Below are 135,579 nucleotides of genomic sequence, written 5' to 3' on the forward strand. Positions count from 1 at the left end.
TTTCATAAGATCTCAATCTTCATCAATCAATACTCCATCCCTCCTTACAGAGAGAAAACAGAACAAAACAGAAGGTATACAGAACCAATCAGAACCTATCAAAACATCACAGAACCACTGATAAACATCATGAACTTACAAAACACAATCAATATCATCCAAAACACTCTCAAACCACTTCCAAACCAATCAATCATCTCATAAAATCAACCATTCAGCTCTCAAAAACAACAAAAATCAACCAAAAAACAAGTCATTTCAATACTCAACAGTGGCCAATGTCGTCTCATACGTCTAATGCTACGTAAATCCTCCCTTACATTGACAGAATTACGATCCCCGATTAAGTGATCCCATAATGTAGAGGTAACATTCTTGAATATATGCATGGGGTCCAACAGGTGATTGATCTTGAGTTCAGTCCAACATGGGAGACGAAAAAATATAGAGAATCTAAGGCACAAATAATATATTATTTCTCGTTCTCATAATGGAGTGTACTTTAAAGACAAACAAAAGAAGTAAACTAGTTACCGACTCATGCTAAGTGGAGGATGATCTTTGGCGTGTGTCCAAGTGTCCTTCCAATCTTGAATGGTCAGAGATTGTGGAGTTCTTCCATTAGTGGGGGGTGCATATTTGGGGTGGTCAATAGAAAGAAAACGATGAAACCTTCTTCAAGCGTGTCGGTCTAGAAGAAACCAAAGAGGGACCACAAATTGGACATGCATGATACCCTAAGGTAGTTAAACCTGTAAAAATAAGTGGGTTGATGATGACATCAATTTGATTAAGGGTAAGAATGAATAAAATAGAGTATGCAACTATACCTGAACACTCTCCATAGCTTGAAAAGTCATGCATGGTCCACAACAACATGCCCTTTAAAGTGAAATCTCTAGAGGACAATGATGTACTCACATCTTGCACCTCAGTACCTCTCCATAGCATTTCTAGCTCCTCGATCAAAGGCTCTAAGTAAACGGCCATGCTTTTTACTTTGTGTTTTCCAGGAATCAAAAGGGACAACATTACATGTCCTTTTTTAATTGTCATGGACGGAGGGATATTATAGTTCACCGATACCACTGGCCATACACTATATGAGGTGCTTTTGATGCCAAATGGATTTATTTCATCTAATTCTAGACCAAATCTCAAATTTCTGGGCTCTTCTTTGAAAGTAGGCCACAAATTGTCTACGTGTTGCCAAGCTGGTGTGTTTGAAGGAATTCTCCACTTTCCATCACTTGAATGGTAACTAGCATGCCATGATATGAGTCTCGCAATAGATTCACACTTAAATATAAGTTGAATGCATAGAATAATAGGAAAATGTCACAAAACCTTATGAGGCACATCAATTGATTTCATCTCCTAGTTGTATCTTGGTTCACCACAAATAGGACACTGTCATCCAGATGCATAATCCCCACGAAACAAGATGCAATAATTGACACATGCATGGATTTTAGCGTAATCGAGTCCTCCAAGAGATGTCAAGAAACACCTTGCTTGCTCCCTTCTAGTTGGTAATTTATTTTCATTTGGAAGCATTTGTGACAATAACCTGCATATATTGTGCAAACAGAGTTAACAAACTACGAATATTGTCTAGAAACATTTATGAATTAATATCAAATGATACATACTTCAATAATGCATTGAAGCTAGCATTACTCCATCCATAAATGGTTTGTAAGTTCAATATATCGAGAGATGCACATAGAACGGAGTAGGTCCCACTCTCCGTACATGCTAAGGTGTGACATTGTGATTCAATGTGCTAGAAAAAATCATCCTCGAAAACGATCACACATACATTTGACTTCCGTCGTAGCCAAGGTTCGCGATTGTGAAGATGCAATGTCTCATCCTCACTGGAGGATGTACTGTTTGTTGACTCAACATGTTCCATACTAGTAGAAGATGACGATATAATTACACCTGAATCATAAGGACATAAATGATTTCATTTGGTATATATGTCATATTCCCTAAATGCATTGATACTTACAACATGGAGGCAAACATTTTGATATTGAAAGACTAGGAAAGTCATGTTGATAAAAAAAATAACCAAAAGCTAGCATCTAATCAGTTTAATTGTAATTGCGCATCTATCAGCGCATGTAATATGTCTTACCTGCACATATACACACGCAATTACACGTGCTTATAGACGTGCCACACAAATATAAAAAGAATTTAAAAATTTTATGGCTTTCTTTTCAAACCTGTGCTTTCCTGCGTTTTTTGCGTGTTTTCTGCAGTTCGAGCTCGACATCACTAATCATGTCTATCTATCACTTCATGAAGACAATGAGGGAAGGAAATAGGAGTAAAAAGAGGACATAAGGAAGAAAGAGCCAAAGAGTAAAGAACAAGAGCCAAACAGCAAGGAAGAGAAGAAGAATCAAGCAACCTACCAAGGGAAGGGAGAAGGAGGACAAGGAGCTTGCAACCTAGCCGTCACCCATCGGAACAAGCAAAGAATGTGAGTTCTTCTTCTCTCTCTCAATCTTGTTTGCTTTCTCTTTGTCTGTTTGTCTCTCTCTCTCTCTCTCTCTCTCTTTACATGCTATAGATTTTCATCTATGGAGGTTTTTTTGCTCGTTTTTTATAACAGTTTGCAAAATATGGTCCTGCTGTGTGCGTTTGTCAGCGTATCTAGATGATGCTGTAGACGCATGTATAGACACAAGAATAGAAGCGCTGACAGACATGGGTATAGACACATGTATAGACACAGTATGTAATATGTTTTATCTGCATAGGGTAGTAATGGATTTTTGCTTGTGTAGATGTGGAATCCTGGATCTTCTAGCACCGATCGTGAGTTGGAACGCATGAACAACACCTTAGCAGAGTTTTCTAGAGGTGTTAGTAGCTTTTTTGGAGGTTTTTTGAATAAGGAGCAATTCATGGGAGAGATGACAAATTATCTTGGTCGCCCTCCCATTGCAGAGGAGGTTTTTAGTGTCATGTCTAGGACACCTATCACATATTTTTCTAGCACTCCCGTACAAACACCAAACCTTGGCATACCAATCCTTGGTACACCTCTACTAACAGGTACTCCACACACTATGCATACACACAGATCAGATGAAATACATGGATCACCGAAAGCATGTGCATCTACAGAAGCACATGCATCGAGTGAGGTAAAGGGTAGTGCCCGTCGAGGGAGGAGGGAGAGTCATACGGGAGGACGAGGAGGTCAAGGGCTTTGTGGGGGTTGCCTAGGAGGTGGCTCTTGATCACCCTCACCGGGAAATGAGAGAGGTGAGCCTCCACAAATGTACTACTATGTCATGTTGGTGGTATCTTGCATAACCCTGAGGGGAGGGAAGTAATAGCCTACTTGAGGAGTGTCGTGCATGCCACATACAAAGATTGTATGATTCCCTTCAAGCACAAAAAAAATGGTTTGTGGCAAGAGGTGTTGCGGGCAGTACATAGAAGATACCCTAATCTCGAGAATTCACAATTCTCAAATGATTGGAAACGGTCAAAGGTGAGAGACGCGCTTGATAACAAGAGGTCTCACCTTATGACGCACGCCAACGAGTCACTATGGAGACAAGAGTAGGGGTGCCCTAGATATGGCCAACCACCCAATTGCCACCGCAAGGAGTGGAAAGAGGCCAAGAAGAGAGCAGTAGAGAAAAGGACAAGTTGCCAGCGTGTAGAAGCAGGACGTATCCAGATGGAAACCATGGGGTTGTTGCATTATGGATCGGGTGGTAGGGAGTCATGGGAGGCTGAGTTTGTAACTATTATTATATTTCTTTTTTAAAATTAAATTTTGTAATTTGTTTCAATTCATTATATAGTGTGTTCAAATACGTTGTATATTCAAATTGTTTTGTAGTATCATATCATTGGTAGGATGCCTACTCCTAGAGAGGTAGGATACCATCGAGGTCATAACCGAGTGTCCACTTGGCAGCATTTCTACGAGGAGGGACTCATAATGGAGGAGCAATATAATCCCGCCATGAGGATTCCACCACCAGAAGAGGTATGTTTTATTTTTTACATGAAAAGTATAGGTAACTCTAATTTATTTTTTGTAATGGTATTTATATACCTTAATCATTTGTGTAGGCGAACCCTTATGCAGTTGAGGATAGCGAAGGGGGGACTAGCAGTAGCGGTGGTGGCAGTGGCAGCGGTGGTGGTAGCGACGATGATGCCTCTTTTGAGGAGATATAAAGGAGCCCCATGCATGTATACCTCCCCTTGGCTTATAGTTTTCATTTTTGATATGTATTACTTTCAGCTACTAGTGCTTGCGACTATGACCATGCTTGAGGTCACAAGCACTAGAACTCATAATGTAAAAACGTTTCATCTATATATATGAAATTTCGTGTTCTACATACATTGTTTTGTTTTCAGTACAAAAATCTTCAAAATAATCTTTCTCTGTTTTCCCTAAGTATACAATTTGATGTTGATGGGGGGGAAAAAAACCAGAGAGCATGTGGCTTGCAAAGCCACATGTTCTCTGTTTTTTTTTTCATACCTTTGTTTTGTGCGTCTATCAGCATGTCTAAATTACAGGAAAAATGCGCGTCTATTATCGTCAAAAATTTGCAGAGTACACACCTTTTTAGATCCGCAATTACACGCGTGTATAGACGTAGAATATGAATATATCTACTTTTTTATAAATATGATTATATATTTACGAAGCGCGTCCATAGGCGTGTCTATATGCACGTGTAGATTTCACTATAAGCGCGCTTGTAGACGCGAAATTTTAGATGCGACAATAGACACGGTAATAAACGGGCCTAACATTTTTTAACACAATTCAAATATTGCGTCTACAAGCACATCTATGGAGTCTTTTTGTTGTAGTGTCTCTACTGAAATCTTGGGTCATCTGCCCAGTGCTATTCAAGGTGCATCTATCATCAAGACTATCATGTCTAGTCATTCTCGCAGTTGTAGCTTAATGTTGTTACATTCTGCTTTGACTAGATGCAGTTCTGACCACAACATATGCATGTTTTTCTAGTGTGACCTTTTTACCCTTATTGGCTAGATTGGCCCATTGAGGTTCTAGGGTCTTTGTTTATCATTGTTCGAGTATGGGATTTTGGTTGCTATTTTCCAAGTGAGAATCTATGCTTGTGCAGAGCCATTACTACTCTAGGATCTATTGGAGGACATGTCACGGTGCACATTTTCTCTCTTGCCTACTTGGGGGAGGTGCGAAGAGGGCAAAGCCCCCTCTACGGGGGTAATCTCTCACGACCCACAAGGCTGTTACGCTAACTACCATGCACGATTTGAAGAACCGTTTGTAGCCAAGTTTTGAACTACTTGCTCTAGATTTCAGCCTAGTGACAAATCTATGATGTGCTTTCGGCTCTATACAGCTCGATTTCAAGGGTTAGATTTGTCAAATTTGTATTCTATTCACATGTCCAATTTTGACAATTTTTTGTATGATTCTCAAGAGTTAAATTATTATAATTAGATGTCTAATTTTGGGTTGGTCTGATTGGCCAATTGAAAGGTTCCAGTCTAATTTTGTATATGTTTGATCAACCGATTGGCTTATATAGTAAAAAGAGTCATATTAAAATGATTAGAAGACCTAAAGATATTGGCTTCATTGGTCTAGTAAAGAGATTAGTCTAAGATACATATATCCTCAATAGTCAAAGGACTATTATGATTTTTTTAAAACAAGAATCTTCTCTTTCACCACAACAGAAACGAGGCATAGACGCGCATGTTAGACGTGCAAAGTCGGGGGCGTCTATCATTGTGTCTATATGCGTTGTAAAAGAGCGTGTAAATAGATGCAGATTTTGCATCTATATATCCGGGCAAATAGACGCGAATATAGACGCGTTTTCAGACACATAATTATTTAACCACCTGAAATTGGACTTAATATAATAAAAAAATCAGAGTTAATAATTATTTTTGCATTGCTCTCTAATGAATGGCAGTTCCTCTAGTTGACAAGCTTGATATAAGTAATTAGTGACAAGCGACACAAACCTTATTATACAATTAGTAGCAAGCATTGCATGTATCTCGTAATTTCTCTACTTGAAGATGATAAAAAATACTTCCTTTTTATTCTGAAAAATTCAATTTAGCTTTAAACTTGACTATTGATTCTTGAGTATGCACGTGTGTGCATGATATTTTCCATTGAATTAAGAATACACATTGAATCATTAAGCAAATTAAGTATGTTACAGTGAATGATCCATCTCATCTTCAATGAGATCAGCCCTTGCTAAACTATCTACTTCTAGGTCTATGTTACTGAGAGGTAACGAAACAAATAAGTCTATCCCACTATCATATGTTTCTCTTTTCATCTATATGTTGGTAAACATCTTTTCATCAGATGTCATCTTGGGTATTTCTCTTTTCATCTATATGTTGAGTTTGAAGATGTTTACCCTCACACCAAATAGCATTGAATAATGTGCACTAGTATTAAAAGATTAAGATCGAACATGTCAATTTATTATACAAAATATAACTAGAAATAAATTAATTGATAGTAGGTCTCACCTTTGATAAGCAACCTCGTGCGTATTTCCACTCTTCTTGAGATATATTAATTTCCTCCTCTTTTTCCATTCTCTCCATTTCCTCATGTAACCAATCTATATCAATATGACATGGGAGCGCATTTAGATAATCTTGAAATGAGACATTACGTCCATATCTGGTGCGAAATGCTCGACTTTCACTTTTTTTTCTTGCCCTTGCTTCATTATATAGTGTCACCCATTTGCTCATTACATCACTATTGAGCACACAAAAACTATTTAACTTACGAAGTTCTTCTTCTGTTAGCACTTTACTCATTCATTTTCCTTGAGGTATTAAAGAGGTCATCCTCAAGTCTTCATCGTCTTTCCATAGTCGTGGTTGGCATGGGGTCCAACAGGTGATTGTCAGTCTAATAAAAAAGACAAAAAAATATAGAGAACCTAACAAACAAACAATATATTATGTAAACAATTCATCATGCTAAATACTTTAAAGTCAATCGAGAGAAATGCACTTCTTACCGACTCATGCCGAGTAGAGGGTGGCTGTCGGCATTAATCAATCTCTCCTTCCAATCTCGAATCATTAGAGATTGTGGAGTCATTCCATTAGTAGGGAGAACATATTTAGGATGGTCAATAGGAAGAAATCGATGATGATTGTCATAGATAACCTTCTTTAAACGTGCTAGCCTAAAGGAAACTAGAGAGGGACCGCAAATAGGACATGCATGATATCCTGATGTGGTTAAACTTGAACAAACAAGTGAATTAATAAAATGTAATTGATTCAAGTCTTGAATTTCAAATATAGAGTTATATACATGTACCTGAACACTCTCCGTATCCTGGAAAGTCATGCATGGTCCACAACAACATGGCCTTCAACGTGAAATCTCTAGAGGATGCAAATGCACTTGTATCTTGCACCTCAATACCTTCCCATAACATTTCTAACTCTTCAATCAAAGGCTCTAAGTAAATGTCCATGTTTTTTACCTTGTGCTTTCTAGGAATCAGAAGGGACAACATTACATATCCCTTTTTAATTGCCATGGATGGAGGAATATTATAGTTCACCAATACCACTGGCCATACACTGTATGATGTGCTTTTGATGCCAAATGGATTGATTCCATCCATACCTAAATCAAATCTCAAAATTTCTTGGCTCTTCTTTGAAAACGGGCCACAAATTATCTATATGTTGCCATGCCGGTGTGTCTGCAGGGATCCTCCATTTTTCATCACTTGAACGATGACTAGCATGCCATGACATGAGCTTTCCAATAGACTTACACTTGAACATAAATTGAATACATGGAGCAATCGAAAAATGTCGCAAAACCTTACGAGGCACATCCATTGACTTCATCTCCACTTCGTATCTTGATTCGCCACAATTAAGACACTCTCGTGTGAACTCATGAATCCCACGAAATAAGACACAATCATTGACACATGCATAGATCTTGACATAATCGAGGCCTCCCAGAGATGTCAAGTAATGTATTTCTTGCTCTCTCTTAGTTGGCAATTTGTTTCCTTTTGAAAGCATTTGTGATAATAACCTACATATATTTTTAAAAGTGAGTTAAAAAACCACCAACATATATTTGTGCCTGATTTCAAAATAGAACAATTGATATTATGATTCATAAGTCAAACTAAATTGATACCTACTTCAATAACACATTCAAACTGACATTACTCCATCCATAAATTGTTTGAAAGTTAAGTATCTCGAGGGACGCACGAAGAACGGAGTACATATAACCTTCATACAACGGAGTAGATGATGCTACATATAGTCGGTCATCTGGCTTGGTAGAGTGACCTTCTCCCTGAACTGGTTGCAAAAATAGATGGTGTACCATGTTGTTCGAAAATCTCATCCTCTACAACTTGATGGGGCATTTCATGAGGGCTACTATCATGGTCGTCAATCTCCACTCTTCTTGAAAACTCAGCCTCAGCCTCGCGTCGACGTTTTGCAGCCTCTCGATGCCCGGGAGGGAGCATCTAAGGATGTGGCACCGCATCTTGCTTAACCACAAAAGGGAGTTTCATGTACGTTGATATATATTGAGTAACATAGACTAGCAATCTTAGAGTTAAAAAAAACAATGAATACCGGTGATTTTTCTTAGTCCCATTCTTAATAGATACTGAGGTGTGACATTGCAACTCGACATGCTCGAAAAATACACCCTCGACAACGATCACACATGCATTTAATTTTTCGTCATAGCCATGCATCTCGATTATGAAGACGTAATGTTTCATCCTCACTTGAGGATGTGCTCGTTGACTCATCAGCATGCACCACACTAGGTGATGATGACGACATCATTAAACCTAATTCATGACAACATAAAATTTGTTATTCATATGTTTACATAAAAACTTCAAGTTGGCTTATTAATTATTCTAAGATATCAATTTTAAATACACAAAACTTATCATAAATACATAAAAACTTATGATAAGAACTTACTATCAAAACTTATCTTAAAAACAAAAACTTATGATAAAAGCTAAATGCGCATCTATATCTGCATTTATCTACGCGTCTAAATCTGCACCTATTTGCGCATCTAACTTCGCGTCTATAAGTGCATTTACGTAAACTTAGACGCACATATACACGCGAAAATAGACGCAAAAGTCAAAATTCAAAAGATACTTGAATCATTTATTTTCAAACTGCGCCTTTCCTTTCGTGCGTTTTTTGTGCATTCTGAAGCTCGAGTTTAGCCGATATGCAGTCTACCTCCACTAGTCTCTTCATGCCTCACCTCCTCATGACTCACCTCTTCTTTCACTTCAAAGAGATAAGAGGGGAAAAAAGAAAGCCAAGGAGAGGAAGAAAGAGAGAACAAGAGAGAGGAGAACAAGAGAAAGAAGAAGCAAAGGGAGGAGACAACAAGCAGCAAGCAAGCATGAAGGGAGAGTAACTCACCAAGGAGAGGAAGAAGAAGAAGGAAGAAGCGCCACCACCCATCCACACTAAACACCCAAGGTGAGTCCTCTCTCTCTTTCTCTATGTATTAGGATCTATGATTGAACTTCTTATAACACAAATAAACCATGAATGGCGGTTGTCAGATTGAAATCAACCGACTGAGCGCATTTGTTAGCGCATCTAAATTTCAGTACAGACGCAGATATAGATACGAATCTATGTTTGCTGTCATTGCTTTTGCAGTCGCATCTTGTAACACGTGTATTTTACCTCTCAGACGCGAGAATACACGCGCTCTGCCCAGAAGCTTTGACTTTAGAGTTGCGTCTCCACGCACGTGTATTCTGCATCTCAGATGCGGGAACACATGCGCTCTGCCCAGAAGCTTTGACTTCAGAGTCGCGTCTCTAGGCGTGTGTATACTGCATTCCAGACGCGAGAATACACGCGCGCTACCCATAAGTATTCACTATAACAAAAAGGCTCCATAGACACGCTTGTAGACGCAATATTTGAATTCTGAAAAAAAATATCGAGCGCGTTTATTACCTCGTCTATTTCTGTGTCTACCATATCGCGTCTAAAAGCACGCTTATGATCAAAGTTACATGCACACTTAGACGCGCATATAGACGTGCGTATTGACGCATTACGTAAATATATAATCATATTTATAAAAAAGTGGACATATTCATATTGTGTGTCTATACACGCATGTATCTACGTGTTTGAAATCGTGTTTACTCTGCAAGTTTTTGACGAGAATAGACGCGCATTTATCCTGCAATTTAGACGCGCTGATAGACGTGCAAAACAGAGGTATGAAAAAAAAACCAGAGAGCATGTGGCTTTGCAAGCCACATGCTCTCTGGTTTTTTTCCCCCCATCAACATCAAATTGTATGCTTAGGGAAAACAGAGAAAGATTATTTCGAAGATTGGATACTGAAAACAAAACAATGTATGTAGAACACGAAATTTCATATATATAGATGAAAGGTTTTTACATTATGAGTTCTAGTGCTTGTGACGTCATGGTCGCAAGCACTAGCTGAAAGTAATACGTATCAAAAATGAAAATTACAAGCCAAGGGGAGGCATGCATGCATGGGGCTCCTCTATATCTCCTCAGAAGAGGCATCATCATCGCTACCACCACCGCTGCGTGTGCCGCTGCCGTTGTCGACACCGCTACTGCTACTTTCCCCTTCGCTATCCTTAATTGCATCAGGGTTCACCTACACAAAGGATTAAGGTATATAAATACCATTACAAACAATAATTAGAGTTATCTATACTTTTCATGTAAAAAATAAAACATACATCTTCTGGTGGTGGAATCCTCATGGCGGGATTATATTGCTCCTCCATGATGAGTCCCTCCTCGTAGAAATGTTGCCAAGTGGACGCTCGGTTATGACCTCGATGGTATCCTACCTCTCTAGGAGTAGGCATCCTACCAACGATATGATACTACAAAACAATTTGAACATACAACGTATTAAAACACACTACATAATAAAGTGAAACAAATTACAAAATTTAAATTAAAAAAGAAATCAAATAATACTTACAAACTCAGCCTCCCATGACTCCCTGCCACCCGATCCATAATGCGACGATCCCATGGTTGCCATCTGGATACGTCGCGCCTTTGCATGCTGGCGACTTGTCATTTTCTCCGCTGCTCTCTTCTTGGCCTCTTTCCACTCCTTGCGGTGGCAATTGGGTGGTTGGCCATATCCAGGGCGCCCCTGCTCTTGTCTCCGCAATGACTCCTTGGCGTGCGTCATAAGGTGAGATCTCATGTTATGAAGCACGTCTCTCACCTTTGACCGTCCCCAATCATCTGAGAATCGTGAATTCTCGGGATTAGGGTACCTTTTATGTACTGCCCGTAGCACCACTTGCCACAAACCATTTTTTTGGTGCTTGAAGGGAATCATGCAATCTTTGTATGTGGCATGCATGACACTCCTCAAGTAGGCTATCACTCCCCTCCCCTCAAAGTCATGCAAGATACCACCAATATCAGTGATAGAGTAGTACATTTGTGGAGGCTCACCTCTCTCATTTTCCGGTGAGGGTGATCGAGAGACACCACCTAGGAAACCCCCACAAAGCCCTCGACCTCCTCGTCCTCCCGCACCACTCTCCCTCCTCCGTCGATGTGCACTACCCTCTACCTCACTCAATACACGTGCTTCTGCAGATGCACGTGCTTCAGCCGATCCATGTACCTCAGCTGATCCCTGTGTAGGCAAAGATGTGATAGGTGTCCTAGACATCACACTGAAAACCTCCTCTGCAGTGGGAGGGCGACCAAGATAATTGGTCATCTCCCCCATGAATTGCTCCTTGTTGAATGGGGTAATAGAGAATCCAGGATTCCACATCTACACAAGAAAAATCATATTACCCTATGCAGATAAAACATATTACATGCAACGTCTATACCTGCGTCTCTATGCGCGTCTATATTTGCGTCTCTGTGGACGTTTGTCAGTGCGTCTCTGTGGGCGTCTGTCAGCGCCTTTCAATGCGTCTATTTCCACGTCTATACCTGTGTCTACACTATCATCTAGATGCACCGATAGATACGCACAGTCGAACTATTTCTTTTCAAACTTACTTTAAAAACGTGCAAAAAACCTCCATAGATTACAAGATCCTGCATGTGAAGAGAGAGAAGAGAGAGACAAATAAACAGAGAAAGCAAACAAGATTGAGAGAGAGAAGAAGAACTCACCTTCTTTGCTTGTTCCAACGGGTGGCGACTAGGTTGCAAGCTCCTTGTCCTCCTTCTCCCTTCCCTTGGTAAGTTGCTTGAATCTTATTCTCTTCCTTGTTGTTTGGCTCTTGTTCTTTACTCTTTGGCTCTTCTTTTCTCCTGTCCTCATTTTACTCTTATTTCCTTGCCTCATTGTCTTCATGAAGTGATAGATAGACACGAGTAGTGACGTCGAGCTCAAACTGCAGAAAACGTGTAAAAAACACAGGAAAGCATAGGTTTGAAAAGAAAGCCACAACTTTTTTTAAATTTTTCTACACCTGTGTGGTGCATCTGTAAGCACGTGTAATTGCGCGTTTATATGCGCAGATAATTCCTGTTACACGCGCTTACAGATGCGCAGGAACAATTTAGGGAATCAATGCATGCATTTAGGGAATCAATTGACTTATGTGGTGACATATATAACAAAGCTTGAGGATAAGAGATAACAAATTTGCAAGTCAATTGGCACATATGTAGTGACTTACTAGACCATCCCACTTACAATTGCATACAAGTATCAATAGGTGGATAAAGCACGAATGGTTTTTAGCTAGAGAGAGATAATGCAATGAAGGTGTGCACGAAAGAGATAGAGAAAGGCATATTATCCATCCATCAATCAAAGATATGTATACACTTTATATAGTAATTAAAGTATCGTCATTTTTAGGATGATCCATTGACTTCTGCAAGTTCCTATAATCTTGAAGTAGAATATAGCCAACCACACTGTCCATGGAAGGAAAACTTGGCCTCATCAAATTAACCAAGTTAATTTACTTATACATTTCATAGATAAGAGATTTGTAGTTGGCTTGTTGGTGTTACCAACAAGTGGACACACTGGCTAAAGATGACGAAAAGAGGACATGTGCACATTGGCTACATGTGGTCCACCTTATCTAAAATTATCTGTGAGCTATAAGTGCACCTTGATATGATTGGAATAGCTTGCACATGCACAAGGCAACTGATTTACATCAATCTACTCATGCTATGAATTGGCATGCATGGCTAGATTAAGTGCACAACAAATGAGACATGTGAGTGTATTGATCAGTTCTTTATCTCTCTCTCTCTCTATATATATATATATATATATTGCAAATGCACAAGTCAACCTTTGATCTATAGATACATCCAATCATCATGCCCTATCCAATCACATTTGTATAGGGCATGATTGGATGTATATAGGGCATGAAATTACATATATGTAATTAGCTTTGAATGATTGGATGTATATTTGTAATACTCAGAAAGAAGTAAAGTTGGTAATGTATATCATGTCCTATGCATGTATATGCCCTATACGTGTATATCATGTCGTATATACATGTATATCATGTCTGTATGATCCTATACATGTATATCATGTCCTAGTGTATGATTCAAGTGTAATTATGTCGTATATACATCCAATCATGCCCTATTCAAACAAATACTAGTTGTTAAGAGGTTTGGTCATATTTAGGGACTTTATGAGAAATGAAAAATATGTGCGTTTATTTTCGCATCGATAAGCGTGTTTATCAACATGGATATATAGACACGTTTTTCATACTAGCGTGAATAGATGGGCTGATACATGTGCTTATAAATGCGCCCGCTTTTTCGCGTGTACAGTGCGAATTTATAGGGCCTTTCTCTTGTAGTGATTGACTTTAGAATCGCATCTGAGAGTGCGTCTATGCTGCATCTCAGATTCTGATATACACGCGCTCTGATTAGAGGGTTTGACCTCAGGGATGCATCTGAATGCACGTCTATCCTACATTTCAGACACAATTATACACATGCCAGCTAGCTCTGATAAAAAATAAATTTTTATTTCTGGAATTGTACGAATTTGTCTTTTTCCTATGTTTTATTTGCAGATGTCACATCCTAGTTCATCTAGCAATGACCCAGATTTGGATCGCATGAATGATACATTGGGCTTGTTTGACAAAGGGATCAATGCATTTTTTGGAGGTTTTCCTAGTAAGGAAGACTTCAAGGGAGAGATGACTAGACACCTTGGCAGACGAGGTACTGAGCCTCATGTCTAGAATGCCTCTGACATCTTTGCCTGGCACATGCATCCAGTGAGGCAGAGGGTAGTCGATAGAGAGGGAGGAGGGAGAGTCGAGAGGGAGGATGAGGCTTGTGTGGGGGTTGCCTAGGAGGTGACAAGCGATCACCCTCACTAGAAGATCACGTAGAGGAGCTTGTATGCCAGTACTATAGAGTTACAGATACTGGTGGCATCTTCCATGATGATGAAGGAAGAGATGTAATGGCATACATGAGGAGCGTCGTGCATGCGACGTATAAAGATTGTTTTGTTTACTTCAAGAATCAGAAAAGCGGCTTGTGGCAGGAGGTGTTGAGGATAGTCCATAGGAGGTACCCAAATCCTGAGGGTCAGCGATTCTCGGATGATTGGGGATGCACAAAAGTGAGGGATTTGCTTCACAACAAAAGATCCCACCTCACGACACGTGCTAGGGAGTCACTGCGGAGACAGGAGGAGGGACATGGAGCCTATAGCCAACCACCTATGTGCCATCGCATAGAGTGGAAGAAAGCCAAGAAGAAAGCAACAAAGAAAGTGAAGAGTCACTAGTATGTAGAGGCGCGACGCATCCAAATGGAAACCATGGGATCATCGCATTACGGATCGGGCGGCAAAGAGTCGTGGGAGGAAAATTTTGTAAGTATATTTTGATTTTTAGTTTTTTAAAATTTATATTTCTTTTAATTCTTTATATAATTTGTTCTAATACATTGTGTCTCATAATTGTTTGTATATATCATAGTTGTTTTGCAGACGACTATTGTTTGTAGGATACCTACTCTTAGAGAGGTAGGTTACCATCGAGGCCATAACCACGCAGCCACATGACTTCACTTCTATGAGGAGGGTCTCATCACTGAGGAGCAATACAATCGGGCTATGAGGATTCGACAGCCAAAGGAGGTATGTTTTTCTGATTCGACAACCAGAGGAGGTATGTTTTTCTTACTTTCCTATTAAAAGTATAGCTAATTATAACTTTTTCTTTGCAATTGTACGTAAGCAACCTTGATCTTTTGTGTGTATAGGCGAATCCCGATGTGGAGCATAACGAGGAGGGGGATAGCGACACTAGTAGCCATGGTGGTGCTAGCGAAGATGTTTCTTCTTCAGATTCATAGAGCACCATACCTCCTCTATGACCTTGTTTTTTTGTATATCTATTATCCATTTTTGAGCCTACTGCTTGCGGCCACACTTTAGGTTGCAAGCACATAAACTCCCCATGTAAATGCGTTTTATCTATAATGAATACATGGATTTTTGTTTTCAATTCTCGTGCCTTCAGATCCATTGTGTTTTTTCCAAATGCACAATTTGATGTATGGGAGGGGGCAACCACATGCTCTCTGGTTTTTTTTTTCCAGTTCTGTTCTTCGCGTCTATCTGCACGTCTAAATTGCAGAAAACACGCGTCTATAATCGCGTCTAAAATGCAAAGTACACGAGCTCATACACTCACTACATAATTCAATTTTTTTTTTAAAAAATAAATATCTTTTTAAAAAAAGGAGATTTTTGGTTTTGCATTCGCATCTATCAACGTGTGTAAAAGCGCGTCTATGGGCGTGTCTATATGCCCGTCTAATTTGCCATATAGACGCGCTGGTAGATGCACAAAAGAAATTAAATAAATAATAATTTTGGTTTTTTTATGCACTTGTATTCATGCATGTATATGCGCGTCTATCATGCGTCTATTTTTGCGTATAAATTTCTTCATATATATGACTATAGACGTGAAATTGTAGACATGCAAATAGACGGGCGGGTAGACGCACCCGTAAGATTTTCTCTCAATTCAAAAATCGCGTCTAGAAGTGCGTCTAAGAGGCCTTTTTGTTATAGTGTTTGTAAAGTAAGTAATTCATAATAGACATTCTCATAGCTGGTAATGTTTGTTCATTGTATCCTCCTAAAAAACTATGATCTCTCTTGATAACGTTATAGATAGATTTCAATAAAGTATACAAGCTATTGATATAATTGTAGTATTTATGATATTTACTAAAATTCACTATACAAATTAGATTATTTTTAATTTATTTATATTTATATAGTTTTTTAATATTTTTTGTGTGATCCATGACTTGTTGTATATAGTGTTCCATGTGACACTAGTTGCATTATGCTTGGTAGATAGATGGAAGGATTTTAATATGCTGTGTTGTGGTGAATGGATTATTCAATGTTGTTATGTGTAATAGATATTTTGAGAATGTGCATTTTAACACGTGAAAATTGAATGCTTCATAGTGAGAAATTATGATATTTTTGTAGGCGTATAAAGGCAAGAGTTTTGCATGTTCATATGTAGAATTAATCTATTTTGAGATATGTTTATTATAAAAATGCCAGAAAGGCTTAAATATTAATTGTTTATATAAAGTTATTAGAATAGGTTATGGAAGGATTATTTTACTAGAAAGAAGTAGTACAAGAAAAGGAAAAGTAAGGAAATTAAAAAAAACATAAAAGATTCCATCAATGTATTTTGAGCATAAAAGCCTAATACAATGTATAAATACATGCATCAAGTAAGGAAAGGTAATGAAAGTAAAAAAACATAAAAGATGCCTTTAATGTATTTTGAGCACAAAATCATAATACAATGTACACATACGTGCATCACAAAACTACTCACCCATGCACATCAAGGAGAGATTACGAAGAGCTATCCATTCATCGAAGAGGTTGTACCATCTCCATCATCAAGCAATGCTCCTTTAGCTATTGGGCGAAAGCTTTAAACAATGGTTTATGGTCTCAAGCTTTATGTTTCTAATAGAGAGTAGGGTCACATGTAAACCTGGCACACCTTTAAGATCTCCAATAAGTCAAGTTTTCTAGTGTGTGACATGCCTGGGATTGCACCTCCCCTGCACCCTCCTATTACCCTATATTAGAAGTGTGGGGAAAGCAGGGCGCAACATATCCCTACATGCTCCCTCTTGCATCTTCCATGCCGCTCAATCTTCACAAATGCAAGGATCATTGCAACCTTTTCTAGGTGGAATGTCCGGCTCCCTCACTGCTAGCATCCTCTCTGCCTAACCGGATCATTGCATGCACAGACTGCCTCACACTGGAAACCCTCCCAGATATGGCGATCTACACAACATGATTTATATGCGTTATACTCTCTCAAAGACCTAATTTAATATCTGCAATTTGTCTCTCATCATATGGCATACAAACAAGAAGAACTTGCATGCAGCAATTTGCATGTGATTTCTGCTTTGCATGTAGAGGAATCGAAATCCTCAGCTGAGATTTCGTCTGCTTCATCACGCATGTTCCATATTTACACTTGACATCTCCTATGTACACAGGGCTCTGTGTGGGGCGATTGATCATCCGCATTGCAATGAAATTACTCATGAGCGATAATTCCACCATCTCTATTCCTCGCCCTCTAACCAGTTCGTTTCAGAATTTATCATAATCTGTAATTTCTCACTTCTTCATAGCCAAAACTGTGCGCATGTGCGTAGGCTGCCTTTATTGCGCAAAAAAACATCAGACATCCGACTCATGCAGAAGCAGCATTGGATAGGTTCAGCAAGTGTAGACCCAGCTTGCAGTGCTAAGCTTATTATCATAGCACACATCTACATCACATTGTAACATCCAGCTTGGTCTTACTAGTCATGAACACATGCAATTGGATACTGCAGTAGCTACTAATCGGATGCAAGAACTAATCTCGTGAACATCCTCAAAGCTGCATGAGTTCAATCGGACCTCGCAAACTTCAGGTGTTGCGTAGCCAATTAAGCTCGAGAAAGTTTGTGGTTTGGGATCTATGCAAGGGTTGTTTGACGATTCATTCCTGGATCAGTGTATGCATGCATTGTCTCAGCTGGAGGATCAGGTCTTGGGTGCTTCCCATTTTGCCTCATCATCGATGTTGCGAGGCACAGTATGAGCACATGTCGTGCACCAGAGCAGTATACCCTTCTTGACTGCCCCTCCTGCACCTATAACTCCATCGAGATCGTAGACGCCTATTGGTGTGACGTCTCCCTTCCCTCCCCGGCATAGCCAGTACCTTCCCATTGCAGTCTTTTGCATCAGTCATTCCTCATGCAAGGCACGCAATCCCTACGCCTATTAACAGTACTGCATTTTCATCCCCTCGTCACCGAGCTGGAGCTCTGCCACATCAGGGTGGCTCCCCACACTTTCCTTCCCAACCAGGAACAGTAACGGGGACGCATATGCATACGACTCTACTGCACAGATTCTCCCCATTCACATACCAGCTGCAGTGAGGCGTCTGGGAATGGGGTCTCATTCGTTCCTTCATGCTCCCCCTTGAATAGTCCAAACATATGCTGCTGGCACTAGCACTGAGGAAAACCATCACAAGGAACTTTCAATCGATCCCCATATAGGAAAAAAAGAGAATTCCCCATGGAATTCCCTAGTTGAAAATACATATAAGTGGGGAAAGTAAAAACTAGGGAAAATGGGACATTTCCTAGTGAGAATAAGTAGGGAATCACATAAGACTTTTCCTAACATAGGAAATATTTCCTATATAGGAAAATACAAAATTTTCTATGTAGGGAATAATTTCTATATAGGAAATATTTCATATATAGGAAAAATTTTCTAGAGGTGATTCCCTAGGTACTCTCACTAGGAAATCTCTCATTTTTCCTATTTTTTACATTCCCTACTTATATGTACCTTCAACTAGGGAATTCCGTAGAAATTCTCTTTTTTCCTTATCACTTTATCTACTTTTCCCTTCCTCTTAGACATGCTAATATCAAACAAGAAATTGCACAATAAATTTTTAACTAGAAAATTATATAGAGTATGTCATCATTTCTAAGTAAGGATCAATAACATACATCTAATGATCAAAATAGATTAAACAAATTAAGACATCAACAAAAGTAAAATGAAAATAATTTTAAAGGAGCATAGAACTAAAAACTAATTAAGCAACATGTGTCTCTTGATTGTTTTATCCCTTCAATCTCCAATATGTTGCAAAGTAATAAATGTTTGTCTACCCTCTTCTCTAAATTTCAACATGGGTGGCCGATAGATATCATCATATGATGGTATGCGTATCACTCCTATTGATACTCAAGTGATCAAATATCATTAGTTAGTATAACCATTTCAAAAAATGACTCATTATCAACATAAGAAAGCTGGTAATACCTGATTCTTGGCTGGAAGAAGTGTTAAGGCAAGCAATCTCAATGTCTTCCTTTCTTGCATTGTTAGGCTCTCCCCATCCTTCTCTCTCCCTCCCTCTTGTCAAATTTTGGCGGCCCTTAAGAAGAAGCCCTCTTTCCCTATCTTGCAATGAAACATTCGAATATATGCCATTGATGGTATGAGAAATAAAGATAGATTAAATTTTTATCTTTCTGTCCTACTTCTATTGCTTCTTTAATCCCCTTGTCTCCATGCCCTCCTCATTGCCAAGAAGGCACCTCCTAGCATCCCACAATCTCCCCTTGTGTCATCTTTAGTAACTTGTTTACCTATATATACATAGAGTTAACCAAAGCTCACGATAATACATTATGAAAAATTTCAATAACACAAAAGAAAGTAATTAGATATTTTGTATCAATTTGGGTCACTAAATTTGTACAAGTTTTTGATCCTTAAAGTTGGTACCTGCATCTTGACTTGAAGAAACATTATTGCGAGTAACCTCCTGATCTCCCTTTCTTACATTACCTCTTTTCCCACCTTTTGTTGTTCTTTAATCTATATTTATATATATACACACAATTACTCAAAGTTTTAAAATATGAATAACTATGAACATTTTAAATTAGACAAAGAGACTAATTAAAGCTAGTTAATCTCAAAATGAATCACCTAATAAAGCAAGATCTAAAATATGTACAAATTTTAATTTTCAAAAGACATATACCTGTATCATGATTTGAAGAGACATTAGGGCCAATTACCTCCTTAGCTTTCATTGTTCCATTATCTCTTGTACCATCATTTGTGATTTTGTTACCTTTATGTACACATAATAAACCAAAGTTTAGAAACATAAGAGACATTTGTAAAACATCAAAACATGCATTTGTAAAACATCAAAACATCAAAACACGCATACCTTTTTTGCCCTGTTCTTTATACCATCTGATAGTAAATTGAGCAGGTGAAAACAAGGAATTCATTGTTTATACTTTTATGGGCTCACCAACTTCTCCTTCTAGTTTGAAGCATCTTACAGACTTCCTGTTGAACAATGCGCGAAGGAGACGAGGAACAGAGGAAGAGAGAAGAGAAGAGAGACACGAGACACCGGAAGTGGAACCCCAGAAGTGCATCAAGTGAGCACACATTAGCTGCAACATCAGCTCCTTAGCTAGAATAGATAAAACATCAAGTAGAATAAACATAAGCTTGAACAGACGAATCAACTGAAAATAGACAAACAACAACTGGAAACAGTGAAACATAAGCTAGAACAACTCAACAGCTAGAATAATAATGAAACATCAGCTGGAACATTTCAACAGCTGGAATAAGAATGAAATGAAATATCATCCCATCAGCTCGAAACATTTATTATAAACAAAGCGTGGAATAATTTCAACGCATTAGCTGTAATATAGATGAAATGATATGAAACGTAGCGTGAAGAGCCAAAAATCAGCTAGAAGAAAGAAACATTTAGAATAATCAAATGATGAACAAAATACCGACAATCGTCAGCAAGAGCTCATCAGTTTTCTTACTGCTGCTCAGAGCCCAAGCAAACATCTCAGTAATCTGCTTCTAGGACTCTAGGAACATCTTTGTACACCTAGCCTCCAGATTATCACGAAATCGCTCAAACTCTCTCTGCATCTGCAGTTTCATCTCTTCTAATCTGAGAAAGCGCTCCCCCAAAGTGTGGATCATGGAGACCAATCTAAGAAAGCGCTCCCCCAAAGTGCTGTCAACTGGGGGCTGTTAATGCCGCAAGTTGGACTTTGAAGAAGTCCTATGGTTGAGGAATCTGTCCATCTTGAAAGCCTTTGCGGCCTCATAGTCTATACTGCGGCTGCACTTCTTGTGGAGAGATGTGTAAGAAGTATCATGGTCATCCAGAGACCGGTTGCGATAACAGCATTATCAATTATGGGACCATATGCATCTATGGCTAGACAGGTGGCAATGGTACAAAGCATTCCAAGAGCTACAACTGTGATCCCGTACATGGTTGCTAGGGTATGGATGACATAGATAGCAACATCAATAGCAAATATTGGAACAATTACAGACTTGTAGCCAAGTGCCAAACCAAAGATGACATTGGTAGCAGTTCCTGTCCTACAAGAATCAGCAACATCCTCGACTGGTCTGTATGTATTGTTGGTGAAATACTCTGTAACGTATCCAATTACCAACCCTACCCAAAGCCCTACTCCAATGCAAAAAAATAGTTTCCAGTTTTGAACCATCTTTGCACCACCGTTAGGATCATATATGTAAAATGTGGATGGTAGTGCCAGCCAACAAACAAAAGCTGCACCGAATGTCATTAAGATGGTGGATATCAGCAACTGTCTCTTCAGTGTAGATTCAATATCCCTTAGATTTGAGATCTCGAACACATCAGTTGCGAACAAGGTTGTGATGAGGCACACCACAATGCCCATAGAGCTAATGAGTAGTGGGAAGCACATAGCAGTGAAGTCATGATTTGTGCCAAATGATGACATGGAAGCCACAACAAGAGCTACGCAAGAAGCTTCAGCAAAGGAGCCAAACAAATCTGAACCCATTCCAGCAATATCTTCTACATTATCACCCACATTGTCAACAATGATTGCTCGATTTTGTGGATCGTCCTCTAGGATATTCCTTTCTACTTTTCCAACAAGATCTACTCCAACATCCGCAGTTTTGGTATAGATTCCACCTCCAACCCTTTCAAATAGAGCCACGGATGAGCGTCCAAGCCCATAGCAAGTGATGGCCTCAAAAAGGCCCTCCCAATCATCCTTGTAATAAAGTTGTAATAGTTTTATAGTGATGTATAAAACTATGAGGCCATTAGCAACAAGTAAGAAACCCATCACCGAACCTGATTGGAAGGCGATTTTGAATACTTGCATATCCCTTTTCTGGCTTCCAAAGTTGTGTGAGCATTCGCATATGTTGCGATCATCATGCCCAAAAATCCCGACACTATGAATGTCAAAGCTCCCAATATAAATGCAACTGTAGTGAAAATTGATGTAAAGAGAGCTGGGGCACATTCCTGCTTTGGATCGTATCTACAAGGCTGGGGCTTAGTACTGAACCCCTTCACAGATCCCAGGAACAAGAAAATGACAACAGCAAATATGCCCATGAAATAAACCAAAAACTTGTACTCTGTCAGCAAAAACGATGTGGCTCCTATGGATATGGCTTGCTGAATTTTAGCGCATTTCCTAATAGCTGCTGCATCTGATTCCTCATCTAATCTATCCTCCTCGTCACAGTCTGGTGATCCATTGAAGATGTTGTGACTGTGGGTGTCGTTGTTGTCAGATGATCCACAACAAGACAAATAATGAAATGATATTTAAATTATTTGCTCATGGAACCATATTGTATCATACTTACTAATGGGGATAAAAAGATGCATCAAAAGCATGATAAGATTCCTCCTTTCCATATCATATCTTCTTTTAATGTTTTGTATAACAACCCTCAACCCATAACCCAGAACGATTTTTACTAAAAGAACAAGAAACCTCCATTACACTTACCTTGGAGCCTTCAGATTTGCTGAGTTATCAACTTGAACATGTCTAGCAATAGAAGATACCAAATTCAAGTTATCCTACAAATTATGCAGATCATCATCACCAATCATGCCTCTTGATCCACCCATGTTGTTGAGCTGGAGCACATGCTCTTGACCAATGCTGCCTAGGCTTGATCTGCTAAGTAGTATGGATGTCCACGGCCAATTTAAGGATATGCTAATCATACCACCTGACCTTGAAATATCAGCTTGATTCATTTGATTCATGATATGGCCAGGTTGATCAGATGGATCAGAATCCTTTGTAGTCATGTTGGCCTTAATCTCGAGGAGGTTGCTGATGTTCAGGATATCTTGACCAAATTCGCCATGATTATCGCATGAAGTGACCAAATTCTTCATGATCTCTCTATTCCTGCAGCCTACAAATCAAATGTCAAGATGGAATATAGTCAATCACAAGAAGTTTTTTTGACATAATTTTCCCATGTGGAAAAGGGAACTGTTTTCCCTTGGTTTTCCCTAATAGTGTTCAATAACATGAGCTTCTACTTGGGAGCTCCTCTCTCAGCCAACCATCACAACTTGCAGATCCAGGGGCTGCTACTGCCTATTCATTACCCTCCACCTACTACTGATGACAGTCTACATGTGGTTCTATCTACTAGTTTTTCTGCTAATTCATCATCCTCACCTCAACTATTACTATTTGAGATCTTTCAAGTCAGCTACAACCAACATGACCTGTCGAGCTGCTGCATTTCCACTCTAAGCCTGTTGACCACTTATTGTGGACTGCCATGTAGCATCTCAATTGTTGCATTTCATATCTGCCCTACTTCATCTGCAAATTACATCACTTCATGATCCGTGTTTTGCTGTTTCAGTACTTCATCATCAATCTCCTTCAAGCTTCTTCAAGATTTTCATTATTTCTATATCTAACTCCATGAGTCATCTAAAATACAAAAAACAATATGTCTTTGCTATGGTCTTGGCAGAGTTACACTTCCTCTCATGATTTAAAGAGCATCTGATATTATTGAAATGCTATTTGTAAAGCCTTTAAGCAACAAGTGGCCAATAAGTCTAATTTAAAGTCTTTAAAAGGGATCCATTTCTTGCTAATGTGCAACAAGTGCAGCATTGTACCTTGAACTACAATGGTAAAAAAAAACTAGTCAACTCTTTCAAAGATATCTTCTTTCTAGCTTGAACAGAATCAAGTTTCATTTGCCAACTGTAGAATTCCTTACCTAAGGCGCTCCATCACACCATTCAATAATCCCACGAGCAATCACATTTCCCTACATGCAGAAAAATCAGCCTATTAGCAACATCCTAATAGTGATAAGACATGTACAATTTATTGATTTTACCTATGCTTAAAAGCCACAGACCTAGATGGAAATAACATGAAGTATAGCAAGGGCAGCATTGTATGATTCTGCTAGCCTACATGGGAGAGGCAAACTATATTGTACCCATCCTGAAGCTCTGGCCCATTTGATTTAACACACCTCAAACAGCTCTATTGATAGGCAATAACCACTTGAGGATTCAGAAATGTTTGGGCTGATCCATTCAACATAAACGTCCCTAATCTCATCAGTTGGTTAGCTAATCTTGGTGATCTCCAAATCAGTTCAGTTGATTAACGAGCGTCATAAGTCACAGTCTTCATTAACACCTTAAATCTCTTTACATTCACATGTAGCATAACATATTAAAGTTAATAAACTGCCTGTACCTTTGAGGTTAACCAGGGCCTTTCTCACACTTCTCTCACAATCGGTACAGTCCATTCGGACCAGAAGCTCCACCATCTGCACGAGCAATTATACCCCACAAGTTAGTTAACAAAATACTGCTAAGGCACAGAGTAAAACCGCTTCAGGAGCTACACTACATTCTTGCAAAGTTAAGATGTTGAATTGGAAAGGTAAGCAAATGCATCATTAATCTCTGCCCATTCCAAGTACATATTCATGCAAATGACAAGATTAAACTCTGTGTAAAGGAATGAGCTCACTTCCTTGTAAGGATTAGAGCCATCTTCTTTTTGCAGCTGAGGCCAAAGCTAAGCCTAGCACACTGGGCTGCAATAATGCAGCAGCTGAGGCCAAAGCTAAGCCTAGCTTTGCATCTCTTTCATTTGATATTGAAGCTGCTATTCTAGCTGTAACAATAGTAACAGACAAGGCTGCTTGCAATCGAGCATTTTTTGTTATGAATTTCTATTTTCTTCGGCCTTTGAACTAGTTTTTGAATGATGCAGTTTTTACTAGATTTCTCAGGCACTCCAAATGCTTCTCCAACCATGATTTTAGATGGAAGCAACTACCGGCTTTCATGAAAACAAATGGTTGTTCTCGTCTCATCCACAGCCAAGTCTTTAGCTCCTCAAGCCTTCTTGGAGTAGAATGACAGGTTCCAGGACTGTACCCAGTATAATCTGTAGTCGCCCTGCTGTAGATGTGCACTGCACAGAGAGCTGCCGCTAGAGGCAGAGAGGCGAGGGTAGGGGCAGGGGCAGATGAAGAAAAAGACGGCCATGGCCATGCAGATCATCATCTTCATCAAGCCGATCACGTCCTTGCTCCCTTCATACTGCCCCCTCCCTATCGCCCCTATAGTGATGCATCAATCGTCCTGCACGAGGTCCCTACCATCGACCTCTCGCCCTTGCTGTGCCAACAAATAGAAGGCAAGAACACCCAGTCGGGCCCCTGCTTCTGCCTCAGAACGGCTTCCCTAGGTGCCTTATCACCTTCTCTTACAACTTCGGAAGGGGGAACTCCTGTGGGAATCACCACCATCGGTGCCATTACCATTGTTTCCAGTGCCGCCATCTCCCCCAAATTCAGTAGAGAAGCATCACAGCAGGCCTTACCACGAGGTGGTGCTAGCTAGGAGTGTCTGAGGAATGTCTCTGCTTGGACGTTGATGCCGTCTCGCTAGGATGGACAGCACCTGTCCATCTCCTCTCTGGAGAAATACATCTTGGTGCTGCTGGATGTGCCGGCGCTAGAGCTACTGCTGCTACCAAGGGGATGATCTGATTGGCACAACACAGCAGGGATCTCGAAAGGTGCGACCGCTGGGGAAAGCCATCAGCATTTGTCCTGCTGCTGATGCTGAGGCTGCCGCCTGCGGACCCGAAAGCGAGCAAGAAAACACTTAAAAAGCGCCCTTCAGGAAGCTTTCTTCATCCACGACAATGCTTTCAATTCGCGCAGTTGAGGATTACCGCCTCACAGGTATAGTGCGAAGCAGTTGAGGATGGAATATCTTCTGGTTGGTGTAGTCCAAATCAACCACAACATGTCGATTTGTCAGAAACCCAACCTGAGGAGTCCCTATCCTACTCTCTACTATGGCTCCAAGTGTACCAAATGTCTCCTGACCTGCAACCTGTGAAATTCACCAGAGAGAGAAACGTATCAGAATTTTCAAACTAGTAATGATGCAACATTTATTTACATATATTGCAACTAAAAATCTGCCAATCTTCACCTCTACAGTGTAAAAAACACCATCAGTTGTTTAATTGATATATGATGAAGCATGTACACACTCTCAGCATTTCTCAAAGTTTATGGAAAGGAGGGGAAAAATGTGTGGAAAACATCTAATGACACCAAAAACATAGAAACACATGAGATGGTCATTTCTATTTTCTATACACAAATATGGACATCATCATGCTGCAATTGAGTATATCGGTAAATAAAATGATGATAGATTTGAGAGTGATGCCCCTCGAATATCAATGTAGACATATCAATCTGCCACTAAACTGTACACTATCATAATGCATCAAATGCCCTCATTTGATATGCTAGTTTATACAACTCAATTAAATAAAAAATACTAAACAGTTTGTTAGATCAATATAAGACATCAATCTTGATTACATAAAAGGGCCTACAGTTGATCCGAAAATTGAACTAAGACCACAAGCATGACATCAAAAGAGTAGACATATCAAGATTATGACCATGCTCTAAGGCTATGCAACTGATCCTTGAAATAAAATTTAGAAAGTTGGTTGTAAGATGCACACCTCCAAAACAAAAGTAAAATTATAGAATGACTAAATTTCAAGACAAGCAGTTTGTATTCAAACTTTAAAGTTATTCACTGGCTTTTTACCTGAGATCCTGGACCGATGGATGGGTCATTGCCCCTTAAATCTTCAGCCAGCTCTGTGTATACCTCTTGCTTAGGGGTTGTGGCTGGAATACCAAAATAAGAGAACTCTACCACATCAACATCACACCATATGCCTCCAGCTGGTCTACCGTGAGAGTTAAAGAGGACAAACTCTTGCTACAAAAGACATGTAGATGAGAGTTAAAGAGGACAAACTCATAGCAAGTTTGATGCTGTCAACCGTGAAAGTATTTGATGTGGTGAGCCTTGATTTGGTCCTTCATTCATACTAAGAGAGATCAAAATTTTCCTACAAGCTTAAATAGAATTGGCTAAGCAGCTGCATACTGACTAAAGGTTTAAAACTCTTCTTTGGCCAAGATGCATGCTGTAGACAGGTCTTCAGCCTTTTACCAGGAGCAAAATACAAAACAATGATCAATTAGAAAGGACATATAGGAAGACAGAAGGAAATCCCTTGCTACCTTACAGCATGTCCTGCTTCCTGAGAAGCTAGCCAAACAGCGATGTCAGGGGCATACACAACAGTCCAACTTGCAGCATGAGCCTTATGAAGGTCATGATTATTCTCCATAGTTAGTGAGAAAGTTGCTTCCCTTGAGATGTCTGGAGGTAGAGCAACTGCTTAGAAACTGCTGATGTCAGAATATATTTCAAGCTTGTAGGGAATGGGGTTGTCATTCAAGCTCTTTTGGGTGTGATTGTGATCTTTTGAATGAGGTTCCATGGGCTATATTGAGCATGAGTGTATGTTCTTAAACAGTGAATAAGAAGAGAAGTAAATGCCAGAAGATCACTTTGGGTTGTCTTGGCCTTTTGTTACAACCTTATGTGTCTGCTAAGAAGGCCACTGTCTTCCCTCCATTGTTGCAGGAAATTTGAAAAATTTACAAGCAGATGGGGCAAGCTTCTTAGTCTCTTAACTGATGGCAATGCAAGCTTAACTAATGATGCCCTGGAAATGTTTGCCACATTAGCACCATGTGCAAAGGGCCTGATGGCTATAAGGAATACTAGGTCCATACCTTTGCTGGTAAAACTGTTAACATTTGGGTCCACCAAAGGGAAGGAGAACTCTACTGCAGTCCTCTTGGCTTTGTGAAAGAATGGAGGAGGAGAAGTTAAAAGATCTGTCTTGATCCTTCCTACTGCTCTCTCCTCTTTGCAAAGGCTAGCATTGGATGGTTCTCCTAGAGCCCAAAGAAAAGAATCCCTGCTTTTGAAGATTCTTAGAGAATTTGATATTGAGTAATAAAACACGTAATTGGGAGATAATACCTGGTCAGATAAAATCATACACAAAACCCAAGTCCTAAATGTAGATTAAAGAGTTCTCTGCCATAAGTAGGTTCCAACCTACTTGTGAAGATCAATGTCTCCTTGACACACTCCATCACTGTGAGTATGCATTAATTTTTCCTGCATCTTTCATTCATCTTGAATAACAGGCTATTCCTCTAAGCAAAAAAAAGTCAATCGCAAGCAGACTGCCTTAAATCTCTTTACATTCACATGCAACATAACATATTAAAGTGAACAAACTGCTTGTACCTTTGAGGTTAACTAGGGCCTTTCTCACACTTCTCTCACAATCGGCACAGTCCATTCGGACCAGAAGCTCCACCATCTACACCAGCAATCATACCCCACAAGTTAGTCAACAAAATACTGCTAAGGCGCAGAGTAAAACCGCTTCAGGAGCTACACTACATTCTTGCAAAGTTAAGACGTTGAATTGGAAAGGTAAGCAAATGCATCATTAATCTCTGCCCATTCCAAGTACATATTCATTCAAATGACAATATTAAACTCTATGTAAAGGAATGGGCTCACTTCCTTGTAAGGATTAGAGCCATCTTCTTTTTGCATCCCTGCCATAAAGATCCAGCCCACAACTGGATAGCTCCTCGCCATTAACATCTGTACTTTTGTCATCATAACGTGTTCTTGAGTCGAAACTCTTTATGAAGTCAATGCAGGAAGGATTGGCATGATTCAAATCATGGTGGGGTGGTGATAATTTTGACCTTGTGACTTCACCTTCGAACTTTCAAAGGCATGCTGATTGGGTTCTGCAAATTGCATGGTGCCAAAGAACGGTGAGCTTGATTCTCCTGCACTCGGAATTCCTATTGACAGCAATTCAAAGGGACAGTTATCTTCAAGATAGGAGATGCATAAACACTAACTTCTAACATTAACAACTCCTTAGCTTCAGCACACCTTTGAAATCCTGAATCACTGAAATTCTCCTTATTTTGTTAAACTAAAAACCATGCACATGTTTCTATTAAATATTCTCGAGGACTTCGAGCTACACCGATTATCAAAAAATGGTGCAGCAATATAGAATACTAGCATGTCAAGAAGTTTTTGACATGTTCCCATGTGGGGAAAGGGGTTCCTCTCTCTTGTTTTTCCATATAGTGCTCAACATCATGAACTACCCTATGCCACCAGTCCCCCTGCCCTCAATCGCACCTAGCACCTAGCCAGGTATGCGGTCCCTCCCTCATAAAGCTCATGATGTCACCGTAATTCCAATGGGAATTATAGTGGGAATTTGTCTAAATCTTCTCAATGTGTAGAGATACAAACAACAGAGCACATTGACAAACTGTGGCCTAAGCTCCTGAAATTACCTTCCAAAGCAGCATCGCTAGTGATTAAATCAAGTTGAAGACAGTTGAGGAGGCGCCCAAGATCCACTGCACTTGTCCAATTCACAAGTGCATCTCCATTCTGAAGTTTCAGGCACCCACGATTCATTGTGCCTCCCCATATTATTCCCACAGGGCTAGGCTTTTCCTTGCCTTCCTAAGGATCAGTACTAGGCTGCCACTGTCTCCCTGCATGTCAAATGCCTGCTGGTTCTCGCCCACAATCAGGAAATCAGGAAATCAGTGAAAAAGCAACATGTCGATTTGTCTAGTAATCACTCTATCTCAACTCATGCAAGAGCTTGATGGGAATAACATAACTGCAATTGTTGTGGGAAAAACATGACTGCAATTGCTGTGAGCACTTTGAAACACATGGCAGCCCATGATAGCTCATCCATGCACAAGCTTATAATCTAGACTTATGCAGGCTTACTGCAAGCTGTGGAACTCAACCAATCTACATGCTCTGTCCCTCTCCTGTCTTCACCTTCACAGGTACATGCATTTTCTTCTGCACCAGCTGAAGTATATACTTGGTCATCAGGTAAGATGGTTTCTTCATAGTCAGCTAATGTGTGTTTGATTCCATCAAGTAATGCGGCTTCTTTGCAATAAGCCACTGGTGATTCTCTTCCATCAGCATGATATTTTCCCTGGCAATAAGGTGGTCTGCAAGCAGCATCTGCAGAATAGGGAGGAGACACAGACAATACTTGGTGGTTCTCTCTATCATCCTCCATCTTTGCTTTGGTTTTTAGGTCCAATGCTTTCAAAGCAAAAACCAGCTCAAAGGCTGCAAGTGTGCAATGGGTTGCCTGTACTGGGGTCAGTAGGTTTTGTAGCTCTTGGAGGGTATGCAGCCTGAGAGAGTTTGATCGCTTTAACAGCGAACTCAAAGTTTCAAGCTTTGACTCCATTAATTTTTGTCCTTGCACTATGTTGTGTGACATGATGAAAGAAGAGCTCCCAATCCCTATGGCTTCTTTCATGCTTTGATTTGCAATAAGCATCTGAAAGAACTCAAAGTAGTAGTCAGGCTCAGCAAACCTAGAAAAGCCAGAATATTATGAATCACAAGTAGCTTTAGACACTTTCCTGTGTCACTAGGAAAAGGGGATCTTTTCCCTTGTTTTTCCTTATAGTATTCAACATCATGAGCTTCTATGAGGGAGGGACCACATACCTGGTCGGGGGCAGGGAGCAACCACACTGAGCGGTATGTGGTCCCTCCCTTGCAGAAGCTCATGATGTTGTCGTAATTCACAATGTGGGAAGTATAGTGAGAATTTGTTGAAAAGTTCTTGTGTGCATCATGCCAGACCATGGCAGACAGCTTCAAAATGGCTTGGCAGAAATAGGATAAATTGCAACAGAAAACTCAAGAAGCAAAGGTTCACCTGCATGGTTGCTAGTTGATTTGAAAGCTCCATCTCTGCCTGGTGCATGTAATGCTAGAAAGCATCCATTGAAGCTAACTGTGTCTTTGACAATAGGCATGTCACATCATCATGGCTTATGCAACCATTAAACTTCTGCACATCAATACCCATTTTTGAGTACACGAGTGTTATAGCTGATGTGGGCCTCCAAGCACCTATCCACATAAATGCTGCTTCAAGAGCAGAGGAATGACGCCCTGCAGGAAAAAACTTTAACCAATACTAGAAAACATGCCTCAACACAAAACTCTATTTAGTGGGGGAAAGTAGAAAGAATCAAACACATTAAAGCCAAAGAATACTTGCATTCTCTTCTTGGCCACCCAAAAGTGGATTGAAATCTCACTCTATCACCTACACACGTATATAGAACAGATTCTCTGAAACTTATCATTTTAGCTTGAATGTTTTACTTACTAGACACAATATGTGTAAGCCAAGCTGTTAGTCACGACAATTTTCCTGATGAGAGTTTTGGAAAGAATATATATAATATGTGCTAAGAATAATTTTGAGAAACAAGCTAGAGTGTTTGAATGGTTTGAGCAATCAATAAGCCCATCTTGAGGCAATGAAAGTAAGCCATTGAGCGTGTTTAGATTAGTATTCTGTGCATGTTTGGATAGAATGACTACCAACTGTGTACTGAAAGTACTCTGTACATGGCTCCCTAATGCAATGAAGGTAAGTCATGCAATATCTAATTCAAATAGAATATTATTAGTGCTTTTTTAATGCTAGCTTAGAGTACATTTGTGTCAGGCAATTCTCCTGGACAACCATCGCTATATGTTTATTCTGTTCTCTTTCACAGGATGTGTTGCAGAAAATTTCTAAGTTTTCATTTGCTGAAATGCAAGCCATGGGGACAAATGGAATTGTGAAGGAATGCTTCTTGTCGTATGGACTTATGGGAAAAATGGAATAATGAAGGAATTCTTCTTGTTGTATGGGCTTATGGACCTAAGAGTCTCGCAACGGCACAATTCAATACAAGTTAATGCAATCCACAAGCAATGCAACAAATAAAAAGTGTGTGAAGCCTGACCTGAAATAGTTGCTCATGCAGTCCTTCACAAGCTGCCTGACATGGGAATCAGGGCTCTTGGAGACGAGGGCGAACAGGAGGGCCTACACATTGGCCTTCCACTGCAGCCAGACCTGAGCCAGCTGCCATGAGTCCTGGGCTTCCATGGGATCGATTAATGCTCGATGCGACGGATTGCGATGCCGATTAATGCTCGATGCGACGGATTGCGATGTCGAGCGTTGGATGTTGGACGCATGTAGTAGCAGAGCCCCTGCCCCATTGTTAGCCCTCGATTATGCACACACAGTGTGAATGAGTACTCTCTTTCCTTTTTTTAATGTGAAGGTTCGATCACAAAGTATTTTGAGGTTCATGGAAAAATATGCTATTGGGCTCCAAAAAGCCTTCCCATAGGCTTCAAAAATTTGTCTTTCTAAGGAGCTTGTACCCCCACTTTGAAGACATGCTCTCTCCTCCTCATCTTTCTACATGTTGCAAGCACTTCTCTTACATTCTATCTAGATAGTAGATCATATTTGAGCATTCTTATTGGCCCAAATGGTGCTAATGTTAATGCCCTGATGGCATTCCATAGGTTTAATATGTCTTCATCCAATACACCTTTGTCCCCAAACAATGCCATCTTCATCATAACCTCTACATTAAGGCCTGCAATTGTAATCCACCCTGTCACGTTCTTTTAGACAAAGCCTGCTCTTGCAAGGCAATGCCAGAGAACATGGAGAATTGACTCCCAAGATTGATGGCACATGACACACCATGCATGGATTTTTATAAACTTATTGGGCCTCTCCTTCATGTTTAGCTTCTAGATATACACCTTACATAGAGGGGTGTTCAATTTGTTTATGGATTACTAGACCACACTTTTCTAGTGCATTTCTGCCATATCTTCCAATGTTCCCTAGGGAAGATGGATCTCCACTCCATTTATTGCTGCTTGAGGAACACATCATTCTTCCTGAATTCCAAATGTTTCTTGTGCTTAGCTTGAATCACCTTTTTACCTCTAGCTATGACTTCCCCTTGAATTCCTCTTCGTATGAGTTTAAAATTTCTAACCATCTTCTCAGACTTTTCTTCTCCATGGCTTTGGAATTCTCTATCATCTTTTTTTGGGCCTACCTAATGCTCCTAATTATGATTTTTTCTTAGCATTTAAAATAAAGAAAATAGAGAATAAGGTATTTTGAATTTATTGTTTTGATCCTTTGTACCATTTGACTTTATTTTCAAGTCTTATATTTCTTGAATATATCTTCTTTGAGTCTTAATATCAAGGTGCTCCTAATTTCCCATCAAGCAAAGTATGTTACAGATGCATGAGGGATGCATGAGGAATACACTCCCAAGTTGAGTCTAATATGCTTCTTGACATGAGAGTCTAGGGCATAGCTACTACTTAAGATGGATGCTTATTGAAACCCAAAGCAACTTACTTGTACCCAGCTTCTCAAGAGGATTACCACACAACCTACTTGTACCAAGCTTCTCAAGAGGATAGGTTGAGGAGTGTACTAGATAGCTTGCATGAACCAAGCTCAAAGGACTATGCTAGGGGACTATGTTCAGAGGACAATGTGGTGAACAATGCATTACATGAATTTATGCAATGAGGCTAAGTCTCCTCCTAGTGATCTAGAATTGTACACATGCTTTAGTCATTTACTAGAATTTCTTCAAGCTATTTTGATAGAAAAAGATATAGATAATTACATGTTAGGCTTTAGATTTGCAAGCATTAATCACTACATAAAGGGCGTCATTAAATTTTGTTAGTTGTTATCTTTAAGATAACACACAAATTCAGGTGTATCCACCTATAGGTGGTCTGGATCAACTCAAGCTGGCATTGACCATCCCTCTCTAATTGTTGGCCATTGCCCTAGTTACAATGTGGGAAACAAGAGTCCTAGTTCAAATCTAGTGTCTTATACGATAATCTAGGCTATGGATCTTCAATCTTCATTAATCTCATTGGATTCATGATGCCAAAATTAGGCCTTTCCTGTGCATGTATTTTTGGTCACTATTGCATGTCACTTGGCTCACAGCATACATAATGTAGAAGATAATCAAATGAATTCCTCCATCATATGCTCAGTAATTAAGTCCCCAACCCAAACACATGCATGTTACTTGGCCTATGATAGATATGAACAATCGTAAAGGAGTGTTATAAACTTACTAGCATATAAAGCCCCCAACCCAAACACATGCATGCTCTCTTGATAAAGGGCATGCCTAAGCACAAGTTGTGGACATTGGCACCTTTAAATATCAACAAGTAACCTAACGATCCATTGTTGGTATGTTATTATAAAAGTGTAGTTAACTCATCAATATTCAAGGACTCAAATAATATTCCTAATTATTATCCTGAACATATCTCTTTTAATTTTTTACATAACATTGATGGCACTCCATCTTTTAATCTTTCCCTATTATTCATTTCAAGCTTTAAGTTTTTCCAACCTCACTTATGATTTGAAAAGTTTTATGAAAGTAATTTGGGTTTTATGAAAAGTTTTATGAAAGTAATTTCTTTGTTTCCATCTTGCTTTAACTTTGACATCTCTAGGATTTGGGTTCCTCCTTTTGAGGGTTGTTTGTTTTCTTGGATTTACCCTTCTCAATCTATGAGCTTTTTTCTTTTTACTTCTTTTGTGACTATGTTGCATGAAGTTCTTCCTTATCTTCACTCTTTTCTCCTTGGGCACTTCTTAGCTCCATTCCTTTGCAAAGCACCCACGTTCTTTGCATATAAAGCATGTAACCAAGAAGAGAGAGAATTCTACATTGACTAGCAACTCAATCACATTAGGATCATTGATGCCAGGAGGCATATTCCACGGTGAAACAAGAGTCCTACTTCACTTCTAGTGTCTTATATGATAATCTAGGCTATGGATCTTCAACCTTCATTAATCTCACTGGATTCATGATGCCAAAATTAGGCCTTTCCTGTGCGTGTATTTTTTGTCACATTGTTACATGTTACTTGACTCACAACATACATAATGTACAAGATAATCAAATAAATTCCTCCATCATATGCTCAGTAATTAAGGTCTGATGCTAAAAATCTTGAAAACACCCAAATTCTTTAGAATCAAGCAACTACAGCTCCAATTTTACTACTTGGAAGCCTAGATCCCTTAGCAACTTTGCTAACTCATTCAATCTTAGATAAATGAGCTTGCTTTTGCTCACATTAGTCACAACCCCAGATAGCTCTAGAAAACTTTCATACACTTTCATCAAATACATCTACTAGTTGCCTCTCTACTTGCACAATATTGGTAAGTTACTGTTGGCAAAGAATTGGGAGACCAAGTGTCTTCTTAATGGTATAGGAAGCCCCTTGCTTACTCCATGTCATTCAGCAAATTGAAACCACCATAAGCAAATTTTGTTGCACTGATTGAAGCTGAATGATCATCTCATGCCTCAATGACATCAAAGTTCCTAAATTCAAAAATCAAGCGTGCTCAAAGAAGTACTCTATAAGACAAACTCTTCAATAGCATAAGACAAAAAATATATCTACCTCCAAAACATGAACTTTGAAAGTGAATTAAATGACCACCATGTTGACAAAGGAATGATCGACTGTGAATGTACAAGTCACAATAGCTGCATAAATCCACAATGTCTAAGACATGCAAAAGCATAACTGAAGTTACAATGATCATCATTTAATATTGGCCACTGGCACACCTTGAGCATGAAGATTGTAGTAGAGTTTCTCAAAAGATACAACCAACCTATGCTGCCTTTGAATAATCTGTTGTCAACCGGCTTATGGATGTATGGTACGTTCCAAACTCTGGATGAGGTTGCAAAGCTCAGCAATTTGGAGCCGACAATCTGGAGGCAATCAACATATACAACAGGAACTGCATCCTTCTTGCTCTGCAGCTTCGCACCATCTGGTTGCACATAAGAAGGTGAATGACCTTGGCACTTGGTTAAAAGAGAGTGAGAAGTGGAAGAGAATAAAATGTTGATCCCCTTGCCGATAAGGCATCATCTCACATTAGCCCCCCAAAAATGAAGTTGAGCCTCATATATATCCTACTGAATTTGGAGGATCATATATTAATAACTCCATCTAATGTTTAGAAAAGCTACCCAAATTATTAGGTCCATCTAGCCATAGATGATTGGTCATTAGGATTGAGGTATTCTCATGTTCCTTGATGGGATTTATTTTACTTATCTAATTAGCAAAGGTACCATACTATTACAACATAAAAAAGTAGCTTCCTTTTATTATCATGTTACATAGGGTCCATTAACACAACATCTAGCACATGACAAACACTTTGAAAAACAACATTCTATTGCACAAAAGATAATATATAAAAACACAATTCCATGAAGTAGTATAAAATCCATCTCCCTACAGAGAAAACAATTGTCTAGCCTAGGATATGAGCTTCCAACCCCATAAGATTGGGTTGTATGTGATTACACTACTTCTGTCAACAACACACAGTAGGGAACTTATTAACTTGGAGCCATGATAAGCTTCCCTTAGCATTAAAGGTATCCTATATAATAGGGTCACTTGGCCTTTTGCCTTCTCAAGCACTCATGTAATCAAAAACACCTATCTCCTAAAAGATCATGGGATCCCAACCCACTAGTGAGTATTTTGGCATCTTATAGGATGCTAAGGCATATTGGGATGGAAATGCCAATGGCTTGAACTACAATGATAAAAATTTTGTCAGATTGTTCCATGAAAAAGAATAATTTTAGAGAATAATTTCAAAATATTTGTTATAATTAGACAAAATGATAATTTCATAGAGTAATTTTAAAATATTGGTAATAATGTTTTTTGGGGCCATAAATATAGTCGTTGGGATATGATCTTCACAAGTATATATGAATGGTCTTGCTAAAAATTCATGTGTCTATTATTTCCAAGGGTAGAGAAGGGATATGATAGTGCTCATGAATTTTCTTGAGTTGTTCCAAGATTTTTGGGAGCTTTGAATTACCTTTAAGGCTTGACTTATAGGAATAAGGGCTAGAGCAAGTTAGGAGGGATTAGAGGGTAGCATAAATAGACTTGTCATGGATGTTACACTTGATGTTTGTTATGACCACAAGATGATACTAGCCAAATAGGTGCCTATAGGAGAAGTTGTTACACAAGATTGCACACATCATAATTTTTGAATTGCCAAATGCATAGCATGATTGAAATCCTCATGGAGAGTACATTAAGATCCTCTAGGGGTTCAGCCTCTCTTATAGAGATTCAAACCTATGGTTTTTTACCCAACATGGAAGGTTTAAGATGTATAGGAGAGAATAGCCCAACATGCTTTCCTCCCCTCCTTGCTTTTTATAGTACTCTATTTTAATATTGGCCTTGTTGAGCATGTTCTTAGCACAAAAAGCATGCTTTTCTTTTGGCTCTCTTATTTTTTCTCAAAAGATAAATTCAAAATTTTTCCAATCTTAATTTGTTCTTCTTTTCCTCTTGTGTTTTCCTTTTATTATGATGCACTTTCAATGTTCCATTGAGAATTTGCAAGAGTTTCTACATTGTTTGAATTATTTCACCTACCTTTGAGATTGGTGAGAATTTGATATGCTCCCATCGATACTTTTCTATGGAATTTCTCAACTTCAAACCCTAATAAAATGAGAATATCCAATGAGGATTTCTTTGTTTTGGAGCACTAGTTCTTTGTAAAGGTAATATACTTCCACCCTTGTAAGGCTATTTAGGTGTAGCCTTCTTATTATTCAAGTCACCTCATAGTGAACCTTAAAGTAGCTTCCCATCTATCATGTTGCAAGCTTCCACATAGAGCTAGCTACAATAGTTGGCAATCACTAGAATCCTTGGTACTTATATTTTTGTGTTAAGACATGAAGTTTATAAGTTTAGTGCTAGTTTGAAAGGTGATAATATTTCATCATACAACTAGCAATGTAGTTTGCTTCATTTTCTATAGCCACATGTTTTGGGCAATGCAATTTAGCTTTTTCTCAATATGGCTACGCACTTTGCCTTGGTGGTTATTTTTTTCCATGTGCACTTCCATGACCAATATGGTCATGCACTTGGTAATGTGCTTTCCTTTTTAATATGGCTATCTAATTTTCATGATAGGGTATATATGATTGTGTGGTTTTCTTGCCATGCACTTTGAATGTTTGCTCTTGTTGCTCATTTGGAAAGTACGGAATATGATGTTAGTGTGTGGAGTTTCTATTTAATCCATTGGTACAATATGCTTTTTTCTCACTAATATAATCATGAGCTTTGCAATAAGATGGATGTCATGGCCATGATATATGCTTGGTCAATGTGGCCATGTACTTTGCTCCACATTGTAAGTGTTATTGTTGCTAAATGCAATGACTCTATTGTTGGGGCCACACAGTTTGTGTTATTCATGTGTACCAAACATCTTTCTTTTAATTTTCTTTTTTGTTATTGTGATTACCTTTCAACAATTGTGGTCTTGCTTTTGTGTCAATGTGAAAAGCTTAGCTGTGAGTAAGTATTATACAAATGTAAATGCCTAATCAATGAATATTTATTTACTAATTATACCTAGAAAAATCATGAATTCCAAGTTAACTTGATAGAATATCTATAATTCCCTAGTTATAGGATAGTACTTGCTAGTTATGACTAGTAAAAGGTAAAATTTTCTAATTAGGTTGATATTATTACTAGTTATACAATAACTTGCTAGATAATGTTGCTAGATAGGGCTTCAACTTTCTAGATACTATCTAGGAAAAGGATGTTACTAGTTAGAAGAGACTAGTGATGGCAAAATTATCTAGTTATAACTAGAAAATTCTACATTCTTCCTAGTTTGGTTAGTAATCTTCCTAGTTATAATGTGAACTTTCTATATAGTAAGTGGTTTAGAGTTTCTTGTGACCTTTGTCCTTACCTTCTCGAAACCATCATTATCAACTTGAATTGAGAAATAGAGAATTGTGATGAACATCATCTTTATCTTTGGAGCCCCAAGAGGAACACCAAGGAAAAGGGAATTCTCTTGCAAGAAAATCTATCTTGTAACATCAACAAGCTTGTTTATTATGTTTCATATGATCACAATGAAGAAAAGAACACTAGCACAACAAATCTTCATACAACATCATGTAGATCTCCCATGGATTTGATAGAATCAACCATATTCTTCAATATCTTCACAAAACCCATCAATATAACAAAGAAAGCAAAGAAATACACCATCTTTGAATGAAAATACATCACATAGTATTCATCTTCAATATCTTCATAGTCTTCTCTCTCAATCTCTCATATACAATCACTCTGTTTCAGTAGAATTGGCTATCTCTGACTCTCTCTCTCTCTCTCCATCAATAATACATCATATCCTCACTACAATCTCTCAAAAATCACTCTCAATAATCCTTCTTAGGTCATGGATACCGCTCCCAAGAGGTATGTCTGATATGAAGAGTCACCAGAGCCACTACAGTGTCCTTTCATAGCTCACTACTGTCACTTCACTCTAGTCTTCACTTGAGTCTTCAGCAGCTACTTCTTTCACTTCTTTTAGCTCTTTTACACTTGTATTCACCTCTTTCCAAGGCTAGAAAACTTTCCCAAGCTACACTCTCATCCATCAGAACACATACAGAACAGTTACAGAATAGTACCAGAACAGCTACAGTACAGAACAGAACAGAACAGAGACAGAAGCTCTACAGAAGACCTACAGAAGGTTACAGAAGGTCATCAAAACCACTTAACTCATACTCAAACCATTCCAAACTCTCACAAACCATTCAATAAGCTTTCACAATATCTCAATCTTCAGCAATCAATACTTCATCCCTCCTTACAGAAGATAATCAGAACAAAACAGACCAAAACAGAACAAAACAGAAGGTATACAGAACCAATCAGATTCTATCAGAACATCAGAGAACCACCAATAAACATCATGAACTTCCAAAACACAATCAATATCATCCAAAACACTCTCAAATCACTTCCAAATCAATCAAGCATCTCATAAAATCAACCATTCAGCTCTCAAAAACAACAAAAATCAGCCAAAAAACAAGTCATTTCAACACTCAACATATCCCCACACTTAATAAGGAAGCGTCCTCGCAACCCAGGAAAAAGGGAATACAAGTGCTTTTAAAATCACAACTTTGAGCTTCAATATCTTTTCAAAAAGAATCCATCCACCACGACCCCAACTTATAACCTGTTTCTGATATAAAAATACAACGAAAGAAAAACCCGTTTTACAGTAACACTTGTTATCAAACAAAAAATCACAACAAATTTGTAAAGGATATAAGAGTTTTCTTCTTCTTCATCAGCATCAGCTTCAACTCTCCATCCACAACCCCATCACCACAATTCTCCAAAATGTAGCTCACACACGAAATCCAATCCAATAGGAAACCACCACGTTCGTTTGACATAAATGAACTCACAACACAAACACTAATACAACACAACCATCTGAATGACTCCTCCAAAAAGAGAGTTTTTCATTAAAAAGCATCCACCATACATTGGAAAGGTATCAATGAAGATGATCCCTCTTGAAAGATTGATGTTGTCGGAAATGATCCATAGACAAGGATTCATCTACAAAGTTTTTGGGAGGATTTTGAAAAAACTGAAGACAACACATCCTTTTGAACAGGACTAGGTATCTGCTAGGCAAACAAAGGGCATGAAAATATAAAATATCAAGCTGTTGGGAATCAATGCTCACATTGACATTCATGCACAACTTTGGAATAGGCTTGGAATCATTATGAGAGTGCTTATGCATATACGCCAGGTACCAAGCAAAGTGAGCAATTAGTCTCACTAAGGGATCTGCAGACTGTGAATACTGCTGAGCAAAATGAACATAGTTCTGATAAGCTTGACTGGCAGCTGTCCATTCTCTTGGAATTACTGGCCAATTGATCTGAGGTCCGGTAAGGGAATCATCCGAACTCCATCCCCTTCTTCTGGAAATCTGATTATCAAACCCATCACAGTCACTAACTAACTGAGGTGGTTGAGATATAGAAGTGTTAGGAGAGGGTAGTGGAATAAGGAAAAGTGGATGAAGTGAGGGATAGGAAAAATCATAAAAGGAAGAAAAGTTTAAAGAAGGAGTGGCAGAAATTTAGAGGGAATCACTAAGGAAGGGTGTTAACTGATAAAGAGGAAATGTGGAGGGTACATGAATGGATGGAGAAGGACAAGGTGGAGAAGGGGAAAATACCCTATCCTCAATAAAGGAACAATATGTAAAAATGGGAATTTGAGGGAAAGATGAAGGTTGGAAAAGAAGGGGTAAAATAATTGTGGAATTAGATTGACAAAGGGAAAGATATATAGCATAGCGGTGAGCCATTTGTTGGTAATAGAGGAGGGTAGGAACAGAAGGTCCTAAGAGAGAGCGTCGATGATAGGCATCAAAGAAGGAAGAATCAAACGGATTATGTTTTGAAAGATAGGCTAAGAGATCCATCCTCAGTTGATTAGTACTCTGGGCAGAGGTAGGAGCTGTGTTGTGTCTTTGATTTAGGACCACAGAATCAATCATGGGATGCCACGAATTATCATGACAATCAGCCACTTTGGAGGAATAACTTTGGAACATGTCAGCTATGCACAACTCCAAATGGTTGACATACAAAACAGCCTGTAATACCACATCCCCCACGTACCATGCCATATCCACCTCATCTGGAATTAACAAGTCTCCTCGTAGATACATGTATGACATCAACATGGTATCTGGCGTGACAGAATCTTCAAACACCAGCCTTACTACCTCTGTCAATAACTCAGCAGACCAAGCCCCACTCCATCCATCCTCTGGAAGAGGTAAATCCATCGTGGAAAGCTTCATGTAGAAGACCAACTTCTGCAAGTGGTAGTGGACAAAGAAAGAATGGTCTGGTAGAACATATTCCTAAAACTGCTCAAAGGTAGACCATAACAAGTCCATTCTGGACTACAATCGTTCCACTTTATCTTGGAATAGAGGACACAAAGTAGCCTGTCTTTGAAGAGCAGCCAAGTCCTGCTGTGAAAGAGAAGGAATCAAGGGAACATTAGGGCTTGGAGGAACAGAGCGGGATTTTGCGAGTTGATCTTGCAACTGCTGGATTTGGGAGGCCACTGTATCATTAGCAATCTGTAAAGCTGAAAGTTTGTCATATAAGAGAGCTTGGAACTCTTGCGCTTCTCTGGACATCCTCTCCTTCTCCTCTGAAAGGCTAGTAACCTGTGATTGAGCCTCTAGTAACTGGAGCTTCAAAGAAGAGATCTCATCTCTTTGGGTTGCACAACCAGTTGGGTTTGTTGTTTCATTTGCTTAAACAAATCTGCTAGGGTATCCTTAGCAGAAGCTAACTCGGATGTTGCCTTATGCAACTGGTCCTTAGACTGCATGAGTTCTTCATAAAAAGACACGTACAGCTGTTGAACACAGGTTGTCACTGACAATTCAATGGAACTCTGAATGTCTTTACAGAGGAAAGGAATTGCATCTCCTGAGACTAGACTGTTCAGGAAGGGAACTGAAATGTCCAAGGATCCTTCTCGATGTGCTCGAAACAGGTTATTACAAGTGAGATACCCAGGGAGATCACTGCCAGAGGTAGCAGGGATGGGTACTGAAGGAAGTACTGAAGGAGCTTTTTCCGCTACCCTCTTCAAGCATTTGCACTGGATGACCAGGGGAGGCAGAGAATCATCATCCTCTATATCAATGGGTTCTGACTCATCTGAAGGTAGAGGAGGAGGTACTGGATCTGATGGAGGAGGTGGAGGCACAGTCTTCTGTAAACCGGAATAGGTCAAGAAGGCATACAAATATGATCCATATGTGACATTGGTAACATTACCCCTGGTGACTTTGACGAAATGTTGATCCATTTTAGTGAGGAGGTAAGTGCTCCAATCAATAGCTACTCCTTTCAACACCATCCTGGAAGCTGTAAAAAGCTCTTTGGACAAATACTGGGAAGGCATTTTGGCAGGCATTTTGGCAGGCATAAACCTGTCCTGGAGAAACTGGCAGACCATCTTCCATACAGGATCAGTGATCATAGAAAAGGAACCTCCTGAAGAGTTGATCACCTTCTTAACATCCAGTAATTCCCTTGTCTGCTTTTGCAACAGCTTCAGAATCTCTTCATTAGAGAAAAGCTGACGAGTGGTAACAAAAGGTTCACCTTTGGAGGAAAGAGACAGAGCCTTCCCTAGGCCGCGAGGTGTCAAAGTCATAGAAATTCCCTGGACTAGTCCTGTCTTATTGCTGTAAGAGGCCAGAAACTCATCACATAACGACGGATCCTCTGGAAGCAATGGAAAAGAAGTAGCCACAAAAGCAGCGAGTCCCGCCTTCGTGAGAGGCTCAAAAGTAAGTAGGGAAGAGTAATCCCTACTAACTAATGGGACGTACTGGATAGGGGGAGGAGCGTGAGAAGGCGCCATTCAGATGGTTACACACACACCACAAACACAGACAATCAAGGAGAATGCCTGCAAAGTAACAGACAAAAAAACCAAGGATAAGAGAACAACCAAAACAATAAAACGTGACTCGACCAACTAACCCCAAGCAAACCACAACCTAGAAAAAATTCGACATGACCTTGAGACAAATGCGACCGAAAGCTTCATGCGATGCATCAGACAAACACCCAGAACCCCGTAGCAGGCAAGAAGAGAAAAAACTACATACCGTACCCTTAACTGTAACAAAGAAGCTAAACCAAAACATCACCACATCCGACACATATCAAGACTACATCGTGGATAAACCAGTGTTTGACCATGGAAATAACTCCAATGGCTGCGTATACCCATCCCACGAAACGGTTCGTTAAAAAAAAGGGGATTAAGTGCAGTGAGGGGAAAATTAATTTAATGAAGGGTTGATTTTAAGAAATTATTAAGAAATGGGTGAATTTTTATTAAGTGATAAACCTTAGCAAGAAAACGGCAATTCCTTCTTAAAAAATTTAATTACCAATTATTAGGTTAAAGCGGTGCTTTAATTCGAATCCCGGACTTCGATACCCAGACTGGGTCTCTAAATGCAAGTTCATTGATTACAAATTAAGGTGATGTGGAGCGCTTTTTTGCCAGCGCGTGCTCTTGTGACGGCTGGTTTATTTTAATTAAAAATTATTAAAGTGCCTCTTTAGCGCACTTAGTGCATGCTAAGTGAACGGCGGGTTTATTTTAATTAAACAAATTGTGTGTTGAGCGCGAATGCGCGTGGAAACCGTGGGTGAATAAATAGTTCATTTTAACAATTAATTTGTGATTAAGGGAGAAATGAAAATAAATAAAGCGCATAAAATAAATACCTGGAAGGGGTGTGTATGTAATGCAGAAATGCGCACGGAAGAGTCTCCCAAAAGAAGTGAATCTAGTAAAGGAAAAGTAAAGATCATTGACGAAACAACAAAGACAACTCCTTAGTGGATGTGTTAAATTTGTTTTTATTGGTTTTTTAAGTTTTGTAATTTGTGATTATTTATGGTTGGTTTTTGTTGCGGAGGTTGCTTTGTGGTTTGGTTTTGTTTTGTGTTTTTGGTTGGTTTGGTTTGTTGTTGTTTTTTTTTTTTGAATGGTAATAAGAATAATAATGAAATCAAGATATATAACACATGAATATGTGATGACGGGAAAAAATGAAAATGTAGCCATGGAGGAAATATCCACAATTTAGGGTATGAAAATAAGATGGGGATTTGTATGGTTAATTGTTGTTTGTTGGTTTTTTTCTTTTTTTTAAAATAGGGGTTCCATGTATGAAAATATTTTAAAGTGAAAAATGAATTTTAAAATGAAAAATGAATGGAAAAGGGTCAAGAGGGGTGAGGGGAATTTTGTAGAATTTTGTAGAATTTTTTTTAGAATTTTTCACTAATTGTAAATGAGTTTTTGACATTTGTTGGTAATTTGTGGGATAAATTAGGAAATATTGAATTTTCAGAAATTTTGGGGGTGAAAATTTCCAGCTAACAAATTTCCAAAATTTGGCAAAAAGCGGAGGGAATTGTTAGAAATTTTTCTAAATTTTTATGAGGTGGAAATTAATTTATAAATTAAGTAAATCAGTTAAATCAAGAAAATCAACTTAGTCTGGTAAGTAAGGTCAAATTAAGTCAGCTAAGTCCTGTTAGTCTATGTAAGTCATGTAAGTCTGACTAAGTCGAGTCAGGTTAGTCAAAAGGAACTAGGTTAGTCTAGGTGAAGTCAGATAAGTCAGTTAGGGGGACTAAGTCAGTGGAGACTAACCTAAAGGGGGTTAGTTAACCTAAGTTGGGTTAGGGTTAGGGTTAGGGTTAGGGTTAGGGGGAACTAACCTAACTAGGGTTAATGTAACCAACTGAAGGTTAAAGTAACTAATAGAAGGTTAGTGGAACTAATGTAAGGTTAGGTTAGTTAACTAATATAAGGTTAGTTAACTAACCTCTAATTGCAGTTAGGGAGGAGGAGGAGGGGGAAGAGGAGGAGGGTAGCGGGGGCGGCGTCAGGCGGTGCTCGACGGCGATCCGGCGAATGCGGCGGCGTCGGGCGGACGTTCGAGGACAACGGCGGCACGTTGGCGACAGGCGATGGCAGGGAGGACATCAGCGTCGACTGCGGCCGTTCGGCGGCCTCGGCGGCGACGGGCTGGCGAAGGCAGGGATGCGGCGGCATCGACTGCGGGCGTTCGGCGGCGTCGGCGGCGACGGCGGGCGGGCTGGCGGAGGCGACAGCGACGGCGACCTCCTGGCGACGGGCTGGCGGAGGCGACGACAGGGAGGACGGCAGGCGGCAGGAAGGACGGCAGCGCGTTCACGCGCGGGACGGGGCGCGTAAAAACTCATAAAAATAAAGAAAAATTAATAACACCCAATCCGGACGTCAAAACGAAATAGCATAAAAACAAAAAGTGGGTAGGACGACAGGAGGAAAACAAAGAAAATATGCGACGGAGGTTTCGGGAGGGGTAAAGGGCAGTCACGTGCAAAAAACACAAAAAACGAACAAAAAAACGCAAGTAAAAATTAATATCGGAAGATCCGTGCATCGGAACGAGGTGCAGGAAAAAGAAAAACTGTGCAGAAAGACGTGCCTGACAATCCTATCCCATCAAAACATAGTTCCAACTGAGATAAGATGCGTTCACGTGTGAAAAATCCAAAAATAAACCCGAAAATGGGATCGAAAATTAATATCGGACGAACTGTTCGCCAGAATGACACGCAGTAAGAAGGAAACATGTCCGCAAGAAGGAGTGGCACAGGGTTATCAAGTTAAACCGCAGTTCCGGTGGAAGTAGGAGGGGTTCACATGCAGAAAACTCCAAAAATACGCCCGAAAACACATTTAAAAATTAATAATAATAAATCCAGAAGTCGAAAGAGGGTGGAGGAAAAAGGAAAAATGTGGGGAAAGGAACAGGGGACACGACTGTCAAATCAAATTGGAATTCCGATACAAACAGGGCAGGTTCACATGGAAAAATGTTAAAAAGACGCACGAAAAAGTCGTAAAAAACCGAAAAATTAATATTGGACAAACCTGTATCGGAATGACTCGGAGTAAAAAGGGAAAATTTCAGGGGAAAAGTGATTGTCAGGGCTATGATGTCAGATCACGGGTCTGAAGCAAGCAAAGTGCGTTCACATGGAAAACCAGCTAATTTGCGCAAAATGCTTCAAAAATTAATAACGCGAGAACCGTGCACTGGAACAGGGGTAGGTAAAGAGAAAAAATGGTCAGTTCAGAGGGAGGAACAGGGCTATGAGATTGGATTTGGACTTCGGTGAACGTAGGATGCAGTCACATGGCCGGACCTTAAAAGCAAGGAATGAAGGAAAAGTGCAAGGGAACAGCCCCAAGGGTGGGGGAAACATAAAGGGGTGGGTGGGAAGGAATCCCATTAGGGTAAAAGCAAGTCATGGCATACATGCATGAGCAGGTTAAGGCATATGCAGAAGGGTATGCAATGTAGATGCGCAGGGACGCGTCCCCACACTTAAGACCTTAACGGATAGGGTTAACCGAGCAACAGGGACCTAGGACTATGCCACAGACCATCCACTAATGTCCCTACACTTAAAACATGAACGTCACTGAGAAACAGAAGTTGTAGGGTTAGAAAAACTTGGTCCATTTTGTCAAGAATCAAGGTTGAGTGTCGATGGCACGTCCTGTGTTGTTGTCGGCTGCTAGAGGTACCAAGGCATATTCTCGGCATACATCCATCATAGAAGGGACCACGCGGCAGCACCCAGGAAGGTAGCTGATTGAAGGAATCGCAGGAAATTCGTTGTCGATGATGAGGAATGTTGCACTCAACTCACAGTCACTCAAATGGAATGAAATAACAGTCACTCGCCCCATGACTAATATCACTCGAGGAATAAGGATTAAAACCCATATCTCGTACCCGGTTGAGAAATTGACAGGGAAATGGGGCAAAGGAAGTATGCCACGGCGCACAGGTGATGGTGCATTAGTGCGTCCAATCCGTTTGGCATAAGTGCAAGGAGGAAGGCAAGGGAGCCTTATAGTGCAATGTACAGAACAAGGTAACGTGTCCTGTGATGAAAATAGAGACCCATCCCGTGGGTGCATAAGGAAACGAGAACATACCTGACTCCAAGTGTCGTAACGTCTCTCAATCTCACCTCTCGGTAATTGATTGAAGAAACTCCAGTCACACTCATCCCACCCTCTGTCTCACGCTCGGTTGATAGATACAGGAGGACAACCTTTTCTTGAAACCCGTTGATGTAATCCTCACGGTCACTTGTGCAAAGATTGTATGCCTTGTGCGCATTTGATGGTGCAACTGTGCATCCCGCCCTGTGCCGGCATACGGTGCAAGAAGGAAGGCCAGGGAGCCTTATGGTGCACTGCACAGAAACAAATTGTGCTTTGTGCATTGAGAGGTCCATCCCGTGCGTGCAACACTTCATTCACACTTCTCACCTCTCATTTGATTTGAAGGGAAAAGACTGGTCACTCGCCCCACCCTCTATCTCACTCTCTGTTGATAGTTATAGAGGGCAACCATACTCACTTCCCCATCCGGTTAGGATGAAAGCTCACGTCACTTGATTGTTTGTCGATGAAGATCGCGTCGTCAGTTGTTGAAGAGGCGTACCCAGGGAGGTAGCCATCAAATCGAACGTTGTGTTAGATAGGACATGTCATCTGCGAGAGGATAGGTAGACACTCTGCAGAAAGACCCAGGACACAGCGTACCAAGGGAGGTAGCTTCAAAATTGGATCCTAGGGATATCAATTAATGAATCCACTTTCTGGACTGCTGGGTGTTGCCACCTTGTCCACAGCCAGCTTCTCGCCCAAGGGTGTTTACCACCTTTTCTTGGAACGAGGCCTGCTATGACATGGAATTTCTTCATTTTCTCTCATAACAGTTTTGTTTTTCTTTTTTTTTTCTTGTTTTCCCTTTTTTTTTCTTGTTTTCCCCTATTTCCGAGGATGTTTCCACATTTTCTCGAAGAATAGGTCGGCATGACAGGGACCTAAGTCATTTTCTCCCATGACCGATATGTTTTCTTTTTTTTTCTTTTTCTTTCTTTCTTTCTTTTTTTTTTTCCTTTTGTTTTTCTCTTCGAATTGAGCAAGGAAATGGTAGAAAGCCCATTTGTCAGAACCAACCTCGCCACTGTCGCTGGTGGAAAATAGAGGATAAGAGATCAAGGTTGGAAGGTAGGGTTGAGGGGACAGAGGGTTGCGTCCACCTCATCAGGAGTGGCTGAAGAACGGCTATCAGAAGTAGCATCATAAGAAGTAGAGTGCCGCGCCAACGAGGGAAAAGATCAAGTGACCCTGATTGTCAAGATCCCCAAGGAGGGAAGTACTTCTTCAGGCGATATCCATTGATCAGGAAGGGATCATCAGAGGCATCAATGGTCTGCACTTGGACAGAGCCATTAGGGTTGACGGCAAGTACCTTATATGGGTCCATCCACCGCTGTTGGAGCTTGCCAGGAAACTTGCCAAAGCGTGAATCATAGGCTAGGACCAAATCACCTTCTTTGAACTCCTTGTGCTTGATGAAGCTATCATGGTAAGCCTTGCGTCGAGCTTGCGTGGCTTCCATGCACTGTAGAGCCATCCTACGAATTTCGTCCAAACATTCCAAGTGCAGGAGACGGCGTTGCAGTGAATCATCATCCCCCAAACGCTCTTTGATAGCCACTCTCAAAGAGGGTAATTCCAGTTCAACAGGAAAAACAGCTTCTGTACCATACACCATCTGAAAGGGTGTCTGTCCTATTGATGCTTTATGGGAGGTTCTATATGCCCAGAGGGCCTCTGTAAGTCCATCATCCCAATCACGACGATGTGCGGCAATCGTTCTTGTCAGAATCGAGCAGAGGATGCGATTGGTGACTTCGACTTGGCCGTTGGCTCTGGGGTAATAAGGAGTGGACTTGCGATGGCGGATCTTATACAACTCTGTCAACTCTTCCATGACTTTGTTAAGGAAATGAGTGCCTCTGTCACTTACCAGCTCTAAGGGACTGCCAAAATGGGTGATGATATTCTCGTACATGAACAGGGCCACGCTATTCCCATCGTCTCACTTTAGGGCTTTAGCTTCACACCACTTTGTAACATAATCCGTACATACGAGGATGTATCGGTTCTATTTCCTTCTAGTAGGAGGATCGATCGGGCCTACGAAATCGATGCCCCACTTCTCAAACGGCTTTAGGGGAAGGATAGGTTGCAGTGGCATGGCACTTGTCTTCGTGGGTTTTCCCATTCTCTGACACGCATCACATCTTTTATAGTAATCATAGGCATCCTTGTGGATGGTAGGCCACCAATATCCTGCTAGCAAAGCCTTCCTGGCTGTGGCTTCTCCTGCAAAGTGGCCTCCACACGGCTCGTCATGGCAAGCCTTCAGAATAATCCCAATCTCATCTCCTGCAACACATCTTCGGAGCACTTCATCTTTGCCTTTCTTGTACAGTGCGCCACCTAGCAGGGTGTAGGGGACTGATTCTATCATAAGCTTCTTTCTTTCCCGACTAGAAATACCAGGAGGATACTGTTGGGTTGCCAGTAGATTGGCAATGTCTGCATACCAGGGAGTTATAGTTTCTACCAAGAATAGGGAAGCATCAGGGAGGTCTGGGTCATCTTGCTCCTCGTCTGCAGTTTGTGGGATACGCGACAGATGATCAGCCAGAACATGGGAACGACCAGGCTTAGTAATCACCTCAAAGTCGAACTCTTGAAATAGAAGGAGCCATCTCATCATTCGGCCTTTCACATCTGCTTTGTTCATCAGGAAGGACAGGGCCTCATGATCCACATAAAATTAAAAGTGGGTAGATAGGAGGTAATGGCGAAACTTTTCCAAGGAAAACACCATTGCCAAGCACTCCAGCTCTGTCACTGTATAGTTCCGTTCCCTATTAGTGACTTTTCGGCTTGTATAATAGATCGGTTGATCCAGCTTAGAGGAGCCCTTCTGGCAAAGGACAGCACCTAAGCCTTCAATTGATGCATCAGTGTGTACATGGAACTCCTTCGTCCAATCAGGAGGTTGCAGAATGGGTGCCTCAATCAGACACTGCTTCAAAGTGTGGAAGGCTTTGTCACATTCTTCCGTCCAAGTAAACTCTGCATCTGCATCTTTCCTCAGAAGCTTGTGCAAGGAGGTTGCCTTTGTTGCAAAATGAGCTATGAACCCTATGTAGTAACCCACATGGCCTAAGAATCCCCTCAACTGTTTGAGGTTGGTAGGTGCTGTCAGAGCAGCGATCTTTTCAATCTTTGTAGGGTCTGTTGATATCCCTTGTGCAGAGACAATGTGGCCCAATAGAACTTCGGAAGAGATCCCAAAGATGCATTTGTCGGGGTTGAGGGAAATCCCATACTCCCGGCATCGGTCAAAGCATTGTTCCAGGTGTCCCCAGTGTTCACAGATCAAACTATAGACACAGAAGTCATCCAAATATACCTCAATAAAGTCGTGCAGATGATTTTGGAATGCAGCCATCATGACTTGCTGGAAAGTAGCAGGGGCATTGCAAAGCCCAAACGGCATTACTCGGTAAGCGTAGGTCCCCCATTCTGTGGTGAAGGTTGTTTTGGACTGGTCTTCTTCTGCGATTTGGACTTGGTTGCATCCGCTGAATCCATCCAAAAGGGAATAAAGCTCATGTCCTGCCACTGTGTCCAACAGCTGGTCTGTGAAAGGGATAGGAAAGTGATCCTTCTTCGTCTTGGAATTCAACTTGCGAAAATCCACACAGATTCGCAATTTGCCATTTTTCTTGGGTACAACCACGATGGGTGAAACCCATTCACTATTTGCCACTGGATAGATAAACTCGGCTTCTAGAAGCTTCAGCAGCTCTGCTTTCACCAATGTGGAATAATTCGGGTTCATTCGCCTCTGTCCTTGCCGTACGGGCTTGGCTTCAGGTTCCAAGTCAATATGATGTTGACATATTGTGGGATCAATCCCCTTTAGGTCTTTATAGGACCATGCAAACACGTCCAAATTTTCTTTCAACAAGTTGTACAAGGTTGACAACTCCTCTTCTGGGAGGCTGCTACCCACCTTCAAGTGACGTTCAGTGCCTTCTGCATCCACAAAAGTTAACTACCTTTCACCTTCTACTTCACGAATGAAGGTCCCACGGACTGCTTCTGGGTATAGATCCGACTCCTTCAAAGGAGTGGTATCCTCTTCTGATGTCCCACTAGAACCAACTTCTTCTTTTGGTGGAGACTTAGGTTGCTCCTTAAGATGTTGGAATGGGATTAGAGCCGTTTCGGGTTTGGTTTCAAAATTAATTACCTCTTGGCTTGAAGACTCCTCTTCTGAAGATGACACATCCAAGAACGTCACATAACAGGGACCCTCTGATTTCTGTTGGGTTTGTGGGACTGGTGCTTGTTGGCACGGTGCATCATCATCATCTTTCTTTGGCAAGGATGGGTGAGGGCGGCATGAGCCATTGCTAAAAGATGGCTTGTTCTTCTTCAACCATCTCTTATAAAGATTTTGCATATGAGAAGATCCATTTACCAGACCAAATGGTACCATCGCCATTCTGTCCCATAGCATGAGCTCTCCTGCTTCTGATGCTTCTGAAACTTCTTCTCCAAATGTATCCTTTGCAGGTGGGATAGGTTCTTCTGGCTCACTTTCATAACCTTCTTCGTCCATATCATCTCCATCGTCTTCTGTCTCTGTCTCTGCTTCTGTCTCTATCTCTGCTTCTGTCTCTGTCTCTGTCTCTGCTTCTGTCTGTAAGAGAAGAACAGGTTCTTTGTTTCATCTTCTGCCTCTGTCTCTAGCTCTGCTATGGCCATATAACAGGGAGAGCAGTACATCTATGCTTCTATCTCACTGTTAGAAGTGATTTCGGAAATCGTTCCTAGTTCAGGCAGGAAGTATTTACCCATTGATAATGGTTTTGCATCTTTTGGGATTTGGCTTACAATATCCACTGTTAAGGAACGTGCCACTGTTTTCTTGGGAAGGATTTGTTTGACAGCATCTTCGTCTGCTGATGTTCCATCTGTAGTCTCATTAGGAGAGTCAGAAGATAATTCCAAAGAGGTGGATCCATGTCCTTTTTGAGCACCATAGAGCTTCAGCACCACTTTGTTGGGTCCTCGTCCCAAGGTCAAGGTTCCTTTGAACCAATCCGTCCTTGCTCGGGCTTCAAAAAGCCATGGTCTACCCAGTAACAGAGGGTAGGATGTACCATAAGAGTTTGGCTTCACCACCAGATAGGTTAGCCAATAATCTTTTCCAGCCACTGTAGTCTTCACATATGGGAGAATGCCCAAAGGCTTGATTCTACTCTGATCCGCCAGTCTGATGAGCCATTGGGTGGGTTGCACACCTTGTAGGCCTAGATCCTTCATTGTCATATCCGTCATAATGTTCATTGATGAACCACCATCAATCAGTGCATTTGCAATAAAGCAGCCTTCTATCCACTGTCAAGCTCTGTTCTGTTCTGTTCTTCTGGTGGAAGATTGAACTTCACTGTTCTGGTAGGAGGGTTATTTTCTTTCGGATAGGTGGTTCCTTCTGCTTTGCTTGAGTGATGGCAGCAACTTCCAATTCCACTAAATTGGAGGTAGGCTCTTGGGCCTTGGCCGGACTATCAGTAGCACTGTTTTTCACTGGGGCTGGGCTTGGACAGTCTTTTGCAGTGCGGCCTTCTCCTTTGCATCGACTGCATAAGGGCTTGTAATCCACTGACCTTCTGGGATTTGGACAATTTGGTGAGATGTGTCCCTTTTTTCCACATCTATAACACTCCACTTCTGATCTCTTACCACCGCCAGACTGTCTTCCTTTGTAACTTTGAGAGGGAAATCTTCTAGGTCCGAAATTAGGACCAAAATCTCTAGGCTTGGGTCCAATATCCTGTGTTGTCATTTTGGATTCTAGCAAGTTAAATCTTGCGTCTTCTTCCTTCCTTCTCCTATCATGCATCTCCTTTAGAGAGCAAATGTCCTCTGTATGGTTCTTCCGCAAACAGTAGGAACAGAAGGCTCCAGGAATGGTCAGTTTTCGTGTACATTCAGTGGCTAAATGGCCTGCTTGATGACACTTACCACACCAAGTATTTGACCGCATCACATCTCTTCCTGCTCCTGCAATATTGGATATGCTAGCAGTATTCACTTTCAGCGTCTGTAGCTGCTCTGTAATCACATCCATCAACTCCTTTTTGATGTTTGCAACTGAGTTGGATAAGTAATCCTTCAAGCTTTCTCCTCCGGATGTACTGGCAGGAGGGTTTTGAGGAGTCTCTGTAATCACTGCATAAACGGGTTGGGCTGGTACAGAGGGGTCTCTGTTTTGGTTCTGATTCAGGGCTCCTATTCGAACTGTTGGCTGTTGGCTCTAGTTGGTAGGATTCCATTGTTGCTGCTGATTTGGCATGGAGGAAATTGGTTGGGACCATTGTTGTTGTGGTTGAACCACCATTTGAGGCATGGATGGTGGCCCCTGTGGATTTGGTATACTATACTGTGATACCGGGGGCATCTGTTGGTAGGGATAGGGAACAGTCCCTAGAATTGCATTTGGTGGATACATCATTCCTGGCATCAGAGGAGGTAGGACTCCTCTTCCTGTATTCATCGCTAATCTAGCTTCCACTTCATCGTATAGTCTTGCACCTTCTGTTGCAGCTTGCAGGGTGGCTGGTCTTTGCAGCTCCACAAACTTACGGACTTCTGGTTGTAATCCTCTGAGAAACACTCCCTTCTGAATGCCATCATCTAGATTATGGTTAGTCCATCTCTTCAGGATGGATTCCATTCGTGAGACATAAGCTTCCACTCTTTCTCCAGAAGACTGACTTAGGTTCATAAATTCCTCTCACATCCGCTCTTCAAAACCTTCACGCCTGAATTTAGTGAGGAAGGCCAACTTCAGGTCATCCCATGTGCCAAAAGTCCCTACTGCTTGTCTCTCATACCACTGAAATGCCGCGCCCTTGAAAGTGGCGGGGAATATTTCCACCAATGCTCACGGGTTCTGGCATTGCTAGCCACACACGCTACCATAAACTCTGCTACATGAAGATCGGGGTCTTCATTGTACTCTCCCTTAAAAACTGGCAATGGAACTACATTCGCTGGACTGTCATCAATATTTCCAGGACGGATCTGGCTTGGAAGTGGACCTCCAGCAGGAGGAGGAAGGGCTTGATGTGCCATTGGGACTTCTGTAAAGAGTTCCACAAGGGCGTCAAAGGCGGCTTCTGCTGCGAGCTCGTTCTCGGCCTTGATTTTTGCTTTCTCTCTTCTCACGTACCTCTGGACTCGTTCTAACGCTTGCCTCTTAATTGCGTCATTCATCAGAGGGTTGGCTCCACTATGTTGTTAGTGCTCCACCGAGGGTTAACAGAAGGCTTCAGTCTCTGGAGGACTCTCTTGCCAACATTTCTTCTACTTCTTTATTTTCAACGTCCCTGAATTCTGCTTTCATTCCACTGCACAAAGGAAGGTATTCTGTTCTGAAGGTGTCAAAATGCATACGTCTGAGCATTGTGGTGGTGCCATCATCATAGTAATGCCAACTTCTGATGGTTTCAACGGTGTATGTTGTGAAAAACACTCTGTCTACCAACTTCTAGTGGGTTGCTAATTGAACGAACAAAAGGTTATCAATGCACCAAGCATCCCATGTATCTTGCTGTTGAGCATCCACGAACAAATTCCAACTCTTTTCCTTCTTGTCTTTGTGAACCTCTACAGATCAAGAGTCCTGAAGCTTCTTCACAATCTCCCACTTGATGATGTCTGGAAACTTTTCAATGAATGCCAAATCTTCCATGGATGGTCATTCTCTCTGTTTCTGCTCTTCAGTTTGTTCCCAAACAGTTTGCCACCAAGATGCAAGTTTCTGTTGCTTCAACAGGAAGAGGAAACTATCCACTACATAGAGCATGCATCATGATGGTAATGTGTTTCCACCATTGTGGGATGAACTTCTTGTGGAAAGTGGCTCTGATTATGAGAAATTCCAACTCTTCAGTGGAAGAAGGAGCTTTACAAACATCCATTGAATTCTTCTCTTCTTGGCAATGCCATTTCCTTCATTTTCAGCCTCTTCTGGTGCTTGTTGATGGCAAGGTTCCCTGGCTGCGCACCAAAAACATGGAGCCCCAAGAGGAACACCAAGGAAAAGGTAATTCTCTTGCAAGAAAATCTATCTTGTAACATCAACAAGCTTGTTTATTATGTTTCATATGATCACAATGAAGAAAAGAACACCAGGCACAACAAATCTTCATACATCATCATGTAGATCTCCCACAGATTTGATAGAATCAACCATATTCTTCAATATCTTCACAAAACCCATCAATATAACAAAGAAAGCAAAGAAATACACCATCTTTGAATGAAAATACATCACATAGTATTCATCTTCAATATCTTCATAGTCTTCTCTCTCAATCTCTCATATACAATCACTCTGTTTCAGTAGAATTGGCTATCTCTGACTCTCTCTCTCTCTCTCTCTCCATCAATAATACATCATATCCTCACTACAATCTCTCAAAAATCACTCTCAATAATCCTTCTTAGGTTGTGGATACCCCTCCCAAGAGGTACGTCTGATATGAAGAGTCACCAGAGCCACTACAGTGTCCTTTCATAACTCACTACTGTCACTTCACTCTAGTCTTCACTTGAGTCTTCAGTAGCTACTTCTTTCACTTCTTTCAGCTCTTTTGCACTTGTATTCACCTCTTTCCAAGGCTAGAAAACTTTCCCAAGCTACACTCTCATCCATCAGAACACATACAGAACAGTTACAAAACAGTACCAGAACAGCTACAGTACAGAACAGAATAGAACAGAGACAGAAGCTCTACAGAAGACCTACAGAAGGTTACAGAAGGTCATCAAAACCACTTAACTCATACTCAAACCATTCCAAACTCTCACAAACCATTCAATAAGCTTTCACAATATCTCAATCTTCAGCAATCAATACTTCATCCCTCCTTACAGAAGATAATCAGAACAAAACAGACCAAAACAGAACAAAACAGAAGGTATACAGAACCAATCAAAACCTATCAGAACATCACAGAACCACCAATAAACATCATGAACTTCCAAAACACAATCAATATCATCCAAAACACTCTCAAACCACTTCCAAATCAATCAAGCATCTCATAAAATCAACCATTCAGCTCTCAAAAACAACAAAAATCAGCCAAAAAACAAGTCATTTCAACACTCAACAATCTTATTCTCATTTTACCTTTAATTCCCTATTACATAAAAGTAGGGAATCACATCCTTATAATTCCTTATGTAGGGATTTTCAAAGGAATGTGGGGAATGCTCTATATTCCCTATTATAAGATGTAGGGAACGTAGAGACTTTCAAAGAAATGTAGGGAATGCTCTATATTCCCTATTATAAGATGTAGGGAATGCAATTTCCTAGTTATAGATGGGGAATACGTACTTGTCTACATAGGAAATATTGGAGAATTTCCTATATTTCACCAAATTGCCTATGTGGGGAACGATTGAAAGTTCCTTGTGCATTGGTGTCAATAAGCAGTACCATTGCATCAAAGTCATCTCACTCATCATCATTGCGGATCGACAACGTGTTCTTCCAATACATGTTCAATACAATCAGGCACAATGCAAGAGCATGCTTAGTGACTATAGGATAGGGTGCATCCATATCAACTACACTAATGGACAAGCATACAGAGTTCTTGAATAAAAGGGATTTTAGACCATATTTGACTGTCAACCTCAACCACGCACAATAATTCCATATGGTGGTCACTGGTGATATTCTATATTCAACCGATTTATTTTCATTAGCATTGATTTGACTATCTAAGACCATAGCATATGTGTTGTATTTTTCGATTAAATAGTGTTGGATGTAGAGGATCAAGACATAGCACCTGCAGCACAGCCAACATTTTGCAAGGGACAGAAGGCTACATAAAAAAGGAAGCAGTCAGGATTTGCAGGACATGATGACATTAGTTGTGGCTGGACAGAATTTCTCAACCAAGTACAGTAATTGTCGCAGTGATTGGTACGCTTTGTCAATTTGTCTGCGAGTATATGTCAATTGTTTCTTACAGTGTCTTCATATGCAAGAACTTGGATAGCAGTATCACTGAGATAACTTGGATAGCAAAGATTGTAGAACGTCATGGGTATATTCTCTCAGTAAACTGAATCCCCATTCAATATTCGATGCTTGCACCCTTTGAATTAATGGTCTACATTTCAATGTTTATCTTGGAATTTGTTCAATTACCTATCTCTTATACCTTGGAAATGAAAACCCTTAATCTTACTACTATATTATATTAGTTATAGGTTCAGAAAGCCCCAAACTTCCAGAGGGTTTCCCGAACTTACCCCCTTTTCTAGACCTCCCTCCCCTTCCCCTCCCTTCTTTCTCACGTGTAATATCTCATTTTCTCTTCCCCCTCCCTTTTTTCATTAAAGCCTCCCCTCCCTCCCCCCTCACCTCCCTTTTTTAAATTAAAACCCCCTCCCTCTCTTTCACTTATAATCTCTCTCTTTCTTCCCTCCCCTCCCTTTTTTAATTAAATTCCTCCCCCCTCTCTCCCTCATGTGTAGGGCCTAGGTTCTCTCTCTCTGTCTCTCTCCTTATTTTAATTAAACAAAAAGTTTACATTTAAAAGTTAGAGAGAGAGAGAGAAAAAAAATATACAAGGAGCAAAAAAGAAAGAAGAGAAGAGGGAGGGAGCGAGGGAGAGAGAGGGGGAACATAGAGAAAGAGAATTATAGAGAGAAGAAATATACAATTTAAGAGAGAGAAAGAGAGAGAGAGAAAGAAAAAAGAAAAAGAAAGGGGAGAGAAACAGAGAGAGAGAGAGAGAAAATAAGAAGAAAAAGAGAAAGAATTTGAACACAATGAGAGAATTATAGAGAGAGGAAAGATAAAATTTAAAAGAAAGAAAGAGAATTATAGAGAGATGAAATATAAAATTAATTTTAATTAAACAAAAAGTTTACTTTTAAAATTTTAATATAAGAGACAATCAAAGAATTATAGAGAGAGAAAAGATAAAATTTAAAAGAAAAAAAGAGAATTATAGAGAGATGAAATATAGAATTAATTTTAATTAAACAAAAAGTTTACTTTTAAAATTTTAATATAAGAGATATATATATATATATATATACAAAGAAAAAAATAAAGAATAGAAGAGGGAGGGAGGGAGAGAGAGGGGGAACATAGAGAAAGAGAATTATAGAGAGAGGAAATATAAAATTTAAGAGAGAGAGAGAGGAAAAGAAAAAAGAAAAAGAGGAGAGGGGGGAGAGAGACAGGGAGAAGAAAATGAGAGAGAGAGAGAGAAAATAAGAAGAAGAAGAGAGAGAATTCGAACACAGTGAGAGAACTACAGAGAGAGAAAAGATAAAATTTAAAAGAAAGAAATAATTATAGAGAAATAAAATACAAAATTTAAGAGAGAGAGAGGAAAAGAAAAAAAGAAAAGAGAGGAGAGAAAGGGGGGAGAGAGATAGGGAGAAGAAAATGAGAGAGAGAAAATAAGAAGAGAAAGAATTTGAGTATAGAAAGAGGAAAGATGAAATTTAAAAGAATGAGAAAAAGAAAAAAATTAAAGAGAAAAAAAGAAAAAGAAAAAAGAGAAGCTTTGTTTTTAATTAAAATAGAGAGAGAGAGAGAGAGAGAGAAAGAGAGAGAGAATTATACAAAGAGCAAAAAAGAAAGAAGAGGAGAGGGAGGGGGAGAGAGGGGGAATAGAGAGAAATAGAATTATAGAGAAGAAATATAAAATTTAAGAGAGAGGGAGAGAGAGGAGAGAGGGGGGAGAGAGACATAGAGAAGAAAATGAGAGAGAAAATAGGAAGAAGAGAGAATTTGAACATAAAGAGAATTATAGAGAGAGGAAATATAAAGTTTAAAAGAAAGAGAAAATAAAAAATTTAAAGAGAGAAAAAGAAATGGAAAAAAGAGGAGAGTGAAGGAAAAGAGAGGAGAGAGGGGAGAGATAGAGAGAGAGAGAGAGAAATAGAGAGAAGAAGAATAAGAAGAAGAAAGAGGAAGAGAGATCGAAAAAAGACAAAAGAGAATATTCTTTTTAAAATTTAAATATTTTTTGAGAAAGAGAGGAAGGGAGAAAGAAGAAGGAGATAGGGGAAAGAAAGAGAGAGAGAGAATATATAATTTAAAAGAGAGAAGAGAGAAGAAAAATATAAAATATAAAAGAGAGAGAAGCAGAGAAGAAAAAACGGAAAATTAAGAGAAAGGGGAGAAGAAGAAAAGGGGGCGGAGAGAGAGAGAGAAAGAGAGAGAGAGAGAGAGAGAGAGAGAGAGAGAGAGAGAGAAAATATGTAACATGCCATAGGAATCCCCCCTTTGTAAATTTTTTAAAAAAAAGAAAAGTTTATTATCATCAGTATAAATTTTTTTACTCCCCCCTCTCTCCCCGCTGACAATACGTCGGGGAGAGAGAGAGTAGGAGTGGTGGTGATGGGGGGGGAGGCATGAAACCCCTAGGTGGGAGGGTTGGCCATGCCACCCACCTCCTCCCCCCCTTATATAAGGGGAGGCCCCTCCCCTCCCTCGGCTACAGAGGAGATTACGCCCCCCCTTCCATATGTCACCACCCCCATCAGTTGCTGCGTGGGCCCCTTTGCCCCCGACTAAAGATCATTCCTCTCTTCGTCCGCAGTAACAGTAGTCACCCCCCCTGGGGCTTTCGACCATAACCACCCCCCCTGATTGTTAGTCGGCTCTTTTCCCCCCTCCTTGCTTGGCGGTAGCTACACCCCCCTCCCTAAACCTACGACCGTAGCCACACCCCCTCCCCCCCCGGACTGATCACTAGTTGCCACAGGACACCCGTGAGGGAGAGTGAGAAGAAGGGAAGTAGAGGGAGAGAAGGAGAAGAAGAGAAGGAGTAGGAAAGAAGTAGAGGAAGAAGAAGAAGAGGGAGAGAAGGAGAAAGAGAGAAGGAGTGAGGAGAGAAAGAAAGAGAAAGAGAAGGAGAAGGAGAGAAAAGAAGGAGTGGGAGAGAGAAGAGAAGAAGAGGAGAGAAGGAGAAGGAGGGAAGAGAAGGAGAGAGAGAAGTAGAAGAAGGATAAAAAAAGGGGTAGAAGAGAGGAGAGGAGAAGAAGAAGGAGAAGGAGAGAGGTAGAAGAAGAAGAAGAAGAGGTAGAAGGGGAGAGGAGAGAAGTAGTAGAAGAAGAAGAAGAAGAAGAGGTAGAAGGAGAAAAGAAGAGAAGAGGAAGAGAAAGAGAGGGAAGGAGAAGAGGAGAAGAAGAAGAAGAAGAAGAAGAGAGAGAGAGAGAGAGAGAGAGAGAGAGAGAGAGAGAGAGAGAGAGAGAGAGAGAGAGAAGAAGGAGAGGGAGTGAGAGTTGGTGAGTAACTGCAAAGAGCCACACTTAAATCACTCCCTCAGCAAAGGACCCCATCCAGCAGTCTTTCCTACCTGAACCTATCGATCTAAAAACCGTCAAGGTCCGAACTGTCCAATCTCCGTGAGGCGGATGGCTCCCAAGAAGAAAGTCGCGGAAAGTGTAGGAGCCAAAGCCACCGGTAATGCTAGAGAGGTGAGTGGCGTAACCAATGCAGCAAACACGAATCAAGCCTAGGTTCTAAGCTTTAAAATTAATTAGGTATTATTTCTCGTGGAAGAGATGAAAGGGTTGGTGACGTGCATGGAACAAGAACGAGTCTTAGGGTTCTATTTACTCTAAGTATTAAGTTGCATGCGCGAAATGGTAGAGTTTGGAATTCGCATAAGATTATATGCATAAAATGATAGCTTTTATACACATAAAATCATAAGGTTATTGGCTTACTTCACATAAAATGATAGCTTTTTAACTAGTTCATTGCATAAATAGTCATTTAGAATTCACGTTTCGCAATCATGGTTAAAAGAAACACATGAAATGTTAGTTTCTGTTCATGAGATACACTTGCATCGTTGGACAAAACCCTAGACTTTCATATACACAAGTCACATGTGATCCAGTGCATTAGAAATAAGTACTCATTGCCAAGAATGAAGAGAGATAAAAGTCATTTAGGAGGTACAACTATACTAAATGCACCATGTGCATGATGGATAAGGTTGATTTGGAAATCCTGCATAGAACCGCACTAAGAGAATTGGAAGGATTGCATGCATCTAGACTACATCTTGAAGGTCTAAATGAAGAATCATGTGTTGCCATGTGTGTTAATTGAGCTTGGTTGGAACTAGAAGATGAAAAGACCTTTGGTTGGGTTGTGAATAAGGCATGTATGTTGCCTTGACTGATCAACTAATGCTTGAGTTAGGGATTAAGATACCCTAAGGTAAAACCCAAGGGAAGAGCAAATCAAAATAAGTTAAACATTTGCTTATGTAATCTTGTTTGAGATTGTTGGGATCTCACCAAGTCGCGAACGATCCAAGATAGAATGCTGGGAGCATTCGGAAAAATGACCCAGGATCACATCCAAAAAAAAGAAGTCACACCTTAGCAGTCAATCGTACAAACGACCTCGGAAATGTTTGTGCTTGTACTTAGGTACATTATTTGATTTCATTGCTCAAGGAACTAATTCAAGGAAAACACTTAATGCTTTAGGTTGAAATCCTGGAGGGAGAGGCAGGAACAGTTACCTTCGACTGTCTGCCTGGCCCTATCCAAGGGGGTTGTTAGCCGTGCCGGGTATATGGACCTAACCCACTGCGAGAGGTCTCTTTGTGGGTGTTGCTTGGAGCAGGAGGACACTTGGGTGCGAGGGGAGGCTATGGTTGTAAATCCCTTGCCTCCGGGTCCCGCACAAGAGGCCGACGTGACTCGAGATGGGAGCTTGAGGCCTATGTACTAGTTAGCGGGCGGAACTTAGAGCAGCAATCCTGTAGATTGCTTGGATAGCCTTCAGACATGATATTGGATGTACTCCAGGGTTTTGATAAGAAAAAAAAAACAAAACAAACAAACAAACAAATATCAAAACAAATGAACCCTAAACCACCACCATGGCACGTGCATTCGCGCTAAACACATAATTTTTTTAAAAATAAAAATAAACCCGCCGTTCACTTAGCACGCGCTAAGTGCGCTAAAGAGGCACTTTAATATTTTTAATTAAAATGAACCAGCCGTCACAAGAGTACGCGCTGGCAAAAAAGCGCTCCACATCACCTTAATTTGTAATCAATAAACTTGCATTTAGAGACCTAGTCTGGGTATCGAAGTCCGAGATTCGAATTAAAGTACCACTTTAACCTAATAATTGGTAATTAAATTTTTAAGAAGGAACTGCCATTTTCTTGCTAAGGTTTATCACTTAATAAAACTTCACCCATTTCTTAATAATTTATTAAAATGAACTTTTCATTAAATTAATTTCTCCTCACTGCACTTACTTCCCCTTTTTAATGAACCCGGTTTCGTGGGATGGGTATGTGCAGTCTTTGGAGTTATTTCCATGGTCAAACATCGGTTTCTCAAAGTTGTGGTCTTGATATGTGTAGGTTGTGGTGATGTTTTGGTTCAGTTTCTTTGTTACGATTAAGGCTACGGTGTGTAGTTTTTTTTTCTTTATTGCCTGATATGGGGTTTTGGGTGTTTGCATGTTGCATAGCATGAAGCTTTCGGTCGCATATGTCTCGAGGTCATGCCGAATTTTTTCTAGGCTATGGTTTGCTTGGGGATAGTTGGTCGAGTCACGTTTTATCGTTTTGGTTGTTATCTTATCCTTGGTTTTTCGTCTGTTGCTTTGCAGGCATTCTCCTTGATTGTCTGTGTTTGTGGTGGGTGTGTAACCATCTGAATAGCGCCTTCTCACGCTCCTCCCCATATCCAGTATGTCCCACTAGTCAGTAGGGATTACTCTTCCCTACTCACTTTTGAGCCTCTCACAAAGGCAGGACTCGCTGCTTTTGTGGCTACCTCCTTTCCATTGCTTCCAGAGGATCCATCGTTGTGTGACGAGTTTCTGGCCTCCTACAGCAAGAAGTCGGGACTGGTCCAGGGTATTTCTATGACTTTGACACCTCGAGGCCTAGGGAAGGCTCTGTCTCTTCCCTCCAAAGGTGAACCCTTTGTTACAACTCGCTAGCTTTTCTCTAACGAAGAGATTTTGAAGTTGTTACAAAAGCAGACAAGGGAATTGCTAGATGTTAAGAAGGTGATCAACTCTTTAGGAGTTTCCTTTTCCATGATCACTGATCCTGTGTGGAAGATGGTCTGTCAGTTTCTCCAAGACAAGTTTATGCCTGCAAAAATGCCATCCCAGTACTTGTCCAAAGAGCTTTTTATAGCTTCAAGGATGGTGTTGAAAGGAGTCGCTATTGATTGGAGCACTTACCTCCTCACTAAATGGATCAACATTTCGTCAAAGTCACCAGTGGTAATGTTACCAATGTCACCTATGGATCGTATTTGTCTGCCTTCTTGACCTACTCATGTTTACAGAAGAGTGTGTCTCCCCCTCCTCCATCAGATTCAGTATCTCCTCCTCCACCTTCCGATGAGTCCGAACCCATTGATATAGAGGATGATGATTCTCCGCCTCCCCTAGTCATACAGCGCAAACGCTTGAAGCGGGTAGCGGATAAAGCTCCTTCAATTCTTCCTTCCGTGCCCATTCCTGCTACCTCTGGCAGTGATCTCCCTGGGTATCTCACATGTAATAACCTGTTCAGAGCACATCGATAAGGTTTGTTGGATATATCAGTCCCCTCACTGAACAGTCTAGTCTCGAGAGATGCAATTCCTTTCCTTTGTAACGACATTCAGAGTTCCATTGAATTGTCAGTGACAGCCTGTGTTCAACAGCTGTACGCTTCCTTTTATGAAGAACTCATGCAATCTAAGGACCAGTTGCATAAGGCAACATCTGAGTTAGCCTCTGCTAAGGATACCCTAGCAGATTTGTTTAAGCAGATGGAGCAACAAACCCAACTGGTTGCAACCCAACGAGATGAGCTATCTTCTTTGAAGATTCAGTTAACCGAGGCTCAATCAGAGGTTACTAGCCTTTCAGAGGAGAAGGAGAGAATGTCCAGAGAAGCGCAAGAGTTCGAAACTCTCTTAGATGACAAACTTTCAGCCTTACAGACTGCTAATGACACAGTGGAATCACAAGCCTCCCAAATCAAGCAGTTGCAAGATCAACTGGCAAAGTCACGGTCTGTTTCTCCAAGCCCTAATGTTCCCTTGATTCCTTCTCTCTCACAGCAGGACTTGGCTGCTCTTCAGAGATAGGCTACCTTGTGTCCTCTCTTTCAAGATAAAGTGGAAAGATTGCAATCCAGAATGGATTTGTTATGGTCTACATTTGAGCAGTTTCAGGAATATGTTCCACTCGACTATTCTTTCTTTGTCCACTACCACTTACAGAAGTTGGCCTTCTACATGAAGCTTTACACGATGGATTTACCTCTTCCTGAGGATGGATGGAGTGGGGCTTGGTCTGTTGAGTTGCTGACAGAGGTGGTAAGGATGGTATTTGAAGTTTCTATCATGATAGATACCATGTTGATGTCCTACATGTATCTACCAGGAGACTTGTTGATTCCAGATGAGGTGGATATGGCATGGTATGTGGGAGACGTGGTTCTACAAGATGTTTTGTATGTCAACCATTTGGAGTTGCGCATAGATGGCATGTTCTAGAGTTACTCCTCCAAAGTGGCTAATTTTCCTAATAATTCCTGGCATACCATGCTTGATTCTGTGGTCTTGAATCAAAGACAGAACACAGCCCCTACCTATGCCCAGAGTACTAATCAACTGAGGGTGGATCTCTTAGCTTATCTTTCAAAACATAATCCGTTTGATTCTACCTTTTTTTATGCCTATCATAGAAGATCTCTCTTAGGACCTTCTGTTCCTACCCTCCTGTATTACCAACAAATGGCTCACCGATATCATATATATCTTTCCCTTTGTCAAACTAATTCCACAACAATTTTACCCCTTCTTTTCCAACCTCAATCTTTTCCTCAAATTTCCATTTTTACATACTGTTCTTTTATTGAGGATAGAGTATTTTCCCCTTCTCCACCATGTCCTTCTCCATCCATTCATGTACCTTCTACCTTTCCTATTTATCAGTTAACACCCTTCTTAACTGATTCCCTACAAATTTCTGCCACTCCTTCTTTAAATCATTCTTCCTTTTATGATTTTTCCTATCCCTCTCTTCATCCACTTTTCCTTATTCCACTTCCCTCTCCTAGCACTTCTATATCTCAACCACCTCAGTTGGTTAGTGACTATGACAGGTTTGATCATCAGATTTCCAGAAGAAGGGGATGGAGCTCGAATGATTTCCTTACAGGACCTCAGATAAACTGGCCAGTAATTCTAGGAGAATGGACAGCTGCCAGTCAAGCTTATCAGAACTATATTCATTTTGCTCAGTAGCATTCACAGTCTGCAGATCCTTCAAAGAGATTAACTGCTCACTTTGCTTGGTATCTGGCGTATATGCATAGGCACTCTCATAATGATTCCAAGCCTATTCCAAAGTTGTGCATGAATGTCAATGTGAGCATTGATTCCCAGCAAGTGGATATATTGTATTTTCATGCCCTTTGTTTGCCTAGCAGATACTTGGTCCTGTTGGAAAGGATGTGCTGCCTTCAGTTTTTTCAAAATCCTCCCAAAACATTTATAGATGAATCCTTGTCTATGGATCGTTTTCGAAATCATCAATCTTTCAAGAGGGATCATCTTCATTGATACCTTTTTCAATGTATGGTGGATGATTTTTAATGAAAATCTCTCTTTTTGGAGGAGTCATTCAGATAGTTGTGTTGTGTGTAGTGTTTGTGTTGTGGGCTAATTTATGTAATACGAACGTGGTGGTTTCCTATTGGATTGGATTTCATGCGAGTTACATTTTGGAGAATTGTGGTGATGGGGTCGTGGTTGGAGAGTTGAAGATGCTGATGAAGAAGACAAACTCTTATATCCTTTACAAGTTTGTTTTGATTTCCAGTTTGATAAGAAGTGTTAATGTATAAAGGGTTTTCCTTTCGTTGTATTTTTATATCAGATACAGGTGATAAGTTGGGGTTGTGGTTGGATGGATTGTTTTTGAAGACATATTGAAGATCAAAGTTGAGCTTTTACCTGAACTTGTATTCCCTTTTTTCCTGGGTCGCGAGGATGCTTCCTTATTAAGTGTGGGGATATGTTGAGTGTTGAAATGACTTGTTTTTTGCCTGATTTTTGTTGTTTTTGAGAGCTGAATGGTTGATTTTATGAGATGATTGATTGGTTTGAAAGTGGTTTGAGAGTGTTTTGGATGATATTGATTGTGTTTTGAAAGTTCATGATGTTTATCAGTGGTTCTGTGATGTTTTGATAGGTTCTGATTAGTTCTGTATAGCTTCTGTATAGCTTCTGTTTTGTTCTGTTTTGTTATGTTTTCTCTCTGTAAGGAGGGATGGAGTATTGATTGATGAAGATTGAGATCTTGTGAAAGCTTATTGAATGGTTTGTGAGAGTTTGGAATGGTTTGAGTATGAGTTAAGTGGTTTTGATGACCTTCTGTAACCTTCTGTAGGTCTTCTGTAGAGCTTCTGTCTCTGTTCTGTTCTATTCTGTACTGTAGCTGTTCTGGTACTGTTCTGTAGACTATTCTGTATGCTTCTGTATGTGTTCTGTTGGATGAGAGTGTAGCTTGGGAAAGTTTTCTAGCCTTGGAAAGAGGTGAATACAAGTGCAAAAGAGATGAAAGAAGTGGAATAAGTAGCTGCTGAAGACTCAAGTAAAGACTGGAGTGAAGTGGCAGTAGTGAGCTATGAAAGGACGCTGTAGTGGCTCTGGTGACTTTTCATATCAGACATACCTCTTGGGAGGGGTATCCACGACCTAAGAAGGATTATTGAGAGTGATTTTGAGAGATTGTAGTGAGGATATGATGTATTATTGATGGAGAGAGAGAGAGAGAGTCAGAGATAGTCAATTCTACTGAACAAAGTGATTGTATATGAGAGATTGAGAGAGAAGACTATGAAGATATTGAAGATGAATACTATGTGATGTATTTTCCATTCAAAGATGGTTTATTCCTTTGCTTTCTTTGTTATATTGATGGATTTTGTGAAGATGTTGAAGAATATGGTTGATTCTATCAAATCCGTGGGAGATCTACATGATGCTGCATGAAGATTTGTTGTGCCTGGTGTTCTTTTCTTCATTGTGATTATATAAAACATAATAAACAAGCTTGTTGATGTTACAAGATAGATTTTTTTGCAAGAGAATTCCCTTTTCTTGGTGTTCCTCTTGGGGCTCCAGCCACGCATCGGACCCAGAGGAAAGATCGAGTTACCGCGTGTAGCTTGGATGTTGTCAAGGACCGAAGAAAAGATGGTGAAGCAGCAGATATGTAGCTTTTGAACTTCCACAGGATATATGAGATGCCTCAAGGGAGCCTTCATAAAGAAAAAGAAAAGAGGTGTGGAGCAACTATCTGGTTTAAAGTCTCACGATTGGCACAAAATGATTCAGGTAAGGATTTTCATAGCCATAAATATATTAATTAGTGGAGTAACTATGTAGACTAATTAACAATGTATGAATATTTACATATAGTTCATCCTTCCTACTAGCATATCCCATTGTGTTTCGAAAGATGTATACTTTTTACTTATTTTTTAGTTTACATATTACATACATCACATAGTAAACCCGCTTGAATTTATGGAAAAAACTAATCATAGTTCTCAATTGCATGTTGGTAGATTTGTGAGTTTGAAGGAAATCGATCCAAATAGGTTGCAAGATTGCTCGAGTATTGTCCATTGAGGTGGTTTGTTTGGTGGAGGAAACTTTTCATCGTTCCATTTTGACTACTCAAGTACACTTACTCGTACATCTGATTGATGAGATCACAATTTGTGGGGTAGTTCATACAAGGTGGATGTTTTTTCTAGAGCACTTTATGAAAACCCTAAAAGATTTTGTAAGGCAAAATGCATGGCCCGAGGAAAGCATGGCTGAGGGTTGGTTAGTGCAATCATCCCTTGTACAAATCTCTGAATATCTTACTAAAATGGACCCCTCTTTACCACGACTATGGAAAGATGATGAAGATTTGAGGATGACCTCTATAATACCTCAAGGAAAAGGAAGGAGCAAAGTGCTAATGAAAGAGGAACTTCGTAAGTTAAATGTATTTTGTGTGCTTAACAGCGAAGTAATGAGCAAATGCGTAACACTATATAAAGAAGCAAGGGCAATAAGAGTAAGCGAAAGGCAAGCATTTCGTGCTAAACATGGATGTAATGTCCCATATCCAGAACATTTAAGTGCGCTTCCACGTTATATTGATATAGATTGGCTACATGAATAAATGGAGAAGATGGAAAAAGAGGAGGCGATGGATATATCGCAAGAGGAGTGGGAATACGCACGAGGTTGCTTATCAAAGGTGAGACATACTTATAACTATATTATCTTTAGTTATATATGATATAATAATTTCACATGTTTCATCTTTAACTAAATTATTAATATGATCTCAACAATGTACTACTAGTGCACATTATTCAATGCTATTTGGTGTGAAGGCAAACATTTTTGAACTCAACGTATAGATGATAAGAGAAATACCCATGATTGTGGTATCCTTGCAAACTTCTGGGATACCAATGGAACCATGGAAGGTTATTGTGGCTTGATCCAAGATATTTTAAAGCTTGAATTTAGGTGATTTTTTATATATGTACTAGATGTGAAGTGGTTTAAAGAAGTAGTAACAACGGGTGAGCATTGCACAATTAGACGTCATCCAAGTGGTTTTGTACTGATTGACTCTACAAAAGTTCACCAAGGCAAGAATGGCACATTCATACTACCTCAACAATGCAAGCAAGTATATTAGAAGCTATTTATTTTCATATATATTACTTCTTGATACATTTTTAAAATATAATAAATATCTAAGTTGCTTACATTTTGTTTTTTAAATGTAGGTTGTGTATCACCCAATGGTAAACAATAACCGATGGTGGCATGTCATCCCCATATCTAATCATTCAAAACCAATATATAGCAATGCTACCAATATAGAGATAGTTGATGACAATCCAAAAATAAATGATGATGTGCATGATGATGCCATGATCAATGATATACATGATGCAGTGCAAGATGATCCCCGTGAGGATGTTCAAGGAAGCGCAGAAGAGGATAACAATATGGTTGCAGATGATGATGAAGAAATTAAGCATAGCAATACATCTGACAGTGGGATAGACTTATTTGTTTCATTGCCTATTGGTAACATAGACCTAGAGGTAGATAGTCTAGCAAGGGCTGATCTCATTGAAGATGAGATTGATCATTCATTGTAGCATATATAATTAGCTTTGAATGATTGGATGTATATTTGTAATACTCAGAACGAAGTAAAGTTGGTAATGTATTCAAAAAAATACTAGCTGTTAAGATGTTTGGTCATATTTAAGGACTTTATGAGAAATGAAAAATATGTACGTTTATTTTTGCATCTATAAGTGCGTTTAAAAACGCGGGTATATAGACACGTTTTATATACTAGCGCTAATAGACGCGCTGATAAACGTGCCCGCTATTTCGCGTGCACAGTGCGCGTCTATATGGCCTTTCTCTTGTAGTGAGAATCCACGTCTGGTTCTGTAGTTGGAGACTCAAAGGCATATATTTGAAGGCTTGAACTTATAAGCCAAGACTCGAAAGATGAAGACATAGTATCACTTGCTTATCTAAGGGTTTAACTCATCTCAAAAAGAGAGCACAGTGTCAATGCTCCCATCGATGAAGGAGTAGATTTTAATATCTTGACCTATGAAGCATGGGCCCTACTATGCCAACCAGAGCTCACACCAACTAATACAACTCTTAATTCTTACAAGAAACACCCACAAGAACTTATAGGAAAGTGCAGAATCCTTGTAACTATTGAAACGGAAAGCTTGTGTATCCTATTCCATGTTTCTCCAAATAGTGCAAATTGTGGAAAGGAAACCCTCTTAGGAAGACTCTTCAAAAGGGTGACAAAATGTGAGGCCGATTATGTAGCACAGAGGATACACTTGACACTACCGAGTATGAGGATAATCACAATCTTTAGTAATGGTAACCTCATCAAACCTTGAGGGGAAAATACAAGGAATAATTTGACATACCAAGCAAGCCTAGTAATGAGAGTAAGGACTTGTTGAAAGAGTTGATACAAGCATGTGTTGAATAGGGAGAACCAGTGGTTAGTGAGGCCATGCTTGAAACAAGAAGGTTAGGAGATGATACCAAGGATAGGCTTTGGACTTACAAATATCGTAGAAGACCACAAAAGAAGCCCATGCCTTATAGACAAAGGTATCGATGGAGAGCCATCACAACACTATGATGGATATCAGAAGTATTGCTACGTGCTCAAGGGTATTACATAGATAATTGATGGATTTGGATACCAAAACCCCTTGCTAAACCACCTCTATCAGCTAAAGGCCAAATCGTATTAAAAGTAAAGAAGCGTAGGAGGAAATCCAAGTGAAAATCCAAGTCTCGAGTCAACAACTTTGGAATGACTGAGCCCCTTATGATTGAAATTAGGAAACCAAACATGACTATTCGAAAGGTAGATCCTCAGCCTAATGTGCTTAACAAGTGGATATCAAATGTAATCATCAAGGGTGCACAAAGACCACTAGTGCCCAAGGATCCTTTGACTTTCCAAGAGGATAATGAGCACCACAGGCGCAATGTTGCTCATGATAAGGCTGATTGCTCAACAAAGCAAATAGCAGAATCGTCTAACAGCCATGAGCAAATCTTCCAATCACTGCCAAATCCACCTAAGAGTCCCAAATATCCTACACCCTCTTTCCCTAAATGGACACATGAAACACACAACAGTCGTCAAGTGCAGTTGCTCAATCCCAATCTATATCTCCATCTTAGATTCTGAATGTCCAAGGTGTAGAGCATGATACCACCCCTAATTCTCAGCCTAAGGATATGCATGTGCAATCAACTGTGACTAGCTCAATTGATACTCAATCTACACAAGTGAATGTGCAAATGAAAACAAAAGAAATTACCAATTTCGATCTGCTTAAGGACTTGACACTGTAGTCTACCAACAATAGCCAGGAGTCCATTGAACTAGTCGCTACTAATTCCAATCAAGAATCACAACAGTCACAATCTTTGGCCGTGATAACGCCCCTTTGTGGAACATGTCCTTATCAATTCACTTGCGGAGGAGATATCGCAACCAACATCCTTGACACCTCCAGCACTTTCAAAGCACCTAAATCCTAGGATTGAGAAGAATTCTCTCGAAGATTCGGCCAAAGAGATAGTGTATCTGACCAATGGACCAGAGATGAAGTGCCTGATGAATCTTAATCACAAGCTATCAGCCATCACACGTGCATACATCCATGTGGACATCCTTTCAATATTTTAAATGTGCCTCCATATAGAAAGAAGAAAAATGATCCAGGTTTGAAGGTTGAAGATGTTACTCATGCAAAGAATACAAGATAACATGAGAAAGAGGAAAAGGCCACAGTAGAGTAGGGAGATAAATGGAGGGAGTATAAAAGAAAGAAGGAAGATGAAAATGAAGCACAACAACTTCCATATTTTGAAGAGGAGTTATCTACCCTTCTTGAAAGGGCTGACCCTAAGGGCTTCAATGTTTCTTGCTTTTTACCTAGTGATATTAACAAAAGATCTAATATGGTATTTTTAGACTCTGATTGTTTTCAAATTCTCAAGAATAAAGTGAGAGAAGTAAATGACTCAATCCTTCTTGTTGGGATGAGGTATAATTTACCTAAATTTGTTTTTACTCACCATATTTTTCTAGTAATAGACTTTCATGTTGATGCTTACTATCTCCATTCCTTTACTAGGTGTATAATGTATGAGCTTCCCTTCAATATACAACAAAAGATTGAGGTTCTTAATCCATCTATCTCATACTATATGAGGAGTGAGCTTGATGCAAGTGCTTTTGACCATTGATTCAATTCAATTGACTTTGAATCTTTGAAGCTTCTTCTAATTCCATACAATGAAAAGTAAGTAATTTGATATTTTGTTAGATTTTATGAGATCTTTTTTTTCTAGATTATTGAAATATTTTTGTTTTCAGTTCTCATTGGAGCCTCGTTGGAATAGACTGTATGGGAGACAATGTTTCCTCATCAATTCTATAAAAGAAAGCCATGGAAATGCTAAGTTGTAAGTTATATAATCTAGGGTCTCCTTGATATTTTGATCCTTTTGTTGTAGGTTCTCTAAATATTTTGATATTTCTTATGTAATAACTCTAAAATTTATTACCTTTTTTATACAAAGCTGTAAAAAGATTGATTAAAGTGCTAGAGAAAAGGCTTCCCATGCCTTCCGACTTACTTGCAACAATGCAATATAAACAAGTTGTGGTAACGTCTTGATTAATATGATTGGAACATACAAAGAAAATTTATTCTAAAAACTACCATAAACAAATTTCTTACTTTTACTTTATATTCCTGATTGTAGTGTCCTCATCAGGATGATAGTTACTCTTGTGGTGGCTGGAGAGTAATTGTAGATGCTCAAAGATTGGTTCAGTTTATTTATCTCAATGATGATAAACTTATAAAGGTAATTTGAAACATACTAAAATTTAAGATAAATTTTTATTGCAAAATAGTGCATTGTAAAAAATAACAATGAACTAAAATTATTTTCTTACAAATGTATGACATCTTACGAGGGATTGCTATACAAGTGAGCACATTTGGTATATAAGAGCAAAGCTAATGAAGTTTATAATGGCCAATTGTATAAAACCGACAGGAATGGATAATAGTGGGGGCTTCGACATTGAAGGAGAGGAGGTGCATGTAACTACAGTAGGTGAAGCTATGCCCTCAACACCCAATGCAACCAAAGCATTAAAGATAGGCAAAATGACTCCTAGAAAGGATGTCCCTTATCCTAAGAAAAGTTCTAAAAAAAAGTAGCTTTGCCTCAAATTGTATGCCCTTGTGTATAAGTCGTGGAGATGGACGACAAAAATTTGTACATGTATTTTATATTGATAGTAAAGAGATATTTTCTTCAATATCCTTGCATTGTATATTCTTCTCTCTCCTCATTGATATTTGTATAATGGGTGGGGGCTACAATCGGGGTTGACGAATGAGAGTCCAATGATCATGGGTAAGGATGTTGAAGTCATCTCCCTCATCGATAAGTACATTAAAAAACTGTATATTTTTTTAGCAACGAGTGTTATTAACAAGTAAGCATGTGCTAGTGTTTCCTCATCCATATCCTCAATCTCTATGATAGTGGCCACTCTCACATTTATAGGGGGTTGTAGCATTGGTGGTGGCTCATGCAATGGATGGGTTCAAGGGTAGTACCTCTTGAGGTGATTACCATTGAAGAAGCCTATGCCCTTGTCTTCTAAGGTCTAGAGCTCAACATTATCATTTAGACAACTAATGGTGTGGACTTTGAAGGGCCCTAATCCTCTAAACTTTATTTTCTCCTTATGATCCTTCATAGAGTATAGCAACACGAGGTCACCTTGGTCGAAGTCACATTGTTTGACATGCTTGTCAAACCAACTCTTGCATCATGTTTTTTGCAAATGAGTGCATGGGAAGCTAAGAGCCTCGGGGAAGTTACTATATGTATATCCTCTACATCACATGAGTTCAAGGCCTATTTGTAAATATCCTTATCTGTGAATTTTTCCTGAATAAAACATAACCATTTCTATTTAATCTGTAGATAACCCCTTTATATTATACCCTTCTATATGTAAAAAATATATATAATTGGTATTTAAAAAATACCTTATTTTGAATCCACATGATGCATACATATATTCATAAGTAACTTACCCAAGCTAAGAGCCGGATCTCAAAAAGAAAATCTAGCTCTATTAGGCATTCCATCCTCCATGCCTCCTTTCCATCCCATCTCTCTTGTACTACTACTCTCAAACTTGAAACAAAAAACTCTATTGGCAAGATGGCTTTAGTCCCCTAAGTCAACTTGAAGGGTGTTTTGGTTGATTGCCGTCTTATTGGCTATCCTATAGGCCCATAGCACTGCCATGAGCTTGTTATCCCAAAAATCGCTACATGTGAGGGCAGATACCACTTTAGTCAGGACATTCACTGGTATTTTGTTCGTGGATTTTGCTAACTATTGGCTTGAGGGTAGTAAGGTGATGATTTCATATGGATGATTAGGAATGTGGATAGAAAATTAGCAATCACTTCATTGATGAAGTGTGTGCCTTGGTCACTAACTAGCTCGATGGGATAGCCGAATTGTGAGATCACCTACTTCCAAAGGAACTTAGTCATAGTCCTAGCATTGTTATTTCTGGTGGCTCGAGCTTGAGCCCATTTTTTGAGATAGTCAATGGTTGCTATGATGTACTTGGCCTGGGAGCACTGTGCCGCGGGACTGATCTGCCCAATGAAGTCGATTCCCCATTTTTCGAAGGGTTGTCATGCTATTATCAAGGTCAACTCCATCTTATCTTTATGAATAGATATCTTGGTCCTCGATCACTCGTCACAACGCTTTACAAAACTTGTTATTATCACAAAATAGGGTGGACCACCATAGTTGAGATTGCAGCATTTTTCGAGCCATGGTATCTCTACTGAAGTGCCCTCCAACGATTCTAGCATGCGCCTTAGTAACCACGCCATACATTTCGTACTCGTAGATACATCTTCACAATGGGGCATCCTATCCTAACCTATAGAGCTAGCCAGTGATCAATTGATAGGGTTGAATTCAAAGGATGAGGCACTTTAGCCTAGCCTTTTCGATAGGGCTCTCAAGTAATCCATGCTCCAAGATCTGGACTATGAGGTGCGCTCTCACACCTATGATTGTAGTGAGCTTACCTCCATGTTTGATCGAGTTTCTTCTACCTCAAGCACTTTGGTAGCTCCATAATCCAAGATGCAAGCTCACAATCCTCAAGCTCCAAGCTCCACGCTCCACTGCCATGTGCGAGACAAGAGAAGAGAAGAGAAGAAGAAGAAGAGAGGAGAACATGGAGAGCTTCTCCACAATGGTTTCTCACCCTCACACACTCACTCCCTCACTCCCTCGCACTCCCTCTCTCAAGCATAAGCTCAAGAAAAACAAAACAAAAAATAAGAAGAAGAAGAGAAGAGGAGCACTAGTTTTAGTCACACACAAGAATGAGCCTTTTTTGCTTTTATACATACCCTCATTCCTTTTGGGCACCCATCTCTTTTTTACATGACCGGCTATTTTATCCTAGGTCCTGCTTTTCTTATTCCCTTTTATTTACATTGTGGCTTCACCCATGCCCGTCCACTCTTTACAAATTGCATAGGAGGGAGCCTGATACACTTTTATAACGATTTAGGGGCACTGTTGCATTTTAAAATGTGCCTCTTCCATTCTTGCACTTGCCTTGGGTTTTTAAGGGGTCCTTACATGTTTGACCCTTTTCCATCTTATTTTTGCTGTCGGGCTGCCTTTTTCCACTTTTCCCTATATTTTATTTCTTTTTCTTTCCTCTTTTTTATTTTTTTCCTTTCTTGCACTTTTTATTTTTTGCCTTTCTTGTGTCAGGTTTAACAATCGGATCCCCACTTATGACTACCAACAACAAATTTGAGTAATAATACATGCAAGCATCGTAGGTAAACTATGATAGAAGATTATGAATACATTAGAACTTGGCTAAAGTTTATTAACATCAAAAGGCATCTCTACACCTAGCACTTAGTTGCAAAAATCAAAGCACGCATCAAGGGATTCCTAAAATTGTAATACTTTTTGTAAGTCTAAGTGCTCACTCCATCATTACATCCTTAATTCGGTGTAGATAATGACGATGATGATGATGCTTCAACATCCTCCTTCATGATACATATTTGTGATCAAGAGTTAAAATTTGATACAAAGAGTTAGTTTGAAACCCATCCATCTACAGTCATCTCCCTTGACTAGTAGGCCCTATAATAATAGATGATTGCTTTACCAGGCTTGTATTTTGTCCTGGTATGCACTTGCCCTATAGTAATAGGTGACCACTTCAACATGCTCGTATCTTAAAAAAAGGACTACTCTACTATAAACTTCAAGATTTCCAAAAAGTTCAATGGCCTTCTACTATGTAGGAGATCGATCAGTGTATATGCTACAAACTTCAGGATACCCAAAAATTGATGGCCTCAAGTAGAGTATGCTATAAACTTGAATATGCAACTTGATTCCGTAGCATGCAACCAGGCGCATGCGATGATGTTGTGTTGGATGAGAAAGTAGAGGAGGTGCTTACTTGATAAGAAAGGTCATGGCAAGAGAAATTAGAGGCACATGCAGGCCTATTATACAACTACACTATTGTAGAGGAAGCTCTTGCTAATGATGTAGATTTTCAACCTGCCCATGGTTTCCTAGCTGAAGAAAGCTCCAACCTAGTGTACCTTTATGTTCTATTAAGGAATAATGATAAAGGTACTAATTGGAAAAGCTATATCTGCAGGATTGTGGGTCCATAGAGAAACCTAAAAATATTCTAGAAGATCTTATTACAACTTGAACATATGCTAGGTAGTACCTACATTGCTACATAGAGCTAAAATATCAGCAATTAGCATGCAACCATGTCATTGCCAATGTTCTAGGAATACACTACAGACTTCATTATGGTGCTCGATCTACTAGCATGCAAGTAACTATCCCAATAGTATTTTGTTGAGATATCGAGCTCCACTCGTGATACGCCAGGGTGACCGTTGTGTATTTATGTCACCGACTTGTCAGTTGCAGACGCGGTTGGTACACCGCCCATGAATAATAGCTACATGATAGCTATCCTTATCTACTCTAGTTCGTGGCTCAGTTAGTATGCCACCTTAGTTAGTTGAGTTTGGTTTGAGACCCATATATAGGGTTCTTCTATTTATTTGTACTTGAGTTCTTTTGGCTTACACAACTAAGAAGAGGAAAACTGTTTTCAACCTCCACCCTTGTGTGTATTCCCCCATTGTGCAAGCAATAAAGCTTCAAGTGAGACTCCTTCCTTCTCTCCCACAATCTTGACATGGTATCAGAGCCTTGTTCGTGGTAAGGAGCTCAAGAAAGCAAGCCAAGCTCGCGGTGTTCTGGTAAGAGGAGCAGTGTTGCTTTCATTTTCTGTTTTGGGAGCTGATCTTTGCAGGTAGCACAGTCGGAAATTGCAAGAGTGCAGTGTCTCAAGTTGAGACGCCCTTCGCGGTGAAGCAAGAGGGCAGTATATGCTACGGGAGAGGGCTTTAACCTCTGGCGACCCTGTTTTTTTGATTTGAGGCCATTTCGGGGCCTGTTTTGGAGGCGGAAGTTTTATGCACGCACTCAGGAAAAGGCCCAGTTTTATGCTGTGCAGCCACTGTTCTACAGGTCGGTGAAAAGTTACTGTAGAAATTGCATCGTATGCTTGTGTGTAGAGACATTGGGAGTTACAGAATCATCCTTGGTTTCTGTTTATGCAAAATCGTCACTAGGAAGTGACTGTGTGGTCAAATACCACTTTCGCCAGTTTTGCAGATTTGCCCTTGTGAGGGTGAAGCTGTGTTTTTTGCAGTGACAGAATTTTTTGCAGTATTCTGTAATGGCGTCTGATTCTCTTTCACAGATTGTAACTGAAAAGCTTGACAAGAACAACTTCCAAGCATGGAAGTTTAGAATGACGAATTTCCTTATGGGAAAAGGATATTGGGAATTTGTTGTAGGAAATGAAGAAGAACCAGTTCTTCCTGATGTTCCCAATCAACAGCAAATGCAGGCATTCAAAGCATGGCATGAGAGAGCCAGGAAAGTTATGTACTGGCTGTCTATCAGTATTTCAGACTCTATGATTGTGCATATTCAGGATGCAAGTACGCCAAAGGAGGCATGGGATACTTTTTCAAAAATGTATAGCACAAATACGTAAGCCAGGAAAATGCAGCTCAAGCAAGAGTTGCATAATGTGCAAAGAGAAAATATGAGCATCAATGACTACCACATGAAGATGAAGAAGATTGCAGATGCACTTGCTTCCATTGGATCGCCAGTGGAAGATGATGATTTAGTTTCTGTGACGAATGGTCTAGGAAAGGATTATGCACAGTTTCAGACATCCATTTCAGTTCGTGAAAGATTTCCTGATTTTGAGGAGTTGATTGCTCTTCTAATTTCTGAGGAGCAGAGAAATGGTGGTGCATCTTCTTCAGGAGGAACTTCAAAGGAAGCTGTCTTCTACTCAAATGCTGGAAGAGGTAGAGGCAGAGGTAGAGGAGGCCGATTTGGAGGCCGTGGTAGAAATTAGAATATGTAGCAAACTCAAGAAAACCATTCATATGGAGGAGGACGTGGTAACTCTAGAGGCAGGGGGAGCCAAAGAGGTCATGGTGGATGGCAAAGAGGCCAAAATGCAAACAGTAATATTGAATGCTACTACTGTGGTAAAATGGGTCATATGGCTAAGGACTGCTATAAAAAGCAGAATGACATCATGAATGGAAAACTGCAACAAGGAAATTATGCATCTTCTAGTAGACAGGGTGATGATAGAAATGAGCATTTGTTTATGGTGCAGCACATGAACAATTCTGTGACAAGTGCAGAAGAAAGCAATGATGTATGATATGTTGACTCAGGTGCATAAAACCACATGACAGGTCATGCAGAATGGATGGAGGATGCAAGGAAAATGGAAAAACCAGGATTTGTGGAGACTGGTGATGATACTGCACATCCTATTGTGCAGATTGGAAAAATTCCTTTGTCTATGCAGGATGGGAAAAAGAAATATCTGTCCGATGTATTTCATGTCCCGAATATCACTAAGAATCTGGTTTCTGTTGGTCAAATGGTTGAGCAGGGCTTGCAGGTCAGATTTAATCCTCATGGATGCTTTGTTGAGGATATGAAAAATAAAGGTCGCTTGATAGCAAAAGGAAAAAAGAAGGGCAGAATGTTTACGTTGGATGCAGACATGTCTGAATTGAGTGCAGCAATGTTTGCACATGGGACCGGTGTAGTTGCAGATATTGATATCTGGCATAAACGCATTGGTCATGTTAATGTACATCGACTTAAATCAATGCAGGTCCAAAATATTGTTGCAGGATTGCCAAAATTCAAGGTTGCAGAAATGCATAAGGTATGTGAAGCCTGTCAGTTTGGAAAACAAGCAAGGAAGCCATTTCCTAGACATGTTCAAGAGAGTGAGAAGCCATTGGAATTAATCCACTCTGATGTGTGGACTACTAAAGCTGCATCTCTTAGAGGCTATCATTATTTTGTCACTTTTATTGATGACTATAGCAGAAAAGTTTGGGTGTATTTTATGAAAAAGAAAAGTGAAGTTTTTGGGCATTTCAAAACTCTTAAAGCTATGGCTGAAAAAGAAACACGTCTACAAATAAAATGCCTAAGGTCAGATGGAGGGGGAGAGTACCTCTCAAATGAGTTTGCAAGATTCCTGCAGGAGCATGGCATAAAGCAGCAATATTCATGCAGTCATACCCCACAACAAAATGGAATTGCAGAAAGGAAAAACAGGCATATTGGAGAGGTATCTTGTGCCATGCTCAATGAAAAAGACCTGTCAGATTTTTATTGGGCTGAAGCAGTTGCTACAGCAGTCTATATAATGAACACGACTCCCACTGCAGCAATACATGGGATGACTCCAGAGGAGAGGTATACTGGTAGGAAACCAGATATTTCTCATTTGAAAATTTTTGGTTGCATTGCCTATGTACATGTGCTAGATGAGTTGAGATCCAAGTTGGATCCAAAAGCTGAGAAGTGCATCTTTATTGGTTACTCTCTGTAGCAAAAAGGGTATAGATGCTATAACCCTTCTACTCGTAAGTTTACAGTGAGCAGAGATGTTGTTTTTGATGAGATGAGTAGCTGGTATAAACCAGTAAATGTGATTGATGATGTAGATGCACAAAATGGTAATGCTGCACAGAATTCACAGCAGCAGTCACAAAATATTAGTGGACCTGGAGCGTCCTCTAGCAGTGGTTCACATTCTTCGCCATGGACAGGCAGATTGAGATCAGGAGAATCTTCTCAAAGTAATGCAGATAGTGGTATGCAGGTATCACGAAAAGGAAAAGAGAAGGTTGATGAGCCCATGTTTGATGTGAATGCAGGCCACTCTTATGTGGATGGTGAATCCAGTGGCTCAGAACAGAGCATTGATGATGGGTTGGGTATTCCTTCTATTGTTACATCTGGAGTAAGGAAGACCAGGGATGTTTTGAGAGCACCTGGGAGTGAACCTACTTTGCGCATGTCTACAAGAGCTAGGTATCATGTGGATAGGCTGAAATATGATGGATTTACAGCCATTCACTATGCATATATGGTCAAAGTGATACAGGAACCAGAACCCACTTCTTTTGAGCAAGCCATGGGAAAAGAAAAATGGGAGAAAGCCATGGATGAAGAAATGGATGCCTTGGAAGCAAATGCTACATGGGAGTTAGTACCTTTGCCTAAAGGTAAGAATGCAATTGGTTGTAAGTGGGTTTATAAGGTGAAGCACAATGCAGATGGTTCTGTGAACAGATACAAGGGAAGATTAGTAGTCAAGGGGTATGCACAAACATATGGCATTGACTATGAAGAAACATTTAGTCCGGTTGCAAGGATGGCAACTGTAAGAGCAGTCATTGCTATGGCTGCATCAAAGGGATGGTCTTTACATCAGATGGATGTAAAGAATGCCTTCTTGCATGGTGATTTGCAAGAAGAGGTCTATATGGAGCAGCCACCAGGTTATTGCATGTTGTTCATCCTGAGTTTGTTTGCAGGTTGAAGAAAGCCTTATATGGCTTGAAGCAAGCACCTAGAGCATGGTCTAACAAGATAGGACAGTATCTTGTCACTATTGGTTTTCAGATTTCCAAGGCAGATTTCTCACTTTATGTGAGAAAAACAGAGAAAGGTATTATGCTACTTGTCATTTATGTTGATGATTTGATTATGACAGGTGACAGTGATGAAGATATCCTTCATGTGAAAATGCTATTGAAGCAAAAGTTTCAGATGAAGGACTTGGGAGAGCTGCGTTATTTCTTGGACATTGAGGTGATTAGATCACCAAGTGGGATACAGCTCTTGCAGAGGCAGTATGGATTGGACATGCTATCCAAATATGGGATGACAGGTTGTAAGCCTATTTCAGTTCCTTTGGAGCAGAATGTGAAGCTGAGCACAGATGCAGGTGAGCTTCTAGAAGACCCTACTATGTACAGACGCATAGTAGGAAGCTTGATTTATATGACTATTACCAGGCCAGATTTGAGCTATGTTGTTGGATTGGTAAGTCAGTTTATGCAGGCTCCAAGGATTGGTAAGTCAGCTGATTTATATGACATTGCAGTATGGACTATTTTATGAGACTGGGGTTCAGATACAGTTGCATGGATACACTGATGCTAATTGGGCTGGTAGCATTTCTGATAGACGATCTACCAGTGGATATGTGTTTTCTTTTGGGAGTGCTGCAGTCACTTGGAGCAGCAAGCAACAGCCTACAGTTGCCTTATCCAGCACAGAGGCTAAGTACAGGGGCGCAGCAATGGCTGCATGTGAGGTAGCTTGGTCGCATAAGCTACTTTATGATATGCATCAGCCTACAGATGGGCCAGTTGTCATTTATTGTGACAACATGAGTAGTATACACTTGGCAAATAACCCAGTCTATCATGCTAGAACAAAGCACATTGAGGTGCATTATCACTATGTGCGAGAGAGGGTTTTACTAGGTCTTATTGATCTAGTTTATGTCAGCATAGAGGATTAGGTAGCTGACATATTCACGAAGGCATTGGGCGCAGAGAAGCTGCGCAAGTTCAGAGACCTGCTTGGTGTGCAGGAATTGGGATTGAGCTTGAGGGGGAGTGTTGAGATACCGAGCTCCACTCGTGATACGCCAGGATGACCGTTGTGTATTTATGTCACCGACTTGTCAGTTGTAGACGCGGTTGGTACACCGCCCATGAATAATAGCTACATGATAGCTATCCTTATCTACTCTAGTTTGTGGCTCAGTTAGTATGCCACCTTAGTTAGTTGAGTTTGGTTTGAGACCCATATATAGGGTTCTTCTATTTCTTTGTACTTGAGTTCTTTTGGCTTACACAACTAAGAAGAGGAAAACTGTTTTCAGTCTCCACCCTTGTGTGTATTCCCCCATTGTGCAAGCAAGAAAGCTTCAAGTGAGACTCCTTCCTTCTCTCCCACAATCTTGACATATTTTGGGTGTACACTATTAGTACTCTATAGTGGCAGTACCATGTGTCTACTTATTTTCACAAAATAATTTACCAAACCCATGTCCCACATGTCTACTCTAGCCTACTTTACAAACTAATTCACAAATGTCTACTCTAACCTATTTCACATACTAATTTTCTTAACCCATATGCAAGTTGGGAGAGCTTGATAGTCGAGTAAAAATTTTTATTGTTTTGTATAGTCTTGTTCTTTATTAAAATTTATTGATACTCTTGTAGCTTGGGAGTCTCCACAAAAGTAGTTGGGAGGTCTTTTTGTGTGTGTTCCATAACATCAAGGTTGTCTATCAAGTCTTTCAAGGCAAGTTATCTATTGGCCTCAGATTTCATATTTTCCCTCATACTATCTTGACATTTCATAAATATAGTCACTTTAATATTTGTATCACGGTTAAATCATGTCTTCAATAGGTAATTTAAGAAAATGTACTTGTAATTATAGATGTGCATGTACATGCTTTAGACAAAATAATCAGGATATTCTTCGTAACTTGCATCCTCCTATTGAAGAAGGTGTTGATATTATACTCGAAGAACAAACAATATTGATAAAAAATGAGTGAAAAACAAATGTGGTGCAATTATATTGCATATGATGGTGGTGGACATTATGTGGTCCCTTCCACATATTTCAAATACCAACAATTCAAAGTTGCATATAATGGGTTGGGTAGAAACTTAGGCCCTCTAAGAAAACATGAGACACGTTCACCTAGTAATGATAATGACTCTACACATGGCAATAATGATAATAATGGCAATGGTCCTATCCTATAGATATTAGTAACAATAGTAATGCAAATGAATCTCTAGCAAATAACTCTTTTATTGACATTCCTACTGAGAATGGCAATGGTCTTTGTTAAGAGGAACACAATGAGAGTCACTATAACTTCCACAGTGAATATGATGAGCATGAACATGATAATGAAAACAACCCTACTATGAATTTGTTAGCTCATCAGATTATAGAGAGACTCATCGAGCCTCAATCACTTTGGGATGAACATGAAATCTCAATTACTGCTTAAGATAATATGATTCAACTCTTATTCGGGGATATGGGTGGCAAAAGAATTGGAAAGCGTAGTGTAGAAAAAACAAAGCCAAGTTTATGTTAACTACTAGTTCAATTACCAAAAGCGTGGGATGGTGATCTAGATGGTGTGAGAGTTCCAACATGTTAGGAACAAGTGAACTCGATGTTTCATGAACTTGGAATGGTTAAGCCAGAACATTATATATTATGTATAGGTGATGAAAAAAATCCCCATGAATTTGAATACTTTTAACCTAGTAATGAAGACTTTTACTACAAAAATGTTATAACATGTGGATGTAAAGATAATTGGAAAAGTGTAAGCTTAAGTGTGATTGCTTTAGTTGTTGTGAGAAGTATAAGCAATGTTTAAAGATTAGAAAGGACACTATAGCTTTTTATTATTTACCTATACAAAAACAAATTAAACGTTTAGCTCAAAGCAAAAAAAAATTTCATGACATGCAAATAATATGGCATCAAAAAGATAGGTAGTTAGGTATGAATCATGTTAGAAAGTATACATTACATTCTCAATAACTTGTTTTTTTGAATTCTTAGAAAGAGGCTAGAACAAAATAAATCAAGATTATAACTTTGTGTGTAAAATAGTGACAAACATAAAAATAGTAGGGTAAAAGCTAATCTTTGTAACTTGGCTCTTTTTTTGCATTGGGATGGATTCTAAGCATCTTAAACAACTCAACATGATTGTGGAGTGGTAGAAATTAAGATTCTAAATGGTGAAAAATATTCCACTACGATAGGCATACTTCCTGACTTGTTTCTAGCTTTTAGTACTTGTAAAGTCATAGAAAATCTAGTGATGTATTTCATGCATTTTTGTGGCCTTTAAATACTAAGTTTGAAGAGCTTTATGTTAATAGACTTGAATTTTTTTATAATTATTCACCAAAAATTATATTCAAAGACTCAATAGGCCATTCTAAAACATGTAAAATTTGTGCATTGTTAATGATGGTTATTGGGGACCATCCTACATAGTGTAAAATATATATCATTCAAAGATGGTGGTCAATTTTTTTGTCGTAGAGACAAATCTCATGCAAGTCTAGATGTTACTAATCCATCATTTTCAAGATAGATATCTATATGATTTAAATAGATACTTCATACTAGGGCCACGGATAAAAGGAAAAGCTAGTTACATGGTCATAGCCTTGTCTAAAGCAAAGAGATCCTCCACAATGGGTGAGAGAGAGAATGCACTAAAGATATAAGGTTTGTTTGGAGAGTCATCACTCTAGAGATTATATGACTTGTATGGGTTAGATTTATCGTAAGATTTAGTATACGACACAATGCACATTCTATCACTTAATCTATTTAGTAAATGTATAAGTTCACTTATGAAAATTTTACCAATCAAGACAAACAAAGCTATTGATAGCTATACAAAAATGATTTATAATCTTTCTCCTCCTTCCATTTGATATGGATAGTGGCTGCATGCTCCAAGAAAATACCATGAAAGTTTTAAAGCACAAGAGGATCAACAATTTATGCAATGGTTCTTGTCATGCATCATGAGCATTGTAGAGGGTATTCCAAAGGAATTTTGTGATTTAGATATTATTTTAGTGGATATAGCATGTGCATTTTATAGTTATAACAAGAAAAAGGTTGGTCTAGGAGTTGCAAAGACAATCAAAATTGTGTTTATTGTGCAAACCATAAAATAACTAAAAGTTGGCTAAAGGGCCATAATATACAACATGATTTACTGCACAAGAAGGAAGAGCAACAAAAGCTCATGGATATAATGGATGCAAATCAACACACTATTCTACCTCTTGAGTTTCTTGGAGCTTCTTACATATGGAAAAGAGAATATATAAGTGTTTATCTCCACAATACTTTGGTTGCATGTCAAAAGAAGTAAAAGACAAAAGCCAAAGCAAAGGATCCATTGCTAATGAGTCATTCATCTTACTTTTGTATTATGGTTTCACAAGAATTCAATTTCATATTTAATAAATGATTTTCTTGTATATGTAGGGGAGATCTATCTTGATATCAAAGGCTCCTATCCGATGGAAAATCTCACCACCAACGCAAGAAGAGACAGATAATCATGAAAAAAATACATTGGATGATGAACTCATTAAAGAGAACATGAGTGATGTTTTTTAATAATTATTTAATATTTTTATTTTCTTCCTTAAATTTACAAAATATTCTCATTTTGTAGGAAAGGTTATATGAAGCCAATAACTCTTACGATGAGGTTGTTACATCCCATGAGATGTTGGAAGAAAACAATATGATTGTAATGGTTTGGACTTTCTTTTATATATTTGAATGTTGATATTCTAAAATATGAAGATGTCATGCAATGAACTATCTAAATTGATGAAAACATATAGGATGTAGAAGAGGATGTGGATTGATCGCAATTTGAGGATCAAATTATTCATTTATAATGAGGTATAACAATTTTACTAAAAGAATTATCATTATATTAAATCTTTGAAGCACTCATAGATGATATTAATAACTTGCTTATATATCATAGGATTATTTGCTATAAGAAATGACTCATTTATGGAGCTATTAAATCGCTCTACGAAGGTTTGATATCTCTAACATACATATATACACACACACACACACACACACACACACACACACACACACACACACACACACACACACACACACACACACACACACACACACACACACACACACACACACACACACACACACACACACACACACACACACACACACACACACACACACACACACACACACACACACACACACACACACACACACACACACACACACACACACACACACACACACACACACACAATCTTTACTTATATTTATGATGTAATTCATTTGTTTGATTACACATAATGAACATGTGGATGCTAAAGAGTTGCAAAATGAGAATGTAGAGATTGTTATTGGGAGAAAAAGCAACCATATATGCAATGTCTTTTTATATTTTAAAGTTGAATAATGACTTTTATCTTTGCATGTCTTTTACAATAAATGTATTTTTCTAAAACATTGATGATATCTTGAACATGAGCAAGAGAATGGAATCCAATTTTCAAAGTAGAAAGATTACTCATGAGAACCAAAAGTAAAAAAAGGATGAAGCATGCCTCTTGTGAAAAAGTAGTGTTGTTTTAATTGAGATAAAACTTTTTTTTAATATATGTGTTGATCATAATGCATGATCTTAGTTCTATCCAAGATTCTGGAAGAGGCTGTTAGTTCTCACAACATGAAAAAGCTCAACCATCTTATCTTATGACTACTTTGGTATGTTATAAATGTTTACTATTATATTTACTTTATAAGTTGGCTACTAGTTATATGGATAGCATTTTGAAATTATTTCTCATTGATACATAATGGTTATGTAGTATAAAGTTTACTCTTGTATCAAAAATAGATTATGAGTGACAATATTGGATTGTGCTTTTTACCCTTTGTGTTTCTTTAATTTGTGTAGGTGGAAACATTTGATGATGAAGATCAAGAGACCATATTTATGAAGTTTTTTGACGTTCAGAATATTGATTAGTTATCTATATCATTGAAATCATCTCTCAACATCATAAAGAGAGATTCAACCTCTGAAGCAGATCATAGAGAGCAAAATCCTTTTGTAATTAAAGAGATTATTGTGTACTAGCTTCTTTATACAAAAAATTATGGTTATGAGAAGTGTGAAAAATGCATTGTGCCTTGATGATGTACTCCTATTGGACTAAAACATAAAAATTAGAACATCTTATGAAAACATTAAATTTTGATGTGTAAACTTGTTTGCATCATTCAGACTCTTCATTGAGTTGCTAATATTCATATTTTGTACAATTGAGTCTATTGCTCCATTTAGACTATGATTATTTGTATGGGTATTTATTTGTTTTCAAGAACTTGAAATGAGGACTTTACTAGATAGATAGAGTTATATCTAATTAAATTAAATGTATTTTTTTTTTTGGTTGGTTTATGTATGTAGTAGAATCCATCTAGTTTTTTAGTGTGTAACAAAATTATGTTGTGAAATTATTATATAGTAATTTGAAATAGTAAATTATAGGAAATTGCTAAGTAGCAACCTTTACAATTTTGCTACTCAAGCAAATGGCTATATTGTAATCTCTCTAGATTAATTTTTATATCTATTAAATATTTTATTATAAAGATATCTAGCAAAACATCCACTTTTTACTATTTGAGACTTTTGCTAGATATGTTGTAACCTATCTCATAAACTTCTATTTTTTCACTATATAGATAAGAGTTTAGAGTTCCTTCTATGTTAGCTATAGTTTTCACAATGGTGCTGCATTTTTGGAAGTGCGACATGAAGTTGAGGGTGGTAGCAATTGCAAGTGTAGTTAGTTCACTATAAGGGTCATCACTTCTTCAAGCTGGGATGATAGAATGAGATTGGGGAGGAGGCAAGAGATGAGGTTTACTTATGGCTATGGTTGTTGAGGGGTTTCTAATTGTTGAGAGAGAGAGAGAGAGAGAGAGAGAGAGAGAGAGAGAGAGAGAGAGAGAGAGAGAGAGAGAGAGAGAGAGAGAGAGAGAGAGAGAGAGAGATCATCAAAAGGTTGAGTTGATAAAGATTATTGAGGTTTTTCACATAGTCCCATGCGCTAGTTGACCCTAGTAGTGATCAGTATATTTTGGGCATCCAATTCCCTTGAGCATGCCAAATGGTACCTTATACAATAGCTTGTACATCCTTATAGTCTTCCTAACAACATCTCCATTAAGTATTTTTGCCTTTTCAAATCGAAATAATAGGGCTTGAACATGGAAGGAGGTAGTATTTGAAGAATTAATCAAAGATGTTTAGTTATCCTTTAAAGTCTTTTAATTAGAGGTTACCATGTTAATGGTAGTTGATTGATTCTGAGTTTCTTTCAAGTTGAAAAAAGCTACACAAAGGAGGAGCCTAGGGCTAGAACCAAAACTCATATAAACTAGTCAGCAAGAAGGCTGTGGCCCTAAAGGTCCTTCAATTTTGGGATGTTGAAAGTTCAATAGGAGAGCTTAGCAACTTTAGCTACAAGCAATTTCATCAATACCATCAACATTATCTTGGTCAACAAAAAGAGTTTCTTGGGTATTTCATGGTGCTTTGAATTAAAATCTTGTATTTTCCTTTGTATTACTGCAAAAGAGATTTGGGATTTACAGTGTAATTGGAAAATTTTTTAATGTAGTTAGAGGTTCTAGCTATCATCTTGAGTTAGTGTTTGTGAGTTCCAATAAGAGTACTACAATGTTAAGGGATTGAACTAAGTCTTCATCGGTGAATACATTTGTTTCTTACTTCTATCTCTTGACTTGTCATGCCTTTCAGAGACCCCGTGTCTTCACGGCCAATGCGCATAGCTCTTCAACTTTGTGGTGCACCTGACATCAAACTTGATTAAGGTGAGGGTTTGATTATGGCAAGTTACATGGATACAAATGTGATTTCTCTATAGGTTGTGAATCAACTACTAGAACTAAGGTCATAGATAATTGAGTTTGGGGATGTGGATGTGGAACTCAAGAGATATTTGTTGAACACATGTAGGATGATGATTGATTTATACAAGAAATAACAAATAATGTAGGAAGATGTTGATAGTGGGATAGAGGATCAAGCACTCCAAGCACTTGAGTGGGTCATCCAAGAAGAGTATCTCTTTGATGCAAGTAATGTAACCACATATCTCAAAGGTTTTGATGGATGTATGAAACTATATGAAATTCATGAAGATCAAAGGCTTGCCTATTTCTCACAATGTGAATAACTAGACAATCCAAGACACAAGTTCAAGATATATAGTGAATGCATGATGCAACTTGAAAAAGATTCAAGAATGCTCTAGAAGTAGAGATTCATACATTAGATCGAGAGGCAAACAATGCTCTAGGGAATGTGCAAGATATGGGAGATGTATGATTTGGTTCCTAACTTATCTAATGTTTTAGATGTTTTTTCACCAAATGATTTGATAGAGGAGGAAAATGATATTTTTGATACTATAGTACTCTCTACTGCGGCTTTGTTTAACCGTGTAGAGGATACATTGGTAGAACTTGAAGTCAATGCAATGATAGGAGTTGCACATGCAGACATACTACTGACAGATGATGGCATTGAAATAGATGTATTGACTGTGATTGTGTATGAGGAGGTACATGATGTATATGCATTATTTGATGTCAAAGGGGTCATTAGATAATGCTAAGTTGATACATGTATATGCTATGAGGACAAATATTGGTAGATATCCTAACTACTGTACTCAGGTAAGTTACTCACGAATATATGTGTGCATCACGTGGGTTCAAAATAAGGTATTTTTAAAATACAATATTTATATATTTTTTACATACAAAAGGGTGTAACATAAATGGGTTATTTACATATTGAATAGAAAAGGGTTTTGTTTTATTCATGAAAAATTCACAGATAAGAATATTTGAATGCACGTGATGTAGATGATATACATATAGTAACTTCCCCGAGCTACTGTATACATTGATGGTACAGATGTAGTGAAAATAAATGCTTTGAACAATGCTTTGGTAGAGGTAAGCAATGCTCCAATAAATACAATCGTATTGACTATGGACACTGAGGTAGTGGTAGTTGAGGATTTGCAAGATAAGCATGCATTAGCAATGACTACTGACAACACAGAGGATATCATGTGTCACGATGAAAATGACATAGGTGTTATGTTTCCCGATGATGTTGAGTAAGGATATTGTAGGTCTACTTGTAGCAAATTCTAGAGTCTCCATGGATGTGTATGATGCATCTAATTGTGATGTTGTGATTGGTTCTCTTGAGCTTGGGTGTTTTGACACTACAATGTGTGCTTATGCACTGATTTCTTCCTATGTGAGTGATTTAGATGCCTTGACTAGGGTTATGGATGTAGTGGAGATGGAGAGTAAGGTGTCAAAGTACCAACATAGGTTTCTTCCAATGCATTGGGAATAGAGGGAACAAGGATGTGTTTATGTGTATGCATATAGGCAACTACAAAATTTTTCAAACTTGACAAAGATGCATGCAAGAGGATGATGTGGTCTTATGATCCTAGAGATCCACATATATTGCATAGATCGTATGATCCAAATTCAAGAAATTGGTCTTGTTACGCATGTTTGAAAACAGTGTTGACTTGGATGTTTGGTCTTCGAGGAAGATTGCTTATGCATATGTTTAGTGAGGTGATGATCAAATGGGTGTATGATCCAGGTGGCTACCTAGTATGGCACATTTGTGGGATGTGCAAGTTTGGAGGGGATGTATGTCACACAACTAACCATCCACTATAAGACAAATTCAAGCTTGTTATTCTCCAAGTCAATAATGGTAAGTCACATCATGATGGGTTTTCATGGGCTACTAGTGAGATTGAAGAGCTAAAGTTCTTACATTGGTCAAATTTTTATGTTGCCTTTCTTCTCTTTGAATGAGGTTGCTACACTGTGTACTTCTAAGAAGTAACTCTTGATCAAATGTATGAAGGTTGCTACACTATGTACTTCTAAGAAGAAACTCTTGATCAAATGTATGAAGGTTAGATACATATGCTCCAAAGATTTTTTGACAAGATGATAAGATGTTTCAGTGTAGGACGTTGGTATCAATTGAAGTTTAGCTCTATTAATGCAGCTGCTAGTACTTAATGGATGTTATAATATGGAGCTTTATGAATAGAGTAAGGTAGACCTTAGAATTTGAAGAGTTTGAGGAGAAAAAGGCTTTTAGAGTATGTAGTCATACTTTTAGTTGGCTTTTTCTAGATGCGAAGGCATAGAGAAAGTGGTGGGGGTACAACATGTTCAAGGGCTTTTTCATGATGGAAAAGAGTAAAGAGAATTGGGAAGAAAGTGAAAGCGAGACACATGTCACAAAGAGTACATCAACATAGAAAAATGTAATAGTTCATTGATCCTTTTGATGTTGATGCTCAACAAGAAATTGAGGTGGAGGAGTGTTTGTAAGTTGAAGGTGACAATGACGAATGCAGTTGTAGCTAGTCAACTGTGATTTTCATGGCTCCTTCATGTTGGCTGACATGAGAGATTGAGAGGAGGCCAAAGATGAGGTTATGGCTATGGAGAGAGAGAGAGAGAGAGAGAGAGAGAGAGAGAGAGAGAAATCATCAAGAAGGTTGAGGTGATAAGCCTTCTTGAGGTTTTGTGCTTGGTCCCAAGTGTGCCACTTGACCCTACTAGCGATTAGTATGTTTTGGGCATCTTGTGCTTGTGAGCATATCAAATGGTGCCTTATACACCAGCCTATACACCCTTATAAGCTTCCTAGAAACATCTCCATGAAGCATTTGGGCCCCTTTAAATTGAAATAATAAGGGGTTGGCCATGGAAGGAGGTAATATTTGAAGAATTACTTAAAGACATTGAGGTATCCTTAAAAGTTTCTTGATTGGAGGTTATAGTGTTGTTGATCGTTAATTGATTCTATGTTTCTTTCAAGTTGAGAAAAGCTACACAAAGGAGAAGCCTGGCTAGATATGAAACCCATATCAACTATGTCAGCAAGAAGGCCATGGCCTTGAAGGTTCTTCAAATTTAGGATGTTGGGAGCTCAATATGAGAGCTTAGCAGCTTTAGCTACAAGTAGTTTCATCAAGATCATTACATTAGCATTATCTTCGAATAACTGCCCCTTTCTTGATTGATCATAAAAAAGAGTTACTAGTTTTATACTCTTTACTCCAAAATGTGACCGGCTTTATACGTTTTACTCCAAAATCTATGTATATTGGAGTCATCTAGTTCTTAAATATCTGATAACATGAGTTTTTTGGGTATTTGAGAGTGCTTTAAACCAATGTCTTGTTTTTTTCTTTGTCCTATTGCAGAAAAGAGATCTGGATTCATACTATAGTTGGGAAAAATCCTAACAAATTTATGCTCTAGCTATTGCCTTGAGTCAATGTTTGTGAGTTTCAAGAAGGGTACTATAGTGTAAAGGGATTAGATGAAGTCTTCATGAATGAATAAATTGGTTTCCTACTTTCCATCACTTAACTTGTTGTGCCTTTCAGAGACCCTATATCTTTGCGGCCAATGACATGCTCTTCGACAATGAGTTTTTAAAATACATTTTTTACATATAGAAGGGTGTGATATAAAGGAGACGTTTACATATTTAATAGAAAAGGGTTGTGTTTAATTTTGAAAAAAAACACAAATAATGGTATTTTTAATAGGCCTTGAATACATGTGATATAGAGGGGCTACATATAATAAACCCCTCAATTTGGGGATCCCATGGTGTAGGTAGAGCTCGGGAAAGTTACTATATGTATATCCTCTACATCATGTGCATTCAAGGCCTATTTTAAAATATCCTTATCTATGAAATTTTCTTGAATAAAACATAACCCTTTTCTATTCAATCTGTAAATAACCCTTTTATATTACTCCTTTTTGTATGTAAAAAATGTATAAAAATAGTAATTTAAAAATACCTTATTTTGAACCCACGTGATGCACACATATATTAATGAGTAACTTACCCGAGAGGTAGAGTGAGATGGAGGCATATCATGCCATGGTTAGTCCAGATCCTTGCCATGCTATGTGGTGGTGGTGATGGGGGAGGGGGGGGAGGAAGTTTTGCCATGCCATGGTTGAGGTTGATGGGGGGATATGAGGTCATGTTTTAGGTGGGGTTATTGAGAGTGAAGTGGAAGTGTAGAAAAGTTTCTTTATGGGTTTTTGTTTTTGGAGAGTTTGAGGGGTATGGAGTGGGTTTTGGCCATATGGGGATATGTAGACGTCATGGTAAGGTAGTGGATAGAAGTTTCACAGGGTTCTTTCTGGTATGATAGGAAAGGGGGATTGGAAGCTGAAGAGCACAAGGTGTTTATTGTTTGGGGGGGGGGAACATAGGCTTTTTTAGGTTTTACGAAAAGTACTAAGCCTTATTTTTAATGGTGGCATTTAATATAATGTGTCCTGAGGTGCACCTAAAAGAGGCCATCTATATTACATGCCTTCAAAGGATACTAAATAATCTCATATATTTTCCTACACATTTACATATAAAGCAATATCACATATCTTCAAAGGGTATTTACAAATATCATATATTTTCTTTGATGTTTAAATATAAGGCAATAAGATGCCACATTTTTAAGGAAAATTAATTTTTTAATTATACTAAAAATCCCCTTATATAAGTATAAATTTATCCAATTTTTTAATTATACTAAAAATCCCCTTATATAAGTATAAATTATACTAAAAATTCCCTTATATAAGTACAAATTTATCCAATTTTTAAAAAGAAAGTAGCCCTTTTTCAATGGTATGTGGCACATTGTCATATTTTCTTTTGCACCATGGAGTATAAAATATAATTGACAATGTTATGTAAGAAAATTGTAAGCCTATGTGGCACCTTGGTGTTGAATCCAAATCTAAGGGCTTTCTTCTAAACTGTTAAAAGCAAAAACTATAACAAAATCTATATTCAGCATGCTCTCGACCATCTCTCTCTCTCTCTCACAAACAATTGACTACAATAATTGATTCTCCAATTGAAGGATGCAAATGAATCAATGGAAAAGTGAAGTGAAGGATATGCATGAATTCATAATAGGGTGGTGATTCTCCAGGCCCTCTTGGATCAAACTAGAAGAATCCTTACTCCTTTCTACTTCATTGGTCTTTACATTGATGTAAGGGACAAATATTTTTTTGGTTTACCCACCACGATCAATTCATGTGTAAAGTATTTAGGAAACTCACACTACCAAGATTATTTATGTTCAAGAGTCACTTTAAAAATCAATTAAGATCGCATTGAGAGAGAGAGAGAGAGATTGTGTGTGTGTGTGTGTGGGGCGGGGGGGGGGGGGGGGAGGTGAGGGAGGGAGGGAGGGAGGGAGGGAGGGAAGGAGGGAAGGAGGGGGGATATATAGACACACACAAAGCTAGAGGGGTTTTGCATAGGGAAGCAAAATTGTACATTTTGGATTGAATATTGAAGAAAAATGTGCCTTTGCCTAAAATCGAAGTCAAATTTTGCAAAATTTACCTATATTGAATGTCTTTTGTAAATGAGAAAATGTGTAGCAACCATAGGCTTGGGCATGTGTAAAGCCCTTCTTGTTGCCCTTTATCATTACAATCTTTATATTGGGAGCTAGATTGCTTGCGTTCATATTTTAAGTTTACTTTGGTGATTTAATTTGTTTATCTAGTTGATCATTTCCATTTGTAGATTTTAATGCTAATATTGTATATGGTATACCATTTACCATTAGTACGGTCATTGGACATCGATGACACATATTTGTCCAATTAAGTCACCAAAACCTTTAATGTTTCAACACATATTATACATTTTTCCTAATCATGTGGCTTTAAGAACAATCTACCACCATTTAAAGTATATGCAAAATAAACTTTCTAATGAGAATTACATCAAAGACTACACATGTGAAGATTTTTATGGCATTCACATTTTTAAAATCCTATCATTCAGATAGCGATATCTTTCAATACATACATGACTTAGCTTTGAGAATAATCTATAACCATTCAAATCATACGCAATATAAAAACTTTTCGTAACTAAATTGTTTCAGACACTTTACGTACTGATGATTTGTATGGAATGCATATTTTCAAATCCTATCGTTCTCACTTTGATAACTATATATTGGGGATGGTATCACAAATTATATTATATTATCAACTTTAGAACTTTTTGCATAGACTTTATGCATGCGCATGTATGCTCAAATCCAATCATAATAGAGTGCCTCTCTTCTCACCTAGTTTCTTGCTAAGAAATATGAAATATCTCATCCCTAGGAGCTTTTTAATATGAGATTTAGTAAATAATTTTCACATTGAGGATGCTCTTGGGGAGTAAATATCTAGAATTGCCTAGCAAGAAAATGGTAGTTGGAATAGAATGATGCTCTATGAATGTTGGACTCAAGAATATGTCCATGTGAACAAAGCATATGAAGAGAAGTTAAGAAGTTAAGAATAGGAAATGAGTTGTGACACATCTCCAAAGGTAGGTATCATAGTGACAATGATAGGGTTTGAAAATATTGATTCCATACAAATATTTACAGGTGTAGTTTGTAATACAATTTTGTTGAAAGTTTTATATTGTATATGCTTTAAATGCTTGTGTATTGTTGTCAAAGCCTAGTCAAGAGGAGACGTCTACTTCAAGCTTTTAGTTACCTAATTGGGCACGAATGTGGTGTAGATATCAACGTTGAATTGCTTTCTTGCTTTCTTGCAGCCAAACACGGCATTGACCAAACTTTGTTGTCCTTTAGGAGACACGACAGGTCCTTCGTACACCAGCTTCGGCTCTTCGACAGTAGCTTCTCTCTTCTCGCTGGAGGGTCCGAAGCCTCTCCACCACCCCGCCACGAATTCCTTTCTGGCATCTTAACAATCAGAGCAGGCCTTCCATCAAGAAGAGAAGAGGCTTCACTCTCGCGCGCGCGCGCGCCCATATATATATATCTATATATAGAGAGAGAGACATATATATATATATATATATATAGAGAGAGAGAGAGAGAGAGAGAGTATCACATGTAGTGGAGAGCCAAAACTATAGTAAATTTGGGAGTGGGAGTGAATCTCTATTTTGTTTTAGTTTTAGCTTTTAAGACTTCACTTAAAAATTCTTGAGGTTTGGATGCTGCCACATAAGCTTGGAGCATAGATTATATATAGCATTGGGCCTTGGCCTAAACCTCGAGATGCAAGTGTACTTCATGCTACTTATTGAAAAGTGATTGTTTTATTTGACAATAATTTGGATATATTTTTCATCATTACATTCGTAGAATGGGTTTTTATTGTAATTTGAAAAAAGCATGCAAGTTTCTCAAGGATAAATGTGTGTTGTTATTACCTTATTTACATGACTATACATATGTTAACATAGGAATTTTTTGATATCCTTTGAACAAACTTTATATGGATAGTTTCTTATACATGTGCTCTCTCCCCCTTCAATATATTATATACAATAAATAACTCATTAAATATATGGCTTCATACTTATTCACAAACTTTACTATTATTATTATATCGAGCTAAATGTGGTTGGTAATTTCAAAACATGACTTCTTGAAGTGTTGTAGTGGGAGAAATCTAGATCATAGTGGTGGTCACAGAAAAAAATCATATCCAAGTCTTATAGGGCTTTTGGGTGATATAAAAGGGTCTGCAAATGTGTGTGTGTGTGTGTGTGAGCTATGTACTATGGTGGAGAGCTTGGGAAATGCCAATCACGCTATAGTTTCAAAAAGTGAAATATCGAAAAATAGTACAACATGTAGACCCAATACTGACATTTAAAGCAATGGAATTATTCATGGAAAAAATTACCCATGTCATCCCTATCTAGATCACTTGTGGATGTTATGCCTCTTATGTGAGACGCATTTGGAGCTGATTTAGCTCAGCCATTGACTATTTTAAACAATCCCAAATCTGACCAAAACAGGGCAGCCACTTGTTACTTCAATTTTATGCTTACAGGTCTTGGCATTTGATGCCCGATTATGCTTGGTTGGTGTCTACATGTCTGGGAATGTATGCCTATGAGTTGGCACTTGATTTGAGCTTGGTTTGAGCATTATTTTACTCAATTTTGGACTGTTATTTGCCACTGGAAACTTTAGGGCTGAAGCTATTTATGCTACAGTTGGGTTATGTCTATTGGTCCAGAGGGTGCTCTCGGCTACATGATGTATCTGGACTATGCCACATGTCTTGTTTATGCTCTAGAATGCTTTTGTGCTAAGATTCGAGCTCGATTTTGATTTGACTGTCACTTCTTTGCAGCTGGCATTTCATCTATAACATGGTTTATGCCTAAGCTACCCAATACAAGTTATGATATCTTGGTGAATGCTTTATGCTTTGGCTGTGGTGGATGGCAGTTGTTTGATCTCGTCTCGACATTCACTTGAGTATTTTCTTGAGCCATTGGACATTGACTTGGCTTCTTCCATTACGACTCAGCTTTTTCCGTTACGATCTTGGATGCTATATGAGATTTGATACTCTGATTGTGAGTCTTGGCTATTACTTGGATGCCCTTACAGATATTGAGCAGTGAACTACTCCCTTGTTTTGGTAGTTGCCTATTGAGCTGTGATTGCTCGTTTGCTTTTGATATGCGGGATACTTACTAATCAGTAGACTTGGATAGTGCTTGGGATTTATAGTTATGGTTGTCCTACTTCTCTATTGTATGGCACCTATACTATCTGGGCTGCTATTGCCCATGTATGTTAGGGAGCAGTTGATCTTTATGGCCACCCGTGTATGCACATAATCTGTTGCTATGTATTTTATAGAGCCTCTTACCTGGATACTTTTACATAGATATTTGGGCTTTTATTGGAGCTTGATTCTTACAGGTTTATTTACCACTTGCCGTTCTTGGCTAGACATGTATGTCCGTACATGGTATGAGACACTGCAAGGCTATGTATACTCCTATATTTCGGGGATGCTTATGCATTTATGGCTCCGAGGCGCATGCTTATACTTTTATGGCTGTGAGCTACAGTGGTTGGATATGTCATGCTTTAATTGCATCCGTGGTTGATACCTTTGTGTTCTCCCCTTCTAGTTTGGATGAGTCCCCTTTGCAGTATGCTATGATGACTTCCAGCTCTTCTAGTCATGCAGCCAATCCTCTTAATGAGCCTGTTCTCTCTAATGAGAGTTTTCCTGATTCTTTGAGCTACTTGGATGTATTGGATAGTCTTACTCATGTTATTACAGAGCAATTGTCATCTTCTACAAGTTTTACAAGTTTTGTTTGTTTTCATTGTGGAAAGAAAGGGCATGTGAAGCGCAAATGCTTCAAGTGGATTAGAGAGGAGAAAAGATTGCGCCGCACTAGACATGAGAGAAGAGTGAGTGACACAGCAGGTGAGACCACTATTGATAGTGGTATGGTGCATGTAGTTACCCATGATTATGGAGTTGAGCCTAGACTCCTGGCATCATGGTACCCTACAAATTACTTACTCAGTGATACGGCCTATACCTTTTGTTGGCTTTTAGATTGTATGGCATCTTGTCATGTTACTCCGCACAAAGCTTGGTTCTCTTCTTACAGGGAGGTTGACGGATATATTTTTTTGGGCCTTGAGCAGGATTGTCATGTTATTGGTACAGGGGATATACACTTGGCTTTGCCAAATGGGTCTTCTCTTATGCTTTGTGATGTCTTGCATATAATCTATGTTAGTCAGTTGCATGGTGCAAGATATTATGTCTCTCTTGGGGATACTTCATGGAAAATCCATCGTGGTTGCCTGGTATTGGCCAGAGGTGCTAGATATGGCAGTGATTGATGCCAGGAGGCATATTCCACGGTGGATTCTGTGAGGTTTTGCGGTGGATTCCGTAAAATTTTATCACAAGGGCTCATACACAAGGTGGATTCTTTGTGCAAGAAGTCGATGGGGATGCCTATCCTTTTCGGGGGTTTTGTTAATTTAATGTGTAAATGGGTGATTCCATAGCAGGTGATTCCGCAAAATACATATTTAAATTAATAAACTTTTATGAGTTTAGAGTGCGCACTCGTAATAAATTAAGGTTAGGATTGATTTCTAACCAATTTATTTTTATAGCTGAAGACTTCTAGGTATTCACTTTTGTTGGTTTAATTATATTATTTTTCTAACAATTGTGAATGCTTTAGTTGATGTGTAAAGCGAGTAGCGGTGGCATTGGGAAGCATTGGAGGATAGTGTGTATTCAAATTATCATCAATTTTTTATGGGCGCGTATCTTAGGCATAGCGCCTATATTTTGTTGCGCTTATTTATTAAAGCACTTAATATTTATTTATTATTTTTGTATGCACATGGATGCACGATTTAAATACTTGTATTGGACATTGTATTTGGATACCGCCTGACTTCTTGGGTGCCCAATAGCTTTGATTTTTTAGTGGCACAAAAGCAAACACAAAAGCAAAAGCGTGCTAATTGTAAATTGGGCTATTTCTTGAGCTTGAAGATGAATAATATATAAAATACATGCTTTGTGGAGCGCTCACACAAGGCATGGGGGGAGATTGCACCCAATTGGTCTCTTGTTCATATCGTGCAAGCTTTCTTCACTGTTTTTTGTGCAAAAAGTAGAGTTCTTTTGTTTTTGGGGACCTTCTGACGCTCACTACGCATGCATACGACGTCCGATCTGTGCATTAGTGGTATCAAAGTGAAGCTGAGATCGAGAGCTTCCAATCGCTTACCATCTCGCGTGAAGGCGGAGCTCCTGGAACGATCGAGCTCTATAGTCAGTCTCGTGACAAAAGGTCAATACCCGCATGTTCTTGGCAGTTAAGAACTTCCTGCTGTACACTCAGATCGCGAGGGACTCGGCCTCTGCAAGCAGAGGACCACGTGGGAAGATCCTTCAAGAAGTCGTGAAGAACAGATAATAAATCTCAGTCATAACTTTTCAAGCTTTAGTAATAAGCTTATCAGCTTTTTAAAAAAAAGCTTCTTAAAAGCTTCACTAGCCATTTTTATCCGCCTGCAGCCGCAGCATGAACTGGCCGCCTACGCCGACTCTGGCAAAAACATCCTCTGGTCCTCAAAAATCAAGCTTAGTCACTAAAGCTTAAAGCTCCAAATCCTCTAAGTTACTCAAGTCACTAAGTCCTACAAGTCATCTTCAACAACTACTATAGCGGCAGTTTATATTCAGTAATACATAATTCACTTTACTACCCTCTGGAAGCCCCTGTTCACACATGTTAACTAACAGAAGCAGATTACAGCAATCAATCATCAACACCATGTCTATACGCAAAATTATTTTCTTGGAAGACAGTTGTGACATTGAACTTTGCAATCGTAAAGGAGAAATACTACAAAAGCCAAACTAAAAATATACAAGCCTTGTAAACCTGCCTTTGAGCTACGCTCATGCCGCTAACAAGGTTTCGAGTGTGTGAGGTCTTTTGGAATTTTGCAGGATGATTGATCAAAACATGGATGATCTTATGGCTGAAGGTGATCTACCTGAACCAACAATGGAGCAAAAGTTGGATTTGATTATGATGCAACTGCAAGAGGAACGAAGAGCACGACAAGCTTTGCAAGCTCAATTGGCTGAAGGTGATCTACCCAAACCAACAATGGAGCAAAATTTGGATTTGATTATGATGTAGCTGCAAGAGGAATGAAGAGCACGACAAGCTTTGCAAGCTCAATTGGCCAATCTGCAACGATCTACAACCGACCAAGATGGATCGCAACTTGAAGATCTTATACGATGTACCATCAATGCAACACTTGAAGCCCAATCTATTCGCAAAGAAACAAAGATAAGTAAAAGAAACTTCAAATTTCATACTTTCAATGGATCACGTGATGGAAAGACTGTTCTTGCTTTTATCAGTCAATTTGATGATTATTTCCATGAAGAAACATATGCTGAGTAAGACAAAATTAAATGTGCCACTAACCATTTAGTTGACCGAGCATCCTTATGGTGGACTATGGTCCGCAAAATCATTGATTGTCCCACTACTTGGGAGACTTTCCAAAACAAATTTTTGCAGAATTTCCTTCCTCCCCAATTCCACGAAAAAGCCATCAAGCAATGGGATCTTCTACAACAAAGGGATTGTGAACCTATTTTCCAATATACTGAACATTTTTGGAATGCCCTATTGCAACTACGAATGCTCGAAGATGCACTATAAGGGTACACACATATAGCGACGCTAAGCAGCAACGTTTTTTTCGGCGTCGATATTAACGTCGCTATCTGTGTCGCGAAAAACATCGCTATTATTGCGACGCAAATAGCGACGTTTTTAGTGACGCAATAGCGACGCAAATAGTAACGTTTTTAGCGACGTAGATAGCGACGACTTACTGCGGTAACATTTCACAGAGACCTGAATGTTTCTTTCAAATGAGTGCATGAAGGCGGAGAGAAAGAGAAAGGGAGGTGAGCAAGGGAGATGAGCAAGGAAGCAAGCCGCGAGCCGCACGCGAGGAGAGGAGAGCCACTCGCACAAAGAGGTCGTGGAAGAAGAAGAGAGCACAACGGTATGCCCTGTTTTGGTTTCTTTACAATCTTTGTTTTGCTTTGCAATGTAGGTTAGAAAGTGTTGGTTTCTCTTCGATCTTTATGTTGCTTTGCAATGTAGGTTACGAAGTGTTGAAAGAGAGAGAAATGGAAGCGAGTGTTTTCAAAATTTTTCTTGTGTTGGCAATCTTTGTTTTGCTTTGCAATGTAGGTTAGAAAGTGTTGGTTTCTCTTCGATCTTTATGTTGCTTTGCAATGTAGGTTACGAAGTGTTGAAAGAGAGAGAAATGGAAGCGAGTGTTTTCAAAATTTTTCTTGTGTTGGTTTTTATTATTTGCAATGTAGGTACGAAAATGTATGTGTGTGAGCATAGTTTAGAGTCGACCTCAAAGATAGATAAGTTTAGAGCCGAACTCAAAGAGATAGATACGAAAATTTAAAAAAAATGACCTGAAATATATATAGTGAAGTGGTCCCAATATACAATATAGAATCGTTATTAAATTATCATTCCATTACATCGCAGTCAAGATGTTTAGTACTCACGACCAACATGGTGGTGATCGTGAGGCTTGGCTCAATCAACGTGTCCCCTGTCCATGCACGCAATGCAAATTGGCCATTCGTCGGAAACATCGTTTGTCCATAGAGCATGTGCAATGGTATGGAGAGTTTCGAGTTGAGATAATCGATCAAGCAGTCTTGAATTATGAGATTGCGGTAAGTTCTCTTTCATTACGTACTATATGATATGTAATTGATTTAAGTATAACAGTTTGGGGTTATCTTAGAAGTTAGCTCCTTAACGTCCTTTACAGGGTCACGGCCATGTCGATACGTTGCAGTCCGCAGATCTCTTGCATCTAGTAAGACGGGTTCGTTCGTGCTCTATACAAATGCCGTCCGAGACAACTAACTGTCTCATAGAAGGTGATAACTCTCAACCCCCCTTCTATGGGTGAGAATGCTAGAGACATGGACGATCCTCCTGCTTTTTTGGAGCCAGAGTTAGAGGACACGATCGAATCATTGCTTCCAACGGACTCGGAATCCCAAGATCCTTTAATTGCGGAGGCTGCCATTCCATTGTATGATGGGAGTCGGGTATCCCGTTTGAAGACACTTCTTGCATTGTTGAGCATATAAACAAAGTATGGATGGAGCGATGTGAGTGTAACAGAGCTATTCAGGTATATTATGATGTGTATGATTCTTTATTGAAAGCCATTAAAATGTGCTATGTAGTACTCTAATAACGTGCTTCATTGCAATTTGTAGAACGTTGAAATCTTACATTTTGCCTTCCCAAAACACGATGCCTGAGTCTCGTGATGATGCAAGACAAGTCCTGCGAAAGCTAGGCATGGATTATAATTGCATTCATGCTTGCCCCAATGATTGTGTTCTCTTCCAGGGAGAGTTTGAATTGTTGGCCACATGTCCCAAGTGCGGTGCGGATAGGTATCGAAATGACTTGCAGGGACAGAATGTTCCGCATAAGGTTTTAAGGCACTTTCCACTGATACCACGTGTTTGTCACATTTTTCGGACCAAGAGTTTTGCAAATTTGACTACATGGCATGCGGAAAATTGATCCACTAATGGTGTACAACGTACACCAGCTGACTCAGAAGCATGGCATCACATTGACGAGACTTTCCCTAACTTTGCAAAGGAGGCGAGGAATCTACGATTCGGTCTTGCCATGGATGGGATAAATCCTTTTGGTTTACGTTCCACCTCCTATAGTGTATGGCCCGTGGTCCTTGTTAACTACAATATACCGCCATGGCTTTCCACCAAGAAAGGACACCTTTTGCTCAGCTTGCTTGTGCCTGGATGATACAAAGTCAAGAATATGGATGTCTACCTCTCTCCACTGATTGATGACCTAAAGGAGTTGTGGGAGGGAATTGTAGTGGAGGACATGAGCAAACATATTGGTAGGCGATCCACAACTATAAGGGCAATTCTTATGTGGACCATGCATGACTTTCCAGGTTATGGAGAATGCTCTGGTAAAGCGTGTTTTCTTATTTTGCTAGTTTTCTTTGAGCCATGTTGGTGTTATGACATGCCTCATTGTACATGTGTGTTATATAGGGCTAGTCACGACAGGTTACCATGCATGTCCTCTGTGTGGACCAAGGTTGGATTCTCGTATGTCAAAATCTATGAAGAAGATGGTATTTGAGGGACATCAGGCTTTTGTGCTAGAGTGTCATGTCATGAGAGAAGGATTTCTTGGCCGCCCTCTTGCAAGAATGAACGCACTGAGCTGGTTTGATCGCAGGATGGTGGACCAAGACTTGCTTCCTAGTGGAATGCGATGCTTCTCAATTTTCTATGAGCTGACTTATTGGAAAAAATTGAAAATTAACCACCTTTTAGATCCCATGCACATTTTTAAGAATGTGGGTAGCTTGCTATGGGACCACCTCATTGGGCAGCGAGACACACTAGGAGCGAGGATGGATTTGAAAGCAGTGGGAAAGACAAAACCATATTGGCCTGTAAGTGGCATCAACGGTCGAGTGCAATTTCCGCGCGCTCCTTGTTTTTTTTCTGGCAATGAAGTGCGACGAGTAAAGGAAAACATCAAGTCCTTTTGCACGCCGAATGGCCTAATGCGTTCTCTCAAGATAGCATTCATAAAGGATGACCAACTGACAGGACTCAAATCCCATGATTGGCATAAGATGTGTCAGGTATGTACGGTATAAGGCTGCGTATGGCATGATTCTGCATATTAGATTTCAGAATCTCCGTTTGTTTATACACAATATTAATTACATGGTTTTCACAGTTCGTTGCCGATCGCAATTGCAGGGTCTCTGACATCGAAGGTACGAACAACCATTTACAAATTGTCCGAGTTGGTTCAGTTTGTCTCCCAAAAAGAGATTCACACATCATCGATTGAATCCGCGAAATGCATGGTAGTAGAGACTGCTTGTCTTTTGGAGAAGTATCTTCCCACTAGCATGCTCACAATACAAACCCATCTTCTAGTGCATATTGTAGATGAATTGCAAGTTGCAGGTCTAGTCCATAGTCGATGGATGTTTTTCCTTGAACGGTTCATGAAGACCTTAAAGGGATTTGTGCGACAACGGGCTCGTCCTGAGGGTAGCATGGCTAAAGGTTGGTTAGTGTCGGAGGCCTTGGTGTACATTTCTGAGTGGTTGTCCACTGTGGACCAGGACAAAGGCTTGATATGTCACTTAAGGAGGATGATCGTCTGAATGGAGATGTCCTAGTGGGAAACGGAATAGAGAAGAAGATGGACGCATCCATGGAGTCCAAGGTGAACCGATTTTGTATACTGCGTAGCGCTACGATGGAGAAGTGGCTGCAACGGTATGAGGATGCTCGAGTTGAGCGAGAGTCTACAAGATCTGACTTTCAATGGAGTATGTGGCAACGGCCCATTCGATATCCAAAGGGCTTAGAGGACATGCCTCTACTCATGTCCACTAGATGGCTACATGAGGCCCTAACCAAAGCATCTCAAGATGGAGAAACAGTTACTGAAGAAGAGTGGGACTTCTCACGTGGATGCAATCCCAAGGTATGCAATCCCAAGAAATTACAATCTATACTGCAAATCGCAACTAATATACTTGTTCTTCTCCTAATATAAGGTCCATAGTGCAGCATGGTCACGTGGATGATATTTCAAAGTAGAGCACATCAACAAGTTACGCTCGACAATGGACTCTGGAGTGATGGCAATGTTTGAGCAGGAAAGCCGACGACATGCCACAGATCCAAACTGTGTAGTTGCAGAGATGGAGTATTTCGGATGTTTACAGAGTATCCTTGCAGTGGACTATCGAAGTTTCTCCGTGACCATATTTGATGTGCAATGGTTCAAGGTTACTCTTGAAGGAGCAGGTGCAACTGTTCGGCGAGGGCCAAGTGGCTTTGTTGAGATTGACTCAACAAAGAAGTGGACCGATTTGAGTGATACATTTGTTTTGCCAAATCACTGTGAGCAGGTAAGAGTCCCTAATACTTGACGCACTTTAACAATCTCAAAGTGGACTTTTATACTAATCGTAATATGGATCAGGTCATCTTTTTCCCTTATCCGCAACAACCTCAATGATGGTATGTCATTCCCATGACATCTAGAAGTATCCCCGTGTTTGCGAGAACCCCCGTACCAATCGTAGAAGAGACACCTTTAATAGCGGCAATGAGAGAAGGCATACAAGAAACTAGGATGAACCACCTGGAGGACCAAGACATCTCACCTATGGAGATAGAGGATGGGTTTTTTGAAAATGAAGCAGAGTCCTCATTTTGTGGAGAATTTTGTATAGATCTCCCGATGTATACTGAGCTATGTCAAGATGAGATTGTGGAACCCTAAACAAAAGTGACTCGATCAAAACGTTCCTCCCACTACAGCTATGCCACTTTTTGTAAATCGATTCGGAAAATTTGTATGTTTTTGGAGTATGGTGTTTTGTATTATCTATTTTTTTAATTATTTTAAAATTAAGTCTTGCAAATTAAGTCTTAGTTTTATTATGACTTGCAATTCATTATCTAATTGACTTATTTTTCCTTGTATGTGCAGGTTTAGGATTTGGGCACGAACGGTAGGATGAGTCGGGATTTTACAGATGATGACATTGACACGATGCTAGCACGTTTCTCACTGGAGCAGCTAGCACGGGTCAGAGATAGAGCCGATGCACAGCTTTCCCATTCCACCTCAGCACAATCGGCAGACTCTAGATGGTCCGATGCTTCGGTCTCCAATAGACGCAGTCGGAGGTCTTGCTTTGCTTCAGAGTCACGTAGTTGAGGAGGAGGTAGCTCCTGTTGTGGGGATACAGATGCAATCTCTCCCACTCGCACTGCCACCAGGAAGTCGACACCGTCTTTCACTAGCTGTGGCGGGCAGATGTCTACTGCTCCCACTCCTTCACGCACCCCGCCGATCACTCCCAGGGCCGACAAGAAGTACACAAAACCCACTCCTCCAGGTATGTATTTTCGCATCCTTTTTCGCAGTAGCACTTATCAATTCAAGTTGTGTTTGACACATTTGTATTAATGTCATGAAAGTACCCGTTTGTAAAATCTTGCAGATTACTCATATCTCATAGATAAGGCCTCTGGCCATTTATACATGAATGATGATGGAAAAGCTGTCATCTCTAGGATGCATGAGTTGTGCCAACAAGTATTTTGGCACAACATTACAGACAAGTGGAAGGAGATCCTAGATGCTAGCAAGGAGTACATAATCGATACATTGTATCGAGAGTTCCCTCAACCCTCTAGCAATAATAGATTTTCGAGAGGGTGGATGATGACACGTATGTGTGACTATCAGTCGCATAGGCGGTCTGATGCACGTGAAGCAGTCAAGCAGGGCAAATCGAAGCCAGAGTGGCTGGATACAGAGGACTGGAGTAATCTCCAGGATGAGGTGACATCCACTTCAGACAAGTGGAAGTAGCAGAAGGACGCAGCAAAGACACGCTTGGACGCAAGATCAGTGCATCACCTTGGTAGCGGCGGCCACACAACATTCCTGGTAGATTTTGTAAGTTTTAATAGGGTAGAGTACTCCAATTTAATGACATCCATGTTGATGTATGTATTTCGAACATGAATCTCAAGTATGTTGTTTTTCAATATTTGTGTGCCACAGCAAGGTTTTATGAATCGTGACTCGACTGCACTAGAGGTGACATATGGGGAGAAGCATGGCTTGAGTGCCCTGATCGAGAAGCTCTATGCTCGCAGAGGACTGGTAAGTAGTAATAAATATCATTCCTAATTTCAGAAATCTATCATTATATGTTAGTTTGTATTTGGTACTCACAATTATATATATATTTGTTGTTGCAGACTCCCTTCGATATGCCACTACAGCGAGAGGAGTTTTCTGATGCGGATGAGTCGTAGAGAGCATATTAGGCTACATAGGATTACTCCCCATCTTGTATTATATAAGGCCTTATGGCCTCTATCCTCCATATATAATAGCAAAGTGTATATGATTCGGACTTCTATGTTGTAGCATGACTCCATATTTGCTTTGTTGCAGTAGCACTTCTCAATTTAAGTTATGTTATTTTCTTCATCAATGTAGTGCACATTTGTGTTAATTAATGTCATGAAAGTACTTGATTGCAAAGTCTTGTCATTATTTGGGATCGATTGTCTAACTTCTTTGACAGCAGGAATTGTCTGTTAGCCCTGTGTGGCTCTAACTGTGGCAGGGCTGCATCTGCAGCTCTGCCACAAAAAAAATTTATTCTCTGCAACCGTCGGTATCAACGTCGGAAAATAATTCTGCAATCGTCGGTATTAGCATCGAAAATTCCTCTGTAACCGTCGCTATTTTTGTCGCTAATTTCGTCGCTATTAGCGTCGTTAAATAGCGACGATTTTGTAGCGATGCTAATACCAACGATGAGGATATTTTATATATATAAAGAAAACGTCGTTATAGCATGTATATATTGTAGTGATGTACCAGAAGCAACTCATAAACGCAAGTTTATGTCTGGCCTACTTGGACATTTTTATGCGGAAGTCAATATGTTCAAGTCAACAACCCTTGAAGATGCAATTTCCTTGGCCCATGACACTGAAGACAAAATTGACGGAGGAGACAAGCGACCACAAAAATTCCCAACTAATGGTAACGTTGGTTCCAAACAATTCAATTCAAATTTTTGAAGATTCATTCAAAGTTGTTTTCTTCCATCGTCATTCCGTAAATCTTGGACACGACGACTTATTTTGCAATCAAACACGAATCCAAACCCTAAGCCATCTCTTCAGTCAAATCCCAACATTCCTAAACTTCCTACCATTACCAATAATGTATCCAAAACAAAACCCATAGTTTGTTATAAATGTCATCAACCTAGACATCTAGCAGTCAATTGTCAATCCAAAAAGCCATTAGTCCATATCAAATATTTGGGAGCAATAGAAGATGAAGAATGTGAGGAAATGCTGGACTTTACGGAAGAAGATGACGACATTGGTACTACTTCTGATACTTTGCTAGGTATGCCAACTCCCCATTCCTTATTAACAATGAAATTTTTTATGCATGGCAAAGAAAATACTATTTTACATGATGATGGGAGCACATATGACTTTATTTCTGCAAAATTAGTCAAAGAATTGAATTTACATACTGTTTCTACACATTATCACATCAAGGCTGCATTCCTAGGTATGAGATATAATGGAACACAAGAGGTTCATAATTTAGAAATTAAAATTAGTGATTATACTGAATGAAGAAATTTCTTAGTTGTACCTTTGCAGTTTAGTGACATTATCTTAGGAATGCCTTGGCGTCATCAATACAATCCTGATATAGATTATTATACGCATTCAATTAAAATTTATTTTCAAGGAAAACAAATCACACTACATGGTATACACGCTTCCAACAATTTTCCATTGCTTATTCATACTTAGGCTAAACGTACATTACGTAAAAGTAGCAAATCCTATTTAATATGGGTGAATTAAATTCAAGCTAAAGAAAAATAGATGCATCCTAGGCATGCATAATTTCTTTCCCAATTCCAAGATTATTTTGTTGCTGATTTACCACCTGGAAGATCATAAGATAGATTTAATTCCTAGAACACAACCACCATGTAAAGCACCATATAGACATAACCAAATTGAACAGAAAGAAATTCAAAACCAAATAGAAGAATTGCTTAACAGAGGTTTAATTAGACCTAGTAGTTCTCCATTTGGTGCACGTATCTTATTAGTGAAAAAAGAAAAATAATACTTATCGCATGTGCATTGATTATCGTGCCCTAAATAAAATTATTGTTAAGAATAGATACCCGATTCCTAGGGTAGATGATCTTATGGACAAACTACAAGGATCTGCCATATTTAGTAAGATAGATATTAAATCTGGATATCATCAAGTAAGATTGGATAAATCTAATATATTCAAAACTGCATTTAGAACACAATTTGGACACTATGAATTTTTGGTTATGCCTTTCGGTTTAACTAATGCACGAGCCACATTCAGTCATATGATGAATCGCATATTTTTGAAACATCAGCATTGTGTCATTATTTTCTTTGATGATATATTAGTTTTCAATAAAAATGAGAATGAGCATTATAAACATTTGTCTTTAGTTTTTAAGTTATTAAAAGACAATCAATTATATGCTAATCCCGAAAAGAGTGAATTCTTCCAAATAGAAATTGAATATCTAGGACATATTATTTCATAAGAAGGTATTAAAGTCAACCCTAAAAAGATAGAAGAAATTTTAAAAAAAAATGTGCATGAATTACGTTCTTTTCTAGGTCTTGCTAGCTTTTACAGGAAAATTGTGAGGAATTTCTCATTACTTGCATTACCTTTGACAAAACTCTTAAAGAAGGGTATCGTGTATAACTGATCAGACAATCAACAAAAGTCCTTTGATTTATTGAAACATGCTTTAACTCATGCTCCTGTATTACAATTACCTGACTTCAATACACCATTCTTTTTAGTAGTTACTGATGCTAGTGGATCTAGAATAGGAGCAGTCCTTATGCAAGATTCTCATCCCATAGCTTACTCTAGCTACAAACTCAAACCATCTAAACTTAAATATTCTACCTATAATAAGGAATTGCTAGCCGTAGTACAAGCCTTACGTCAATGGAAACATTATTTAATGGGATCTGAATTCATGATCAAAATTGACCAACAAAGCATTAGACATCTCCCTAGTCAACCACAAATATCTGACCGACACATTAAATGGGCTGCTTTTATTCAAATTTTTCAATATCAACCTGGAAAAGAGAATGTTGTTGATAATGCTTTGAGGGGAAGACCGACAATTCAAAATATTTCTGTGATATCATTTGATTCCCTTATTCCTATGAAATGTACTTATCATCAGGATCCTACTTTTCAAGCTAATTGGAATAAGCTAGTTGCAAATAATTGGATTCCTATTGATTCATTGTCTTACACTAATGGATTTATGTTTTATGAAAAAAGATTATGTGTGATTGTTCCATTTCGATCATTTGTTTTGCATGAAATTCATTGTTCCCCATATCCAGGTCATAGAGGAATTATATCTACTTTGCGTACATTGATTGAAGATTTTTATTGGCCACACATGGACACTGATGTATCTAATTTTGTATCTAAATGCTTAATTTGTCAACGAGTTAAAAGACACCATGGTAAACAATATGGTTTACTAATGCCATGATCCATTCCATCATGACTATGGGAACAGATTTCAATGGATTTTATCACTGGTCTACCTAACACTAAAGCTAATCATGATATGATTTGGACTGTTGTAGACAGGTTCAGCAAACAAGCATATTTTATTCCATCCAAGAAAACTTTAACTGCATCTCAAGCTGCTCATTTGTTTTTGAAAATTGTTTTCACTAACCATGGTTTATCAAAAGTCATTATTTCTGATCGTGATTCTAGATTTTGCAATAATTTTTGGATTACTTTGTTTGCTAACTTAGGAACAAAGATTGATTTTTCATCTGCATTTCATCCTGAAACAAATGGTCAAACAGAAGCCACTAAGAGTACTATTTTAGATCTTTTGCGTGCTTACACCATTTCAAAACCACACACATGGGATACATATCTACATTTACTTTAATTTACATATAATAACACACCACATACAGCTACAAAGAAAGCACCATTTGAAGTTATTTATGGATATCGATTGCCTACACCTGTTACATCATTATCAAACAAAATTCAAACTGCTGATGATATTGCTAACATGCATGCTACTATTTTTTATGAAGTTAAAGATATGATTGCCAAAGCCCAGCAATCATATACAAAAAAAAAAACAAGAAAAGAGAGGCTATCAATTTTAAAGTTTATGATTATGTTTGGTTACGGATTGAAAAACACAGATTACAAAGTGTAGATAAACACCCAGTTGTTAAATTAGCACCTAGATTTTATAGACCATTCAAGAGCATACACAAAATCAATGACAATGCATTTAACCTAGAATTACCACAACATTGGAAAATCCACAACACCTTCCATATCAATTTATTACGACCTTTTAGACGACAACTACCTGTACACCCTATCTATGAAAACCCTTCTTTGCTAGATGAAGAAACTGAAATCCTTGAGCTTGAAACTATTATAGATACTGACTTTATGACCACTAGAACTGGCCATAGATATTCTAGATATTTGGTCAAGTTTAAAAATCATCCTGTTGAAGAGGCCCAATGGATGCACACTAGAGACCTAAGTGCTTTCCCCACACTACTAGCTCCACATTGAGCTAATAGCAATTGAGGACAATTGCTATCCCACCCCAGGGGTATGATGCCAGGAGGCATATTCCATGGTGGATTCCGTGAGGTTTTGCGGCGGATTTCGTAAAATTTTATTACCGGGGCTCATACACAAGGTGGATTCTTTGTGTGAAAAGTCGATGGGGATGCCTATCCTTTTTGGGAGTTTTGTTAATTTAATGTGTAAGTGGGTGATTCTGCAAAATACATATTTAAATTAATAAACGTTTATGAGTTTAGAGTGCGCACTCGTAATAGATTAAGGTTAGGATTGATTTCTAACAAATTTATTTTTGTAGCTGAAGACTGCTAGGTATTCACTTTTGTCGGTTTAATTGTATTATTTTTCTAACAATTGTGAATGCTTCATTTGATGCATAGAGCAAATAGCGGTGGCATTGGGAAGCATTGCAAGATAGCGTGTATTCAAATTATCATCAATTTTTTATGGGTGCATATCTTAGGCATGGCGCCTATATTTTGTCACGCTTATTTATTAAAGCGCTTGATATTTATTTATTATTTTGGTATGCACATGGGCGCACGATTTAAATACTTGTATTTGACATTGTATTTGGGTACCGCCTGACTTCTTGGGCGCCCAATAGCTTTAATTCTTTAGTGGCACAAAAGCAAACACAAAAGCAAAAGCGTGCTAATTGTAAATTGGGCTATTTCTTGAGCTTGAAGATGAATAATATATAAAATACATGCTTTGTGGAGCGCTCACACAAGGCATGGGAGGAGATTGCACCCAATTGGTCTCTTGTTCATGTCGTGCAAGCTTTCTTCATTGTTTTTTGTGCAAAAAGTAGAGTTATTTGTTCTTGGGAACCTTCTGACGCTCACTACGCGCACATACGATGTCCGATCTGTGCACCAGTGATCATGTAGTGTATGTCTCTCATGTGGGAGATTCTATGGTTGCAATTACACAGATACCACATGCATTGTTATGGCATTGTTGCTTAGGCTGCCATGTATGACACACTGAGATGGATACTTTATGTGATATGGGCTTATTACCTGCTCTTCCCCATGCTACTTGCCCTCATTGTACTCATGGTCCGTGTAGAGCCTCTTCGGCTTATGGTAATCGTGTGAGGCATGCTCCTCTAGATCTAGTCCATGTTGCAGTATATGGATCTATGCCTTCTCAGTCACTTGGTGGAGTGTCGTATTTTGTGACCTTCATGGATCATGCTACCCACCATACTGTTGGGGTAAAAGGCCCTTGGGCCTACCCATGTACAGTGACCATTCATATTCTTTATTCATATATATATATATATATATGAAAGTGTAATAAGGCTGTCATAACATTGTTGACAACATGTACATTGTGTGTGCTCTTCTCTCCCACGTCTCTTGCATCCCTTTCAACTAGTATGAGAGCAGGTCCTTCGCGATCGCTTCTCGGCCTTCCCCAACATCTACACGAGGTATGAGAGCTTGCTTTTCACTCAATTTTCAGCCATTCTTTGACATGAACATTAGGGTTTCATGAAGAGGCAGCCATAGCTTCCATCATTGAAGCTTGTTTTCTTCGCCTCTTTCTTGGACTTGTCCTAGGCTTGTGTAGGCCTATCGTAGGCCTTCATTGGGCTCTTGCTTATCCCCTATCCACCCTAATTTGGCCCCTCAAGTACAATAACATGCTCACATTTTATTTGTGTTTGTTTGTAAAAATGGCTCAAAAATCACTCTTTTTGTCATAACTTGGGCATTCGAAACCCGATTCAAGCAAGGTAAGAATCTAAGTTGGGATTTTGGCATGCTCCAAACGTAATGTTGATGTTGGATTTGCCATATTCTGATGACAGAATATCCTGCAACAGATTTCAAGTTTGAGACAATGTATATTTGTATGCCTATGGCTTATATTGGGATGCTTCTACTGATGTCTATTGATACCAAATCACTTCTGGATGTTATGCCTCTTATGTAAGAGGCATTTGGAGTTGGTTTAGCTCAGCCATTGACTAGTTTGAATAGTCCTAGATCTATCCAAAACAGGACAGCCGCCTATTATTTCAATTTTATGCTTACAAGTCTTGGCATTTGATGCCCAATTATGCCCGGTTGGTGCCCTACATGTCTGGGAATGTATACCTATGAGTTGACACTTGATTTTAGCTTGGTTTGAGTATTATTCTACTCAATTTTGCACTATTATTTACTACTGGAAACTTCAGGGCTAAAGCTATTTATGCTACAATTGGGTTATGCCTATTGGTCAGGGGGTGCTCTCGGCTACTCAGTATGATGTCATGATGTATTTGGACTATGCCACATGTCTTGTTTATGCTCTAAAATGATTTTGAGCTGAGATTACAACTCGACCTGGGTTTGACTGTCACTTCTTTGCAGCTGGCATTTCTTCTATGACATGGTTTATGTCTAGGCTACCCAGTACGGGTTATGATGTCTCGGTGAATGCTTTATGCTTTGGCTGTGGTGGATGGCAGTTGTTTGAGCTTGTCTCGACATTCATTTAAGTATTCCCTTGAGCGGTTGGACATTGACTTGGCTTTTTTTGTTACAACTTGGCTTTTTCCGTTACGAATTTGGATGCTATATGGGATTTGATACTCTGATTATGGATCTTGGCTATTACCTAGATGCACTTATAGGTATTAAGCAGTGAACTGCTCCCTTGTTTTGGCAGTTGCCTATTGAGCTGTGATTGCTCGTTTGCATTTGATATGCGGGATACTTACTGATCAGTGGAGTTGCATAATGCTTGGGATTTATAGTTATGGCTGTCCTGCTTCTCTGTTGTATGGCATCTATGCTATTTGGGCTGATATTGCCAGTGTATGTCTAGGAGCAGTTGATCTTTATGGCCACCTGTGTATGCACATGGTCTACTGCTACGTACTTTTACAAAGCCTCTTACATGGATGCTTTTACATAGATATTTTTCCTTTTATTGGAGCTTGATTCTTACAGGTTTATTTGCCACTTGTCGTTCTTGGTTGGACATGTATGTTAGTACATGGTATGAGACACTGCAAAGTTATGTATACTCCTATGTTTCGAGGATGCTTATGCATTTATGGCTCCGAGGTATGCTTATGATTTTATGGCTGCAAGCTATAGTGGTTGGATATATCATGCTTTTGTCTACTAGGCTTGTCTGTTTGGGAGCTTTTGCATCCGTGGTTGATGCCTTTGTGTTCTCCCCTTCTAGTTTGGATGAGTCCCCTTTGCAGTATGCTATGACAACTTCCAGCTCTTCTAGTCATGCAGATAGTCCTCTTGATGAGCCTCTTCTCTCTGATGAGAGTTCCCCTGATTCTTTGACCTCCTTGGATGTTTTGGACAGCCTTACTCATGCTATTACAAAAGCAGTTGTCCTCTTCTACAGGTTTTACAGGTTTTGTTTGCTTTCATTGTGGAAAGACAAGGCATGTGAAGCATAAATTCTTCTAGTGGATTAAAGAGCAGAAAATATTGCACTGCACTAGACATGAGAGCAAGGCTAGTGATAGAGTAGGTGAAACCACTATTGATAGTGGTATGGTGCATATAGTTACCCATGATGATGTAGCTGAGCCTAGTCTCCTGGCATTGTGTTACCTTGTAGACTACTTGTTAAGTGATATGGCCTATACCTTGGATTGGCTTTTAGAAAGTATGGCATCTTGTCATATTACTCCCCATAAATCTTGGTTCTCTTCTTATAGGGAGGTTGGCGGATGTATTTCTTTGGGGCTTATGTAGGATTGTCATGTTATTAGTACATGGGATATACACTTGGATTTGCCAAATGGATCTTCTCTTATGCTCCGTGATGTCTTGCATATACCTATGCTTAGTAAGAGCCTGATCTTTGTTAGTCAGTTGCATGGTGCAAGATATTATGTCTCTCTTGGGGATACTTCATGGAAAATCCATCGTGGTTGCTTGGTATTAGCCAGAGGTGCTAGATATGGTGGTGATTATGTAGTGCATGTCTCTTGTGTGGGAGATTCTATGGTTACAGTTACGCAGATACCATATGCATTGTTATGGCATTGTCGCCTAGGCCATGTATGACACACTGAGATGGATGCTTTATGTGATATGGGCTTATTACCTCCTCTTCCCCATGCTACTTGCCATAATTGTACTCCTCTTTGGTTTATGGTAATCGTGTGATGCATGCTCCTCTAGATCTAGTCCATGTTGCAGTATATGGACCTATGCCTTCTCAGTCACTTGGTGGAGCATCCTATTTTGTGACCTTCAAGGATCATGCTACCCACCATGTTGTTGGGATAAAAGGCCCTTGGGCCTACCCATGTACAATGACCGTCTATGTTCTTTATTCATATATATATGAAAGTATAATAAGGCTGTCATAACATTGTTGAGAGCACCTACATTGTGTGTGCTCTTCTCTCCCGCGTCTCTTGCATCTCTTTCAACTCCTATCAAAGAAAGTCCTTTGCGATCGCTTCCCAGATTTCCCCGACATCTACACGAGGTATGAGAGCTTGCTTCTCACTCAGTTCTCAGTCATTCTTTGACATGAATAGTAGGGTTTAATGAAGAGGCATTCATAGCTTCCATCATTGAAGCTTGTTCCCTTCGCCTCTTGCTTGGACTTGTCCTAGGCTTGTGTAGGCCTATCGTAGGCCTTCATTGGGCTCTTGCTTATCCCCTATCCACCCTGATTTGGCCCCTCAAGTACAATAGCATGCTCACATTTTATTTGCGCTCTTCATTTGAAATGAATAGTAGGATGTCATGATGTATTTGGACTATGCCACATATCTTGTTTATGCTCTGGAATACTTTTGAGCTGAGATTAGAGCTCGATTTGGGTTTGATATTCACTTCTTTGCAGGTGGCATTTCATCTATGACATGCTTTATGCCTAGGCTACCCAGTACGAGTTATGATGTCTTGGTGAATGCTTTATGCTTTGGCTGTGGTGGATGGCAGTTGTTTGAGCTTGTCTCGATATTCATTTGAGTATTCCCTTGAGCAGTTGGACATTGACTTGGCTTTTTTCATTACAACTTGGCTTTTTTCGTTACGAATTTGGATGCTATATGAGATTTGATGCTCTGATTATGGATCTTGGCTATTACCTAGATGCACTTATAGGTACTGAGCAGTGAACTGCTCCCTTGTTTTGGTAGTTGCCTATTGAGCTGTGATTGCTCATTCGCATTTGATATGCGGGATACTTATTGATTAGTGGAGTTGGATAGTGCTTGGGATTTATAGGTATGGCCGTCCTACTTCTCTATTGTATGGCATCTATGCTACTTGGGCTGCTATTGCTCGTGTATATCAGGGAGCAGTTGATCTTTATGGACATCCATGTATGCACATAGTCTACTGCTATGTATTTTATAGAGCCTTTTACATGGATGGTTTTACACAGATATTTGGGCTTTTATTGGAGCTTGGTTCTTGTAGGTTTATTTGCAACCTATCACTCTTGGCTGGACATGTATGCTAGTACGTGGTATGAGACACTGCAAAGTTATGTATACTCCTATGTTTCAGGGATGCTTGTGCATTTATGGCTTCAAGACATACTTATGCTTTTATGGTTGCGAGCTACAGTGGTTGGATATGTCATGCTTTTGTCGACTAGGCTTGTCCTTGTGAGAGCTTTTGCATTCGTGATTGATGCCTTTGTGCTCTCTCCTTTTGGTTTGGATGAGTCCCCTTTGCAATATGCTATGACGACTTCCAGCTCTTCTAGTCATGTAGACAGTCCTCTTGATGAGTCTGTTCTCTCTTATGAGAGTTTCCCTAATTCTTTGAGCTCCTTGGATGTATTGGATAGCCCTACTCATGCTATTACAGAGAAGTTGTCCTCTTCTACAAGTTTTACAGGTTCTATTTACTTTCATTGTGGAAAGACAGGGCATGTGAAGCGTAAATGCTTTAAGTGGATTAGAGAGTAGAAAATATTATGTCGCACTAGACATGAGAGCAGAGTCAGTGATACAGTATGTGAGACCACTGTTGATAGTGGTATGGTGCATGTAGTTACCCATGATGATGCAGCTGAGCCTAGAGTGCTAGCATCCTATTACCCTACAGATTACTTGCTTAGTGATACAATTTATACCTTTGATTGGCTTTTAGATTGTATGGCATCTTGTCATGTTACTCCACATAGAACTTGGTTCTCTTCTTACATGGAGGTTGACGGATGTATTTCTTTGGGCCTTGAGAAGGATTGTCATGTTATTGGTACAAGGGATATACACATGGCTTTTCCAAATGGGTCTTCTCTTATGCTCCGTGATGTCTTACATATACCTATGCTCAGTAAGAGCTTGATATTTGTCAGTTAGTTGCATAGTGCAAGATATTATGTCTCTCTTGGGAATACTTCATGGAAAATCCATCGTGGTTGCATGGTATTGGCCAAAGGTGCTAGATATGGCAGTCATTATATAGTGTATGTCTCTTGAAAGGAGATTGTATGGTTGCAGTTATGCAGATACCACATGTATTGTTATGGCATTGTTGCCTAGGCCATGTATGACATACTGAGATGGATGCTTTATGTGATATAGGCTTATTGCCTGCTTGTCCCCATGCTGCTTGCCCTCATTGTACTCATGGTCCATGCAGAGCCTCTTTGGCTTATGGCGATCATGTGAGGTATGCTCTTGTAGATCTAGTCCATGTTGCAGTATATGGACCTATGCCTTCTCAGTCACTTGGTGGAGCATCATATTTTGTGACCTTCATGGATCATGCTACCCACCATGTTTGGGCATACCCTTTGGTACAGATTGAGAATGATGTTGCTATGCTTTCTATGCTTTAAAGGTTTATGGATTCTGCTAGTTGCAGGCCTAGGTACTTGCATATGGATTATGAAAGCTATGCTATCTCTCCTAGCTTACGGATCTCTTATCAGCAGTATGGCATTGATTTCTTATGCTCTCGGTATTATGGGATTGCTCATGGCATGTGCTTGACCTTACAGGCGAAGGTCACTGGTATGCTTACCACAGTTGGATTGTCTTATGGCTTTTGGGCTGAGACCCTTATGAGGGCAGTCTACTTGGTTAATAGGACGTTGTGCTTAACTTTGGATGATATTACACCACATGAGGCATGGAGTGGTATGAGACCCTCCTATGATCACTTGATGATATTTAGCTGCCATGCCACTGTCAGTATGCCACATGAGCCTATGTAACACAGATGTCTTCTCCTTGGTTATGGAGATGGTGACTTTACGGCTTACAGGTTTTGGGATTTAAATGCCCAACAAGTTCCACGCAGCCATCGTGCTGTCTTTTATGAGATGCAGACACCTCTCAAGCCTCTTGATGCGCGTTCAGTGTGCTTTATGATTTATTCTACAGCCGTATGTCAGTCTGCCGCTTTTTTGAGGCCACATACTATCTTGAGACCCCGTTTCACTTGTGTTCGGGATGCTGGCCCTATGTTGATGATTGACCTTGGAGACTCTATATGCTCTCTATTGTCTTTTATGTGTTGTGTTGATGCTATGTGCCACTCTAATGCTTTACAAACGTGCACTTATGAGTTGTGTTGCTTGCTTCATGGGAAGCAGTCATGGATTGCTCTATTGTCTAGAGTTATGGGATCACTTATCTCTTGGATGTCATGGACTCAGGGATGCTTGACTCTTCTTGTGAGGAGGTTCCTGACACTTATTGCATAGCTCACTTTTCGATTGGGCATTGGGTGAGATGCCATGCTTCCTCACCCTATCTCTTTTGTTTTGTTTTGTTTTTTTACTCCCTAGCCCATTGGCCTTTTAGTGGGAGGTTGTTGGGGTAAAAGGCCCTTGGGCCTGCCCGTGTATAATGACCACCCATATTCTTTATTCATATATCTTAACGTATGTAAAGTCTCCATCCACCCACAAATTAACATATGTCCCAGTGTTTCCCATCTCGTGGTATTGTACCAGACCTCGCCACCACCACCACCACCACCACTACTACTACTACAAACAAAAATAGAAGATGTTAAAGAACAAGATCTTACCCTCTCTTTGTTTTTTATCTATTCATTCTCTTCTCTCCTTCCATCTCTCTCTCTTTTTCTCTTTCTTTATTATGTTGTATGTTTGTTCCCTCTCTCTCGTTCCTTTTTTATATTTCTCTTCCTCTCCCTTTCTCATTTCCTTTAACACAAAATAACGTATGTTGCAGTGTTTCCCATCTCGTGGTATTGTACTAGACCTCGGCACTACCACCACCACCACTACTACTACAAACAAAAAAGAAGATGTTAAAGAACAAGATCTTACCCTCTCTTTGTTTTTTATCTATTCATTCTCTTCTCTCCTTCCATCTCTCTCTCTCTTTCTCTTTCTTTATTATGTTGTATGTTTATTCCCTCTCTCTCATTCCTTTTTTATTTTTCTCTTCCTCTCCCTTTCTCATTTTCTTTAACAAAACATCTCTCTCTCTCTCTACCACTACAATAAACAAGAAAAGAAGAAACAACAACAACAACAACTACTACTACTACAAACAAGAAAACTAAACAACAATAAACAAGAAAATTAAAAAAAACTACTACTACAAACAAGAAAACTACTACTACTACTACTACTACTACTACTAGGACAACAACAAAACACTACCACTACCACTACCACTACCACTACAACAACAAACAAGAAAAAAAGAAAGGAAGAAATAAAACAACAACAATAACAACAACCTCTCTCCCTCCCTCCCTCTCGCTCTCTTTCTCTCTTTCTCTTTTTCCCTATTATATTTAATGTTTTCTCTCTCTCTCTCTCTCATTTCTTCTTTCCTTTTCTCTCTTCCTCTCCCTCTCTCATTTTCTCTTTCTCTCTCAATACACATGATTTTTAACAAAAACAAGAAAAAGAAAAGGAGAAAAAACAAAAACAAAGCAAGAGGAAACAATGCACTCACCGCAAAGGCCCTAGGATGGATTCGATGGCTCCTCTTCGCAATTACGGCTCCTCTTCACCCTCCGTACACTTTCTCCTCTTCATGGCAAGGTGGTGGCGGCGAGAAGCTTTCCTTCTCTCTCCCTCTCAAATGCAAGATGGAGTTCACTCTCCCTTTCACTCTCCCTTTCACTCTCTCTTTCATTCGTTCACGCAAAATGACGTGCTCGGGTTTCGGCCCATATTTTTTCACCTGAGTACCATCGCTATTTGCATCGCCATTTATGTCACAATTATGTTGCATTTGCGATGCAAATAGCAATGCAAATAGTGATGCCACTAATTTGCGTCGGAAATCGTCGTCGTTATATGTGTGTATTCTTGTAGTGTTGAGTGACCACCATATCTTCAATTCTGGACTGTGAAGAACAGTCTACAAGCTGTGTAAAACTCGGTAGCCCCTTGTGTTGATGGCTCATGCTCCTTGGTTATACTCATTTGATGTTCAAATGGCTATGATTGGTGCTTGATACTTTGGGGATGTTATGGTTAGGTTGTGAGATGTCTTTGGGCTGATTCAAGCACTTCAATTTTTTTGTTTTGACAGAGATATATGTGATGTAATACATAGGAATGAATACACTTGATAGAGGTTTATGCTATGCCTAATGTGTTTAGGCTATCTCTTAGGTGCTACTATGTTGTATTCATTTATACCATGAATGTTAAACATCTAGAGATGACTTTGGGGGTGTTTTGAGCTTGGTTTAGAGCTTGCCAACATTGTCGTTGGCTATAAAAAATTGTAGGTTAGAGGAACCATACCTATAAAACACAATATTAGTGAGTTTGGGAATCTCCTAATTCCCATTTTTTGAAGACTAAAAAGGTAGCACATGGATAACATGCCCATAAGTTTCTCTAAACCATATGATGTGACCAATAATTGGAAAGCACTTGAAAGAAGGAATTTATTGAGTTATAGAGTGCTCGATTTAAGTTATATTCTTGCATAATTCATTTTAGTTGAGTTTTATGCTTCCGGTGAGGCTCTCTATTACTGTTTTGATATTGACATAGTAGCATTTTCTTAAGCAGTGATTATACATGTTTTGTGCCTCATATCTAGGCTGAAATAGATCATTTTATTTAAACATTTTTTGATGTTGTGCACTATGAACACTAGGTACCATTTGTAGATAATCTATGCCTAGAGTTGTCATATGTTATTTGTGATGCATTCATATATGCTATTGATTTTAAATGCCTTGGCTATGCTAGAATATGATCAATAATTAAATTGAAAAGTAGATTTTGAAAATATCTTACTGGTTGGATTATGCATGTCTTCTTGGTTAGTTGTGTGACAATTTAGGCTTGTCTTTGCTGACATTTCCTATCATTTTGGGCTGCAATGATAGCTCATTGTCAGTTATAGTAGAAACCTTCTACATATCAAGGGTGCACATAACTTTACCATATGGCAAAAGTAGTGCTACAACATTTTGGTGTAGAAAAAATAGGTCAAGGCTATTAAAACTAAGAGGATACGTCCGGTAAAAATAGAGCAAAAGATTGGGATATTCTCGATGAGCTTGCATGCTCTATGATTGAGCTTTTAGTTTGTAGACTCTTTGTTGTTCAACATAGAGAAGTTGGATTCTGCCTATGCTATGTGCACAAGACTTGAGGAGTTGTATGCTTAAAAAAATGTTGCTAGCAAGATTTATTGGCTAAGAAGTTGATGCTCTACATGAAGGAGCATACTACCATGTCTGTACACCTCAATGCATTCAACTCAGTTTTTAACTAGCTAGTTGTTTCGAAGTTTAATATCAATGATGAGTTCAAGGCCACTTTCTTGCTATGCACTTTTCTTGAAAGTTGGGATACATTTAGGATGGCCATGAGCAACTCTAATTCATTACTTCTATACTCTAATATGGAGAGTTCTTTGCTTATGGAAGAGTTGAATCAATAGAACAATGCAACCAATAAGTCTTCCAGTGTGCTGCACACTAGAGGCAGGTCTCGGCAATGAAATTTTTGAAAATAAAGCATATAGTATTTCTCATGTGGGAAAGATATAGAGTGCCATCATTGGAACAAGAAAGATCACTTTAAGCATGATTTCTATAAGTGGAAGAAAGAGAAAGGCAAGGGTAAGAAGATTGATGACAACAAGGATGAGAAAAAGGATAGTCGCTCTACAAAGAAGAGCAATGTCAAGATAGAGAAAGTCAACGTAGAGAGTGATAGCAGAGGTGAAGTACTCTTTGTCTCTTCTTGCTTTAGTGCATACTCATTGGTGGATAATTTTGATGATGACATGTATACTTGGATCTAAAAATAGAAGTGTTGGATTCATGTCATAGATGCCTTGTCCAAGTTGCTTTCATCTTTCCATTCTCATCTTCTAAGTCTATATGCTCATCTACTTCTTTATCATCCACTTTATTAAAGGCATCTTGGGCACCAACCTAGCCTCACCCTCAATCTCAATGGGCAGAGGTGTTCCAAGATCAAGATCAATCTCATCCTCCCCCTTCTCAAACTCCATTTCTTGAGCTGCAACTTGTGGATGCAAGGGTTCAACCTTCTGACATGTCCACCTATCTTTGTCTTCTTTCTTGTATCCTAACTCCATTATAATACTTTCTACCTTTGAATGCATATCCATTCTCCATCATTCTCCCTTCACATAAAACTCAATCATTTCTTCCTCTTCTTGGACTCCTTTGGGTTGGCATTCTTCAAGATAGGGGTAGTCGATGTAGAGGTATTCTCCTTCTAGGTGGTAGTCGATGGGAAAATCTTCGGGGCAGTAGTATCCATCTCCCTCAAGAGGGATTTTTTTGTAGAAGTATTGATCTTCAGGGTAGTATTCTTGGTAGACTTAGTCTTCAAGGAAGCAGTCTATGTAGTAGTAGTCGGCTCTCTTATTGGAGACGAGAACTCATTTCTAGGCTGAACTCATCCTCCACCTTTTCTTCTTTGTCATCTTCATCTAATAAGAACTCTTCTTCTTTTTTCACTTGCTTCTTCTTCTATTGGCTCCTTAGTTCTTCTTTGATTAGCTTCACTTCATTCTTTAGCTCTTGAAAATTTTTAGCTCTCATCTACTTCAAGTATGGTTTGGCTCACTCTTTGGCTTCTTTGGATCCAGAGGTAGTCTCCCAGTTCCATCTTAGTATGATTTCTTGTTGCAACTCCATGTCAAGGTCTCGGGCCCCTCCCTCCCTCCCTCCCTCCCTCCCTCCCTCTCTCTCTCTCTCTCTCTCTCTCTCTCTCTCTCTCTCTCTTTGTGTTGCTCTCCCTCTTTCCCTCCCTCCCTCCCTCCCTCCCTCCCGCCCTCCCTCTCTCTCTCTATCCTTCTCTCTCCCTACTTTCCCTTCTTCCCTTTATTTTTCTCTCTCCCTTTCCCTCCCTTCTCTCTGTCTCTCTTTTCCTTTCCTCTCTCTATTTTTGTCTTTATCTATTCCTCTCTCTCCCTCTTCCTCTCTCTTTGTATTGTCCTCCCCATTTTCTCTCCTTCCATCTCTTTATTTTACTATCCCTTCCTTCCTCCCTCTCTCCCTCTCTCTATGCATCTCTTGGTAAACAAAAAGAAAGAGATAAGAGAGAATGCACTTACCTCAAATCTTGAAGACGAATCCTTTCGTGCTTCTCTCCTTATTTTTCTCCTTCTTCATGGGTTCCCTTCTTCTCCATTGTAGTTGTCTCCTCTCTCTTCGTGAATGAAGGTGGCAATGGTAGTGGAGGCAACATCTCTCTCTCCCTCCCTCTCTCTCTCTCTCTCTCTCTCTCTCTCTCTCTCTCTCTCAACCTCCCTTGCTTTGAAGTCTCTCCCTCCCTTGTTCTCTATATATCTCTTCATCAACAAAAAGAAAGAGAGAAGTGAAGAAAAGAGAAAAACAAAGATAGAAGAGAGAATGCATTTACCTCAAAGATTAAATAAGAATCCCTTCGCACTTCCCTTTTTTTTCTTCTTCTTCTTTGTTCCCTCTGAGGGCTGAAATGATGAACGGGTTGCCTCTTACCCATCCAACCTCCAATCCTCACTAAGAGAACTAAAGAGGGGCACCACCTAGCCAAAGGGAGGATGGGCTAGGACATCCCTTTTCTCAAAGAGAATCAAGAGAACCAAGACACAAATTTACAAGAGAGAATATATGTGCTAGACACCATATTGGAATATAAGAGAGAGAGATGAGAGGAGAGGGAGACAAGAGGAGAAGAGGTAGAAGAAGCTTGCCATTATGCTACATGGAATGAGAAGATGAGAAGAGAGGGAGATAATAGGAGAAGAGGTAGAGGAAGCTTGCCATTATGCTACATAATAAAAGAACTCACTCATAGCTTACCTCAAAGAGATGAGGATATTCTAGAGTGCTCTCATGGACTTGTCATTGTCCTTCCTCCCCCCTTCATTCTCCATGGGCTCTTTATATAGCCTCCATGAGGGATTAGATTAAGCTAATCTTCTTGATTAACATAATCCTAGATGATGTATGGCATCTTTGAAAATATGGAGCATAGTGAATGGGATAAGTCCCCACCTTGGTCATCATGCAAGAAGCCAAGGGTGGTGGTAGACAACATAGAGAAATGGAGCTAGATTACAAGAGGTGGGTGCCCAAAGCACATTATTATAATATATTTACAAGAAGGATAGAGTGGAAAGTTGGTGTGATGAAAGAGAGAAGAAAATTGCATGTAGCCAGCAGTCTGCGCCTTCGTAACTTCAAATCCGTGAAAAATTTGAAAAAAGTTCCTTCTGCAACTTTGTAGACCAGGTCTAAACCAATCAGGCTTCGTGAAAATTTTCTTGAAATTCGCTTTTTCTTGGGAGTTATTGAGATTATAAAAAACGGCTTCTAAAAGCTGCTTTGACTTTAGTCCCCCATATGTATATAAATACATATAAGCATGTGACAAAAGGGGTCCATGCTTGTAAGCTTTTGTGCAAGATCCAAATGACACCATGATGTGGATATTGACTTGTGTGCTAGGGTGAGGTGTTCTCTAATGATGGTGATAGATTCCAAATCTTAGTGATGCAGACGGAGCCCATGTGTAGTTGGAGGCTAGTCCTTTGACAAATCTATGCATTCACTCAACTCCTAGGTGTAATCCATTTTCATCTTCACTAAGATAACCATCCCTTTGACCCTTTACATTGACATGCCTCCTAAGAACTTGTTCCCCCCATTTGCTAGAGTTATCATAATCGAGAAGCAATGTAGCATACCTAGTGCTTGAAGAGTAAACCCAGAGTGATATGGTAGGCTCTTGATAGGGGCTTTGGCCAAAATTTTGTGGTAGTAATCCGGGTTGTAAAAAACCCAGATCACCTCTTTCTGCTTTATAAATGTCTCCTCCCTCTTCGTGGGTGGATGGCGATGGTAGTGGCTCTCTCTCTCCCTCTCTCTCTCTCTCTCTCTTTCTCTCTCTCTCTCTCTCTCTCTCTCTCTCTCTTTGAACCTCCCTTTCTTTGAGCTCTCTTCCTCTCTCTTTTTCTATTTCACACTTGCTCATTTACAAACTTGTAAAATGCCACACTTAGATTTTAGTGATTTTTTTTTCAAAGCATCATCACTATTAGCATTGCTATTAGCGTCGCTATATGTATCACTATTAGTTTTAGTGACGCTAATATCCACACCACCTAATCGCAGTGAAAACAACTGTTGCTATGGCAATACCGCCTAATCATGTCAAAAGTAATTGTTACTATGCTTCCATTTCCTTGTAGTAAAAATACTTACTACTACGGATAGGCTTATAGTCTTCTTAGGGAATAGTATCAATTATATATTAATAGGGGATTTTTTTCCCTTTATTGTAATATGGAAAGTTATCACCAAATTACTAGCTATATTTAGCCCAATATAGAGATAGTAAGTCTATGAACAAGCACTACACCTTATTCTTCATTGTCATGTCAACTATAATATTATAGAAAGTTTTCGAATTACTACCCGGATCTAGCCCAATATAGCAATAATATTAAATTTTATGAATAAAAACTAGATCTTATTTTTCATTGACATGTTTATTATAATATGTAATATCTTGAGGGTGAATCTATAACAAACCATCCATAGCGTGTGTTAAAGGCGTCACAATATAACTATGTAGAAGTCTAGGGGTTTTGTGTGATAGAAAAGTATCTATGAATTTTGATAGTGGAGAGTGTGGCATTTCAAATTATTTTATAATTTTGGAAAGTTCAAATAATTTGGGATATAATTGAAAAAATACTTTACATTTGCATTCAATGTGGTTTTTCCACAAAGACTTAGAGTTGCCTAGGGAGTAAAAAGACTTACTAGTTGTTCACAAGCCTTAGTATTATTATGTTGTTCACAAGCCTAGGGAATAAAAATACTTACTAGTTGTTCACAAGCCTTAATATTAGAGTTTCCTAGGGAATAAAAAGACTTACTAGCTGCTCACAAGCCTTAATATTATTATTTTGTTAGTAACTTGAAAACATAATAACCTCCTATATTGAAGAATGGGAAAAATCTAGATCATAGTAATGGCACAAAATAACTATGTAGAAGTCTAAGGGCTTCGGGTGATATAGAAGGGTTTACCAAATTTATCAAGAAAAGTGATTAGGTTAGTATATATAAGTAAATAGACTCTTTTCATATATGTCTTTAGACCCTCACATTGTTATGGTAAAATTCACGTGGAGAGTCTGAACTTATATTTCATGATGGAAAATCAATCATTCCAATATTTGAGTTGGTTAAACAAATTTGAAAAAAAGTTCTTTTAAGAATGTTGTGATGCTAAAAAGAAAATAGATATAGAGCACTACCTAAGCCCCTAGCACATGCAAGAACTCCCAACTCCTTGTCGCTAATCACAACATATCCAAAATCAATAGACAATTGAAACATAGGTTAGTGCTCCTACAGAAAAATATACATAACCTCCTTATAACTCACAATATGATCCAATAGAATAGTATTTTAGCCATGACTATGGGAAAATGGTGTATTGGTGCGTCCACTAATACAATTCACTCCACCTAAATGAACCTACAACATTGAGAGGATATCTTTTTGGCAAAGTCTTCTCTATAAGCCTAATGAACATACATGATTGCACCTCCATATTTACTCATCCTCATCCACATTAGGAAAAAGTAAACTTAGAAATGGGCCTTCGATTACCCCTCTCTCTCCTCCTTAAAACAAGAAAATGAGGAGAGAAGAATAGTAAGATAATCCTCTTCTCTCTCTCCTTTTGCAATCTCATTTTGCCTTTTTTATATAATCCACAAAGGATTTTCTTAGATTCCTTCTCTCTCCTTATTCAAGAACCCTTTCAACCAAATTTTATATTGAAAAAGGAGTTGTGGTGCTTCATTTTCAATGTTTGCTCATAGAATGCAACTAGAAAAAGAAGCCATTGCAACATATAGGAATGTGGAGGAAGTGCTACTATCAAAAAGTGGGCTACATAAACATCAAGTAACGATTCAAAAAGATGAGAAAATATTAGGAGAAAATGATAACTTGCAAAAAAAGCCTTATTTTGGTGGAGCGAAGGCTAGGAAGTTTCTTTTTGCACCCATCAATAAGGAAGGGAATGTCACAGTTTATAGGTCACAAGATTACGATGGGCAAAAAAAGTTACATTTTGCTGTTATTGATCAAAGTAATGGAGGTAAGACAAGGTTAATCAAAGCCAATGTTTAGATTAGTCCCAATAAATTGGCTCGCAAGATAAAGTTTAACAATGGAGATGAGCAAGAGTTTATTGATGCGATGCATAGGTTCTACAAAATTATGATGGAATCATGGGGCAAAAGTTCTCTCACATATTACATAATGCATATTAAGTAAATATTTCAAAAGTATATGAATTGTATAAATGATTGAGTGTATTTTTACTCATGTGTAATATGTACCTTGGCAGCATATTCTTGAGATGCATGAGATAGACTTTGCAAAAAGGGGAAGTATTCGAGTTTGGTCCATGCAAGGGATGGAAATTTCATATTGGATAGCATGTGGTAAATACCAATAAAAAACCAATCATGGTGGAGGGATGAATTCTAGCAATCCAATGATCCACTTTCTATCTTAGTGGTACAAGATCATAGTAGTAGATGAAGCTCAACTCTCAGAGAAGAGAACAAATGAAAGTGCTGATGAATCAGTTGCAGACATCATTAAATCACTTCATGTCACTAAAAGAGCATGTTATGATATCTCAAGTACCAAAGAGGAGTATACCAAGTGGTTAGGTTCAAAAAGTGCTAAGATAGTAAGATGAAGAGAGTGTTCAGTGTGAGTGTAATTCATTATTTAAGAGAGAAAGAGAAAGTTCATCTATGTGAATGAGTCTTAAAAGTTTAAGCACTATATAAAAGGGTTTCACTTTCTATCTTATTTGTTGAGGTTTCAAATCTCTTGCTTTGCAGGAAAGATAGCTAGGCCTAAGATATCCACCAAGAAGCTTTCCCTTAGAGCCTCATATTCTATTCAACTTCATGGAGTATCTACTAGCTCAAATATAGTCTTAGACAATGATACTTCACTACCTACAAATGGACCACCCCCTTCTTAACATAACCTAGTTTCCTCAAGACGCCCTAAGAGGGGCCCTCCTTAGTATCCCCACACAAAATGCAACTAGAAGCCACGTATAATATACCATCACTCTTTTGATCTTGTCATTCCAAAGGTGAGACTTGTTTGTGAGATTGTGCAAGACCTTTATCATAGAGAAAGTAGGAGATGGTTTTTGGCACAAGGTTAGCGTAGACCCAATTGCTTCACAAAAGAATGTCTTCATACTCTACAGTGTACTATAGAAGCCTTTTTGGTAAACTTGATGACTAATACTAAACATTGTGTAATATATATGAAGTGCATTATTGTGACTCCGAAGGACTTCCAACTTGTAAGAAATCTTCAAGTAGTGAAAGATGTATTCGTTTTAATGGGATGAATATAAATTATAGTATTATCTTTGTGGAATAATGTTCTCCTTGTCCACTAGACATGTGACTATATCCCAATTATGCAAAACTATTATACACTTCTAAAAATATGTAACGTGTCCACCTGTTATCTTCAGGAAACGTCTTAGCAGTCCATCGGAAAGGATGTCTAGAAAGCTCCGCCCGGCACTCCCATGGAATGTTATGGGGTTTGCGATCTAGGACTTTCCGCGTCTGCCACGTAGCGGAAGTATTCCGACCATTCCCACTTAGGACCGACCTGAATTAGGATTTTTCCTATTGGTCATTTCCTAACGGCAACTAGCGTCAAACCCGAGCGAACTACTTTACGCAGAAATGCCAGGTTCGAAGCGGATTCACGCTGCACTTGGTTCAAGGAGAATGGGAAACAAGAGGGACGCAAGGCTCGACCTCTCAATGGCAGCGACAACAGGGTCTCAGCTCCTTTCTCCAGCCTTCCCCCTCTAGCCTACGATAGTGACAACATAGGGAATTTCCCTGGCTATCTCCAATACCACTTATATAGGTGAGGGGAGGGGGATCCTCCCTCCCCCATGTAGCATCCCGCATGCCTTCCCCCCCTCCATGGCACCTAGTAGGAATGCTTAATCATCCCACTTTCCCTCCCTCCCCCCCAGCATGACAACCGACTGGGGGGAAAGGAGGGAATTAAAAAATTTTGCAATTATCCAATTAACTATCCTCATGACCTCCTATTAAGAGGAGGTTCATGCGAAGAATGCGTTTATTTAGGAATCGGATATATTACAGTCTCTCCCCCTTGGAGGAATCGAGATGCTCTCATCTCGAGATAAACTGGGGATATTGATGGTTCAGAGTGCTTTTATCTATCCAAGTGGCATCCTCCTCGGGATAATATTTCCACTAGACGAGGCATTCTCTCAAGGTTCTAGATCTCAGTTGTCTCTCCCTAACATCTAAGATCCTGTCAGGCCATAGTTCAAGGACTCCTTGACTAGGCATTACAACTTGTTGGTCATCAAGTATATGGTTAGGATTTGGTATATACTTCTTTAATAGGCTGATATGGAATACATTATGAGCCTTTAGGTTCTCAGGGATTTTCAGTCTATAAGCATTAGGTCCTAGGCACTTGAGGATCTTGTACGGTACACAATACCTTGGATTTAGCTTTTTGCAATCTCCTAAGGATAGAGAACTCTTCTTTGGGCGTACGTGAATGAAGACCATGTCTCCTTCCTCGAAGATTCTATCTTGACGCTTCAAATTTGCATATGCCTTTTGTCTATCCTTGGGGCCTTGAGAGTCCTGTCTTATTGACTTGATTTGGTTATCCATCTCTTCCAACATCTGCCTTGAAGCTTAAACCCTCAAGGTTGGATCTAAGAAGTTTAGGGGACTTTGATAGTCATGACCATACAATGCTTGGAAAGGGGTCATTTGAATGCTTTGCTGGTAAGAAGCATTGTAGGCAAATTCAACCAAAGGCAAGTATTGAATCCACCTTTTTGGCTCACGACAGCAGTGTGCCCTAAGTATATCCTCGATAACTTGATTGACTCGCTCTATTTGGCCATCTGTTTGGGGATGGTAGGCGGTGCTAAAACAGAGTTGAGTCCCAATGGCTTCAAAGATAGCTCTCCAGAAATGTGATGTGAAGAGAGAATCACGATCACTAATGATTCTTCTGGGTAACCCATGTAGCTTGAATATCTCCTTGATAAACAATCTTGCAATATCTGAGGCTTTATAGTTTGTCTTTACTGGAATAAGGTGTGCAAACTTAGTAAGCATGTCAACCACAACCATGATGGAGTTGTATCCCCCCGGAACTTGGGGTAGGCCAACAACAAAGTCCATACTGATGAATTCCCATTTCATTTGGGGAATGTCAAGTGGTTGCAACCTCCATGGTATCTTGATATGTTCGGCTTCGATATGTTGACAAGACAAACACTCGGTGACATATTTGAGAATGTCACCTTTAAGCCTCTCCCAATGGCAGCTCTTCCTAACTGCATTGAGAGTCTTGGCATAGCTAGGATGCCCTGAGAAAGGGGAATCATGAGCTTCCCACAATATCTTCTGCTTAATTGACTTGCTTGCCGGTATACATACTCTCGTCCTATAGTAGACAAGTCCACTATTGATAGAGAATTCATGATACTTAGCCTATAGATTTTGATCATGATCCTTGATAAAGATTTCCCTTAGTATCTTTTTATAGGCTGGATCATGGTATGTTTCCTCTCTAGCTAACTCAAGTATTGGGTTGTTTGGCATGGATACCTTTGTGGCTAGAGATCTAGCTGTTGATGGATTCTGCAAGATTAGAGAATTAAGGAATGCCTTGTGACTGAGTGCATCGGCAACTACATTCTCTTTTCCTGGTCGGTACTTGATTTCAAAGTCATACTCCTCCAATACTTCAATCCACCGATGTTGCCTCATGTTGAGCTCGTTCTGGGTAAAGATCCACTTGAGACTCTTATGATTAGTCACTAGAGTAAACTTGTTACCCAACAGGTAGTGTCTCCAAAGCTTTTGAGCATGGATGATAGCTAACAATTCCTGGTCATGGGTAGCATAATTCTTCTCATGACTCTTCAATTTCCTTGAAGATTATGCTACAGGATGACCTTCCTACATGAGCACACATCCTAAGGCAAGTGTGCTAGCATCAGTTACTACCTCGAACTCCTTATTGAGGTCTGGAAGTTTTAGGATAGGTGTTGATACCAAACTTTGCTTCAATCTATCAAAGCTATTTGTTCGGGAGTTGACCATGCAATGAATGTTTGCTTCTTCAGTAAGTCCGTCAGAGGTGCTGCAATCAAGGCATAATTTTTTATGAAGACCCTATACCATCCTGTCAATCCAAGGAAACTGTGTATTTCTTTGACAGTTGTTGGTATTGGGCCATTCTAGCACATCTCTGACTTTGGCTAGCTCTACTGAGATTCCTTCCGCTGATACGATGAATCTTAGATATTCAATCTGATGCTTGAAGAATGCACATTTCTTCATCTTAGCATACAGCTTATGTGACTTCATTGTCACAAGGACAATCGAAAATTGGTTCTCATGATCTTCCTTCTATTTGGAATAGACTAAGTGTCATCGAAGAAGACGAGCACGAAGTCATCAAGATATGGCCTAAAGATATCCTGCATTAACCTATTGAAGGTGGCAGGCGCATTCGTAAGCCTGAATGACATAACTAGGAACTCAAAGTGCCCATATCTTGTGTTGAAGGCCGTCTTTGGGATATCTTCTTCCTTAATCCTTATCTGATAGTAATCAGACCTGAGATCAATCTTGGAGAAGATCTTCGCACCCTGAAGACGATCAAGAAGCTCATCTATTCTAGGAATAGGGTACTTGTTCTTGACAGTTGATTGATTCAACCCTCTGTAATCAATACATAGTCGAAGTGTTCCATCTTTCTTTTTCTAGAGCAGTACTGGAGCTCCCCATGGTGAACTACTAGGATGGATGTAGCCCTGATCTAGCAGTTGCTTGAGTTGTTCCTTCAGCTCAATTGCTTCCAGGATAGACATTCTATAGGGTCTCTTCGCAATTGCGCAGCTCCTGGTACTAGCTTGATTTCATGATCCACTTCTCTTTGAGGCGGGAGTTCTGTCAACTCTTCAGGAAATACGTCTGCGTATTCCTTCAACCAAGAAGGTCCTTCACTAGACTCCTACTTTTGATCTAACTTATTGAGCTTAATCAAGTAGATAGGTAGTCCCTTTCTGACTCCCTTTATAATTCGAGATGCTGTGGCCAATTCAATCAATTCCCCTTCAGAGTTTCGGAAGGAAATTTGGCTCTTTTCACAATGAATGTGGGCGTTATTAGGTTTAAGCCAATCCATTCGGAGTAGACACTCATGGATGCCTAAATTCATGACTCTGAATTTGACCGAAGTCGTCTTTCCTCCCAGAAGGAATTCCACCTTAGCAGTTTGCCTAGTATAAGTAACCTCATGACCATTTGTCAATTCCACAAGCAAAATAAGTGCTTCTACTGTGGCTATTCCTAATCTTTTTGCACAAGCTGGTGAGATAAAGGAATGTGTACTGCCACAATCAATCAAGGTCTTGAAACCTTTACCTTGATAGTCTGATGGTGTCTAAATCACCGAGAACTGGCGATTTAGCCCTTTCTTGTGAAGAGCGGCATGGACTGTTGCCCTTTCAAACTCCGCTTCCATGGTTTGATCTTCTTTTTCTTCGCACATCTGCCTATTGGCAATGCAGGCGGTTCTTCCTCTGCCTTGGGTAGCGGCTCCCTGACCAGGCTAGTTCCTTGGAAATGTGCTTGGCGATGTCCTCCTCCAACCTTGGGACATTGCCTCTTGAATGACCGGGCTCGTTGAAGTGGAAACAACGGAGGTTTTGGCCATTGCTTTGAGTAGGGACAAAGTTGTTGACATTATTAGTCCTTGCTTTCTTTCTTTGTCCCTAATTCTGAACTTGAACTCTCTTCATTTGAGGCCTGAATGCTCCTCTATTCAGGTCATTATAAGACCAAGTTTTTTTACCTCTTGGTCTAGCCTACACCTCCTGAATTATAGGGGTAGCTCGAATGAGTGCATCCTGTAGATTCGATGGGCGCATAGATTCGAGACGGATATTCATTAGCGGGTTTAAACCAACACAAAATTTTGACACCTGCTATGTCATGTCCATTTGTGGCGCATACTTAAGAAGTGAGACAAATTTGGAGTAGTATGCGTCAAGAGTGAGTCGTAGTTGTTTTAGCTTGTAGAACTCATTCATTTTCTGCATGCGATATGCAGGTGGTAAGTATCTTTCCTACACGTCTTTCTTCAGTTTCTCCTAGGTAGCGGATCCTTCCGCGTGTTGGTAACTGCGAGGAAGACGAGAGACGAAAGGAAGAGAGGAGAGAAGAGAGATATG

General features: G+C 39.4%; 3 pseudogenes; 1 reads left to right on the forward strand and 2 right to left on the reverse strand.

The window, feature by feature from the left end:
• Positions 1-21,372: 21,372 nt before the first annotated feature.
• LOC148009717 (pyrophosphate-energized vacuolar membrane proton pump 1-like) lies at positions 21,373-25,933 on the reverse strand (annotated as a pseudogene).
• Positions 25,934-30,339: 4,406 nt separating this feature from the next.
• LOC148009718 (TGACG-sequence-specific DNA-binding protein TGA-2.1-like) lies at positions 30,340-32,536 on the reverse strand (annotated as a pseudogene).
• Positions 32,537-45,980: 13,444 nt separating this feature from the next.
• On the forward strand, positions 45,981-104,793 carry LOC148009719 (uncharacterized; annotated as a pseudogene).
• Positions 104,794-135,579: the final 30,786 nt, after the last annotated feature.

This window comes from Lygodium microphyllum, chromosome 30 (assembly GCF_053477565.2).
Source record: "Lygodium microphyllum isolate KBCC chromosome 30, Lygodium_microphyllum_v1.1.10, whole genome shotgun sequence".
Taxonomy (NCBI): domain Eukaryota; kingdom Viridiplantae; phylum Streptophyta; class Polypodiopsida; order Schizaeales; family Lygodiaceae; genus Lygodium; species Lygodium microphyllum.